Source organism: Cebidichthys violaceus, unplaced genomic scaffold (genome assembly GCF_023349555.1).
Source record: "Cebidichthys violaceus isolate CVI_PGR_0920_01 unplaced genomic scaffold, fCebVio1.0.p SCAF_17, whole genome shotgun sequence".
Taxonomy (NCBI): Eukaryota; Metazoa; Chordata; class Actinopteri; order Perciformes; family Stichaeidae; genus Cebidichthys; species Cebidichthys violaceus.
In genome coordinates this window covers 13,302,712-13,446,890 of record NW_027176340.1, presented here as the reverse complement: position 1 = coordinate 13,446,890, position 144,179 = coordinate 13,302,712, and the positions used below count along the sequence as shown (strand labels likewise).

The 144,179-nt window shown below is 40.9% G+C and overlaps 7 protein-coding genes and 1 long non-coding RNA gene across 11 annotated transcripts; all 8 read right to left on the bottom strand.

Moving 5' to 3' along the window:
• Positions 1-15,822: 15,822 nt before the first annotated feature.
• On the bottom strand, positions 15,823-17,614 carry LOC137874039 (P2Y purinoceptor 1-like). The gene has a single exon (XM_068712661.1). The coding sequence runs from the start codon at positions 17,597-17,599 to the stop codon at positions 16,514-16,516; it is 1,086 nt and encodes a 361-aa protein (XP_068568762.1). The 5' UTR covers positions 17,600-17,614; the 3' UTR covers positions 15,823-16,513.
• Positions 17,615-19,956: 2,342 nt separating this feature from the next.
• Positions 19,957-27,478, bottom strand: LOC137874102 (CCN family member 5-like). The gene is made up of 6 exons (XM_068712734.1): positions 27,414-27,478; positions 26,794-26,947; positions 24,657-24,873; positions 22,195-22,443; positions 21,291-21,523; positions 19,957-20,239 (listed from the first exon to the last, which is right to left on the bottom strand). Exons 1-6 carry the CDS (start codon positions 27,476-27,478, stop codon positions 19,958-19,960), a joined length of 1,200 nt encoding a protein of 399 aa, XP_068568835.1. The 3' UTR covers position 19,957.
• A 2,961-nt stretch (positions 27,479-30,439) lies between these two features.
• Positions 30,440-43,488, bottom strand: LOC137874038 (serine/threonine-protein kinase 35-like). Its single transcript, XM_068712660.1, has 3 exons — positions 42,852-43,488; positions 40,847-41,579; positions 30,440-33,143 (listed from the first exon to the last, which is right to left on the bottom strand). The coding sequence occupies exons 1-2, from the start codon at positions 43,342-43,344 to the stop codon at positions 40,870-40,872; spliced, it is 1,203 nt and encodes a 400-aa protein (XP_068568761.1). The 5' UTR covers positions 43,345-43,488; the 3' UTR covers positions 30,440-33,143; positions 40,847-40,869.
• A 2,608-nt stretch (positions 43,489-46,096) lies between these two features.
• On the bottom strand, positions 46,097-71,184 carry LOC137874036 (3'-5' exoribonuclease HELZ2-like). Of its 2 annotated transcripts, none has more exons than XM_068712659.1 (20): positions 70,328-71,184; positions 65,395-66,973; positions 59,833-60,016; positions 59,017-59,124; positions 57,513-58,027; positions 56,781-57,419; positions 55,357-56,152; positions 55,150-55,225; positions 51,514-54,895; positions 51,282-51,367; positions 51,002-51,124; positions 50,764-50,919; positions 50,537-50,681; positions 50,315-50,446; positions 49,138-49,330; positions 48,256-48,402; positions 47,840-48,049; positions 47,108-47,264; positions 46,714-46,881; positions 46,097-46,635 (listed from the first exon to the last, which is right to left on the bottom strand). In XM_068712659.1, exons 2-20 carry the CDS (start codon positions 66,747-66,749, stop codon positions 46,523-46,525), a joined length of 8,685 nt encoding a protein of 2,894 aa, XP_068568760.1. In that variant the 5' UTR covers positions 66,750-66,973; positions 70,328-71,184; the 3' UTR covers positions 46,097-46,522. The 2 variants fall into 2 exon arrangements, with proteins under 2 accessions (XP_068568760.1, XP_068568759.1); XM_068712658.1 differs by having other exon boundaries at positions 51,002-51,127; positions 70,328-71,183.
• A 1,355-nt stretch (positions 71,185-72,539) lies between these two features.
• stmn3 (stathmin-like 3) lies at positions 72,540-91,014 on the bottom strand. Its single transcript, XM_068712656.1, has 5 exons — positions 90,829-91,014; positions 80,198-80,293; positions 79,150-79,328; positions 75,553-75,744; positions 72,540-72,850 (listed from the first exon to the last, which is right to left on the bottom strand). The coding sequence occupies exons 1-5, from the start codon at positions 90,845-90,847 to the stop codon at positions 72,791-72,793; spliced, it is 546 nt and encodes a 181-aa protein (XP_068568757.1). The 5' UTR covers positions 90,848-91,014; the 3' UTR covers positions 72,540-72,790.
• Positions 91,015-99,270: 8,256 nt separating this feature from the next.
• On the bottom strand, positions 99,271-110,621 carry LOC137874034 (ADP-ribosylation factor-related protein 1). Its single transcript, XM_068712655.1, has 7 exons — positions 110,281-110,621; positions 107,567-107,654; positions 106,499-106,581; positions 104,272-104,353; positions 104,019-104,089; positions 103,559-103,659; positions 99,271-102,705 (listed from the first exon to the last, which is right to left on the bottom strand). Exons 1-7 carry the CDS (start codon positions 110,371-110,373, stop codon positions 102,618-102,620), a joined length of 606 nt encoding a protein of 201 aa, XP_068568756.1. The 5' UTR covers positions 110,374-110,621; the 3' UTR covers positions 99,271-102,617.
• A 476-nt stretch (positions 110,622-111,097) lies between these two features.
• Positions 111,098-125,435, bottom strand: LOC137874101 (chitinase-3-like protein 1). Its single transcript, XM_068712733.1, has 10 exons — positions 125,431-125,435; positions 124,891-125,040; positions 124,754-124,807; positions 123,264-123,429; positions 122,228-122,352; positions 121,994-122,097; positions 120,756-120,949; positions 113,443-113,559; positions 113,234-113,366; positions 111,098-111,733 (listed from the first exon to the last, which is right to left on the bottom strand). Exons 1-10 carry the CDS (start codon positions 125,433-125,435, stop codon positions 111,327-111,329), a joined length of 1,455 nt encoding a protein of 484 aa, XP_068568834.1. The 3' UTR covers positions 111,098-111,326.
• Positions 115,769-118,056, bottom strand: LOC137873559 (uncharacterized). Of its 3 annotated transcripts, none has more exons than XR_011103246.1 (4): positions 117,934-118,056; positions 116,962-117,081; positions 116,663-116,753; positions 115,769-116,075 (listed from the first exon to the last, which is right to left on the bottom strand). It is a non-coding gene; the product is annotated as an uncharacterized lncRNA (long non-coding RNA). The 3 variants fall into 3 exon arrangements; XR_011103245.1 differs by having other exon boundaries at positions 116,962-117,631; positions 117,938-118,056; XR_011103244.1 differs by having other exon boundaries at positions 117,938-118,056.
• Positions 125,436-144,179: the final 18,744 nt, after the last annotated feature.

The following is a 144,179-nucleotide window of genomic DNA, read 5'->3' as shown; positions in this document are numbered from 1 at the left end:
GTAACTGCACATAAGAAAAGCAAATTTAAGTTGTGCAATAACTTTATGAGAGGCTCTATGGCCTCAGTATTTGTCCCCAAATACATGTGTCAAAGCTCTTGTCGAAACTCTTAAAGTATTAAAAGTAGAAGTACATACAAAAAAGTCAAACTCTTCATACGTCTTCTGTGCAAATATTTCCCTCATCAAATATGGGGCGTCGCCTGTTTGGGTTTCTTCTGGGTAATCCGGTTTCTCCCACAATAATAATAATAATAATAATAATAATAATAATAATAATAAATAAAAAATAACCAACAGAATTTGAGTTTCATGTTAATGTTGTTAGAAACGTTATGACTTCATAACTAATATGACCTTGTTGTTTAGTATTCCTGAAATCACAGTGAGGAGCCGAGGAGCTGGAAACTCTTCTTAAACTGTTTCTAAGCAGCTGTGCCAAAGAAGACACCGACCAATAGCAAAATACCAGTTAAATCGTTAAAACCCGTCATTCCTTGCTCTCTGTTTACACAAAATGTAAACTAATACTACAGAAAAAATAACAAAGACTGTTGTATAAAAGGTTGCTTATACAGACACTGCAGATGTATGCTTCTTGTTTTGTAGTCAACACATTGTTAAGATTATACCGAGTAGCAACAATTGATTGCAATCTTTAGGCCTTTAAGTTTAACGTAGCAGCGCTTCCCCAACGTCGGGACGTCCTAATCAGCGGGACCTGCCATATTGTACTTGTACTTGGTAAATGGACTGTAGTGTCCGACCTCTCAAAGCGCTTTTACACTACATGTCATCATTCACCCATTTACACCCATTCATACAGTGATGGCAGGGACTACCATGCAAGGTGCCCCCTATCTAACCATTCATACCCATTCACCCATACATATGTCTACTATAATTACTAACATTACAATATCTTACGTTTTTTTAAATTCCTGTTTAAACTTTTGATTTGAAGAATAAATAGACCAAACACAGTGCAAGTGGGCCCATACAAATGTCATATAAAGCTTTTATACTTTATATGCTCCACGGGAAAGTCAAATGACAATCGTATTCTTATTCTGGCTTTTTGGCAGGCTGGGCGCTACTCCGGTGCACTCCAGCACTTATTGGTTTATGTCTTGGATGTAGAAAGATAACTGGATACAACATTGAGCCCCCTTCATTCACATGGAAGTTGCTCAGTGGCACAGAAAAAAAGTAGTGGAACTATGCAACTCTGGAGAAATGTATCCAGGTTAAAAAGCAGTGTTTAATTGTCTTTATGTCCTTTCCCAGGATCACCGATGTCCAAATCTTGAATGCTTCATGGAGGACGAATGATATTATGTTTTTAGCACAAAAAATGTGTTAAAACAAAGTGAGGGGTATGAAAGAATGTCTTGTCACAAGTCTGTATGATCCATAAAAAAACCATAACAACATGCTGTGGCAATATGGGAGCCTGCTGAGATTTCACATTTCTGCAGAGTTGTAAATAGTGGCTCAAGCCAGCATGAAAACAATCTGCCTGGTTCAGCAGGTTTGCCGAGTGTGTGATGAACCCAACATGAGAAATATCTCATCGGTAGTGACCTGTGGTGAGACAGAGGCAGCTCATGGACACCGTCTCGCCCATTGACCTGTTGTTATTTTACCAGCAGATGCTTTAGTGTATTTTAGGCTGAATAAGTAACCCCCGTTTACATAACTCATAACTCACTGCATCAACTATTTCCAGGTCCAGGTGAAAACACTGGTGGTCTGTCTTTGGTGGACAGATGTGGAGAATCCTGTTAGGTCCACTTTGAGGAAAAATTCACTCATGTTGTTAAACTGAAATATGACAGTCTCTAGTGGGCGGAGAGTTGTGATGCTTTCTCTACGCAGTCAGAACACACAGTAAGATGCAACACTGGACCGGAAGCATGAATTCAATCATCTAGTCATGTACAAACCTGTCAGGCTTGATTGGTGCGGTTATGTCTTGTACTGTAAGCTGAGTTCCAGACCAAAGGTTTAATCACCCAGTACATGTTCCAGCGTTATTTTTTGGGTGTTTTTACCTGTATCGCTGGCATTAGTGGAGACGTGATAGGAAATGAGGCAGAGAGAGATGGGGAATGACATGCAACAATTGGATCCTCTATCCACAGGAGTTTAAGTATGAACCTAACCTGAAATTCAGCTTTTAACTTCAAGTTCATGCTTGTAAGACATATATTCCCATTTCCTCTGAAGTACCCGCCGATGCTTTGAAACTGAAAAAGCTAAATATTCATTATCCGAGTACACCACCAGAGCACACGGTGCCCGGATGGATTGCTTTGAGCTAAATGCTAATGTCAGAATGCTAACAAGCACACACACCAAGGTATAATGTTTACCATGTGCACTGAACACAAAGTACAACTGAAGCTGAGGGGATGCAATTCATTTTGCAGGTATTTTTGGTCATAAACCAAAATATAGGAAAAAGTGGGAAAAGAGAATCAACAAAAATGATTATGCTTCATCTTCTGGGGAACATGAATGTCTTCAGCATACAATGGTTGTTGAGATATTTCAGTCTCAAAGTTGTGGATCGACATTACCATGACTTGATCCAAATATCTCAGATGTTTACCACCTTTCCTACGGTGTGCGTCTATGGAATTTATTTAATTATAATTCTAGGATTTTTCTGGGACAAAATGGACCAAGGGTTTGCTTTCAAGACTACAGTCAAGTCCTCAGCAGTGACTTCTCAACTAATTCAAGCATTGCAGAAGATGACTTATGTATCCTGTACTCTGCATTTGACCGTGGCTTTTGACGGGCCCTTGATTATTGTTTGCTGTTAAATACATACATAGTTGTAAATGTTTGACTCATGCTGAATTATTGCTAGTTAAATTCTAATCAAGAATGAAAGCAGTTTTGTGGTTTCTCGCCAGTCTGATTCAATTCAACCACTAGGTGGAGACAAATCACGATTAGAGTTTGTCTTTGTAGCTGGGGTGTGCTGGAAACAACAATGCATGTTGTGGAAACTTTAAAATTATGGGTTGGTGATGGTTTTATGTTTTGTGTTGTGCCATTGTTTCATATCAACACTGATCTGTAATAATTCAAGGTGAGCACTCAAATAGAATTCAGAAGCCAATTGAATGGAGTTTACCATCCACACGGCACCATCAAACATTATGTAAAGAGACGGGGGATCATAGGTGCGCATCACCCATCAGCAGTGACATTTATTCTTTTATGATTCAATACAATAGCTATAGAGCAGCTGTGGCCAAGACAGTAGTGGACACAGCGACCAGGGAAGGAACTTTTTTCTCTCTGTACAGACTACTGGTCACTTTTATTCTTCTATCAACCAACTCCAGCAGCCCAGTACACTTTACAGCTGCGGCAAAACAGAATACACTGCTTGACAACAATCACAAAATACTCCATAGCTGCCGTGTTGCTCAATTTGAAAGCCCAAAACAAGGCCCACAGGGTGAGTCAGCATCCCCTCCAACACTTCCAGGTAAATCACTCGTCAATCCATTACAGTTGTGAATGTCATTTGTAAAGTGAAACATGTCTTGCCAGTCTCAGGAAGTGAGTCAACATCCTCAGCGCGCGCGCGCGCGCGCGCGCACACGCACACACACACACACACACACACACACACACACACACACACACACACACACACACACACACACACACACACACACACACACACACACACACACACACACACACACACACACTTTATACCTGGGCCTTCAGTGATGTCTTACTACAGTTGAACCACCTCCTAATAACCTCATTATGACGCCACAGCTATGGTTATTTGTTTCTAGGGGTTTAACAATACATGTATTCGTATTGAACTGATCGGTACGAGGCTTACGTTTGAATAATACTAGTGCATTTGGAAAATGCAGAAGCTTAAATTGTGGGAAATGTAATGTTTTCGGTGGATCCACTGCGCTCAAACTGGCAACCCACATGACGTAACAGACAGCTGTCTGACACTCCGACCCCGGAAGAAAAACATTCTACACGCGACGTGACTCTAAACTAGTTTAGCTGGAAAACAACAGCAGCACACAAGCTACGATCTCTCCCCGCAGCGTTTAACTGTTCTCTGTAATGTAATGGTACTACTTTATCGACATGCAGAGCAGAGTTATCAGGTGTGTGTGATGTCAGACGAGGGCGTATACAGTCCGCAGTCCGCACTTGGAGTTGTATGAATCCAGTCAGTCAACAGTCTCAGTGTTATGCTAATTTTCAGCTAATAAAGTTAGCCAACGATACAACGGTATCCTGAATTTATTTTACACATAACACCACATTCTCTACTGATTCAAATGGGGCTAAAACAATCACCACACAATTCCCATTTCTCCAGACCATAATTCTTGCTTTGTAAAAGAAAACAAAACCCCAAACAGAGAATCAAATGTCCGACCCTAACCCTGCGATGACGAGATGCTTTGTCATTAACCGACAATGCATATAGTCAAAATCAACGTAATTAACATAATGACAAGAACAAACTCACAAGAACCAGTCACATATATTTTTATATGACAACAAAGCATGACGAATCAATCCAACAACACTGCGGTGCTAAAACACGTATTCATCCACACACTGAAGAGCACCATTCAAATATGATTCACATCAGAGGGAACAATATTAACCATATCATAAAAGTGACACCATAAACAAATGAACACAGTAGTAATGCTACTGCAGATGTAAAAACAAAAAAGCACTTCACTTAACAAAGCTGCTGTTCACTTAAAGACAAAGTCCATCCTCCTTTCTTTGTTAACAAAGAGTTCAATGACAAGGTTGTACAGAACATCGGTGCGGTTCAGTTCCACCCAGAGGTCTTCCTGCGAACATGTTCGTTGAGTTGTAGATCCACTTGGGTCTCAGCAAAAGTTACAAACACCAAGACGCTCAGTCGCAAATAAAACTCATTCCCAGCCATAAAATGTGCAATGCTTCTCCGACGCTGTTAGTTGGAAATACCGTTCATACAAATCGTTTTCCTGGCTGGGTCAGGGCTGCTAGCTGTGGGGTTGACCGACCCTTTGATACAATGTCCATTTTTCTGGAAATGTCCTTCTTGAGAAATCCGTTTCTCCTCCTTCAGCAATTTAGTGTTAAAAAAACAAAGCTAGTTAAAAAAAAAAAAATAATCTACACCAAGCAAAACGCAAAAAATGTCATAACTTCTTACATATCTTTTTAACTTTTCAACTTACTAAATACTAACTTCTGATAGCTGCTTCAGCTTCACAACAGTGATCCTCGCCCACTGACCAATCACGGTGCACGTTATTGCTGATGTACTTGTAGGCTACCTACAATACTCTGACATGTCCAATCAGATCTTTGACAATCAACAATATCGTCTCCATATACTTTAATCTGCAAAGGCTATCCAGCAGGCCTTGAGCCTCTCTTCTTACCTAGAGGTGAAATCTGATTGGATAAGAGCTCTAATTAAAACAAGCTGCACTGGAAGCAGCACTGCAGTCAGGAAGCAGAGCAGCTGAGGAAGACAGTAGCTGTGCAATGAGAAAATAAGATAATGGGAAAAAAAAAATGTAATACATGTAGTATATTTGTGAAAAATGATTAAATTATAAAATAGCTATAATGTGATTCTGTTTCGGCCAGCAGAGAAAGCTTTGCTAGCCCTGACGGCCCACCACTGCCTAAACCCGATCTGACCTGATGTCTTAGAATCCAAACGGATTCAATCCCACTGACCAGAGCCCTGTTGGGCCCCATTGGACTCAGATCATTTGCAGATCTCTAATATGACTGATGGAGATGGTCTGATAGGCCTTTCATTTCCTACATCTGTTATAGATGTCCATCAGCAGACATGCTCTGTTTTCTATTGTGGAGAAAAGGTCATACCAATCCTGACTTTTGTACTGTACGTATTGTTTGCGATTAGTGGAATTCCCATCAGATTTCCAATAAAAGGCTCACAGGCAAACAGGCTCACAGCCAAAGGTAGGAATTATCTATCACTACTTCTACCCAAACTCACCTTTTGGCTGCTCTTGATAGCATTGTTAGCTGTTGAATACTTCTTTGGAGTGACTGTTATAAAGACCTTAAGGTGGTGTTATCTAAAGGTTTTCTTTCGTTCAGAAATATTCACTTGGGTGCCGCTGTGGCACAGGAGGTAGAGTGATATCCACTAATCAGGAGTCAGAGGGTTGATCCCTGTCTTGTTTACATATGGGGAAGTGTCGGTGGTCGAGACACTGAACCCAGAATGTCCTGATGAGCAGGTGGCACCAGTGTATGAATGTGTGTGAGAATGTGTGAATGCTGGCTTGTGCACAAAAAGCACAAGAATAAAAAAGCCCTGTATAAATCAGTCCATTCACTTGTAGCACTATGACTGCCAGGCAATAGGCTGTGGTAAAAAATTCAAGCTATGAGGCTTCTGCTAAACCAGCTAGCGAACTGCAGCTCAGACACGTTTCACTTCCAAAAACCAAGATGTGGTCTTAAAGAAGTTCCTTTTCTAATATGACTCACAGGTATATTTACAAAAAAATAAAAAAATGGAAGTTATGTCAATGTATTTGTATGGCAGCATGGATTGCTAGTAGCCTACTGCTAAAACTTGACTCCAGGCTGCTGCTGTCATTCCATAATCTTGGAAGATAAACTGTAACCATGCCGATTAACAATTTAACTAAAAACACAAGTTGCCATTGAACTATATAACATAGCAAATAGTTTATTGTTTGGTAGATGATTTTATAGCTATTATCTGGCATTAGCTTGTTAGCTAGCTGCACCAGGCTAACCCTGCTAACTTAAGGAAATGTAGGCGTTGACATTGTGGACTTATAACATAGGTTGATGTGAATAAGGTTAATTGAATATTTTAAGAATGTTTATTCTACTGATGTCATTTGCACTGCCCTAATGAGGGACTGCCAATTACTAGTGTGAGGTCACACTAGCTAGCTTGTTGGTTCAAGTAAGCTAGCATGGTTGAGTTAGATTGACCGGAGCTTTTCTTTGCAAAGTTGTTAAAAATAAAAAAAATGTATTCACCTTTGTGACAAAGTGGGTGAGAACACACTATTTGCCCCATATTACACTAATCTTTATTGATCCAGTTGCATTTCATGAGTTGCTTTGTTACTTACCATACCCACCATGTGTTCTAGAGGTCAAAGGAGGAGGCACCCAATCATTTCCTCTATTTATACTCTGGATGATCTTAGCAGTGATGTCAGAGGGTCAGACCAAGTACAGGGGGGACTAGAGTTTGTATAGATATGTTTGTAGGTTGGTTATGATGTGTTTTACATTGGTGTGAGTGTTTAGCAAATTGTAAACAATATACAACTGTTGGCTACCTAAGGTGCTGTAAGGTAAAGCTTGTGTTTATTCATTATTGGAGTCAGTAAGTGTTGTCACCTCTACTCATGGTAGGAGCTAGAGCCTACTGATGGAAGGCTTTATATAAGGAGATGACTTTGACTGTATTTTGTTATCTGGACAAAGCCTCTCGTGTCTGCCGCCTACCATTTCAGAAGCCACTCTGGACAGGCTTCATCACAATCTTATTTCTATGTTTGTGACTTTCTGGCACATTGACATTATAAGGTATTCTAATCATTAGAGTAAAAGGGGCATATCACGGTCATTTTTATGTTCATACTTGTATTGTGTGGAATTTGAATTCCCTTTGCTGGTCAGCATTCAAGATATGCAATAAAAGAAGATTAATCATTAACGTATGATATAGAAATATAACAGCATAGTTAATTTTTCTCAATTTCAGTTTCACTGTGTGAATCGTGATGTATCAAACACGGCCTCAGACGCTACTGAGACACTTTGGATGGCTGGGATCTGAAAAAACAACAAATATTTGGGTTGATTGCGGCTCTCATAAACATCCCACAGCAGTCAGTTTTTCAAATCATTTGTAAAGAAGGAACAAATATGAGCAAAAAAGGGTCTGTAAACTGCAGTGCCACATTTAAATGTTTCCACAGTTCCACACTTCATGATAGCATTGATGTAGTTTACACCGAAACACTACTTTTTATGCAATCTGAGCCGCCGTCTGCCACGAATCTTTGCATGTAAACTGTCAATTAAAAAGCATCACAAAACATAATATTGTATATAATATATAATATACTCAAGCGTATATCAATATTTTTGTACACCCTTGCCAAGCAGTGGCCTCATTGAAATAAATGAGCGGTCTGCATTTTTTCATGCAGTGCTTGAAAAAATGGTTTAACACAGTCATGAAGCCTCTGCAAGAGGTCCTCGAGCTCCACACAAGTTCAAAGACATCCTATCTCCAGCCGACCTCGACCTAGCTAGAGGTCTAATTAACCCGAGTTATTGAAAACACCTGTATGGGTTTGCAGGGTCTTCACAGGCAACTCCCCCAGAAGACGGCTCAGGGCATCACTGGACATCAAGTTGCCGGTGATGATCAACAGATTAAAGTTGCGCGTGACATCCAACACCGTGCATCTGCATTGGGAAGTCGCAGGCGAGCAGTCTCAGGACCTGAACCAAGACTTTGAGATCCACGTCAAAAGCCTTCACCCAACCACTGCTGAGTATGGCGTTACTAAATCTACATGCCAGTCGTACAACCTACAAGTCAACAACCTGATACCTGACAGGTGCTATGAGTTCTCTGTCAAGAGATGCCGAGAACTTGGTGTATGGGCTGTGGACCAACGCCATCGTCCTGGCAAACTTGGATGTTTCCAAATAAGAGCAAGATGTCCCCGTTTTAACATGAAGAGAATTCACAACCTGTATATATTTACTGGCTTTATTGCAAATTAAATAATTTGTCTTGAATTAAAAAAAACTGTGCATTTTAAACTGCTTGGTCCAAATACCTTGACTCTTGGTGGACAATGAAGTTGAAAAATACACACATGGCCCAGCGGCTCGTTAAACTTCTGACCCACATGAGATAATTAGATGGGGGCTAGTGTGATCAGAACCTAGGTAATCACATGAACTGTTATCCACTTTGGGCTTGGATGATTATGTTCTTCTGTCTCAATTTTTGTGTTTTGTGAGTTGTGAGACGTTTTACTTCCGTGCTCATATCTTATTGAGTTCAGACAGAGGCCTCTGATAAGAGAAATTGTCTAATTTCTTGTAAATATGTCATTATGATGGATGCATTCCAAGTCAAGTTAAACATGGCATACAAAGGCTATCAGCGAACTCTGTGGTTTATTAACATTGAAAAGGGAAAGTAATCTCAAACTATATTATTATATTATTGCTCAGCTCATTACTTGATGTTCACAGTAAAATATCCTGAACCTTCCTCCTACCAACATATTTAATATGACTGCAGAGTGAGGTCCCCAAGAATAATCCATTGTAAGAGAAAAAGAATTCTAGCAAGATGTTCATTTATTTATTCTCAAAACATTTTTAGGTATGTAATTAATGTATTTTCAAAGCTTTTAACGAGAAAGTAGCATACTGTGTTTAAGACATTGACAATGGCCGTGATTCAGTGTAATCGATTCATTTTGAAGATTGGTGGTTCAAGATTCGTTCATACATGTACAATACACCTCTGAACTATTTTCTTAGAGGTAAACATTTGTGGTTTAGTTGTTGTCATTTACATATTTTTCTGTTTCTGTTGTCAGACAACTGATTGGTGATATTGTCGTGGCTCAGAACATTTTAATCGGCTCAATAGTAACTCCTGTGAATGATCAGACAGTGATGGGGTTAGAATGATACAATATTAATCTCTATATCTCTGCCATTTCCACGGTCAACAATGAATCCAACAAGGAGGAGAAATCCTTAAAACGTTTTTTTTTGTTTTTTTATGATCAAAAGCTCCACAAAAGCTAATAAATGGACATTTAGGTGATATTGTTCTTTCAGTGTTATTCTAATAATTCATTATAATTATTTAAAAAAAGTCTAATATAATGGTGGTTTGACATTTTTCAGATTCATATCTTTTCTGTGGGCGTAGATGGGAGCTTAACAAGAATCACAATCTCGTGACAGTTGTCGGGTTGTTTGATTATGTTGCCAGGGAGACAGCGATCTTAATTCAATTCTGTAACAACCATGCGCCACACAGTCCTGATGGAGCACATTAGCTCAGTAAACTATGATTGATTTACAGATGAGGATGGTTTCCTCTCATCATTGATGATTTAGACAGACTTCAGGTTTTTTGTTATATTTTATCACTTTCAAGATGTGTTAGCTCAGTATGTATGCTGCTGTGTGAGGGCCGACACCTCAACAGACCCTTTAAAGAACTTCTTTCATTCAGGAACACACACTTTAAATAAATTGTGACATTGTAGAATCAGCAGCAGCTGCAGACTGAAACCTCCACTAAACAGAAAATACGGATCGTACGTTTGAGAGAGCCATGCAGAGATTCTACTTAGTTAAATGACTTAGGGCTTAGTAAGCTCACCTTGAGAATGGTATGTGAGAATCTGGTGGAAAGCTTTCCTGCCATGGTAATCAGGTGTGGAAAATAACAAAAAACAGCTAATAAAATATGCAACCAATAGAGAAATATGATTTGAAAATCAACAATAAAGCTTTTAAACATTTCCAGTAGTCCTTCCTCCCTCTTTGTTGTTTACAATTAGAGAGAAATAGAGACAAATGGCTCTATTTATCGGATCCAGCTCCGATCAGCAGTGATAGAAACAGGACACCCGAGTGTAAATGCTAATTTTTGCCCCTTTTCTGGCACAATGTCACGTGACGCACGCTGAAGTGAATTTATGATAAATACAATCAACAGGGATCTGGACAATAATTATCTTCAATTAACGTACAATACATGCAATTAATATGCACTCCTCACAGACACAAGACTCCATCGACAGAACCAATCATTGTACCTCTGATTGTAATACACACTTTATTCAAACTGGACAGAAACAAAATAAAACCTTTCCACTGTTCCAACAATCACCAGCTCTGGTCTGAGAGTTTGAAAGAGAGACTGAATAAGTAACAGATATAAAGGAGAAGTACCCACTGTAACATTTACACCGTTTACCAACCCTGTTTTCCAGCACGTTAAAACAATCAGAAAACAATACTCATCAGAATCAGATCAGAATCAGAACAGTTCAATGGCACATACAAGGAATTTGACTAGTGGATAGTGCATAACATTAAACAATCAACACGGAAATAGAAACATATTAAAATGTACAATAAAATATAAAATAAAGTGCACAGAACAGTACTTTAAACAAGTATAATGTAAGTGTAATGTAAAAGTGTCAAGTGTTTTTAAATATACTGTAGAAACAGAGAAGAGATGTGCAGGGGAGTGTCCGGTAAGAAATTGTCCTGGGGATGACAGACTCAGTGGGGGTCCCGGGCTTTATTGATGAGCCCGACTGCTGATGGGAAGAAACTGTTCATGTGGCGTGAGGTCTTGGTCCTGATGGACCGCAGCCTCCTGCCAGATGGAAGGGGCTCGAACAGTTTGTGTCCAGGGTGAGAGGGGTCAGCTACAATCTTTCTTGCTCGCTTCAGGGTCCTTGCAGCGAACAAGTCCTGGAGGGACGGCAGATCGTAGCCAATCACCCTCTCAGCAGAACGAATGATGAGAGCGGCTGCAGTGTACCAGACCGTGATGGAGGAGCAGAGGATGGACTCAACGATGGCTGTGTAGAAGCGCACCATCATTGTCTTTGGTAGGTTGGATTGGGATGGGTGGTACAGAGGCATTGGACCCTGTTGAGCTGGGGGAAGGGGGCCTGGTGGTCTGGGGCCTGGTTGATGGAGCCATGGGGGTGGGGTCAGGACTGGGGTCAGGACTGTCCCATTGTCCCCACTCCTAAATGCCTGTTCCTTGTGTCATCTGGCAATGGGAGAGGAGTTTATCGTCTCTAGCAGGTTTCCGTGTGTTTACATTTTGGCATAATTTTGGTGGAAAAAGGGTTTTAAAGTTGCTAGTAGTCAGACCAGTATCCGTGGAATCACGTCCATATTGTAATTCTTAAAAAAGTCCTTCAAATTAATTGAAAAAAAAAAAGTTTTTCAAAGCCCATGTTTCATTCTGATTTCAACAATTAACACTTGGTTATGTTTTAGGCACATAAACAACTTGGTTAGGTTTAGAAAACAATAATGGTTTTGGTTGAAATGAAGTTAGGGGACCTTTGTTGTCATGTTGTAACGTTTAAGGTTCAGATACAACTGTGTAGAGATTGATGCAGCTGTACAAGTTGTTGTAAGTCCACGGACAGAAACCACAACTCGAACACTTCTTTGCGCTACGTGAACAACTTCAACTGTTTCTATCAATCAGTACACCAGCTTACAATACACTGAAAATGACTTTCAGGGACGGATACTTCACCTGCTAATGTCAGGCTCAATGATTACAGTGAAATGAAACTGAATTTAGCCTGAAGAGGTGTTGCAACAGTCTGAAGAATGAGTGCAATGTCTCTGATTTTCCAACCCTGTGTAATACTACAGGGTCTCTGGGTGTAGCCGATCCTTGTGTTTCCTCTAAGTGCTCGTGCACATTCATCATGCAGCTCTGTGTTTTTGTTACCCGACTGAGTTTACAGAATCAGAGAATGAGTGGGAGAGAAAATGAGCGAGATGGTAATATTTATCTGAGAAGACAACACAGGTTTGTGTCGGGGATCCTGCTCAGAAACCACAAAGCACACAGTTTGAGCGAGCTCTCATCTGCCAGCCTTTGAGACCGCTGAACAAGACAGGAATATATATTCAGTGTTTCTGGTTCAGAATGAGGACGTTTGGGGTAAACCGTCTCTTTGAGTGAATGTCTTACCTCTGCAGTATGAGACCACAGGAGAAGGAAAAATGACGCTCTATGCTGTGTTGAGATTTTGCAAAAGTTCCTGTATTTCTACAATCATTTCATCACACACTGTTTGCACAATATTGCTTTGTGCATATCTTATTTGTGCAGAATTGAGAAGTAGCTTGTGAATTATTATCTCTCTGCCTTCGGTCCAACCAGAAACCACCTGTTGCTTTTGTGTACACTTCAATGGGCCAGAAGGAATGTTGGACTGGGAGAGTATAACCTCATATGTTCTATGTTCCTGTTTATAGCACTAGCCTGGTCTGATTCGCAAGCCAGAGTCATTAATCTCTCTACCAAGCCAGGAACTCGTGTATCGGCTGCGAGGCCAGGCCAGGTCAAGGATCTAATAAGTCATTTGGTGAAAGCCTGCCAGCTCCACGCCCTCGGCCTGGACTTCCTGCTCCATTAGAACTGAGGAGGACCGGATGGTCTGCTTCACGAATGATGCAATTCCAAAGAACCCTCAACAATAGATCCAGTAATGATAAACGGTTCTCAGGTATTCATCTAAACTTTCACTTTGCCGCTGCCAGAACACAGTCACAGAGAAGTGAGGCGCCTGAACTCAGCGGCTACACCCTTTCCCGTAACGTTGCGTATGACAAATAGCTGAACATGTTGCAGCATTTCTCCATATCCTCAGGAAATCTAAAATACTATTAAAAATTGACAGTGTGATTTTTGCTGTATGAATCCGATACCAATAAAAATACTTAATGGTTCCTACTGGTATTGTATTACTAATATTACTGGTAACACGGTATTACTGACTGTTCTCCACTTTTTATCATTCAATTACACAGTAAGAACGAATTATGCAATACTTGTCGTGTCATTTATTTATGTTCTTCTGAACTGTTTCTTTGTTCTTCCTTGTTCTTCATAGTCTTGTTGTCTTCAACTACAAGTAGGAACTGGTAACCACTTATTTTATTGGTGCATGATTCATAAAATGAAATGATTCTTTAAATCACAGGCTGTGTTCACAAGCTGGATTTTTTTTTTTTAAATGGCAGAAGAAAGAAAAAAACTACCAAGAAGAAAGAGTTTTTGAACGTGGACTCTGTGCCGTATTTGGTGACGAGTTGTAACCGGATCATTGCAGAGAGCTGGTTTACAGCAGAACTCAGACAGCTAAGGCTGCACAAGGATCAGGCATTTAGGAGTGGGAACAAGGACATGTATAAAGAGGCAAAATACAGGTTTAGTAATGCGGTGAGAGACGCTAAACAGTACTCTGAGAAACTGCAACACCAGCTCTCAGCAAGTGACTCTGCTTCTGTCTGGATCGGCCTCAGACAGATAACAAACTACAAGCCTAAAGACCCCAGTCCACGACTGACCTACGCCTGGCAGATGAGCTGAACAAGTTCTACTGTCGTTTTGATAGACAACAGGACAGTCCTGACCCCACCCCCATGGCTCCATCAACCAGCCCCAGACCACCAAGTCCCCCCCAACCCCCCTCCCCAGTGACGTCTCTCTCTACTCTGGAGAGAGACGTCAACAGGCTGTAATAGATGTTTCTATCTTTTGCTGTGTTGATTGTTTAATGTCATGCACTATCCACCATGTCAAATTCCTTGTATGTGCCACATAAATAAACGGTTCTGATTTTGATTCTGAGCTACAGAGATTGTTCATGAAGATGGGCGCAGACAGCGGCTTCAGCTTCCTGAGATTCTCTCAGCAGTTTGTGAAGTTAGCACAGGGCAGATAAATACCTGCTGCATGGCTGAGCAGGCAGAGAGTCCTCCTCTGCAGAACGACGTCAGTGGCTGCAGTCAAGATGTACTCATTAAAAAACAACAACAATATCTGATCACTTTTTGATAGCACACCTGCAAAACAATCAGATAAGTCAGGCTGTTGCTTTTTTTGCTTGTCACCTAATCTGTTCGAGAGAGAATTCCCCTGATGTTCAGTTGCATCACGTACGTTTCAAAATGAGTCCTCATATGTTTTATTATCATTATTATTATTATTATCAGCATTCAGATTATTGCAGTGGATGAGTTATTATTAGTCATCCCTAATCTGTTTAAGATCACAGGGGAAGCCATACCATATTGAATAAATACAGAGTTGTGTTGCTATAGTTGACTGGATTCATATTCAGAGTCTCCAAACCAGCGGTGGAAAGTACGTTAAACACATTTACTCCAGCACTGTACTTCAGCAGACTTTTGAGATACTTGCACCATTTTGTGATACTTTACTCCACTACACTCCGGAGGGAATTATTATGCTTTTTTACGCATTTATTTGACACAGTTTTGCACATCAAGACCGTACCTAAAAACACATCTATCGTCTTATGAACACTTCAACAATGAGCCCCCTGTTGTGCGAGGCTTCGTCTCTCTGTCCCTGCACGGATCAACAGCTCTGGTCCCTGAGAGCCGGATGAGCTACCACACTTATGTGTTGCAAGCGACACCAGCATCATCGTCTCATTCCCTTTGAAGGGCGAAGAATGAAGAAATTAACAGTTTGGTAATAACATCCGTACGGTCACTTGTTTGAAACAGCTATATTTTGAAACAGTCAAAACAATTCAGTAATTAGGGAAGCTGTCAGTTTCATTACTTTATATTCATGTAATGAATATATAAATGTCAATTAGATCTGATCTGCATGAGGATTAAAGAAAAAAGTGTTCTTAATAACCATGATCAATATCATTAGTCTATAACCCAAAACAGTATTGTACTGTTTACAAATATATATGTTTGTATATATTTGTTTAAGGTAATATATAGCACAACCTATATATTTATATATGTAACAAATAAAATAAAAAATAAAAAATAAATACAGTTGAATCAGCAGCTCTCTGAAACAGTTTCAACTATAACCGAATATATGAACCTGTGTAGCAGGACGACTGCATTGGTTTCAGTTCACATAATAATGACCCAGTGCTAGGATAATAAATTCTGCATAATGAGTACTTTAATTTGTGGTGTTTGAGTACATTTTGTTGATAATACTTTCATTGAAGTAAACAACTTAATGCAGACTTTTACTTTTTGTTACAGCGTGGTATTTGTACTTTCACTGCGGCTGTGCATATTTCTTACATCATCGTTGCAGTTCCTTATTAAATCCAAGTGTATTGTCTTATAATAAAAGTGCTGAGGTAACAGTCACGCGTGGCTCTTCTCAAAAGTCTCAGTTCCACAAACCACGGGAAATGTCAAAAGCTTCACCTGTAACAGTGCAACGGTATAGTATAGTGCAATATGTCTGGAGTTACAAACAAGTGCTGAAGCACGGCACGTGACCGGGACTTCCTCTGCACAAAGCAATCACGGGATACAGCAACACATAAAGAAAGTGCAAAATATGAACAGCAACTCGGTACAATACTGACAAGACATGATATGTAAACATGAACTCCAGCTGCAAATAACATCTGTCTTTATAACGGGCAGCTGACGCAGAGTAAGTCCTGCTTTAGTGCGTCTCTCCCGTGCTGACACCTTGTGACCCGATGACTTACGGCAGATAGTAGGCTTTATGTCCTGCTAATCATCGGCCATCATTTTACTTTGTTCCCGGCAATGTAGGAGTTCTGGCGGTGCACGATAAGAGTACCTCGGGTGAACCCGATTGTGCGTCTCATCCTTTCATCAGCTCGGAGTTGTTAGTCCCCGACTGCGAATCCGGGTCCGCTTCCATCGGTTTGCGGTAGAGGACGGCTCCTGTCAGGCCGGCCAGAGACCGCCGGGCCCGCCCGCTGAGGTGATGGAGCTTCATGAGGAACTCGTCGTTCCCGACGATGTAAATGAGCGGGTTTAAGACGCTGTTCAGACATGCCAGGCATCTGCCCACCTGATGCGCGATGTAGATGCCGCCGAAGCTCGCGTGGCAGTTCCCTGTTTCTTTCATAATCCGGGTCGTCAGGTTGACGTTTCGAAACACGTGGTAGGGGATGAAGCAGACGGAGAAGAGGATAACCAGGATCACGACCAGCTTCAAGCACCGCTGCTTCAGCAGCGGGTTGACGTTCGCGTTCGTGGCGAGAACCGCGACGACGTGCCCGTAACAGACCAGGATGATGACCAACGGCAGAACGAACCCCGTGACGGCCCAGCCGATGCTGTACGGCAGGTAGCCTCTGATCTGCTCTTTCGAAGTGGTGTCGTAACACGAGTTCGGTGACCTCTCATTGTTCTTGTCGAAGAACATGTCGGGCAGGATCTGGATGATGACGAGCAGCCAGACCAGGGCGCTGACGGCCAGCGAGTGGCGGCTGGTGATTTTCCCCATCACCCACATGGGGTGCACGATGCCCAGGTACCTGTAGACGCTGATGCACGTCAGGAAGCCGATGCTGCCGTACAGGTTGAGGTTGAAGCAGAAGCGCGTCACCTTGCAGAAAATCTGTCCGAACTGCCAGTCGCTGTTGTGCGCGTAGTAGTGCACGAGGAAGGGCAGGGTGGCCAGGTACAGCAGGTCCGCCACCCCCAGGTTCAACATGAAGACGTTGATGCTCCCGATTTTGTGCCAGCTGCGGCACACGCTCCGGAGCCCCCAGATGTTGAACAGCGTCCCGACGACGAACACGGTGACGAAGACGGGCGGCAGTAAGGCATGCGTTAACTCCAGGTTGATGCTTCCACAGGTGACGTTTGCAGACATGTCTGTTTTTTCTAAATCTCTCGTTCGTTTAACTTGAACTTCTCCACAATCCAGACGACACATGTCCTCTGGGTACTATGTGTGTGTCGCGCAAAGTTATACTGGAAGGGAATGCGAACGCAACATACGCCCGCCCACTTCCTAGTCTGCTGAGGCGGCTGTGATACACACCGAGAGCCACGCGGCACGCATGGAAATTGAAAAAAACTAAAACAAATCACACCTCAGCTATTTACCGAGAACCCACCACACATCCTGTGAAATCATTTTCCTCATCTCTGCCTGTCATGACTAGTCTGCACGCGCAACTAACTGTTGTTTAGTCAAATAACTTTTTTAATTTAAAGTTCCCAGTGTATTCAAATGTGTCATGGCCTTAAAGATATCAAAGTAAGCTCCTTGAGATGTGGCCCTGCCTGTTGAATCAGTCACACACTCCCTCCCTCTTATGTAATAACTTTTCACAACAAGGTGGATCTGTGCCACGGTTTCAATCAGATAACCAGATGCCATTGTACTATTCATACTAGTCATAAAACCATCAAGTCAGTTTTATTGAACATTTCTTCATCAGCATTTAGCAATGTGTTCTTGATTAAACAGACAACATGTATATTAATGACTGCAGCTTTTTTTTAGAAGTCAAATCAGATCATTTAGAAAGAAATTAAGAATCCATCCTCACATTTGCAAACAAACACTGCACAGAACAAACCCAGGTTTGAGAGAGTGCACTCAGATATGTGAATCTGTATAATTTAAAGGGCCTGTGTAGGATTTAATGGCATCTAGTGGTGAGGTTACAGATTTTCACCAACTGAACCACCCCTCTGCTCACCCCTCCCTTTCCAAGCTTGATGGAGAACTACGGTGGCCTTCAGGTAATGTAAAAACACATAAGTCCCTCTCTAGAGCCAGTGTTTGGTTTGTCCGTTCTGGGCTACTGTAGAAACGTCGCGGTGCAACATGGATGACTCTGTGAAGAAGATCAGCTCCCTCTGCAGATATGAAGGGCTCATTGTAAGCTAATGAAACACAACAATTCTTTTTTCAGATGATTATGTTGAAAACATAGTTATCACCCCGAAATCCTATAAGGGCCCTTTAAAATATGTATGTGTGTCATGGGTCCAGTTTGATATAACTATTATTACCACCCCTGCTCTAAAGTCAGTGTGTTATCTGTAAATTTTGCCCAACCGTTGGCTCACTCAAATTAGCAGATGTAGGCTCTGAGACAACCCTGACTGATGGCAGTGGACGTGTGTGTTCATGCTTGTAGACAACCAATGAGAACATTTTCATGGCGGCTGCTTTATGCAAATTCAGCGTCAATCTGTCTACGTTCAAAGAAATAACAGCATTTAATGCACAATCTGAAGGATGCCGTCATGACATCCAAACTGACAATCCATACATTTTTCCTGTGTAATTATGAATTATGATTTACGAAGCAAACCTGTGTGCCATTAAACATGCAATTTAATTACAGCTTAACTTTAAAGGTACACTGTGTGAGATGTAACCACATGTTCCAAACAAACGGGGGAGCAATTCATCTCTATTACTTGGTTCATACGATCTAATTTTACAGTCATCAGGTTTAAAAAGAAAAAAAGAAAAGCCAAATACTGACTAACAGCAGGGCAAGAAAACACAAACTCTGAGAGCGTATCAGAATAACACTGCTATCTTATAATCTTCTACAGTTCGGCCTACAGTTTACATTAGCCATCTGTGTGTTTACTGTGACACTATCTTTCAGTCATTCGATTGGTATTAAAAAAAAAACAGTGGTTATTTGATTTAGATTTTAAAATACAAGAATTAATGAAATAAAAAGTGCTTTTCTTTTTCATGGTCAAAAAGTGATGGGACAAACCGGGCCGGGGCTAGCTGGTTCAACATCAACACTGTAACCTCTTCACACTCGTTTCAGGATGTTCTAAACTAGAATTCTGGCTATTTCTTAGATATTGCACCTTTAAAGCAGTATTATATTTTTCTGGCCACTTGAGGGCAGCAGAACAAGATGTAAAAACAAACTAACATATTTTCCCCATATAAAGTGAACTAATATGTGAACAAAAAATTATCAAATTACACATCCAGCAGACACGAGCATTCACTTGAAGTCGTATATAACAAAATGGGGAGGACCTCTTTCTTGTTTTTAAATCTAGGTCCAGAGAACTGCATAAATCTTACTTACATACATTACAGTACAGCCCATTTACAAAACTCTGTACTTTAATTTATCCTGATACTCTACTATTACTACAACAGCTATTGTCGAATGCCAAGTTTCCCCATCCTGAATGTAATATTTCCATAAATTCCAGCTATCATGTGTGTACATTTGGTCACTTTCCTCACAGACGGGTCCCGCCCATCTCTCTTGTAGCTGGATGCACGTGCGGCTCACAGCCAGGGCAGGACACTCCGGGCAAATGTGGACTGGCGGCAGTTGGAGACGCTGCAGGAGCAGGACTCGATCATCATCACCTGCTGCTGGGTGTGCCTGTTTTGAGGGCAACGGAAAACCAACCGCATTGTCCTGGTGTGGGAGGGGCTGCAGCAGCGTCCCTCCGGACAGGTCAAGGCGCAGAACCTGGGACGGTAGGCCCTGGTGCTCCAGCAGCCCTGCTGTTCTAGCTGAATGGACAGAGGTGACTTGTAGCTGCTCTCGCACACCCCCGAACCCTGAAATGCACAGCGACAGGAAACATTGTAATAATTATGTGGTTACTCTTGTTACATATGCAGCGATGTGTATAATTCTAGATTTCTACGTCTTTTTATATCTGACTTGAGACCTTTCTTACCTTGCATTACAGCACAATATTTGCAACATGAAATGTAACGTATCGGTAAGGAGACAGTAATCCATAATGTCACTTTTCATTAGTGTTGTTGTGACCAAGCCTCACTACAAGCAACACAGCAACAGACAGTTGCCACCAGCTTTGAGATATAGTTATAAGCCAAACCTCTGGTAAAAATGATAAGTTTTAACATGGAGTTGTTCTACAGGAAACAAAAGGCTAACTGCTAGCTTGTCAGAAAAGATGCCGTTTTGCTTCCTGTGTATTGTCAGGAGAGGGTGGTACCTGATCAACAACAAGGTTTCAGGATTTTAAACATATTTCTGAGAGGATTGCCAAACACCAAAACAAGAGGACTAAGCGGTAAATTTGGGCTTGCTCTGCAGAGCAAACTTAGCTACCCAAAGCGCACACAGGATTATCACCTGTGTTAAACAGTGTGGGAAATGTGAGCTAGCACATTATGTGAAAATGTACCTAAAACCACAGTCAAAATATCCACTGTGGAAAAGATCTGCTGAGAACAACTCTGTGTCATTACAGGTGACATAAAATGATGGCGTCTCTGGAGGAAATGCCACTATGGTATGAAAAGAAATTGGAAAACAGAAAGGACATATATAAAAAATGAACTCCTAAAACACTGATAAGGAAATAAAGTTTTATAATAGTGAGGTAAATCATTCTAGTGGCCTATATAGTTTTTGATTCTTTTACATAGTTTTTTTTACCGTATTTTCAGATGATTTTGTTTGTAATATCTTTATTTATATGATATTGAGTTCCATATAGTTCAAGATCATGTGGATCAAAATGGAAAAGCAGAACATCACTCACAGCATTTGTAAATGGTATTCACGTTCTTGTGTTTGATCCCTGGACCTGTAACTGGACTGTAACATATTAATGTGTGTCAATTATGCACTGACCGGCTGTAGCATTCGGAACCCCGGCATCAGAGTCTGGCAGGGCCTGACCTGGCACAGTCTGGTCTCGGTCTGCAGGCGGCAAGCCCAGTTCCTGTTTGTGTTGCGGGTGGATACACCTGGGCCACAGCTGTGGGAGCAGGGGCTCCAGTCTGAGGTCCACTCGATACAGTTGGAGTTGGAGCCAAACGACGGGCCAGACAGCCCGCGCCCGAAGTCCTGACGCGTCTGCTCAGCTGGAAAGAAACCCAGTAAAGGAAAATATTCACTCTCTGCAGCAAGCTGCAAGTTGTTTAAAGTGGACCGCTTTGATGAGAGCTCAAAAGCCAGAAAATGCAGCACATATGCAAGTCCGGAATGTTGTAAACTGCTGCAAGGGCGGGGTCGGTTTGCTAAGAATAGCGCTCACAGATGTTTCACACAGATGTTTGATCGTCCTGACACCTCTTTGGTATTGAGATCTGTTTATTTCGCCACAACCCAAAAGTGACGTTAAACATTCTGGTATTGACTGTGTCTAAAGGCCTGCTCACCTGAATTTAAAAGATGCCCCACAGGAACCAGCTGAAAATCACCCAATTGACCCTGAAGTGGTAACGCTAGGTAATGATGTGCTAACGTAGTTGTCAGACTCTGGTTGGAGCCGGCCGATGCTACGTTATGATTAGCTAGTCTGCGCTAGAGGGTCGGGACTTAGCGAGTGGTTGATTCCTTCAGTCTTTTACTGGGAGAGATGAGATGCAAACGCCTCTGAAGTCTTCAAATAGCTATATTTGAATCATTTTACTCTTTCATATGACTCTTAATAGTTGGACTGTATAACAGCAAATACTATTGTGATCATCTAACCTCTGTTGATATGTTTCCAGACATATTTGTTTGGTGTTGTTGATCATCACCCCATTACCTGCTAATGGATTTGAGGAGATGCTGTTGTCCAGGCCCTCACACAACCATTCTTTGCAGCAGCGCCCCGGTAGTCGCACAAGCTGAGGGTTGTGGCACTTATCAGCGGGCCTCTGCAGATCATCGCTGCACAGGGGCACGCACGTCACCCCTCCCCCGAGGCAGTGGCAGAGTTGGGCACAGGTAGGTTGAAATGCCTGTCCCTCCTCCAGCTTCCTGCCATTCATCTCACAGCCCAGCTCGTTCCGACCTGATCACGGCACAGGGAGGGGAAAGGGAATGTGTTGAGGTGAGTTATGGGAAACGTTTTGCTATCCAGTCATTACTGTAAGAACATCAGAATGAAACTCTTTGGAATATGCAGCAGTTTAGTCGGGAATGGAGTCACTGGTATTAACTTGAAAGGATGCAGGGGAATCAATTATGTAAAGTACAGAGGATATGTTTCTTTTTCTTATGATGAATGACGGTATCAAGATTAGGAAATAGTGATAGCAGTAGTAGTATAGTATAGTAGTAGCTGTAGGCAACATCAGTACTATCAGTAGTAGTTGCAGCAGCAGTAGAAGTATAGGTAACATAATACTGTATGTAAGTATGCTACCAATACTTCTGTCCAGCCCAGTTGCCAGATTATTTTTTTTGACATTGAACTTTTTCTGAAAATCACGGATATGTTGAATGTCGACGTGTTAGCATTCGGTCAGAGCAAGTGGCGTAGCACAACGAACAAAGTGCAGAGAAAGTGACGTTGTGTAGCGAGCGACTGTTATTGAAAGTTATGTGTGTAATAATGAGTAGAACAAGCGAGAAAATCCACTAAATGTGTTGGAGGGAAGTGATAGATGACTCAAACAAACACAGGACTTTCACCCAGGAGATCCCCATTCATGTCCCGTGAGGGTGATTGTTATTTATTCACGGTAATTACGTTTGTTACTTTACAATGTTGTATTATGTTGTTAAGATTGTTATGTTATTACGTTATTATTTCAACACAAACCATGGTCTTTATTCCAACCATCACCAAGTAGTCTTATTTCCTAAAACTAACCAATCGTTTGACAACGTTAACCAAGCGTGATACAGGGCGGACATGAAACATACTTTTTTATATCAAGAAACGTACAATGCTAACATCTTTTCTGGCGACTGGGTTGTTCTTTCATAGCAGTACTGGTATCGTTAACTGCTTGCTCAGATTGTGCTTCAGAGATATTCAATTTGCTTTCATGGAAGACTTAAAAAAGCTGCAAACTCTCACATTTGAGAACCTTGAACTATCGAATGTTTGGAATTTATACTTGAAAAATTACTTAAAACTAGGTTTGGTAATCTTGAGAATCTAGCAAGAGTACGCTAGAGTTGAAAAATTACCCGGCCCAGCGTTGCCAACTTTTTTCCACTGAAAGTAGCTAACAGCACTAGTTCCAAGAGTCGCTAAATCTAGCAAGAAAGTCGCCAAGTCGGCAACACTGACTGCCTGTCACATAAACAACGAACATGGCTGCTGTTTGTGGTGGAAATTAAAGTATCTCCTTGTGAGAGATCTAAAAAGTATCTCAAGCTTTCTGTCTTTTAAGGATTTATTACAGGATAAGATATAGAAAAATTATAAAAGAATAGTGAACAGATTAATTAACAGATTAATCAAACAGATTAATAAGACAGAGTCATAGATTACGATACAGCTGTATAGCAGAGAGCGTTCCTTCACCCATGGCAGAACAAAGGAAGACTCTGCCTTCTCCGTAAAGAAGGCCCTTCTTAAATGCTTGTCTGAGCGGAGTATCACCCTCCTCAGCAGAAACTACGTATCAATCAAAGTCCAGCTGTCCAGTTCCATGTGGCCTAGGGATGTTTACATAAAATCAGGTAACCATCTCTTCTCTATAAGGCCCTATCAAATGGAAGTTGCCCCCCTTTGTTCCCATGAGCCTGTTTATCCAAAGGCCAAAGTTCAAACTAGATAGAAAACACATGATCAACGAATCTAAGTAAGAAATAATCATTAGAAGTTACATGAAACCAATTTTCCCCCGACACTGTTAATACTCACAGCCGTCAAGCTAGCAGGTTGTGGAAGACTCATGGTGGCATGCCATGAGTGCACAGAGAGAATACACGTAGACAGGCAGGTAGAGAGACAGACAGGTAGAGAGACAATCCTTTAATTCGGGAAGAATTACAGTCCTGTGACAGCTACAGATACCTTTTTTTTGTCAGAGCATTTGTTTAATTGATTACTGTAATGAGAATCTCAACAGAAATATCAGAAATACTTTTGAAGAAGATTCCCACCCCTGCCTTTAAACGATTGATGATAAGACATACGCGGTAGTAACAGTGCTTTGGTGGTAATTAGCATAGTAGAGGCATAGCAGTTGCAGTTTTGTCAGTGTTAGCACTGGCAGCTCTGATCAAAACTAATCTGTGTCAGTATGAGTGTGTTCTGTTCCGCACCGACACACTGTCCCGGCCCTCCAGGAAAGCTGGCGCTGTAGTCGCACTGCAGCCCTCGGCGGATGTCACAGGGCAACCGGTCGGTGCAGGCCCCGCCCTCCTGCCCAGTGCACACCTGGCAGCACCCGCAGCTGTCTAACACCAGAGGAACGCCAACAGGGCAGCGTGGCGTGGTGGGCGGGCACTGACATGGCCCAGTGCACAGCCGGCACCACACCTGAAGGGAGAGCAACAAAACACAGCTGCTGTTCACACTTTCACTCAGTGGCTTGCTGTGCTCTCTGTTTAAGTGGCAACTATGTGGCACAACTGGTATTAAAATAATTGATAAGTGCTGGAGCGCAGAGTGGATTTGGCACCAAGACAGGTACTGACACACACACGTCACTGAACCGACTTTCTACTGAAGAAATAGCTCCTGTAATCACGACATTGTCTCTGAAAAGACATGGTCCTGTTGACTTTTTCAAGCAGGACACACAATGTTTTCATATTTTGAGGACTTGAGTGAACTGAGCCTTAAATTGAAATATCCTAACTGGTCTCTACATGCTATACTGATGTTCTACTGCAGGACTCAATAATCTGTATTCCTATGCAGTGCTACAGAGGTTCATACAAGTGACTAGCGTAAAGGGCATTAGCAGATCATGAGACATTGGGGCCCTGGGCACAGACATGCAGAAGGCCCCACCACTTCTCTTACATAGGAGCAAGACACACCCGTTTTATAGTTACTTAGCCTCTTTTTGTTGCTCTTATGTGTTATGGTAATTTTTCCCCTTTTTGTAGTTCTTTTGCAATTCTTTGTAGTCGTGTTTCCTTCTGGTCATTTGCAGCTTTTTGTTTTCATCTCTTTGAAGTTGTTTTGGTGTCTTTGTAAGTCTGTTTGTGTCTCTGTGTAGTCGTTTTTATGTTTCTTTGTGGTAATTTTGAGTCTCTTCCTGGTGGGTACGTGTCTCTTTGTGGGCCCCTGACCCTTTAGGCCCCTGGGCCTGTGCCCGGTTGACCCGCTCAGTTATCCGTCCATGTTAAAGGGTCATGCGATTCTAAAAGAAATTCATATTCACTCATATTAGGCCAGGGGACAGAATGTTTTCCAGGGACAGCCCCATGTGAAACCATTGGGTGAGACTTTCAGTTTGTATCATCATATCAGATAATAGCATTGTGTTAGTTTCCTTTGCTAAAACCAAAGCTTCGGAACTAAGTGATGTGAAACCACTGACGGGCAAACAGTCTGACTGCACGATGCCTTCTTTGAGATGATTAGATGAGCTTCTTTTAACCTTTTACTATTAGTTGAGCAATAATTTGTACCTCCATGTCAAACATTTGGCCTCATGGGATTACAAGACACCGTGCTTCTGCAAATGTAGCTCCTAAACTTTGGACCAACACCTTCCCCATTCTATCAGATCTGTTGAATGTGTGGTTTGTTATAAGCGGCTGCCGAAAACTCATTTCTATAGGTTAGCCTTTTTTAATAAACTCTCTGTTTGCCTTTAGTTTAGTTTTATTTTGGCTGTGTGCTTTAACTCTTGTCTATGTATAACGCATATGTATGCGGATGTGTGCTTGTGCGTGTGTGTGTGTATGTATGCATTTATGTATGTATGTAGGTAGCTAGGTGTACATGTATATTTGTATTTGAGTATTTATTCTATATGTGTCGCACTTTTTAACTGTTTTAAAAAGCAATATATAAGTATTATTATTATTATTATTATTATATCAAGCATGACAAATGTAATAAAATGGACACACGTTTACAAAACAAAACATCAATTAAACATTATGTGCAAAAAAGAAAATGAAAAATAATTTTAAAAAAGTTGCGGAAACTATAAAAGTCTCCTGTCACACCTCTAACCACTGCTGAGATTCCCCTCAGGGTATGATGACTGATGGCAGCCCTTTGCTTTCAATTGCTGCCTCCAATATTCATAATCCAGTTCATTATGGAAACATCGGGGACATCCCCTTGCCAAAAGTCATCACGATAAGAGTGAGAGCAAGCATTCACACACCACACACACCACAACGGAAATTCTCCGATAATATCTTCCAATAATTTCATTACAACAGGACGGAAGGTCTTCTCATTTTACAGAGAGGATATTCATATGTGTCTCACCTGAGTGACGATACACAAGAGCAAAGAGCAGACCAGCCGGGTGTCTCTTCTGTCCATCTTCCTCACCTCTGCCTCTTGAGCTCCTTCTTTTTGTCCAGTCTCCCTCCCTTCTTCTTCTCCTCCTCCTCCTCCTCCTCCTCCTCCTCCTCCTCCTCTGGACAACAGTGTAGATGTGTTTATTAAAGGTGCCTGCCTTTGTTCATTTATACAGTCCAGGTTGTGATGTCACAGGCCGTGGACTGCAAAGTAAATAGTCACTGGAGAAGAATCCAAACTCCCAGGCCTATCTTAAAGCTATAAGACGGGCCTTATTAAAGCTGCCACAATCGATTTCTGAACACCAGATTATGATTGTTTTGTAGTTGACTCGATGCCATTGTAAATTTGTAAATGAGGGTCAACCTTTAGTGATCTCATATCAATAAAGGTTGAATGAATGAACAGTCTCCTTGATGGTAAATAGGCAGCTGTCTGTTGACATTTAACTAGACAAGGGGGTTATACGCACTGTATTTACCCACCACTGATTATTTGAATGTCGGATTTCCATGATCTATATAGTACCCACAAAAATGAGGAAGTAGCAGAAAAGCTAACAATCCCACAATGCAATGAGTCACATTCCATTGAAGGGAAAACTCTCGCTGTGGTACTTCACTGATGACGCAAGATAACTCACAAGCATGGTCTCTGAAATCACAGTTTACTGCTCAACAGACTACTGAGAGTCTGTTCTATGGTAATAATGAATGAATAATGAATCAGCTGTGTCTGTGTTTACAGCTTTCTGCTGCCGCCCGGTGGTGAGAATGTGAATAAAATCCCCTTTAAGACAAAAAACACCCTCAATACATTTGAGTAACCCATTTCACATTATTGTATTCAGTGTTAATCAACACCATTTATGTCTTTGTATGTGTGTGTAGGCCAACTACACGTCCTAATGTGAATGACTGCTGATGACTACCAATGCTGGGTATGTGTCTCCATCTAGTGGCTGAATTTGATCAATGAATACACTGTTGAGCAAGTTTCCCTCACTTATTGTAATACTTTATTTTCTTACCTTTCTACTCCAAAAACTCTTTGTTCAAATCATTTTTTGGCATTTAAGTATTTACACATTTTTGTGTATCGTAGAAACTTTATTTCTATTCATACCTTCCACACTTTCAGATATATTGAACATTTTCTGGAATATTTTCCTCATTCAAATGAATATACAAATTAATACGTTGCGCTAGAAACTCCATTCAAAGTTTGAAAGGTTCCACATCTTTCATACAATATATCAGATTTTTACATTATTGGATGTAATGTTCAGAGCTAGAGTGGAGAGGAATGGTAAATGGACAGTACTTATAGTTCTTTTCTATAGTGGTCTTCAGACCACTCAAAGCGCTTTCACACTACATGTCATCATTCACCCATTCACACACTGATGGCAGGGACCATGCCACCTGCCTATCAGACTATCTAATATTCATACACCATAGGCACAGTTACAGGAGCAATTTGGGGCTAAGTGTCTTGCCCAAGGACACATTGACATGCGCCTAGCGGAGCCGGGGATCGAACCACTGATCCTTTTTTGATTAAAGGACGACCCTGCTCTCCACTGAGTCGTAGGAATTCCCATTCCTACAATATTCTCTCTTCCTACCCCTTTTTTGGGGGTCAAAATGTAGGAAAATGTGTGCTCATACAATGTTACTGTGGAAACCTCCCCGTGTGTGTGTGTGTGTGTGTGTGTGTGTGTGTGTGTGTGTGTGTGTGTGTGCTGTTTGAAAGCCTTTTCCAGAGGATAAATAATGAATCTATATACGTATATACAGTATACATATATATATATACACACACAAATAAATTATATATATATAGTAATTTATTTGTGTGTAACTGTCAAATATAGACTGTGACCAGAGGCATGTGCAGGTATGTGTAATAATAATAATTGTAATAATTATAATTATAAGTATTAAGAGAGCGTAATAATGTTGATGAAAAAGTTTTAAAACACACACAACTAAATAATAACAATAAATAGAAGAGAGCTGTTGAAGGGATTTTCTAGTGACGAGGACGCCCCGTCTCACATAAATGTCAGGCTTGATCAAGAGGAGAAGAAGTTGATCTAGATTCAATATTATTATGCTATGCATTTTCCACTCGTGTTTTTGTTATGCATGGCATTCACTAATGCTGACATCACAATCATACAATGACTCAGCTTTTCTCATCAGTGATGATTGATCGGCTACTTTGGAATCAGTGGCTGACTGATCTTTTGGGCTCTTCAGAAGAGTTTAGTGTGATCTCGTTTTAGCCATTTGAACACCTATTTGGTGGAATCAAGATAATCCACTCCAGCTAAAACGCTACACTATTTGTTGATTAACTTAAACGGATAGTTCTGGTGTATTGAAGAGGGAACGTATATGAGGTACTACTCCATAGTCAGTGTATACTACAGTACCAGCACAGGAGCAAAACACTGTACTGCTGTTGTTGTATTTTAGACACTCCATATTGGTGTAAGCTAACAAACAAACTAAACAATCGACCAGCAGCTCCCTTGTTCTGCGAGGTAAAATTACTGTCTTTTTCAAAGTGGATTTGGCGTGAGCATATACAACGGTTTCAGTTCCCCGCTTTAAACTAGCAAAAGACTCTAAATATAGCGTACACTTAAACTGATTTTTAGGAGTCTAAAATACGTCCACAGCAGTACATTGATTTGCTCTTGTGCTGGTACTTCTGTCTGTTTCTACAAACTCCATCTCCTGTAGTAATACACTGACTATGAAGAAGTACCTCATACAACCCCACTTCAAAACACCTGAACTATCCCTTTAAGAATGATGTTTGACTGGGTAGAGGGAGGGTTTAGCCCAGTTAGCTACACTATGTTCTGGATACTAAGGTGTTAAGTGGAGGGGTTAGTAGTTGTTGTGTGTTGTTGTATTGTATGAACATACCAGTCACAGCACAATAGTTTGTAGCATATTGCCAGAGTAAACGCTTATATTCTTGTGCTAACGTACTCTGCTAATGTTAGCTCCATTTTAAAAACGTATATCTTTTACAACCTCTCCGGGTAACAAGTATCACTATTACACGTTTCCCCATGACGAGCTCCAAATCCACTAAAGCAGCCTGAACATGAAGAACATCTGCAACCACTGATGAGAGTCTGTGGAGCAGAGACAGATAATTGTCAGAGCTGGCTAAAGCTACGTTATGATTGGCTAAACTGTGGTTGAGCGACAGGACTTAGCGAAGGGTTAAATTAGGACTTGCTTGCTTATTACAAGTTGGAATGTCATAATTCCCGATAGGACACGAACGAGTGCCACAGACGGCGTAAGGAGCTCAAAGGATTGAGATGGACTCTGATGGTCTTTTCGTGGGATTTGTTGTGAATGACAAACATAAATTAATGACAATGTTATGCTTAACATCTTTGTACAGTAGATTTATATATTTAATCTACATGTGAGGGCCTACAGACACCTTGATGTTACATACGCCATCTACTTGTCTCTGCCAAGGCAGCAGTAAATCAAGTTGTCAGTAAACATGCCAGTTATTCCCATCTGCCCAGATCATGAGGGCACAGGTAAGGTATGTTAAGAACTCACACAGATTCAAGGTGTTTCCAACCTTTATTGAACAAAGTCAGCAATAAAAAAAAAAAAAAAAGTGTTTTCGTTCAAGCAAATGGCTCCAGTTTCATGTATAACCAAGGACTGGATATTCTGTTGAAAGAAAAAGTCAAGTTGTCTGAACACAACATGGACCAGTTGTACGGTACACGTCACAGTCTCGCCATCAGCCTAGCCTGAACTGTTCCTCAGTGGATCCACGGAGGCTGACTTGCATAGAAGAGTGTTGCATGAAACACAGGTGACCTAGGGGTACATCAATCAACACCACAGGAAACCAGAGGAAGACTTTGAGGGGTTTCTAAAAATCGTTTGATAGTTATAATACATTCCTCTAAATTGAAGTAAAACAAAAGCAATTCCTCAGAAATCAGAATACAAAAAAAACCTCTGCGTGAGCGCTACCATTAGCTCACCTGCACTCCAAGATTATCACTTCTATCCCATACAATCAAACACTCACACATTATGAAACAAAAGTGGGCAACTGAGGTACGCTTTTCACAAAAGCTTTAACAAAATTAAAGTACATCATGGCCTGTGTTAAGGTGCGTAAACATCCAGATGAATGTAAACCCATTTCCCACAATGCATCGGCGAAGACAGAAGTCAAAAGCTGTGGCACGTATTCCCAACCGATGCGATCGCAATCTAAAGACAACCTGCGATGACATTAAATACAAAGCCGTCCCCTTTGAACCCGCCAGGTCGACTCTAACCGAGGAATGTCTTCGTTGAGAAAACGATGGCTCCGTAAACACAATATGCAGAAACATGAGGTAGAGCAATCAAAAAGAACTCCATTCAGGGTCCCAGTTAAGTTTGACATATGACAGAACTGCAGACTTTTAGTTTCAGGGCAAAACTATCAACCAAGTCACAACATTCAGCCGAGGTTCACTGTAGGCTGACTAAGGCTTAGTGGATTGTTTCTCGACAAGAAACAAACCCTCTTCATTGCAGTTAAGAACCCGTGAGGAGCTCTGATCCTTTACGAATGGCACCTGTTCAAACATTTCCTCTTCAGTTGCCTTTAAAACGGGATTTCAACAAATAAATGGTCCACAGGAAAACAGTACCATTCTAAAATACTGTATACAAACAATGTATTTTTTCCCAAATGATCACATGGGAATATTGGAAGTGCCAAATCAAAGGAAAATACAGCAGCAGATCTTAAAACAAATTTTACCTGATGAGCAAATTCAAGGCACCAAAGGTCTGAACGGCGAGACCACAGCGGAACCCAAACGGAGCAAAGTATCATGAAGTTAAAGGCAAAGAGGCGGTGATGTTTGGGCGTGTCTCCAGATATACTAACTGACCAAAAGAAGCAGAAAACCAATTTAAAAAAAAAATAAATTCTTTAACTACAATTTTGCTTTAATTTGACCGGGGATTTACATTCATAGCTTTTGTGTTCATGCCAACAAATAATCTGTCCAACATGTCCACGAGACACTCGAACAGCTGAAAGTAGTATTTGAATTCTACATATTGTGTTATAAATGATCTGGAGGCAGCTTTCGTCACCAACCAACCAAAATGTTCTTAAACTATTGCATGAAATAATATGGTGGAATTAGCAAGCGAGCTAGCCAGACGCTAAATGAGGAAAATGTAACAATGCGATGCTTCATCCACATACTTGTTACAGTGTGGGAAAGCACATCGCTATCGCCAGATAATAAACAATTAGCACTGATTCCACGTCTGTAGAAATTTGCTAAATCCAAGTAGACAGAAGGTGCTGAGAATGTAATGCTGAGTCTAAATAAACCGACGACACAGGTTTTTGATTTTCATGCTCTAGAAGCACTTCTGCCAAACGTCAGGGGCTTAGTTCCTCTTTAATTCACTAGATTAGCAAAAACTCAATGAAATTTATTGAAAAATTACTTAATTTATGATTCATCTCGATATTGCAACAAAAATAAAGTCACATATACCATGATGGAAGATTTTACACACATCAACCACTTTGTCCTAAAAACTAGCTGAGACTCCCGTGTAGTGTACTTCAATGTAAACCATCAGATGTGAGGACAAAATAAAACCCACAACAGCAAGAAGGGTGGTGACAGTGTCTTCTCACTGGGGCAACGTCGTTTACAAGATGTGACAGGAAATGTGCCACCCGACAGGTCAGCATGGGCAATACAATCTTAACTGTCAACAAAGGACAACTTCTCACATAAAAAGGTCCACACTTCACTGAAGTTCTGGACAAAATAAGAGAAACTCCACCACATGAGGCGAGAGGTTTCCAGTAGCAGTGTGTATCTAACGTCACAGTGTTTTATTAAATATTATGAGAACGCCTGTCACACGGAGATGACCGCCCCCTGTGAACACACAATGAACCAATGCTGCACATTAAATGTAGGTTTGTTCAGCAGCGTCACCATCACCTCTATTCTTTGACGGAGAACACCTCGGTAAAATCAAGCTCCCCGCTAAGCAGCAAGACAAAATGTTTCTCGCATTATTGTAATATTCAGGGCGAGACAAACGCTCTGTCGGAAATTGGCAGATGAACTCATTGTAAACGTTTTCGAAAGAAAACAAAAAAATTCCATTTCGGCGTCCAAACTTCAGGAGCGATGCGTTTCCTTTGCTCCTCCTTTCCTTCCTCACAGTCTTAGGATCCTCACTCGTGTAGCAGCTCCCGGTAGAAACACCAGTCTGCAGGGAAACAGAGGCAAAAGAATCGTCTATGATGGGAGAGCAGAGAGAAGCATGCCTGTGGCTGGAATACTGTCAATTTAGGTCTCTGGAATGGCTGAGAAAAAAAAATAAAATCAGGAAGCAGCAATTCTGTTGCTGATAGAATTAGAGAGAGATAAATCGGATTACCGACCAGCTGCACGCATTACATGTAATGATTTCTCTGAGTAACAGATGCAACCCTCGCAGATTTTTAAGAGCTGGGTGGACAAAAACTCATTTCTTTATTCTTCTGCGGTACAAAGTAACAGACATCAGTAACTGTTTTTATATGCATGATGAAGATAACTTGGAACATTATGCTTTTCTCTTAAACTCAAATGATGTGCTGCTCCCCTGATGGATACATATGTGCCTGTCAGCAGCCTGGAGACACTGAAGCCCCACGGAGGATCTCCCCCAACAGCGAGCTGCTCTACAGCAGCCTGGAACACGCCTATGCTACAGAGAGACCTCACTGACTGACCTGTGCAGCAGTGAAGGCTGCAGCAGCCTATAAAGCACAGATGTGCTGAGTCACTGCAGCAATGCCCACTGCAGAGTGCCACACACACACACACACACACACACACACACACACACACACACACACACACACACACACACACACACACACACACACACACACACACACACACACACACACACTGTACTTCTATCTTCATTAGGACACGCACTGCCATAACACGCTCCCAGGACTCTTACCCTAACCATCACAACAGAATGTTTAAGCCCAACCCATACCCAACTCTAACCTGGACCTTAAAACCAAAGTCAGAACCCTCAAACTGGCCTTAGAAGAGGTGCGGACCAGCCAAAATGTCCTCACCTCCCAAAAATGTCCTAATTGAGAGTGTCTAAAACTCAAATTGGTCCACGCAAAGTGTTCAGAAGTCTGAATTCTGACTGACTAACGGATCATCAAACTCACGGTTCAGATCGGATCATGGATCGGATCAGCACAAAAGATAAAGGGAGTAAATAGAACTTTTAGATCTCTGATCATGTTTTCTTGCCGCCGATACTAATTGCAGATCATTGATGATCCATATTAACAGATACAGATACTTTTTTGCCACTGTCCCAAAAATAACTTTTACTTAGACTCTGAAGTCTGTAAACCATCAAAAATACTAAATGTTATCTTTTTATTTTGTTAAAGTAAGTTATAGTGTCTTTTTCCCCTCATAAAAACACAATTCAAATGAAAAGAAAGATTGTATTTTCTTTGATTAAAACAAATCTTGTCTTTAGTTTTAATGCTGTATTATAATCTGCTTAGAGTTAGTGTAAACAGCTCATAATTCATCTCTAATATCTATTTATGTTGCTGTCAAAACATCTTCAAACATCTGGATTTATTAAAGTTTCTCACCAACACTACATTTTACGAGATTACATGTGAACACATCATGATAATGTTATAATTTACTTCCGCCCAATACTCATTTTCACTGAACAGAGCTTGAACGCATCATAATGCAACTGAAGTGAACCTTTGTTCTGTTGATTTAAACACAGACTGGTTGTTTACAATGTAACATTATCACAGATCAGAGACTAGAAAAGCAGGAATGATGTCCTGATCACATATTTTACTGAATATTGGTGGATAACGATCGTCAGTAAATCTTTATTTCACACTGTGATGGTTAACGTTAAACTGTAGTTAATCTGTGGTTCAACAGCGAGTTCAGCAGACATGATAACAGCTTTACTCAGCATGTGAGGTTGACAGGACAGCTGACTCCAGGGGTACCGGTGAGGCACTCCGCCCCACATCACCACAGCTAATGTGTGACAGCGTGTCAGTCTGTGAACCCCCGTGTGTAGAGGATGACCGTCACAAGCAGCCCCTTGTTGAATGTGACCACGGGGCTCTTCAGCGCTCCGCTGTGCTTTCAGATTACAGAACAGATTTAGAGAGGTTCAGGCAGGAATTGAGAGCTTTATCCAGCGGCCCCGTAGAGACAACCTGCTTCAACGGCCAGTGCTGACTCGTCAATTTTATGTAGCATGGGAAGTTGGCTTTGGTTTTAAATGGCCCATCAAAATACAATCTTTGATTTCCCCCAGAGGACGATATTTTACTAAAGAAATAAATTATTATCATCATTATATTAATACCGTCGCTGTCACTGGTTGAAATGACAAATGTCTCCGATGGTCGGTCACTTCTTAGGTCCATTTTCGTTTGTAACTTGATGGCTGGTCTGTGTGTTCTCTGCAGGACGGTGTCTGTTCTCAGTCAAAGATTGCTTATGAGGTACGAGAAGCTTCACTCTGTCATAGCAGCGGACAGACGAGCATCTTTAGTAGTCCCAACAACTCCTACAGTGATACGGCTTCTATCTAGCCTGATGCCAACCTCAACCTCATCTAGTTAACTTTAATTTATATCACATCAATCGTCTAGAGATGAGTGGTTTTATGCAGTATCTGCAATATACAAAAACTAAATATCTAAATAGTGACCTTTTCCTAAAATACATAAAGGTGCCTGCAGTGTACCATGGGAGCATCAAGTGGCATGCTCCATTTATCACATTCAGTGCGTGAGGGCATTTAGCCACATGAATGTAACAGAACTGTGTGATGCTGGTAACAGGATACTGAACACTCTGGACGTCTTTGACACTGTATACTGATAAATGACCCAGAATGTCAAAGACAACACCTCATATTTAAAGAGTTAGTTCACCTAAATCACCAACACATGTTAATAAGGTACAATACTAAATTGGTCATGAATCCGACTGTAATTTTCACATTGTAATGTGCACTTGTACTGTACTCCAAGTGGGAACATTTCTATACACATAGTAGGGAATGAGGCCCACAGGGAGTCAGATATGATGGGACCATAATAATGCTTTCTGTGTGCATTCACAGATAAGATGTCCAGATACACAAGTTTAGATTAGAGACCCTTTGGAATCCTTGATCAAATCTAAAGTCAGTACATTTATACCTATCGATTTATTGATTCAGTGTGGCTTTGTAGCACAAAGTGCCAAAGCACACTGTATATAATCCATCGGGCTTAATAATAATCTTTACGGCAGAAAGTTTGGCACGCTTCTCCTCACACAGCATTGCCAACACCTGCGCAAAAAATACACCAAAACGTGCGGCCTGATCGGGAATGGTGTGCAATGACTTTTGTCAGAGATTCGCCCAGCGGTTTTCCCGGAAATCCCCAAAAACTGAGCAAAATTTCCCTATAGACTTGAATGGGGCTTCGTAAAATAACACTTAACTTTGGACCCATATTGACCAGCCATACTTTAACGTAGAAAAATTATTCAAAGTTTAAAACATAGACAAAACGATGGACGTTATTGAGCCAAATGGACAATTTGATAGCTAGCACAGTTTTCATGAAGTCACAGATTAAGTTTCAGATTTTATAATGGGTGTGTATTGCACGGAATGTTCAGCTCTAGAGTGAGGGCATAACTGTCAGAGTGGAGCAGAGCAGGAAAATATTCTGTGATTTTTCCAAACAAATTGCTCCCATTCCCACAATTTTTACTCTTTATACACCATTTTGGACAAAAAGCTTGGAAATGTTGTGCTGGTCGCAGCCAAGTGTCTATGGAATCCAACGGACTTACACATTTGGCTCAAAGAGCCACAGAGCGACATGAACTCCAACCAACTGCTCCATTAGACTCCATGTTAAACTCCATGTTAAATCAGACCACTCATTTCTCAAAGAAAGCAGACAGTACCAGTTTTGTAACTTGCGCGGGAGCTGACATTTTTAACACCACAAACATAAAAAACACATCTAGGCGTTCGACAGAGTCTTATCTTTCTCATGATACCATTTTGGCACTCAGACTCCTGCTTTTTGTTGTTAAAAAGGAGGCAGGAGTCTGTCTAATGTCTGTCTGCGTCTGTCTAATGTCTGTCTGCGTCTGTCTGCCTGCGTGCGTCTGCCTGCCTGTGTCTGTCTGCCTGTCTATCTGTGTCTGCCTGTCTGTCTGCCTGTATCTGTCTGTCTGTCTGTCTGTCTGCCTGCCTGCGTGCGTCTGCTTGTCTGCCTGCCTGTCTGCGTCTGTCTGCCCGCCTGCCTGCATCTGTCTGCCTGCGTCTGTCCACGTCTCTCTCTCCCCTCAGGCTCCTGCTTTTTGTTGTTAACAGGAGGCAGTTCAAAATCACTGTTCGTCTGTCTGCGTCTGTCTAATGTCTGTGTCTGTCTGCCTGTCTAATGTCTGCCTGCGTCTGTCTAATGTCTGTCTGCGGCTGTCTAATGTCTGCCTGCGTCTGTCTAATGTCTGTCTGCATCTGCCTGCCTGCGTCTGCCTGTGTCTGCCTGTCTGTCTGCGTCTGCCTACGTCTGTCTGTTTATGTCTGCCTGCATCTGCCTGCCTGTCTGCGTCTGTCTGCCCGCGTCTGTCTGCCCATCTGCCCGCGTCTGTCTGCCTGCGTCTGTCTGCCTGCCTGCTACTGCCTGCCTGCGTCTGTCCGTGTCTCTCTCTCCCTCCTCCCCTCCCCTCAGGCTCCTGCTTTTTGTTGTTAACAGGAGGCAGTTAAAAATCACTGTTCACTGTAAAGGTGCGTCATCACCATGGCAACCAGTTACACACAGGCACGCTCACTCCACACATGACTTGGAGTCTGTCTGTCTGTCTGTCAACATCGGCGTGTGTGTATATATTGCGACGTCTTCGGGCAGTAGCAGCCACACTGTCAAAATTTCCTGCGGAATTTTCTAGTTATATTTTGTGATGCAAAGTTAGGAAAGCAATGTTTAAGTCAAACCTAATGTTGCCTTTGACATAAAAGACCCCAGTCACTTCCCCACAGTGAGGCATACAGCTGATTCAACACGGGTGTGTGATCAGTACCGGTGCCCAGGTATCAGTGCCCAGGTACCAGTACCGGTGCCCAGGTATCAGTACCGGTGCCCAGGTATCAGTACTGAGCCCAGGTATCTGTACCGATGCCCAGGTAATAAAAATACAATCTTTTAAATACACATTTTTTGAATTGTGTGTTTTTAAGCAAATAACCACCATACATGACAATAACAGAGTAAAAGGAAAACAGTATGAACTGCGACTGATTAACTGCCAGAAAGGTTTGTCATTTCAACTGGTGACAGTGGCGCTCAGCAGACTGACAGGTCTGCTTCCATAATATGCACTCTCAACCCCCCCCCCCCCTCAGCAGCATGACGCAAGATGAACGAACACACAAAGGGATAAGGGTATGATTCCGTGTCTTTCACTCATACGCTTGGCAGCTCAGTTCAGGGACGAGCAGCATCACACATACTGACGTCTGTGAACAACAGGAGGAGCCTGTGCACGCTCACTAACCCTCACAGGAAAACACAGGCATCTGTGTGCCGATGTGTGTGTGTGTCGCTTTGGTTCAATAAGACAGAATGAGAGCACAAACACTAAGGCAGTCACTGAAGTTACCAAACATGACACTAAACACAGCCCCGCCCTCCATCTTTACCTCTTACACACAGAAATAAACTCCATGGAACACGCCTCTGTAACCGACAGTCATCCAAGTACAGGCCTGACAGATACATTAGCCATTATTAACCCCATATTAACTCTGTCAGAATGTAGAAGATGCTTCTTCGTGAAATCTGAACAGTGGGAACGTTAGAAGGAGCCGTACGGAAACGGATCAACTACAGTCTGCGTCGCATGTTTGAGATGGCGACATTTGAGTCACATGGACCCTGAAACCATGCTTAAATGTCAGTGACATAAAATGAAACAGAGACGCCTGTTCAGGGCAGGAAATGACCAGTGTTGAGTCAGCGGATCACACCACTATCAGTCAAATCATCAACAGAGGGAGATGACAGACCAAAACATGCCGGTGAATCCTCTGCTGCTGAGATTAATGCACTCGGGAGGGCAGGTCCACCATCTTACACTAAATTGATTTTTTTGGCCTTTCCACATTGCTGGCACATTGATCTCAGAAGAACGATTCAACTCTTACAGAACTTCAAACACGATAAATAAACACAACTGTGTTCTCTCTCTGCACCGACAGGACGTTTCACAAAACCCTGTTATCCGATGAACCTCAGCTCCGATTGGCGGGAGAAACTCACTTTCACTTTTCTCTTTCAAAATATTAAAGTTGCTCCCAGTTTCCAGATATTTTATGGTCAGCTTGATGTTCAGTTCCAGATGCAGGATAGGGTTATTTATTTAAAAAAAATTAGGGGCACTTTTTGAAACTTGTGAAAAATAATAAATATACTTATTTAGGCTTACAGTATATGAGCAATGAGGCAGTAGTCTACAGAGTCAAAGTGTTTTCTTAGATTTTTTTAACAAAAAACAAACAAACAATAAATCAGACAATCATATTAAATTATATTCGTATTTCTTTGTGGTTATTTATGGTAATTATTACATTTTTTAAACAACTATTAACAATTATAACTTTTCTTTCGTTTTTATAATTATAACTTATATTTATAGATTTTTTTGTTACCTTTAATCATGTTGTACCTACCAAGTACAGGAAATACAGATAGGACAGACAAAACAAAGAACAAAAACAAATAACGGCGGGTGCTCCGGGAAAAGCATTTCTCAAACCCTACCAGCATCATTCCCCCACCCCAATGCTCGCTTCACCCACATGTTGGCCCCCTCAGGGGGCAGGCGTACCCACACTTCCAGCGCATGCGGTCGGGCGGCGCTCCCCCCGCTTCCGGTGTCGTTTGGCTACCTGGTTGATCCTCCCAGTAGCATATGCTTGTCTCAAAGATTAAGCCATGCAAGTCTAAGTACACACGGCCAGTACAGTGAAACTGCGAAAGGCTCATTATTTTTATATTTATTTATTTTATTATACTATATTTATCCTGTTAAGGGGGAAATTTGTCTCTGCATTTGACCCATCCCTGTATCAGGGAGCAGTGGGCTGCCCATGACAAGCGCCCGAGGAAAAATCATTAAATCAGTTATGGTTCCTTTGATCGCTCTAACGTTACTTGGTTAACTGTGGCAATTCTAGAGCTAATACATGCCAACGAGCGCTGACCTTCGGGGATGCGTGCATTTATCAGACCCAAAACCCATCTCGGGGTGTCCCGGCCGCTTCGGTGACTCTAGATAACCTCGAGCCGATCGCTGGCCCTCGTGGCGGCGACGTCTCATTTGAATGTCTGCCCTATCAACTTTCGATGGTACTTTCTGTGCCTATCATGGTGACCACGGGTAACGGGGAATCAGGGTTTGATTCCGGAGAGGGAGCCTGAGAAACGGCTACCACATCAAAGGAAGGCAGCAGGCGTGCAAATTACCCACTCCCGACTCGGGGAGGTAGTGACGAAAAATAACAATACAGGACTCTTTCGAGGCCCTGTAATTGGAATGAGTACACTTTAAATCCTTAAACGAGGATCAATTGGAGGGCAAGTCTGGTGCCAGCAGCCGCGGAAATTCCAGCTCCAATAGCGTATTGTAGTTGGATCTCGGGATCGAGCTGACAGTCCTAGGTGCAGTTTTGCCCTTTGCCCTCGTGTATTTCCGACGCTGTCCAGATGTATGTATTTATTTAGTCTTATTACTCAGAGTTTGATGGCCAATTAATCAGCTCTCTGCGTTTTTTTTCTGCTCCAAACTATAATTATTATATCAGCCCTTTAAAATCAGCACACGTACCTGTGAAGCCCTCTGTCAGAGCGTCATGCAGCACACATGACCTGATCCATTCTGGCCTGCAGCTCAAAGGCGTCGGGGCGGTCCTGAGGGTTGACGGCGAGCATGTCCTGCAGCAGCTTCTTCACTCCCTCCGACATGCATGACCTGCGCTTCTGTGGGATGTTCAGCACCATCTTTGGATTCTCTAGCAGTGCCTCGCCCACCGGCACAATGTCCACCCCTTGTCTCACGTAAGAACCCAACAGCTCCCGCTTAGACTCGGCATCAATGAAAGTGATTCTCTCCAACATGGCCCAGATGATGATGCCCAGGGCAAATATGTCGGCCTTGGCCGTGTAGTGGCCCTCCCACACCTCGGGAGCCATGTAGAAGTCTGAGCCGCATGCCGACGACAACCAAAACTTGTTCACGTTAACGTTCTTGCTCTTGTCTTCGCCCCCTTTGGGGGTTCCTAACCCAGCGCAGACTTTACTCAGGCCGAAGTCGGCCACCTTGATAACCGGCGTGCCTGACTTCTCCGAGATGAGGATGTTGTCGGGTTTCAGGTCTCTGTGGACAACGTTGTTTTTGTGCAGGAAAGCAACGGCGCTGGTCAGCTGGAGCATGAAGCTGTTGTTGGTTCGCTGGTCGGGCCGCCGAGACAGGATGAACTGGTTGAGGTCGCCGCCTTCGCAGAACTCCATGATAAACCAGAGGTAACAGGGCTCCTCTGGAGGACCAAGCACTCGCTCACCTGCAACGGAAGTCATTCACACAGTGATTCAAGGAGTGACGTCGAGATGGAAAAGTGTCCGATGGTGCGTGTACCACTCCAGGGAATCGGTAATTACAGTGGCACACCATCAGCCACTTTTCATTCTCTGCACTACTGGATGCAAGGATACAAAAATGGCAACCAATTCTTGGCCTTCGGGTTGCCATCAGCGGCAACCACTTTTTGACATAAATAAAATAATGACGGCAAAGTTGCAAAGCTCAACAACACAATGTGGTGGAGGCTGCAAGAGCTGGCACATACATCGACTGTGACTAACAATGGCAACCATATTTTTTGTTTCTCCGACCAAAAACTGCTGCTTGCTTGCCAGCCTGGCAACCACATTTAAAAGTGTTGAGCCCTGGATTGCAATTTCCCTACAGCCAGTGAATGTGCACTCTAACTATCAGACCACAGGCGTTTCCACTCAAATGTCTACTCCCTTTGGATGTGTCCTGCCTGTCTTTATCAGGGGGCGTGTCTGAAAAGGTTAGGCGTGGGTAGCATGTATGTAATCTCAACTTGACAGTCACATTGTGGTCATTTCATAGCATCTCTACCACAGGTTTTAGATCAGCAGATCTGTTAAGAGTTAATTTCATCCTCAGTGACCCACTGTAAGCCAAAAAAAACGGAGGTTACTCCATTATTCATAGACTGTCTACTTATGATGCTAAAACCACTCTCAGTGATTGAGATCCATACTTCAAATACATGTGAACGGATCCAGTGCCACTGATTTGAAGGTGGTACCACAGTACACAGCTGGACATTCAGGGGTTTGGAGAGACAGTTGAGATAAATCAGTCTTTCACGAGGTAACCATAATGTGATATAGAAAGCTTTATAAGGTGTATTTATTTGAAGCACAAGACCTGCACTAGACAAGCACAAGGGAACCAACACAAGACAGGCTTTGAAAATTAAAAGTCACATGGTTAAAACACCTCTGTGAATACAGCCAATTCAGCGGACTCCATTTTAGTGAGTCTCAGACTCGGGAGCTACCTTCACTAAACCTTCCCATCCCCCAGCGAGTCTGTGTCATGGCGACAAAAACAATAACGTTCCGTGATTGAGATAAGCCGTCCAAACCACACTCAAATATCTTTTAATGTAACATTACTTTGGGTTTATCTGATAACCACTCAACCCGCTGCTACAACATTACACTCGTTTCTGAAGTATTCTGTGTTGCCATTTAATTTGGCATTAATACAAACCAGCTCAGCAGCTAACGAGCCTCACCTTTCAGTGAAGTCTCCACCAGACGCAGGTACTGTTTGGACCGCTTGTTCCCATGACTCATTTTCTGAGCCATGCCGTTCCTCTGCAGCACGCACTCCTCCAGCTGCACCACATTTTGATGCCGTTTCTCCAGACTCGCCAGCGCCCAGAACTCCTGCAAGGCGAGCTCCACGTTTTCCGGCGCGTCGCATCGCAGTTTCTTCACGGCAACTTTCGCCCCGGACCTCCGGGCCACCGCTTCGTACACCACGCCGTAGGTGCCCCTTCCCACCTCCCGCAGCAGGCTGTAGCGGGGCGCCATGACCCAGCGCTCCAAGTTGTCTTGCTTGAAGAGGCCAGTGTCCTCCTCCATGTCATGGCCGTCTTCCGTGTTGCCAACGCTCAGACTCCGGAGCACATTGGACTCGTCAGCCTTTGCCCCGGTTGGTTGTTTGAGGTAGGCTCGCGCGCTCCTCGTGCGTCTCCGCCAGTTGTCACCGCCAACCGTCTCCATACGTCCTCACGATTCAAACGTATACAAAAACCGTCCACATGTTGTCAACAACGACAATGTCCACTCCTGTCTTTGAACTGAGACAGCAGAACAGAGAACTTGTTAAGCACGGGAAGAGAGGGGTGTCAGCCGAGGGAACGAGGCGTCAGGATCGCAACAACATAACAGTTTCCGGTCAAGACGTTCAAAATAAAACTTCGTTGCTTTCAAAGTGTGTTAAGATGAGCAGTTATTGTGTGATTTTATTGATCTCGTGCGTTTGTTTTACGGGACCCATACAAGTCATATAAGGTGATTTTTTGCGCACAGTTTACATCTTAGAATTATTTATAGATATCCCACCTTGAAGCCTCCTGTACTCAAGCACTTCCGCGTGACTGTTGCTGTTTCCGTGTACATACGAATCTTATCTTAAATGGAACTTTCTACAGTTGTGTAACTGTTGCCTGTAAATTAAGATGTGACGTAATGATTAAGCGGCCTTTTAATTATTTTTCATTTAATGCGGTAAATAATCAATATAGTGACAGCAGAGATGTATTCGTCGTTTGGGATTCATTTACGATACTTTATTTAAAATGAACCTCCCCGCCAGTTTTCCATCGATGGTTTCTTCCCTTCAACTCTAGTCCAGCATGCTACTTCACGTGCGCGAGTCCTTGACCCGAGAAATGCACGTGATGGAACACGTTCTCCGCAGAGACGTTTGACATTTTACTGCACGTCACAAACGTGCCAAGTTGATAGCAAAAAAAACAACCATATATCTGATTTAAAAGATAATTGTATTAATTGATAAAACATATTTGTGATTAGTCGTTCATTCTTTATTGTCGTACTTGCACTAATTAGGCAATATACCACCTGAACAAAGTGTTCATTTGAAAAAAACCTAGGTTTCCTATAGTTAGGACAAATTGTAAGAATTTAAGTTTATTTTAGTTGCGATTAGTGAACATTTAAAATGAGCATGGTTATTTAATGCAAGTTTACAACAAACAATCAGTTCATAAGTGTGTTTCATTAATCTGAAACAGAGTAAATTGAGATTTAGAAGTCAGGTTCAGTTCCGTAAAAGAAACCTCACATTCATTGGTTCATCGTTTTATTTCAACAACATGCTGCTGAATCAGAAGCCCACTGCTTAGACAAAAACGCTGGGTTGTGGAGCATTTAGACATTCCCAGACATGTGCAAGGCCTCCTATAGAATAGTCACATCATTGGTAATCATCTGTATCACCTGCCACCTGCGGCTTTACATGATATTATGGCACCATCTTGTGGTTAAATTATAATACACCAATCCAGCCAAGAGAACAAACCAAAATTCCAATTCCAACAAATTGTGTAAAAACTAAATAGGCTCACATAAATTGAATCTAACATATACTTTAAGGAATCCTCTCAAGTATAGTTCTTTTATTATTGAACAAATTTAATGTAATGGATCGAATAACTATTGCTCAGTTTACTTAGTGTTAGTGCACATAAAACCTCCAAGTTTCATATATGATATGATGTTGTGTTCATTAGATCTTAAAGGAACTAAACTTTATAAGCTTGTCTTAAAGCCTCGGATTCATTAAAGACATGCAAACATTGTGGTGATCCAAACTGGACTGTCCAGTGCATCAACAGGGACGGGTCAAAGCTGTGATGTGTTTAGCATAAGTGTGGAGATAGATTTACATGGAAGATCTACATTATTCCCATCATACACACGACCTCCACACTCATGAAACAACCGGTATTTTAATGAATTCCTGACTTTGCTGTTCATTCTGTCACAGGGACTAGTGCTCGTTAGCAGGACTACACATGCAGGAATCACAGCACACTATTTAGCACAGAAAGAAGTGACTGGAGAGACCATAAAATACACAAAACAAAAAATGCTATACTCAAATTCATATTAAAGTGGTAATCCAGCGATTTATTATTGCACTTTCATGTCGTTGGGGAAACTGTGAGAGGCAGATTAAAAAAAAGAGATCCAAATTGGTGCTGCACAGGCCGAGATATCTTCACCTTTATTCCCAGTATAATGGGTCAAGCTACAAAACACTGGATCCTACACCTCCCATAATGCAACTTGACAGTGTCCCTAAAGCATTGATATAGTCTAAAATGCATGTAGAAAGCAGGGTAAGAAAGCAGCTGCATTTGTGTCTGTGGTAATGTTTTCTATGAGGCCCATTTCTATAATGCATAATAAACATACTTGTAATGAGTTATAATCTGCTTTTAGCACTGCATAATTATAGTTATTATATAATATATAAGCATTACTATTCGTAATGGCTTAAACCAAACAAATGATAAAGCATAACGACTTATAAGGTCAAGGTATTTATAATGCCTTATAGACATGGCTGTTACCATGTGTAACAGCCATGTGTTACCATGTATGCAAATGTACACTTGTGGGCCTTGTACAGTCCACTCAGTCAAACATTTTGGGAGCCTCACAGATGACCTGATATCTGGAGGAAGATTCTGAAATAATGACATAAATTTATCTGAAAATGTTTACTCTGAATAGTGGACATGCATCTCATTTTGTAAATGTGTGACATTGTGCCTCTCTGTCCCTCCCTCGTCGGATTCTTGTTTTTGTAAAGGTTTGTACCTTAATCTGCTCAATAAATCCCTAAAACGTCCCCTGTGTGCTTTAGGCTCACAGGGGACTGCACTCACCAACGTTCTGGCCAAAAACCAGCCTTCATCCAAACAATCACACATCGTACATGTTATATTCAATGACAATGTTTTATTAAGATTTCTGTAGCCAAAACTAATCCCCGAACATAGGAGATTTTATGGTATCAAATGTAGGTCAAACGTTTCTTAAACAACTTTTCTTAAATGCAAACATAAAAAAATAGACTATTCAGTCTTTGAACCTGGACATTTAGACTTTAAATGAGCACAGTACAGTTGATCTAGAAGTTGTACGATTTCCTATTTATATTAAATAGCAAGGAAAATCAGAGCACATCAAATACAATATCAAAAACCTCAAATATACTGTAAAACTGTAAAAAGAGTACATAAAAAGTTACAACTTTATAGACTTAACCTAAAATACAAACATGTTGAATGAAGTCGTGCTGTTCTGTTCTTCTGGTCTGCTATTTACAGAAATCCAGTCTCTTATAAAGGATGGATGAGTTCAGCTATGTGGCATAACACACTGAAATCTTGTCTGCAGCTGTCACTGCATTGTGAAGCCTGTAGTGGTTCAAGAGCTTCCCCCAAGTTCTACTGCAGCTCAGCAACTCTTGGTTCCCTTTGAGAGGACAGAGACATCTGAGTTACGAGGCTACGTAGGAGCTTTGAGCTTTAAGCATAGAAATAAGTATCTTACCGATGATGCACAGTCCCTCCTTGGCTCTGGTGATGCCCACGTTGATCTGGTTAGGATCGCCCACAAAGCCCAGATGTTTGGACAGCCAACCACCGTCTGGTTCTTTCTCAATGTCTTCGCTTGGCAGAGAGCACACTGTGGATAAGATGACGTAGCGCCATTCGCTTCCTAGAAGACGAAATGTTGCATGTCACATGATGAGCCATCGTTAAAGCAGTGTGTCATAAAATATGACACACTGCTGTAAACAGCACATCAGGACAGGACGTAGTGGTACCACTGGGACAACCTCAAACATACTGGTTACAAGCAATTCTTCAGAATGAGCAGTTTTACTCTGTAATATGTTTTCATTGTAGTGTAGCTACTCTACTCTCAGTAAAGCATCTGTCACCTTGGCTTTTAGTGATTGTGGTCACGGTGATTTGATCCATTTCCTTCTCCTTGAGCTCATGTTTGATTTCTGACACTTGGGCATTATAGGGTGTCAGAATCACAATGCTTTGTTGGTCGATGTTGGCATTCTTCACCAGCTGTTTAGCAATGTCTACCTGCAAAAGAACCAAAGCAAAAACCAGTGATTGAAAGCATTAATAAATCGTGTCACTAGCCGGTTTTCCAAAAACAAATCTGCTTATCTGTGGATGTATCAGGACTGTAATAGGGCCGTCCAATCACTTCATTAAGCCTGAATGTAATGATTGGACGGCCTACCTGCCTGTCTACCTTCTTGCACTCTGTTTGTACACTCATTGCATGTCACCGGAGTCTTTCACAAGCTGCTAGCTTGTTAGCTGTGAGTAATAACAATAGCCATGTAAGTTGTTTAAGTTCATAATGACAATTTTGGGGAAGGGGCTTTGGAAGGAAGCCCAATGGGATCAGTGTTGCTGACTTTTTTTTGCCAGCAAAGTTTGGATTTAATGCTGCTAGCTAAATTTATTTGAAAAGAGTTGGTAACACTGGGCCGGCTCTTTAGTTTGGATAATTTTTCAAATGTAGCGTACTTTTGCTGGTTTCTCAACATTACCAGCCCTACCTTTAATGACTTTAGTAACTGTTACCCTTATATTTGAATATCACTGTTTAAAATCAACAGGGAAACCAAGGGTGCCCAATATCGTACCACTTTGACTCTCTCTTCCTTGTTTGCTTTAGAGTTCTCGTTGCCCTTGGCTGTGCTGACGACAAGACTGACGGTCTCGCCAATGATGTCCCCAAAAACGAATGGCATTGTCTTGTTATCAACACGCAGGACGCTGCTCGGCTGCTCCACCCCAGTTTTCAGTTTTCCTTCATAATATTCTTCTGACGGGAACTTGCATATCCTCTCATGCTATGAAGGCAGATCATTGATAGTTATTGATTACAATTTAGAATATTTAACTATATAATATAATATAATATAAGAGTTATAACTATAACTATATTCAACTCAGACATATGGTAATACAATATTGCTGCAGTAATTACATATATTCATACTGTTATAATGCACACTGTATACTGTATGTATATATAGTGGATGTTTAATGTTCTCACCATTCTGTACTGGGTGTCGAGCATCACTGCCCTGCTCCTGTGCATTGTATAGTAGCGTTCAAACAGAGACTTGGCCATCCCTAGTCTTCTCACACGCTCATGCTTCACAATGGGTCGTAACTGTTTGTGGTCACCGATCAAAACAACCTTGAAAGTGATATTTTAAAACATTAGAGTCAGTAACTAGTGTGATGATGCAGCAAGGGCCCCACACCCCTTTAATTCGAAGACAGTCCCATGTACAAATAGCCTGGAGCCAGACATGATTACATTAATTACATCAAAAGTCATTCAAACAAAGCATAATTTCAATGAACAGTTACGTTTGAATATCACCACGCCAATCACGACACATCATCAGGTAGAGACATATAGGTGTTTTGCTGCTGTTAGCTAGCTAACGCTCCCTTGGATGTAGTGACACAAAATGGATCGCTTTTGGAAATGAAAAAGTGATGGGAGTGGGAGACAACCCTGCACCAGTCAAAGAGTGTTTGTGAGGAAATATGACCCTGAATACATTCAATTCAGATTCATAATGGCAGGCGGTGATGGTGAGGGTAAGCAGAATATTACTACTTATTATGCTACTTAATAAATATGCTACTTAATTTAGCAATAGTAAGCAGATATTCTGCCAGAATATTTTTTTAACAATCAAGAGGTGGGCCTTAAGTTACATAAGGTTGAGAACCGCTAGTCTACCCTGCATCAGATGGCGACCAGGATCAAAGCACTAGGTATGTTCAGTTTTTGTTTCCGGGCAGTATTTCATAAATCAATACACAAAGAAAGCAACATTCATCGTAAGCATACAGAGGCATTGTTAGAGTGTTAATGGAAAGCACGGGCAAGATACTGATTGTGAAATGGAAAGCACACCTTTTCTGGTTTGTTGCAGACTAATGGAATCAGGGCCTGGGGTTCGGTGGCCATTCCACATTCATCAATGAGGATCTGGCGTGGACTGACTGTGTTAGTCAATATCGGGGTGGACGACTGTGTACATGTGCACAGTATGACGTCATGCCGTTCAAGCTCATGCTTCCTAGCGTCTATGAGAAGATGTTTGTATCTAGGAAGAAAAACAATCCATAGTTAGTCCTGAACATTAAGTTTTAAAATTGCTCGATTACTTGTTTCTTCTCTTTTTTATAGAAGAAAGTCATACACAGAAAGTGAAAATGACAAACAAACACAAGACATAAGGATTGTCTTCATGCAGACGCCAGGCAAAAGTGGAGCAAATCTGTTAATTTTTGCACATATGTGAAACAGATGGAATCTGATGTTTTCCATTCTGATTTGGGCCACTTTCACATGTGGTTGTCCTTTTTGAAATGCAACCTCTGATTGAACAGTCATATCGGAATTCTTGCGACTTTTACATCCTTCTAGATTGACATCCGTCACAGTTCTGTGCTGGTGGGGGGGATCACTCGGTGAATACAAACATGGGAGACAGTTGCGATGGAGTAGTCAGTGAAGGGATAGCATTTCTATTGTATTGTTAGTATTTGGGTGACTCTTCTGTACAATTTTGGATGAAATCTGGTTCAATCCTGGCTTCTACTCTGAATCCTTACACCGCCGTACAGAAGAAGCAGCCATTGTTCCACAAAAAGCCCTTATAAAAAATAAATAAAAACTGGCTTCGTTGGCCTCCATGCTTACTTCCTACGACAGCGTGCTATGTGTGACGTCTTAGTTATTCTGCGTTCGCACATGACGTTACCAGTTCACCCTGGGATCTGATTTTGGCCAGAAAATTGGCTGAAATAATGTGCAATGAAACAGCCAAACAACAATGTCAGATCTGAGCAATGGAAGTGGGGAAGCTAACCAAATGTTTATTAGCCAAACCAACTAGTTAGTAGTTATTCTTAAAGTCTTCTGTTTTTATAAAACTTGAAAACACGGTTTATTCCAACACAAAGGTAAGATTTTGTAAAAACTAGTAAAAGTAAGTATATATAAGAATTCCCTACTTTACTCACTAATAGGTGACATTTTCATGCAGCTTTAAAGTTTGTTAAACCAGCAGTGCATCTGAACTTACTCTTTCACTTCTTGAGCAGTCAGCTCTTCTCCTTTTTTCTCAAGGGCAAGTTTAATGCGTTGATCAAAATCTTTTATTTTATCCGAACAAGGGTTTTGATCCTGCCGCATGCGGTGATGCAGTGTGATGCTCCTTAAACCATGTAAAATATGACAGCGTTGGTTAATAATTAAAGACATTACTTCAAAAACTGAATGTCATCAACTGGTGTGATTATTATACTTGAGCTCCGGTTTGCCACGTTCTTGGCGGAGTGACCTTCGGGAAAACTGAAGAGCGCTGTCTGGATAAGGGTAATCAAGCATCTCCACGTGTTGGCTGTAGACCCTGAGGGGCCGTAGTCTATCCCCAAACTTCAACAAGTACTCTGTGTTATAACAGTAAATCATGGGTTATAGCAACAGAAATAAATTATGCTGAAATTTAAGCAGAGAAACAAAGTAACTTGCCTGCAACAACATCAACAGACTTGTTGGACGGGCCGCAGTAGAGAATGACTTGCTTCTTGTTCTTATCCTTTGGGTCATCCAATTTCCTCGGGTTAATAGAGTTCAGCTCAAAGAAACAGATGACTATGTAAGCACCTACCACCGTCTTTCCAGTTCCTAAGAGACAAATGGGAACAAATGGAGTTAGCCTTTGCAGAAAATATGAAGCATCAGGGTGAATGTAAGTTCCAGCTCTTACCAGGTGGTCCCTGAATGAGTGTGAAGGTATGATTTAGAGCTTTCTCCACAGCATTACGCTGACTGATGTTAAACTCTGACAGTCCATCTGGTAACTCTCTCCTCATACTGTGCCATCTTGGTTCTACTGCAAAGACAAAATTTCCGTTGCATGTAAAACAAAAAGCAATTGAATTAAACTTAAAACACACTACACAGTAGGAATCTACAACGTGTGTTATGTGTATTTGATCTTATGCAGTAGACAGCTGTAGACAGTGCAACTGGACTAATGGACATACCCTCTCTGGGAATGTGTTTTCCAAGAGCTATAGTCTTGACCAGATGACATGCAGTTGGAATGCTTCTCACAGCATCTTCTTTCCGGCTACAAAAAGAAAAGAAGTGCATGTCAACAGTTTGATCTGAAGCTGAAAAAGAAACGTCTAACAATGTATAACCTCAATGTCAATGCAAAAATTAGAGAGAAAAAGAATGAAAAGTCAAACTTGAGTGAACTACACTTGTACCTACATGTCAGGCAGGAGCTTTGGGATTATTTCCACTGTGAAACAAGTGTCTCTCTGAAAGACACAATCAGGAATGTTCTCCATCGGCAGGTGATTGACATAGAACTGCACTGTACTTCCTTCATTTGGAGGCTTCTTCCGTTCTACTCTTCTTGTGACGCCGTGGGCCACCCATGTAAACTTTCTGGGGTCCACCAGAGCAGAATTATCCAGGGTTGAAGTCAAACCTCTTTTCCGTATGCACAGTAAGCACTTCGACAGGTTACATTCAATGGCCCATTCAGTGATCCATGCCACTGGTAAGAAGAAGCTTCCTGTTAGTGTGCCTTCCTGCTCTTGAATGAAGTTTACCACCAGGTTCTCGATGACTATGCTGTCACTTTCATCCACTGCAGTGGAAGCAGATTCCATCTCACACATCGGATACCAGATCCGTACGTACTCGTCGGGGTCGCTGTAAAAAATCCTTGATGGATCGTCTGCAGATCTGGAGAAGCATGTGATAGGGCTGTGGACATGGTGCACACAAAGCTCAAACTTTGGTTTGATGCGCACCAACTGAACAGCAGGCATGTAATAACCTCTTTTTTTCTCTGTTGTCATTTGGATCTGAAGGGTGTCACCTCTCTGCAATTGGAGCTCGATGACAACCTCATGCTCCTTCTGTTCCTCTTGCTTCTCGATGGTACATGAGTTAGTCTTGGAATGAGGCACCACAGCTGATTGTGGCAGAATATTTAGTTTTTCCAGGCGCTTTGTATTAGCCTCTATTGTGAGAGACTTTGCATGATTCCAGTTTTTTGTGTCAACCGCTTCAACAATGGTCTTCCATACTGTCAGTGGAAGCTCAATGCAGGGACCACAGCCTGGCATTTTCATCTCTTGGTGGATTTGCATGTTGTCAACTGCGTAGATCCGCCTTTTCCATGTGAGAGTGACGCAGTCGTTTGTGTCATCAAAAACTGGTTGGTCGCACAGTTGTAAATCTTTGTACATAATTGTTACACTCTCTGCAAAAACATTCTTGTTGAAAGGAAATGCTACTGCTAAACAGTCTCTCTGGGGACTAACAAAAAAGGCTAGCTTTGAAGCACTTTCTTTTTGCATGCTCACTGCATAATGGATTTGCTCAGCTTTTTGTTCATACGCCTTGACAACTTTAAGATTTTCCTCAAATTGACTGCACAAAATCTCAATCTCCAAGGTAGTGTATTGGACAGCCCTGTTGCATATGATGGAGTGCAAAAGTCTCTGCAAGATGATGTCCATGTACCGCCGTATTGGTGAGGATGCTTGGGTGTAGGATGTTACGTTCAGAGAATAATGCCCGACCTGTGCTTTGCTAGAGTTGGAACAGAGGACTTCAGCTTTACTAAGGCACCTCCTAAACTGATCAATGACTGGCTGGAGCAGAGGGTGGATGTCATCTGCAGCAATCAGGTCCACCATACTGTCTATATCATCTGATCTGGCAGCTGCCTGGATATCTTCCCATACTTCTGTGAGTATGCAGAAGTTTTCACAGTTTGGGGCTTGTTTGTCGTGGTCAACTTTGTGCTGCACATGAAAAGACAGTGATATCAATCCTCCGCATTTCTTCTTGAATTCTTCGATCCTTTCAGGATCTGGTTCTGCTTGACAACGAAGGGGTGTGCAGTTCATGGTTTTGTTTAAACGAATCAAATCCTCGGACGTATGTGTATTGAACAACACACTCAGCTCTTCAATCATCAGATTGGCTTTGCGCTTTCCGGGCAATCTATCATCATCAGTTTGAGAGTATGCCCAATCCCTAAGCCTAATCTTCCTTTGGGCTTTTGCGAAACAATAAGCCACTGTGACACAGTCTTCTACAGAGTCAAATCTAGGTCTGTCTCTATATCGTTCGGTGATCATGCTCTCTGCCTTTTCATAAGACAACTTCTGATTAGACTTGATCCGTGACAGCTGAAATTCAGGCTTTCCGATGATCTCATTTGTTGTCTTTTTTACTTTGAACATTAATGAAATCACCCGGCGAACTTTATCTGGCAGAAGACTGAAGTGTTCAGTGCAGTCTTTGGGGAACATATGCACAGGACTTTCCCCACTGCAGTAATACGTAGCGCCACGTTGTTTTGCAACCTCATCCAATTCACCACTTGGACTCACAAAGCTTGCCACATCTGCAATATGGACTCCCAACTCATACTCATGGTCTCCAATTTCCCTGACACTGATGGCGTCATCCAAGTCTCTTGCAATTTCTGGATCAACAGTGAAAGTAAACCCGTCACTTATGTCCCGTCTGTGTGTCCTGTCTTCATCTCTGGAGGAGAGTACCTCGTCTGATTTACATGTATTGGGTGCAACTTTGAATTCCTCATTCAGGATTTGTAGTCCAGCAGGAAAAGAACTTCCGATTGGAAGAATATCTATGACGTTCCCCAATGGAATATGGCAATGTTCTTTCCAGCCAATCACTTGCACCACAAATACATTGTTTTGTATGAGGTTCTCGTCAAGACGTTCATATGATGTGGGTGTCCACTGTCCATTTATCTGCTCCCATATTGGAAGAAAGTTCCGTCTTTTCTTGCTGATCAGTATGCGTACTTTGGGTGCAGATTTTGTAAGGGGCATCATTGTCCTTTTGACAAACTTGTCGTCCGAATTCTGTTTCGATTTGCTGTGATCCTCATCCTCAAGCAGGCACACAAGTACACGGGCCGATTCAGCTTCCTTAGTGATGCTGACCACTCTTTCTGTTTGTACAAACACTTCGTCCCCACTGAAGACCTTGCCCAGGTTTTCCCTTCCCTTGATGCCGATACGTTTGGTGGGCTTTTGAAATGGTACAACATAACCTCTGGTTGATGTCTCCCTGACCAACCTTCCATGCATAAACACCTGTTTTTCACACAACTCCAAAAGGTGTGTATCAACATCACTGACATTGTATGATGATCTTGACTTGTGGTTGTCCAAGTCTTTCAATTTCAATTTGTCTTCTTCTGAACTATTATCTGTCTTCAGCTGTTCGTATTCATCTTTCAACTCTTGAAGAATTGCATCATTGAGAGTGTTGCTCTCATCCACGCATTCAGACTTTTGAAATCTTGCAGTTTCCATGACATCTTTTTCAAAGAAATCTTGAGTGAAATGCTGCGGTGCAACACTGTTGTTGCTGACGCAGTGGTCTATGTAGCTTTTCCAGACCCCTGAGCATTTCCCAAAGCAACAAAGGGCAGCAGCATCTCCCACCACCACTATGTGGGACTGAGCCCTAGTCATTGCAGTGTTTAACACACGGGCATCATTGAACAGCTCCAGACCAGGCAGGTGAGATGTTTTTAGGCTGTCACGTGTTTGCACAGCTGTCATGATGACTGCCCTGAACTGTTTGCCTGTCAACACATGAAGACAATTTGCATTAGGTAATTAAATTATGTAAAAGATCATATGAATATATATTTTTATTTATTTATCTATTTATTTTTATTTAACCATTATTTAACCAGGCAAGTCCTTAAGAACAAATTCTTATTTAAAATACAAAAAGCCTCTTGAAATAGTCAGACAGGTGTGCTGTTTAGCCATCCTTCATGAGCAGCATAATAGGATAATCATCCAGGAGTTCTTTATGTTAAATTAAAACTACCTTGGACATTTGCAAGATTTTCAACATGGACTTCAGCAAGGCCTCTTCTTGAAAGTGTTGTCCTAATTTGCCGAACCTAATAATAGGAAGACATAATTGAGATAATTGAACCATTACAACTCTGACCACATATAACGTGACAATTCAAATTCATGCAGAAATCTTCACTGTATCATTGATCTAATTTTGATCAAAGTTGTGATTTACCTGAAATCCCTCTGATAGGATGCAGATTGAGCTGTGGTCCTTGGTCCCCCAGGTCTGTGGCCAGTGTTTGAGAATCTCATTTACTTCTTCAACCACTTTGCCAACCTCGTCTTTGTTGTACCAAGACATGGACCCAGTGTCCAAGAGACACTCTCCCCGGACATGGTGAAACTTTAGGGCACGGCCATTTTCAGGAGCCGGAACATCTCCAGTGGCTTTGATAAAATCATTCTTACCAACGTAGAAATGGGTGGACACAAACTCCACAATTTCCTTGGTTGAGCGGTAGTTTTCACTGAAAATTATTCGACTGTTCTGGGCTGCGTCAAAGTTTTGGCCTTGATAGTAGTGGAACAAGCGATTGAGGAGTGTGTGATTTGAACGGTGATGATCATCAACTGAGAAAAGCTTGGGTCCCATTTGCATGTGATCCCCAGCCAAAACAACTCTGGTGTTTGGTCCAGCAAGGCCAAGGGCCATCAAGGCTTCACATTCCAGCATCTGAGAGGCTTCATCAATCAGTATGTGGGTGAAATATCCCTCTGGGAGCTTTAGGTCATGAAAATGTCTCGCCATTGTCGTGGTGGTTATGGCTATTTTGTGTCGATCTAGGGCAGCTTTTGTAGGTGGTAGAAAAAACTGTCCATCTTCCGAAAGCCAACAGTATTTCTGAGTAATCTTATCTGTGGCAGACAAAGCACTTTTACTGTTTGCTTTTATTCGAATTAGCCTCATCTCATCATTTTTCTGGTCGATGAATGGGTGTAAGTGATCTCTGACGTACAGATCTGCAGAACTGAAAGGAAACAAAAAATGTTTAACATTACAGTAGTTTATTGGTGGGCCCACGTTTGACAAAAAGTATTTCTGTATCCGCTGCTTTTACATTTTATTTAAATAAATTCAATACTTTAAAACTCAAATATAGTGCATGGTCTAGCTGCCCACTTAAAATATTATGTTATGTGTAAATCTGTCAATAAGTAAAGTTAAAAGAGGCAGAAATTGTCAATGAAATATGTAAATCTGTAAGTCTAATATTAAGACATAATAAACAGAACAGGCAGAAAAATAATATATATAAAAATAATATAAATTTTGGTTTCTGCACCAAGAGGTTAAAAGATAATTTTGCTCAATTTAGGCAATATCTAGCATTTAAATTATGATGTGCAGTGTACATACAGTGTAATTCATATGAAATAGGATCAAGCTATGTTCTAGTTTTTTTTTAACTTAAAAACGGGCAGAGGGCCGCAGTTGGCCCATGGTCCTTAGTTTGGCCACCCCAGGCTTAGATCAAAGAGCATAGCCTAGATTAATACTTTGAAAGTAGCAAAGTTTAAAAACTACTTGGGGAGCACATGTCCATATGAATCGATCATCAATATTTCATTAATCACATTTTCAATAATGTATATTACCTGTTGGTGTGGGTGCAAATGAGCACTTTGTTGTGAGGCTGCTTACAAAGCTCTCTGGCTGCTGTAGCGAGGGTGAATGTTTTCCCAGTTCCAAACGGTCCATAGATGAGGAGCGGTGCCACACATTTTTGGCCATTGGAATGACCTGTGATGAAGTCAATTGCTGACTGCTGCTTTGCATTCAGCTTCTCATAGTAGATGTTATTCACAGGAACTGTACTGTTTTTAAGATCTGGTAGCACTCTTTTTGTATCAGGAAGGAGGTCTACGGTTTTGTGCATGGCACAGAAGCTGTGGCGATTGAGCTGAAACTGCACCTCCATTTGATAAGATTCATTGCTTTTGAGTGCGAGATCCGAGCAACAGTTTTTAGACAGCTGCAAATACATTTTGTTCTCGCTTGTTTTGTCTTGCCGAATGATGGCTTCGTAGACCTTGGAGTTTGAACCACTTGAAGATAAGGGGGCTATCAGGCCAGACTGGATGCTTCGTTTTAGTGCCAGTCCCTCAGGGGTGTCTGGTGTGAGATTACAAGGAATTGAGACGGCACAGAACAGTTCTCCCAGAGGAGCCCTCGCCATGTCAAACTTTGTACTGTTCAGCGTGTCCATTGTTGTAATTTCTCCACGAACATTTAGTCTAAAGTAAAAAAGAAAAGAAAGCCTTAGAGTCTGTACATATGTGCAAATTCTAAACATCATTAAAGGAAACCGCTAAAGATAAGCATATTACCGTGAAACAATCTGGTCCTCTGCCCGCTCCTCATTGTACAGGAAGTGGTGCATTCTGTCTTTGTAGTTCTCATTATTCAGAGGTGTTTGGCTGTTGTGGCAGGATTTATACTGGAAGCTAATCTGTGGAGGCTTGTACTCCTTTAACAGCTCGTCCTGTTCTTCTGTCCTCGACGTACACGGGATGATAACCCTGTTCCCTCGATGCCAACGCTCGGCACTTTGATGGGTGGCTCTGCGTTCCAAAGTTGGTTGCTCAACATCATCCAGTGACAGCTGGCCAACTCTTACTCTGAGTTTCTTCAACAGCACTGGCCTCATGTCAAAATCTAGCACCAGCCACTGGTCATACAGGCCAGGGTTGATGGATGTGAAGGACACGGTGATGTCGTAGGTCATGTCTTCACTGAGAAAGGGTTCACCTGAGGAGTAGATGCAGGGCACAGAACCGAGGTCACCAAGGGTGAATGAAGCTCCCGGTTCCTGCTTCAGCAGCGCCACATGCACAAGTTGTCTCTGTACACACAGAAAAGTGGCAAATAAGCATACCATAGCATTTCCAGGACATGAATGAAAAAAAGACATTTAACGATGAAGATTGTGTGATCGCTACACTGACACCAAGAAGAGTAAGAGTGGCTAGGCTAATACACAGCAATTCACTTCTTATTTTTGTAAACACATCAGTACTACACATCAATACTCAGTCCAAAAAGTTCTGCCTGCCTGTATTCTCTGTTACCTAGCTGACCCATGTTACGGTCAATCCCCAATGAAAGCGTTTTTGACATCCTTCACTTCGCACGTCTCTGGAACAGATGCGCTCTCATTTTATTAATGTATCAGTCCACACTAAGACAGTGAGAAGTGGTTTTTTTTTTTAATGCTTTAAGTCTATTTTTGTGGCGTTTAGTAATGCGTAATCGGCATAGACGGCTGTTTAAATCACACCCCTCAGCGAGTCCCACAATTCAATTACGTTGTACTTTAGGCGCAGCGCGACCCTGATTGGTCAATACTACACGAACTACGAACGGAAACGCTTCCATTGCCAAAAATCCTGTCGCACTGCCTACAGATTCTGCCTGTGAATGCAGGAGGACCTTTTCCTGCTCATCCTCTTTTTTTCCCCTCTTTCCTAAACCGATCACAACCACAGTGATTGCTCAATAAAACTGAATATTAGAAGGAAACAACACGCAGTTCAATCAGTGTTTCCAGATTGGACACTTTCCCACCTCAGCTCGAAACACAAAGACAAGTGGGGACCAATAAAACCTAAATGTCATTTCAGTTTATTACTCAGATTTTTCCTATTTCAATTATTACTCAGTCATAGCTCTGTGATAAAAAAGAGAGACTATTATTTAAGGTTTGGACTGATTATATATGTTTATATATATTAACAAGAAAAATGCAGTTTTTTATGACTTCTGGCATGCACTTTGGCTTTTGTCACAGAAAATCTAACCAAGCCTTGTCTTCTTACCTCTGAAAAATCTTACCTCTGTTTCAACTTGGAAGTTCCACTGCAGCGTTGTATTGATCTGTTCACACTCCACAGTCAATTCTTTATCACAAGAGATGCTGACATCGTCAACTTGTTCTGATATCTGTTGAAATAGTGAATTAACATACTGGGATTTACGGCGGTGAAGAACTGAAGAGTAAACTGTCAGTTAGTAATGTAAAAAGAGGTCACAAACTTGCTTAATTAATTGTTACGCCTGAATGATATCTAGCTTTTGATATCTGTGGGCCTGAGACAATTTGGGCTTGAGATGTTATTCTTTTTTTTGTGATGATTAGAGATTGAAAGGGAGAATTCTACAGTGTTGCAAGTCTGGAAATCCCTTTATCTATATCTATATTAATCTGTATCTTTATACTGAAGTTTTTCACATAAACCGCATCAATAACTAAACTAAACTATATCAAAGTATCATACGGGGCTCATATATTATGACCTCTGTACTATACCTAGAGATTAGGGTCTCTAGTAGGCTAATATTTACCCACAATGCTTTAGATCCTAATTCAGTCAGGCATCTGTATCTCTACTGTAGTTTATGAAATGACGAAAAATCCCAAAAGCATCAGCGACAGACTGCGTACTGTCTGACCTGTGTACTTTGTTCTCCTGCTCTTGCTATATCCCCATTTTATTTCCGTTTTTATTTGTGATGTGCAAATGTTTTACAGCATTGTCTTGTTTGTGCGTGTCTTTTTTCTCAAGGGGAGCGATAAAGTCTGCTACAACCTTGGGATAAACTTTGCCAAAGATAACCGGAAAAACCCCCAGAGTAGAGCCTCATACTCACGATGTGTACTTCGTTACTGCTGTTTTTGTATTCCTCTAAAAGCCTTTCATTGTAGCACATGAGACCCTGAGCTCCCATGTTGTGTCTGATCTCCTTCTCCTCTGCAGCACGCATCACCCACTCCTGCAGCTCTTCCACAGAATGAGCTCTTGGGCACTTGTTGCCGTATTCGCACGTTTGTGGTCTACGATGAAAGGGCAAAACAATACAATAAGGATCTGTCAATCAAACTACCACTTTGGAATGGTAAAAAAACAGAAAATAAAAAGACATCTTAATGTTTCTCAGAATATTTATACCCATTTAGCTCCCTTCTGTGTAAAAAAAACTTTCAAACAAATCAAACAAAGAAAATGAAAAAAACTATTGTTACATGGATTTCCTTGTCCTTTTCATAACTAAATAAAAAAAAACAGATGTTTAAAAGGTCAATTATTGGTCATTTTGGCTTTAATAACTGAATGAAGCACAAATGTAACAAGCCATATTAAAATAAATTTACAAACAGAGGAAACTGTGAAGATATGTCAGTATTGTCCAGCAGAAGGCAGCACAGACCTGCTGATACTAAATTCAAAGTTCAGTCACCATGAGCAGGTGAGAGAGAGCTCATTCTTTCTGGGATGGACACACATCAATCATTTATTAAAGACAAAAAGCTAAATCATCATCCTTTCCACGTGTTTCTCATTTACTTGTCAAACACATTTAACAATGAGTGTTGTATTTAAATGTTGACATTTGATCTGTGTTCATTTATGCATTTTAAATCTCCCGTACCTCACCACATTACTCTATGAGTTTGGATTTGTTTAGAATTAGCGACTTAAGTGCAGCTGAGACACAACTTTGCTCTTTAAAGAATACGTCTATCGCTGTTTTATGTTTTTCTTATTGTAAACAAATCCCAGGAAAAGACACAAACCAGCAATGAATGTACACAAACAAGTGTTATGAGTGTATCAAAGCCTGATATATCTTCTACCTCTTCAACCGTGTTGTCTGTATGAGTTGATTTTTCCCTGTTGGCGATTGAGGAAGTTTTTCTTCTTATCTAATCCATAGAGCTCCATCAGTGAGCCACGCTGGGTGACATGTTCTTTCATTACCATGAACACACATACTGTAGTGTATTTAGACTAAATCCCACAAATACTCACTAGAGCAGTGTATCCCAAACTTTTATTTTGTTGGGACCCAACAGGTACATTTTGAATGTATAACAATTTAGTTTAATGCATGTGTTAAACATATACACATGTTAAATACTTTATAAATTAGACCAAATTAATACAATTAATTAGAGTTAACAGACTATCTAATTATTTTAATTTCCTCTCATCAGCTAAACAAACAGAATGTGCTCTAGCCTTTCGTATTAGATTCAACATGTGGGAGAAAAATGTAGTTGTGTCTTGAAATATATTTGTGTAAAATCACATCCACAATTTGAAATGTATTCACAGACACAGGCACACGCCTGTGAGCAGAGTCGGATGTCCTCTATCACAGCCTTCACTCAACACCTTACAGGTACTCTATCCCTAACACCTGTTTACGTTAAATATCTAATTTCATGACGGAGCATACACGTCTAAGAGAATTTGGAAAGATTATGAATCCAAAAAATGCTCCAAATTGCCACTCACACCGAGAAATAGCAACTCAACTCCAGTGAGTAATTACGAATCAAACCATCAATTTATTATTTAGAAACAGAATCAACAAACTTACAAATTTACAGTCGACAAATTATGAAATCAACCTACAAGTCAAGAAAGATTGACAAAATCACAGGTCAAAAGTTGACAAAGAATAAACAAACCGTCACTTATAAATCACAAGACTCTGGGACACAGTGTAAAACGAGCCCCAGCAATGGAGAAAAAGCAGACTCACATATACACAAGTATACATAAGTAAATGTAAGTCTGAAGGGACAGCGCCCAAGAAAAAACACCACACTGCACGAAAGCAGAAGAAGCAGAAAAACAGTTTAGCAGTAACTATACGTGTATGTAAACAAAATCTACGCCTCAACGCGTCAGGATCCTGAACTATAAAAGAGATTATAGTATAGTAAGTATGGCATATCAATACAATACACTAAGCACAACAAACCGCTCAATGGCCAAGAGACTTAACAATACCTGAAACTGTTGGCGGACAGAACTATCACTATTACCACTAACTACTGCTGCAGCATAACCGTTTTTTTGTTATTATATTTAACTTTACAATTGTTTTCTTATAAAAAGTACACCGCTTAGTGATCCCGAGTCTTAGTGCTCATTCGCTTATCAGCCGTAAGTGTTAAAGGCGTCTACTAGGCGATCCTAAGGCTTATTACCTCTATTCTGTTTTTATTTTTAACTTTATTGAATTTTCTTATAAAAAACACGCTCACCGACCCCAAGTCTTACCATTGCTTGTAGACCGTGAGACTTATTACATCAACGATTTAGCGCTTCTAGAAGAACAGGCAACCTACAAGAATGCCAAAACACTCACCTATAGGAATTCTTTACGGTACTCTAACCTTAAGGGATTTTTTTAACAGCACTTTCACCAAGTAGGACTTGTAGGACTTTCTCACACACCAGCTATCCAGGCGAGCTGGACAGGGCAGACACACACACACACACACACACTCACACTCAGCACATACACATAGCTCGTGCACGATGTTGCGCTTCACGACAGAAAATCAATCTCTATACGGTTCAAACTTTAAAGAAAGCCCTAAATTGAAGCTTTGAACAATGTGACAGTCCAATCCGAATAAGTACAGACGGAATTAGGAATGAGAACTCATAATAATTAAAATAAGGAGTAAGTAGTAGGGTTCTGAAAACACAGTTACTGAAGAAGGTTCCTATCTTACGGTTCTTTTAGGACATCCAGGGGAACTGACGGCCCTTCCTCCTCACAGACCGAAACCACCAATGCAGAACATTTAGAAACGGTTCTTCTGCTTACCTTTAAGATGAGCTCGAGGCGCGTTCAGTCTGTGAGAGAAGAAAGGTCCCCCCACTCGGGCACGGCCCCCGTGGAGTCTGACGCTGATGGCTTGCCAAATGTTGTGTTTTTTTTCTATGTCTACTATTTATGTCTTTAACTTTATGTTAAACTTAATAATAAAAGGCTGGCTTAATAACTGTTTGCTATCTGATTTGTGGTGAGATACCAAAAGATTCTCACAAAGAGGAAGTTTCTTCAGTTCACGCAGATTTATTTGCATCCCACAGAATACAAGTAAACCGAGTTGTCCGGAATCAACTGACAAACAAATGACATGCTCCTTATTTTATACCCTTGTATCACCTTTTTTATGATCAACCCCCCTCTTCTCACCCACCCACTCCCAATGTCCTTCTGGACAGTCATCTCGTTCATGGTGTCATACGGTCCCCCCTCAGCCCTGGCACATTGGGGGCTTTTTAGACACACATGAGACCATTGCTCTGCTAATACAGCCTTATTCGGATGTAACCCTGGCGTCTGGGCCTAACTTCCTCTACTCTCCTTCTCTAGAAACTTCGTTATGAAGTCATATTGTACATATCTTTATGTTCAGTCAATTCCTTAGAATCTTGTTAGGGTGACATTACTGTCTTTATCTTTACCTTTAACAAACTCTTAGAACCCTGTTAGGGTGAAATCAGTTTTTTTTTTATCTTCTAACGTGTACATCTGTACTCTTATCAATTTGCTGTTACCATATTTACCTTATCATTTCACCTTATCAACTCTTAGTGCATGGGTATGCTTTAAATTAAGTTACCTCAACCTCCCATCCATCCCTGGCTTCGTGCCAGTCGACCCTCTAAGTTTTTATGACTTACTGTGTCAGAGTTTGTAAGGTCAGGCTGACCCAACCGGGTATGCACAAAGGCCAATTTGTTCTCTTTGGACACAGCGATGGCGGCACTGCAGAAGGCATTGACCGGCCATGTTATTAGGAGACTACTTGTCCTCTCCTGGCTATGAATGTGCGACTGTCCATAGGACACATGAACTATTACTAACCCCAAAAGACTATGTTTGCAGGATTACAGATACATGAACGAGGAATATTTGTTTGCAAGATTATAATGATATACAAGCAAAGAATATGAACTTAACTCTTTAAGCATTGACTATAATGTATGATGCAGGGTATTTGTGCTCTTTTGGCCGCCTCAACTTTGTAACTGTATTTTGACACGCAGGTTGAAAAGTTAATTCTGTAAGGCAGCGACTTCACAAGGGTGTACAGGATAACAGGATACTCTGTTAGAGGGCGAAGGACCGGCCAAGGGATCAGGATTAGGGAGTCTAGGTTTCTTTGTACAAAAATATGCGCAACTCAGCTAAATGTAAATATGCACGAACCAAACTCATCAACGGGAGGATTTGCTTGTCAACCGTCTCTTGGGTTCAGACGTATCAAGTGGGAGGGGGGTAAGCATAGTGGCCTTGGAGCCCGGTGAAGATAGAGGGAGGGTGAGGTAAACATACAAGTAAATACAGGTTTTCACAGGGGAAAGACGAGCGCTGGTCATTTTGACCTGTGGCCAGATGCGACATCAGAGGAAGACAATTGGGGAAAAAGACTGTGACTACTCAAATATCCAGATCCAGTATCCTCTGTTTTGACATGTCCGAGGTACACAGTGTACCTTGTCTGGGTAAAAGTTTAGAGTGGAACAGGAAACATGGAAAGGGGGGAGACCAAGACTGGGGGCAGAATGAGGGTATAAAGTGATGTACATTTCTATTGTGAGGTTAGTTGACTCCAGACAGCTCGGTTTACTTGAATACTTTGTGATGCTAATAAACCTGCGTGAACTGAAGAAAATCTAAACTCTCTTGTGTTCTGTGGATGTTCGCTACTGAGTTCCTAATAGTGAGATCCTGTGGTGTCTCACCACGAGTCAGATAGAGAACAGTTACTGAGCCAGCCGTAAGGTCTAAAGTTTTAACATCAGTCATAAAGTCAAAGAAGCTGATCATCATCATCATCGACAACGAAAATCAACCACTACAAACATTATAAGTAGACTACAGTTATCAGAACTTTATGAAAATTCAAGGTGTACTGCAGATATAAATGTTAGATAAAAGACCAGGGAAGATATTCTGCTACTTGGCAATCCTAATTAAATCTCCCGTGACCCACCTGTGGGTCCCGACCCAGTCTTTGAAAATGACTGCACTAGAGCACCAAATGTAGATTAATCCGTCACTGAAAATAGTCCCCAAAAAATGCACCACTCTCTGAGATCTGTTTGTGAAAAAAAAAATCTGTACAGATTTAGAATTATGTTTTCAGTCGGAATGAATGTTAGAGCACAGACAGACAGACTGGGGAAGCTGTGAGAGAATAAAGCAATGTTGGTGTTGGCCTTTTCATGGGATTTGTATCACTAACCTCGTCCTTCAAGCAGGATAAAACAGATATCAGTATGGCATTTTTGGTAAAAACAAATGGGTTAAGTTCTGAGAGATTAAACATTTCCCCCCCATAGAGAGACAAGAATCGACAATGTGGTTGTCAAACATGTAAAACAAGTTGTCTACCTCTCACACAGCCAAAGGTCAGATCGGTGGTTGTGTGGGGGCTGTCGTCCTCTCCACTTGGTGGTGGTGTCCTCAGAGAGTAACTGGGCATGCTCCAAAGAACTGCAATGCTTGTAGAAGCTCTCCGGAGAGGAAAGGACCAGGAGGCAAACTTTGCAGTACATGGTGACCTTCTTCCTGTGCTCCGTCTTCTCCTGCTGGCTCATTTGGAGGAGGCGAGGCCGCACGGAGAGCCCACTGTGCTCCGCATTCCACACGGCCATCTCCACCTCGCTCTGGGCAGACCGGCAGTGGCCAGCCTCGTGCCAGCAGGGCTTGCCTTGCCTGACGTGGCTGCAGTACGTAAACTGACAGTTCTGGTGAAGAGGGCGCACCTGGCTGTAGATGTGCTTTCTGCTGTTCTCTGACAGGTGATGAACTAAGACTGGGTCCCATTTGTGCGCTGCATCTGCTGAGCAAGTGGAATTCCACCTTTTGGTCGTCAGTTTTTGTGGCCGATCATGAAAGCAGTCCTTGCAGAATTCCACGAATTCGCCTGAAAACTGCTGGCATATGCTTTCAGCTGCACTTTCTGGTGTCATCTTAATAATTTCAAACTCAATTATAAGTCTGATTAACTCGTCTTGATCGATGTCTCTGACTCTAACGTAGTTCCATACCACGGCCTCTTCATAGCTCCTGGCATAAGTGCATCTCTGACCGTGTTTAGTACATCCAGAGCCCTCTACGTAGAATTTACACACTTCGTAAAGAACATTCCGACCAAACTGTCCACATGTAGGCCGCTCAGAGACAGGCCTCCACTGACTAGAGGCTTTGTCTTTGGCTAAAAGCAGATTTCTACTGCACTTGTGACTGACTGACTGAACTGAGTATGTTATTTCCTTCACCTTCACAGAACACTGTTTACACACAGCCTTCAAATCCAGAATTGGCAAGATGTTACCCAGTGGTTCCGCGTTATCAGGCAGATCAGCTCCTCCCGCAGACTGAGCCATGACATTACAGAGGAGCATGCGGTCTAACCTGTGGTGCTTTTCAAACGTCCAAACGGCGGCTTCCTCGTCACTTCTGGCGAAGGTGCACCGGTTCTTGTGGGACGTGCATCCAGAGCCCTCCACGAAGTAGTGGCATTTCTCATAATGATTCGGATTCGGAAACGTGGGCCGCCTAGAGACTGGCCTCCATTTGCTGCCACCTTTGGCTCTGCAGAACAAGAGATCACGTGCACACTGGTGGAGGACCGATTTCAACGTATACGTAACTTCTTTCTCCTTGACAGAGCACTGAGTGCATGCAAGTTTGAGGTCATGTGTCGATGAAAGAGTAGCCAGTTTGGATTCACTAGCTGACATTGTGATACTTCAGAATGCTGAAGTCAGCACCTGCATTCAAAACTGCAGATTGTAGTATTTTGGTTGCAGCTAGTCACAATAGACCCAGATTCAGTTACAAGTCTGATTAACCAAGGCACTAATAACGAAGGGACCTCAGAAGGACAGAATGAAGCTGGATCAACTTGTCTGTGCCTTATCTGAAGGCCAGAGTCTGATAAATGTCCAACGTTGCTTCCATGAGTCTGAAAAAGAAAACAGTAGAGAAGAAAGCATGATGACAAATGTGCTCAATATATTTAATTCAGAAACCAAGTGAGCACCAACCAGGAGTACAATGTTGATTTCTTGTTAAAAACTGGGTGATATTCTGTCTCAACGTCTAAGACCTGTTTTCACCGTCTTTTCAACCGGCTAAAATGCAGTTACATCAACGTGTCACAAAACACCAATATGTTACAAAATGTTGATGATTTGTTCAGTTGAAAGTTGAAAGAGAGATGATATTGGTTACTGTGAATGTATTTCTTCAAAGTCATATTACACTGGTCGGTGAAATGTGGTCTACACGAAGGCGTGATTTGAACGCATTTAATGTTTTATATAAAATGTCATAAATATGGAACTATAGACTGTGTGCTGCCCAAAAGAAGCTCCCAGGACGTCATAATGAGAGCAGAGCACATTCTGTCTGTACATTCATGTAAAAATTCACGGAAGAACTTTGGCTCTCGGAGACTCGGTACCGGACTTGCGGAGCAAAGTGAACGAGCTGACCAAATAAAAGTGAGGCTTCATGCTAACCACATATTTTTTAAGTTCTTGAACTGCTGGATTCCAATAATGAAAACCAAAGTAAACAACATTAGCATAATTTTATGCTGCTCACGATACAGCCTATAGGCTGCTAGCTTGTAGCGTTAGCATGTTAGCTTGTAGAGCCACATGAGTGTAGTGTTTTTTTAGGCCATTTCACCTCTTAAATACACGACAGAAAGCGACTGTGGCTGTATACAGTTGGGATGTGGAGGAAGTGAGTAAAACAGTGATGTACAAACAAGAAGAGGGTCAAAACATACAAACAGTGTACAGTATAATACTATATCCCAGTGAGCATTTTCCCGTTGAAAAGACAATTAAAAAACGACTATGGTCACCAGGGAAAAGCGTTCAAATTTGGTTCGAAAGTGGATATTTCTTTTTAAAACGTGTTATTTTTTTTTTTACAGATGTCCACCTTAAATATGGCAGACCATCTGAAACCGGCTTCTGGGTGGTTTTTGACATTTAAGAATGAAAGGGAGATTGTGTTATTGTTTGCACTGTCAACAATCATGCATTTTCTATTTCTTTGCAGTTGTATTTAAAGAACCTTGTTCATGTTATATTTTAATTGTTTCTTAATAAATACAAATGAATTGTTGCCTGTGTCACATGGTCTTCTCTGTCCTTTAAGTGGAAACTGTTGACTATGACTTTAAATTGCTACATATTTTGCTGTGAGCATTTTTAAGTTCACAAGAATTTAAAATAAATACGGTGAAGGTTAAAAGACGTTCAAAAGTGCTCTCAGGGAAGTGTTTTTTTCTATGTCTATGATCAACTTGTTGGACTTTAACTTTATATTACACTTAATACTAAAAGGCTGGCTCGATAACTGTTTGCTATCTGACTCGTGGTGAGATACCACCAGATTCTCACGAAGAGGAACTCAGTAACGAACACCCACAAAACATACGACAGAGATTGAAGTTTCTTCAGTTCACGCAGATTTATTTGCATCACACAGAATACAAGTAAACCGAGTTGTCCGAAATCAACTGACAAAAAAAAGACATGCTCCTTATTTTATAACCCCCTCTTTTCACCCACCCACTCCCAATGTTCTTCTGGACAGTCATCTCGCTCATGGTGTCATACATCTAGGATTAACGGTCCCCCCTCAGCCCTGGTACATGAGATCACTTGAGATATTTCATTTCTCTGCTAATACAGCCTTATTTGGCTGTACCCCTGGTGTCTGGGCCTATACGGTCCTCTTTTCTTCTTAACCAGAAACGTGGCTATGAAGTCATATCGTACTTTGTGCCATTCAACCCTCTAAGTCTCTAAGAGTCTCTAAGGTCTGGCTGACCCAACAGGGAATGCACAAAGGACAATTTGTTCTCTTTGGACCCCACTGCAGAAGTCCGCCATTGAACTGTCATGAGCTCTATGAATGTACGACTGTCCGTAGTATACATGATTTATTACTAACCCCAAAATACTGTGTTTGCAGGATTACAGATACATGAACTAGGAATATTTGTTTGCAAGATTATAATGATAAAGAAGCAAAGAATATGAACTTGACTCTGTAAGCATTGACTATAATGGCACATGTAGAAGTCATTCATATTATTGACAAATCATTTTACACCACTTTGTGTTTGTTTATCTGTTTCGGTTTGCGGAGTCTGGCATAAAAACCTCAATACTCTCAAGGACATTAATGTATTGTCACATATTGTCAAATTAAAATAAAGGATTAAACCGGCAACTGCAGCAGCACCTCTCCCAAAACAGTGGCGACTGTCTGCCGCAGAAAGTCGTGGCAGCTGAGCTCGCAACGGGAAGTGCCTCAGCTAGCTGCCACAGTGTGAGCCAGCTCCCACTGTCAACATGTCAGCGTGGCTTGATCACGGACATCCGAGCGTCTGACTTGACCGCAGTCCTAAACTGAGACGGAGACCTCAGGACAACTTAGAGATATAACGTTAGAGGTTGGTTGCGAGCCAGGTTCTTTGTGTTTTCCCACCCTGGATACACTCTACAATAACAATTAACTCCAACCCGCGACAAGCTGCCGACAGTATAGTTGTGCGAGTGTTGTTTTAGTAATAAAATGGCTTGGTGCTCACCTCCAAACCCGCATCTGTCACTCCGCTTCCTGTCCTCTTTCACCTCCGCTCAGGTGTCCGTTAGTGCGCGCACTTACACACACGTAGCTTCCTCTTTTGTTTCTTGTGCTACGCCACAACGCTTAGTACAACTGTCTCTGGTACAAGTAATGCTTCATATCATCCAACCGACCGAGTGTTATTAAAGCAAAGTATTTTTTTTATTTTTTTATTTCCCACTGTCCGCTAAGGCAATTACGCGAAGCTTGCATTTTGTGTCCACCAGATGGCGCAGTTGCCCATTTTCCTATTGAACCGTAGGTAAAGGAAGCAACACCGGCTCACAGAATGAAGTCAGCGATTCGAACGGCTCGAATTACCAGGGAGTGAGTGAGTTCAAAGTGGGTTTCGAACTGCACTTTTTATTTTTTATTTTTTTATAGTAAAATACATATTTTAAAATTCAACAATCAAGACGTTCATAATTCAACTATTCATCGTTGGCTGATGCAAAATGTAATTCTAAACCCATGTCCGTAACTGTCAGTCAAGTTTACTATTTTGACAATATTGCTACTGGTAGTCGTACTACTCCTACTACTACCACTACTACTACTACTAATAATAGTAATAATAATAACAAATATAGTAATCATACTAGCGTACTGATAATGGTTTGATAACAACAACAACAAAAATAATATTAGTGTTAATAATTACCGTCAATTAGGCTGATCTTCATGAAGATTTTAATATCGCACATGTCCTCCATGTTAATGGAAGCTGTGAGAGCTGATGAAGAGCAGCGGCAGCATCGTCTGGATCACCGATAAGAGGTTCCGAAGTGCAGTCGGCCCCTCCCTGAACCGGAGCACGGGAGCCGCTCCTCTCTCTTCTTTCTCGACAACAACATTTAAGTTTCGTTTCCCATACAATTGTGCAACTATGAGGTAAAATGTGATACGCATGCGCTCTCTGCACACCATTTCCTCTTCCTCATTTTGTGAAGCTACATGCAGTGTGACTTACGAGGCATCCCTTCATGTAAAACCTTCATGATGTTTCTGTACAAGAGTCATCTATTAGGCTGTTGACTATTTTTTTGTTATCTATGTTATCTTATTAAATAAATGATTCTTTAGAGAAAATATAACAATTTATCACAGGGTCAAGATTGCACCTGTTTTCAATACAAATCCACTTGTTTCAGTTTGTTTCATTTTCTTGATATTAGCACAGTCATTTGCGTAACTCTAGCATAATTCTTCAATTCAATTATACTGGAATACTTCAATTAAACTTCAAACTTGGTTTGTATAGAGTACTCTGTAAGCATTGTCTTCATGCCGACTATTTATTTATTCTCTCTCTTCCTCTCCCTGCTTCCAACTCAGTCAGCTGACTGGTGTTGACCCTTTCAGTTAAACCAATCAAATTTCTCCGCAAAACTGTTCTCTCATCATGCTTCCAGTTCAGTGTCAGACTGATGACTGACTTCGGCTTTGCCCTTCACCCCTTCCCCATCACCACCACTGTCTAGACTCCATCAGGAGATATTCCTGTACAGCTCATGGCCTCACTACCTCCTTAAAACAATATTCTTTCCTTTTGTAAACTATGTCAAATAAATAAATTGAATTACTCTTTACGCCTCTGTTTAATTCAGTCTATCCTGTGCTTTTCCTATTAAGACAAGTCAAAATGTCAGCTGTGAAAAGGGCCTAATCATTTTGACTTGTTTCAGTAAATTCTGCTTGTGTAGTTTTGTTTGCTTTTTTCTGCAAAACAGACCATCACTGTTGTGTTCGTTGACTTTTCGACATGTGACAGCATTTTCTAGACATTTGGTTCTATGTCACTGTTTGCTGCTTTTACTGAGAACGGTATGGTTAACCGGGCCAAGACGGTCCCCTTGATACCAATGTCTATGTTCTTTTTAAATATACATTTGATGTTTAAGAAGACAGTTAAATTAGATGGAAACAATAAATAAATAGTGAATGTATTCAGTAAATTAAATACTGTACATGCCCCGAAATTGGGTTCAGATTGGGTTCAATTGGGTTCAGACGTTCATGTTGCCAGATAGTGAGTCTTGATGATAATGATAAATTTAATGCTACATGTCTGCGTGTTATCGTGCTAACTGAATGCTAAATATTGCATTCCATTATTCAGCATGCTAACAGAGATGTTAGCATGCTGACTGTTAAATGCTGAACATCAGCATGTTAGCATCCAGTAGTTGTATGCATGGTACTACATTAGCATAACATTAGCATGTTGTTAACCACAGGGTGGAGTAGATAAATTCATCAGGGTTAGAACGCCCCTTTAAGACAAGTGAAAAAAAAATGTAGTTGTAATAATATAAATTCTGTCAGAGCTAGGGTTCATGAAACTAGCAAGAGTACGCTAGATTTTTAAAACGATCCAACAGAAAAACCCAACTCTTTTTCAATGAAAGTAGCTAGCAGCGCTAGCTCCGAAAATCTCTAAATGTGGTGAGAAAGTGGCTGAGTTGGCAAAACACTGACAGCCAGTCTCTTCAAGCCTCCCTCCGAAGCCACTCGCCCAAAATTATCATAAAGAACGTAAACAACAAACATGGCTGCTGTTAATACAGCCGTCAAGCGGCTTGCAGAAGACTCCGGTGACGCACAATGAGTGGGCCTCGGCTTCCCAGTTTTTTGTTACTGTGACAACATAAAATGTTGATTTAGAGTTTTAAGCTGCTCCATGGCTGCAGGTCTTCATTGGGCTAATTGTCAATGTCAGTTCAGGTGTTGAGGGGGATCCTGAAACAAAATCACACCAAGGGCCCTAAAAAGGCTCAGGAGTCATGACATACTCACAGTAAACTAATCAAATTTATTGGACTAGTCATCATTAGTCGGCCATATTTGTATAGATAAACCCGACACAGGTCTCATTCAGCTCAGGAGTGGACTTTATTTCAGCTGTACTTGGCTATATCAGAATATGTACCTGACTTCCAAATATGTGCGGTTTACCAAAAAATTAAACAGATGAGTAACATTATTTGGTGCTGATTAACAAGCAGTTTGAGTCCTGAAAGGTGCACTGTGGGATGATATTGGTGAATACTGAACAACTAGGAACACTTTGACACACAGAAGAGTTTCAAAAGTAACATCCACTGCCAGAGTGCAGAGAGCGTCTTCAGCCCGAGAGGTCAGCCTGAAGCTTCTTGTTCCTACGCACCTCAGCGGCGTGGACTTCCTGTAAAATAAAGTGATAATCTGTCACATTCACATGTCGCAAAATGAAACTTAAGGACTAAGCTGGGGCTTCTGTGGAATGTGAAACTTAAGAGGCACAGCATTTTTTTCAGTTAGAAAAGTGGAGAATGTTGAAGTTTCCCAGAAATGCAATCCAACCTACTTTTCAGCCATTGCAATCCATAAAGCAGATCCCTTTTGCATTCAGAGATGTGTTTTCAGAGTGTATAAAGATAATTCTGTGTTTCTGCTTCTGGGTCCTCTCAACAGTGCTTTCAATGGATGTTAGATATATGTAATGTTGAGCCTTCCTGAGGTGATATTGCTTGAGTAAAATGTCAAGTTTAAGGTCTGCACTATATATCTCAAACAATATACAGCAGCTGCTCTCATCCACCACCTTTGTTTCTGTTGTCATATTAACTGTAGTTCATAACTAGGAATACTTACATCATATGCTGTATTCTATGGCTACTTTGAAGCTACACAAGTCGAAACCTATAACTCCATTTCCCAATGGACAAATAAAACCACTAATATCGACTAACATCTGGCTTTTTCCTCTATCCGCTCCAGCACTAATCAACAGTGTTGCACGTTCATGACGAGCGTGTCACATCAGAAAAAAAAGACTAGCAACGTGTACACCCATGAATGGCAATGGAGAGGAGATTTTCATTGTTTAAAAAACCTGCATATACATGCAACTTTTGGTAGAAAACTCAGTTACATCAACGGTTCTCATTAAAGAAGTAGTTTTATGTTGACATCCTATAGTGCGATGTACAATAAAATGTCCACCAAGAATGTCCGCCAAAACACCCAAAACCTGTCTCTCTATTTTTGTATAAAATAATTGATACTCCAATTGATTAATTGACTTATTGAAATTGTGGTTTACTTGCAACAAGGTGAAACTGTGTTTTTTCTGTTTACTGCAGAGGAACTCTGATACTATCTAACACCTCTAAACTATACTGTACAAAGGAAACTGTCTTATGCACTTTCAGGTCGCCTCGACCTCGTAACTTTTTACACTCAGATAAAAATGTCTAGTTCAGTTGGGAGGTCAACAGATCCACAATGATGTACAGGGATAACAGGACAGGAAATAGGGAGTCGAGGATGTATTGTGCGAAAGAAAGCACAGACTCAGCTAGCGCAAATTAAGCACGAACCAAACCATCAAAGGGGGGGGATTGGCTGTCATTGGTCTCCCTGTTTTTTAGAGCGCCAAATTGGGGGGGGGGTAGGCCCAGTGGCCTTGGGGCTCGTAGTACTTTTAGGTTTACACTGGAGGAAGACGAACTAGGGCCTTAGGGCCAGCAGCCAGCTGTGACATCAGAGGAAGTTCTGAGTTGGAAGATAACCAAATCTTCTCAAGTGTATAAATCCAATGTCCTCTGTTTGGACTTGTCTACGGTACGCAGTGAAGCTTGTCTCGCTAAAAGTTCAGAGCAGAATCTTGGGAGAAGAGGGGACCAAGACTGGGGGCAGCAAGAGGGTATAAATTAATGTACATTTCTATTGTGCGGTTAGTTGATTGCGGACAGCTCGGTTTACTTGTACTCTGTGTGGTGCAAATAAGCCTGAGTGAACTGAAGAAAATCAGGCATGTTGTGTTCTCACACCTAGCTGACATATAACATGGCTCCTGTGACCTATAGCCAAACAGGAAGTCCTAACTTAAGGCGTTTCTGACCTTTTTATGCATACATAGTAAATGGACTGTACTTGTATAGCGCTTTCACACTACTTGTCATCAATCGCCCATTCACACCCATTCATGCGCTGATGGTAGGGGCTACAACATCAGGACTAACTAACATTCCCACACAGTATGGCACAACGGGAGCAATTTTGGGGTTAAGTGTCTTGCCCAAGGACACATCGACATACGACCAGCGGAGCCAGGGATCGAACCGCTGATTGAAGGACGACCCTGCTCTCCACTAAGCCACATGTCGTTACATGTATCCTCATTTCATTTTCCATTCTCTTGGATGAATTACGATCTATTTGATATTATCGAGCTAAGAGTGTTTTATTTTCAGATATCAATATACTCGTTACATGTAATCTCATATTGTTTAGGGACAGTTCAATGATGATTAGCTTTGATTAGTGTTTTTCTATCATTTATTAAGATTGAAATCATATGTGCTTCTATTGTTAACTGAATGTTAAAGCGAACTAAATAAGTGAACTTTGGGTTAAACTCACTCTGACCTGAAGATTGACAGGGTCAGCAGTGGAAAAAGGTTGTAAATTCAGAAACTCTAACTATAGTGATTGTTAGGGAGACATCCGGTTACACAGAGACAGGAAAGTGTTAACCTAAAGAATAAGTCTGTCAGAAAAGATAAGACTACGAAAACTGTTTTGTCCAATGATTTAAGAATGATCTGTTGTCTACCTTATATGGACCCGGAGGTCTCTTTTGAGGGTTCTTTGAGGGTTTTTGACATTTTGTCCTTTCTTTTACTTGTTTTTGATACTCTGCTTGTGTATCATGATGTCTGATTATAAAGCTTAGACATTATCTGTTGTGTTTTAGTGAAGCAATAAGGGTCAGATTGGCATCTAAATTGGGGGTGTCCTTGATAACCGAGTGAAGTTCCCAACCACAAGGGGTTCCTCCTCCAGCGGTGGCATATGTTTCACGCCCACAGTCACACATGATCACAAAATGGGAAGACTTGCTTTTTCACGCAGCCGTTGTTTGAGAGCATTGAAGTGGGCCTCCCGGTTCTCCTGGTTGACCTCCATCTTTTGGGTGAGCTTCTCCTCCGTCTTCTTGCTAAAGATGTTGTTTTCCTCGCGTGCCTTGTGGAGCACCTCCTGCTCGTGCTCCCTCTTCTCTGCAAGCTGCTTCAGCAACAGGGCCTCCTGGGACTACAGCATCGTGGGACATACAGATAATTGAGGGGGGGGGGACACTTTTATAATGCAGGTGATTATGGTAATCGAAGTTGGGCTTGGCAGGGATTCATGAACAATAAAAACCAAGTTCATCAAACAGCTGAATTTCCTGACAGCTTTGAAGCAAGCTTTAAAGTTATCAATCAGGCAATACAATCAATAAGACATTTACTGCCCTGCCACTTGATGACACATAACGTTTCTAAAATATCGCTCATGGTCAGCTCATGCAGTTTTGAAACAAAAAGCCACCCACTGAAGTTTCAACACTCTCAGTGAATCCCTCATATCTGCTCCATGAGTCACTTTATTATCTCCACCAGGAGATTATGTAATCGGTCGTGCAGGGTTGTGTGTGCATTACTGTGTCTGTCTGTTTGTCCATGGCTAATCTTGTACACTACTGGAACTATCAGCCAGACACATCCTCGCAGGGATCTGTGCATCTGTGATGCACAGGGGCCAAGAAGCTGTCAGGTGCCCAAATTCCCCTGTCCTACAACTACATTGTTCTTCATATTTTGCTTTATTTAGTTCTCGTATGTACAACACCAATGCATGTTCTGGGCAAATGTTCACACATGCTGTCAACTAACATTTATCTACATAGCCTATAACGAAGCTCTAGCGTAAGTTCAGTCAGGAAGACTGTACTTTTACAGGTTAAAAGTACCTCTGAGTAGTTTATTTCTCATACATCTACCATTCGCTCCTCTCACGCATGCTCACTGATAATTTCCTTGCTGTCATTGTTCGGGGCTGTCAATCATGATATCTGATATCAGTCTCTTCTAGCCAATAGCACAGCGACACAATTAAATCGTTAGCCTATCATCTCGCTGCTGTCTCTTTTTAAATATGATTGTCTCTCTGCCTCTTGAACGTTCATGTTGCTGTCTCTGCACAAGAAACTCTGTAGCTGAGCAGGTGTCGGAACAGAGCAGAGCTCGCATGACAAAACAGGATGTACAGGCATAGACAAGCCTATAAGGTGTGACCCGGCTTTTATCAGGAGTCAACATGACATAAACAGGATAACTGTTGGAATAAAATGTATTCTTTTCTTTTAGGAAATCTTTTATTTGCTCCAGACTGGTCCAGTCATAGAGTATACAACTATGCTCCATTTATTTAAAATGAAGTTCCGTCTTCGCAGGAAACTACTCAGTTTGGTTCAGACAAAGATACCAAATTGCTATCATTGTATTTTTCTGTATGTGTGTGCGCAAAACTTGTGCTTGTGTTTTGGACGACGGCCCAAGAAAAGAAATTCCATCGGGGTCAATCACAATTGTGTTACGCTGCTGCAGGTTTTATTTTTACCACTTGTTTACAGCACAATTTGTTAAGTGTCACTTAGGGATGAAGCTTTAATTAGGAAGGTGCCATAGGTCTATTTTGTCTTTGGTTTCTTTGTTGCATAACTGTTTTGTCTTGCACACCCTATTAATTGTCTAACTACCCTGTTATTTCGACACTCACTTGTGCCAGGTCGTGTTCGAACCCTCTTTCCATTGTTTTTTGTTTACTCCAAACTTATTTTATGTTGACATCCAAGAATCAGCCTGAAGGGATCTCGCAGTAAAAAACTGGGAAAACTTGGAGCTGAAAGATAGCAGGTGATAGAAAGACAAGCTGGATGGTAGAACACACTAGTGTTCGTCCCTTTAGAGCAGGATTAGAGTTGTTGTGGTTGACCTTTGCTTTGAGGTGGAGAGGCGGCGGCCTAGCTTGTTTGCCCTCATATAAAAGTATGAGGGCATACTAGGTCTAATAGGTCTATTTTGTCTTTGGTTTCTTTGTTGCATAACTGTTTTGTCTTGCACACCCTATTAATTGTCTAACTACCCTGTTATTTCGACACTCCCTTGTGCCAGGTCGTGTTCGAACCCTCTTTCCATTGTTTTTTGTTTACTCCAAACTTATTTTATGTTGACATCCAAGAATCAGCCTGAAGGGATCTCGCAGTAAAAAACTGGGAAAACTTGGAGCTGAAAGATAGCAGGTGATAGAAAGACAAGCTGGATGGTAGAACACACTAGTGTTCGTCCCTTTAGAGCAGGATTAGAGTTGTTGTGGTTGACCTTTGCTTTGAGGTGGAGAGGCGGCGGCCTAGCTTGTTTGCCCTCATATAAAAGTATGAGGGCATACTAGGTCTAATAGGTCTATTTTGTCTTTGGTTTCTTTGTTGCATAACTGTTTTGTCTTGCACACCCTATTAATTGTCTAATTACCCTGTTATTTCGACACTCCCTTGTGCCAGGTCGTGTTCGAACCCTCATTCCATTGTTTTTGTTTACTCCAAACTTATTTTATGTTGACATCCAAGAATCAGCCTGAAGGGATCTCGCAGTAAAAAACTGGGAAAACTTGGAGCTGAAAGATAGCAGGTGATAGAAAGACAAGCTGGATGGTAGAACACACTAGTGTTCGTCCCTTTAGAGCAGGATTAGAGTTGTTGTGGTTGACCTTTGCTTTGAGGTGGAGAGGCGGCGGCCTAGCTTGTTTGCCCTCATATAAAAGTATTTACAGCGTGTGGAACTACTGTACATACTGTACCACTTTAGCAAATCTGTTCAGCATAATAGTCTACTAGAACTGCCGTTCAAAGTGTTACTTTCCAACCGGCTTACTCATGAATTGAGAAAGACAGGTGATGACTGAAGCCGTTTCTTAACACATTACTTGGGAGGGCCCAACATTCATCCTCTGTAATCTGAGCATGCAGTCAAAAGGTAATGCAACCTTTCAACAACGACCAAAAGAATCAAATCCTTTAAACACTTGGAGACCAAGTTGTGGTGCTTTGGTATTCACATTGAAAATGTTGTGTCTGTGACACACAGTGCCAAGGTAACACGACTGCACAATAGGCTCTGAAGGCTACTGCAAGCATTTACTTGACATGCCTAAGAGTGTGAACTCTGTTAAAGATGTTTTGAGCAACACAAATATATTCACCCACTAAAACTATTTATTTTTTTTAAATGAAAAACATTTTTTAACCCTTATTGTCTGAGAATGAAAAGTTACAGGCGCTCAATACAAAATTCTGAGCGAATCTATTGCCTCATGGCGTCTCAAGGTGATGGCTGAACCCTTTAGTGAACCTCTCATTTTACTTCAGCAGGGTCAGTCCTGGTTCTGGTTCTGGTTCTCCCGTGCCTCCCTTCCCATTCAGCCTATGTGGGTTTCACATGAATTATGGCCGAACCAGATTTGATTTCAACAGATTGAAAACAGTTTAGAAGATATGATAACTTTCTTTTCTATTCATTTAACTATATCTATTTTTATTATATTATTATATCTTTAATTACAAAGGATCAGCGGTGACACTCCATCACGGGGCCATGCTGCGATCACATGTCTGTTTACCTTCCTTCTCTCTTCAGCAGCCTCCAGCCTCCTCTGGAGCTCCTCCAGGGATGCCTCCCTCCTCGGTGGGGAGGGCAGCGGCTGAGGCTGGCTTTTGTCCCCGGACTGGTCGGGATCCTTCAGGATAACCTCAAACGACTGGCCTGACGCTCGCTTGTTCAGGCCCTTCACCTCCAGGTCTGACACAGCAACGGTAAAACAGTAAGCTGTTCATCAGGTGCAAGCTCTTCCTTTCTTCAGTTCTTTTTGATTGCTTGCATGCTCTCTCATAGGACTATGTCTCAGCATTGTTTATCAAAAAGACTGTACTAGCTGAACCTCATTCCCCCCCTTCATCATGTCCTGTCCTCCCTAGACTTTGAATAAAGGCATTCAAATGTGGCAAAAGGAGAGAGCTGTGATCTGAAAGGAGCTGTGAACATGATTGGTGGTAAACAGGGGTAAAGAGAGTCTCTTTTTATATACATATCATATTATTGTATTGTCTTTTGGTCTTTCACTGCACTTTATAGGTATGGCCTAATTCACAGGTCTTATTTCACTGTTAGCATTAGCTTGTTCCAACAAACACAAGCTCTTTCAGAAGGCCGTCCTATTTGTCACTGACCTTGGCAGAGACACTTTTCGTGGTGGGTGGCTTATCTGCTGTTGCCTTGGTAAACATTTGGCCTTTTTAAATGCCCCTCTCTGCTGAACTTCATGTAGCACTTGAAATGTAGTTTTTGAGAACAGCTTAAAAATAAAGGCATTGGTAACCTAAGCATAGTTTAGGTGGTAAACTAAGCAGATGCAGACTACAGACAGACAGACAAGCAGACAGACAGACAGACAGACAGATAGAAAAGCAGACAAACAGACAGACAGACAGATTGACACAAGCAGACAAACAGACAGACAGACAGATAGACTGACTGACTGACTGACTGAGAGACAGACAGACAGACAGACAGACAGACAGACAGACAGATAGACAAGCAGACAAACAGACAGACAGACAAACAGACAGACAGACAGACAGACAGACAGACTGACAGACAGACAGACTGACCTCCATACTGATAGAGGCTGTTGGGATGTGGTTGTGTGTAGAAGCAGGAGCAGATCAGAGACAGCATGGACATCTCCTTGATCTTTTCTGTGTAGGCTGTCACAGAGAGATAAAAGACCAAAATGTTACACATAAAAAACACTCTAAAATTCTGTCTTAACTTAGTGGGACGGAATCTAACTTGAGTTACTTCAGTGAGGAATTTGGTTGGCAGTGCTAGAAATATAATACAACACAGAAAAACAACAAGAAAGGATTGACATTGCTGCCTTTAAACAACACAAAACAGTTCTTGTGTATGGAGAAAACAAGTCCTTGGTCTAGTTTGCACAGATTTCACTTGTAGGTTTCTCCACAATACTCTAGTACTTTGGTACTAACTGGCACCTCTTTTATCCCGGCAGCACCTTTAATTCAAGCAATAATACACAATGAAGTGTCATACTAAACATAAATAACAATTGAAAGTCAACCCACACAGGTGATATTATTTATTTTGGCTTATTACACCTCAGGACTGGTTGGGTGAGATCGATTTGATTGACATTTTCATTAATCTCTGTTAATTTTGTTGCACCTGCTAGAGTGGGACAAAGTCAATATTTATCATATGTAGTTCATCAGGTCTAGTGAGTTCACATGGAAGACTTAAACCAGGGGATAGATATTCAAAAGGAAGGACATGTGACCAGTCTCAGATACAAATACTGTGTACACCTCACTCACACCATCAGGTCTACAGAAAGATGTCTACTGGCCATGTCTGAGCATACAGACACTTTACACTTTAAATGAGAAAGCTCAATGTGTCTATACACTATGTATTCTGTACAAATGTACACACGTGACTGAATGATTTGCTTGTCAGATTTGCCTACAGGTTCTTCCACACAGCCCGTTTACAAGCCGTATCTCTTTCCAGATAGCATGCTGTATTGTTTCCTTGATACTGCCTTAACAATGGGGAATCTGTTGAACGGGAAACCCCGGAAACTCGTGACAGCTGCATGCATGTGTTTGCACCAGACATTCCCCTTAATAGATGTGCCATTTTTGGATACAAATCACCAAGAAGGTTAAGGATATTTTTTTGACAATGACCAATCCTGCCTCTCACAGAATTACATTCCCAATACAACTTAACTATTTTGTAAATACGGGAGTGCAAAGAGCTAAAGCAGATAAGAGGTGACTGAAGATCCAACACAGTCTCACAGCAGTTTGTGAAATAGTCAACTAATGCAATCTGTTGGTTCCACATACAGGGACACGAATCGTCTGTATTTTCTGTGGCACTGGGAACAACATAAGCTTCGGGACGACATTACGGTAAAAACAAAATACAAGTTCAGCCCACAAAAACACTTTGTTAGGTTTTGGAAAATCCTCATTTTTGGGGTTAAAATAACTATATACAGGATTAGGCAACAAAACGAATGTTTTAGGCAACAAAACCACGATCATAAAACCCCAGTGCGGTGTGGAGCACAAGTCTTGCGGTTAAAGGTCCTGTGTTTGTTGGACCCGTCCACCTCCCATCCAGCCCTTAATAAGCAGACTTGCTCCGACTTTGCCATTGATTGGCTGAAAGGTGAGAGGAACGCATTATTGGGGGAAAAAGACAATGACTTAAACACAAAACAGGCTTTTGGAAAAAAAAACATTTAAAAAAAATCTAAATATCTATAATTAAATAAAAATGATATCTGATACAATTCTGTTGTGAAATGATGATGTATCATTTTATAATAATGCGTTGAGTTTCAATTCCTTCCAAAATTGTTGGTTAATTTATATATTAATCACAATTTAGGGGTTTCACACAGGCCAACTCCTGTTTGAGGTTTTCGTTCTACCAACTAGACTTCCTGAATGGTGAGTCACGAGCATGGCTTCAGACAATGTAGTGGAACCAGAGTGTCAGCTCTGTATCTTCAACTTTATCTGTTGCCGACTGTTTCATCATATTTCAGCTTCCTTGTTCATGGTCGACAAAGTGTCCTCAAATCCTTCAGGCAAGTAAAGGAGACAGTGAGAAAGTACTCCTGCCGTTAGTGATGTATTCAAAATATTACAGACAGATACATCCCATGATACTGCTGCTGCCCCTTATTAAGAGTTTTATTCATAAAATGAAGCTGAGGGGAAGTGTTCTTCAAGCCTTTGTCTCTGTCAAACAGTAAATAAAAAACTACATCACGATGGGGTCTTATCGCCAAAGACACCACTATTCTAAATGTATTGCTTTACCATTCAGCAAACTGAACAACTGGGGATGAACCAAACTCAGGGTCAGTTTTGGGTCAGGTAGTTACGAGATTAGTTGGCGCCCCAGTCATAAACTAATTTAGTGCATCAGGTCTTAACCTTCCATGGAACACAGAGAAGCAGGAGTGCACAACTCCCCTTCTGTGAGCTGAGTGACTCCAAGGCTATGGATTGATAGTAGAGCCCCGTCTCCCTCCTTGTGTTTCTGAATCAAGGACACATTGCACAAGGCGAACAAGAGTTCAGCACCTAAATCATCACATACACACAAAACATAGAGCGGGGCCCAAGGCCTCAGACATGTCCAGAGGCTCCTGACTCACTGATAGACAATCCGGCCTATGACCTGGAGTATGTGCATACCTGATTCTCTGATCAGGTATGCTTATTGTTTATGACTTAGTTTTACACGTGTGGCTAAGTGGAGAAATTCCCTCATTTGGCCCTTCCTATTTCTACACATCCAGACTGGTTAAATTATCCTCGAAATGCGGTTGTATTGCATTTCTGTGTACCTCTTGTATTGCTGTTACTCATTTCTGCTTGAACTCATTATACTCATCTGTGTGTTTAGTGATCCGTGTTTTGCTGCATTCAAAGTGGGAAGTCAGGCTGGTACTTAGTCATACATGACTTCTTCAGGTATTTAGATTTAGCAACTTCCCCCTGTTACTTTGCCACTCACAAGGTAACAGAAGCAAGTACAAAGTGGAACCATCAGTTTTGATGTCTGTGGGCTTTTTTATTGCGTGACTGAAATGCATTTCATGAAAAGTTGTTATTTTTATTATTAACACGTACTTCAAAATCACTTTCTGGTGCCACAATCTTCTGGGATAATTCAGTTTTTTCCAGATGGCCCCCAAGTCACTGAGCATCGATATGGGATCATTGAAGAGTTAAAGGGCAACATATCTGAGAAAAGGTTAGATGAAATTCTACAGTTATAGACAGTGAGCTAACGCAACAACGTAAAGCATTGTCAGTATCTTGTCAGTGTCCGTCATAGAAACCTGCATTACTTGTACATCTGCTTCTCCCCCCCCCCCCCCCCCCCCCTCTCTCTCTTCACCCAGGCTCCTAGGCCTCTATACTTACCCACCTACTCTCAAGGAAACAATGAAGTGTCTGGGACAAAGTGTCAGTCGCCAGAATCAGAATCCTCCTGAGATGAGTTTGTTTGAGTTGTGCATGTCTACGTGCGGCAAAACCTAGGCTCCCTGGCCCTTCTTAATCCCTTGGCCGTCATATATTACAGCCCTCTGCGTGCTTATTTCCAGATTTCCCCTATCAGTGGACGCTCCACTAATTGTAGTCTAACAGCCCCCTTTCTATCTACCCCCTTACTGGGCATCCTGTTTCCCATACCCACAATTGTGAAGTAGTTTCTTCAAAGATTGAACTTTGCTTTACCTGCGTGTCAAAAGGTTACAAGGTTGAGGCAGCCAAAAGAGCACAAACACCCTGCCTCAGTGATGTGAATAACATATGACAATGATACAGGCCAATATCACAGTATGAATATGAACATACATGAATACATTTCAAAGTATGGATATGATTTTACGCATACATTTTTCTCCCACAGGAGCCCACACTGTCACTAACGGCACTCGCTGATGAAATATTATTTGTAATTATTTGGGCGACTGTGGCTCAGTGGTAGAGTAGGGTCGTCCTTCAATCAGACGATCGGTGGTTTGATCCCCGGCTCCACTGGTCCATGTGGATTTGTCCTTGGGCAAGACGCTTCCCGCCTTCCTGCGGTGTATGAATGTGTATGAATGTTAATTAGAGTCCTGATGGGCAGAGTCACACATACTGTCCCCTTGGCCTTCAGGCAAGTGTTTTTCCTCTTATGGGAACAGGCACATGACGCGTTCAAAGGTCTGGACAACTCCAATTTCTCTCTGTTCCACATAAGAATACATTTCTTTTCACGAGTGTTTTTTGCACAAGGCCCAGGTTTTTTGTAAAGTGCTGATAGCTCAGTTTCAAGTCCACAAAAAGGAGAGAACAGGCTTGTGCTGTGCTGTTCTTGTAGTCACAGAACAGTGCAGCGGTTACTGAAAAAGTAAAATGGATAGACGCTGTGGGTAGAGGAGAGGAAGGGGGCGTTGACATTCTTTTATTTCATGACGTACTGTAGATTTGTCCCAAACGGTCCACTCTGTCTCCAAAATGGCTGATTTAAAACAGTAGATAGCATTTGAACCATTTTCAATTTGGTACGGTCATAATAATTAGTTTAAAGTAGCATTAAAGTGTCAATTTAGAAATGAATCGGGTATTTCTAATCTGTTTTTACGGATGCTTGTCCTCAAGTGACCCAGCATAAGATGTGTCCTTGTACCTATTTGCACCTGCACCATGGCTGCAAAACAAACCAGTCCCACATGAATGCGTCTTCCTGCGTGTGTGTGTGTGTGTGTGTGTGTGTGTGTGTGTGTGGGGGGGGGAGATGCAGCATGTGTGTGCTGATAAGCCTTAAATAAAAGCCAGTCACAGCCCCAGTGGGAGTTGCCAAGGGGACCTAAAGGCAGAGTGCAGTGAAAACAAGCAAACCACCTGTATTCAAATAAAACAGGTCAGTGTTTCTCAATATGATGGTCAGGGTCCAACCCTGCTGCCCATGAAAAGGACTCCAGAAGGCCCCCATTAAATAATGAATTTATATTTATATTTATATATTAACAAAATGAAAATGACGGTTATTATCGTCATCACGCACAACTCATTTTGGCCACTTATATCAATGACGGTAGGCTAGTTAACACAAACACCTCACTAAACTGACATTACACATATGAACATTGATCCAGGCCTGACATTTACTCGCGGCACATTTGATGTTGAAACATGCCCTCTGCTGTTCAGAGAGGCAGGTGCCAATCGGTTTGAACAGTTCATTTACCTGCCGAGTATTGTCTACAGCACACTGTCTGTGTGGTAGAAGCATCCACGATATTCAAAGTGCAGAGTAATCCTCAATCTAGTCCTGAGGGCTACATACGGCGGATGTTTTCCCACTGAGAAGTGTTTTTGTTTAAGGAACCTTGAGTTGTCCAGTTGCAGGCCACATTTAGAGAACCTTCTCTAAAGAGATGAGTCATGATGTGATATGTGAAGGCCTTCCCTCCTAGAAACAGGACAGTAGTTTGATGTGTCAGATTTCACTGACATGAGAGGAAGATCCGTTCATTCACGACGAGGTCATCTATTGTTGAGATGGACCCAACCACGTGGTTCCCTATCCCTGTGTCTGCAGCCACACAGCATCATGATCCATATAAAATAATGTCTCCAAATCTGCTGCAGCCAGCATTTGTTTCTGCATAGAGTCTGGGTGAAGCTAAAGGTGCTAACAACTGTCACAGGGCTGAGGAACAAACGGTGTTACCCTGAGAGGGAACTAGAGGGATCTACACTTACGCGGAAACACCGTGGATCATGACGGCATTATCAGATGTAACCCCTGATGGCGCAGTATAGAGCTGTTGCAGTGAGCTAGCCAGTGGGACACACAAAGAGGGACTCGCATGCCCTAACACGCACACACAGTTGGCCCAGCTCCATAAACAAAGCATAGTGAAGCTCGGATTACAACCAGACAGCAACCTCTGAGTTTGGAAAATGAAGCCAATGTGGCAGTGCCTTAAAATTGCATTCTTTCTAATGTCCATCAGGGGGCGACTCCTCTGGTTGTATAGAAGTCTATGAGAAAATGACTCTACTTCTCTCTTGATTTATTACCTCAGTAAACATTGTGAACATGAGTTTATGGTCTCAATCTCTAGTTTCAAGTCTTCTTCAATACAGCATGATGTTCATTTAGTAAATTATGGTCCATTTAGAGTCAAATAGATCATAAAGCAGGGTATGTTTTAGGGCGGGGCTACCTTGTGACTCCAGTGTTGGAGTCCGTGTTTTGTTCTGTTGTATTTAGCTCCACCTTCTCCTGTCACTTCTGGTTCCAAAAAAACAAGATGGCGACGGCCGAAATGCAGAATTCAAGGCTTCAAAACCTTAGTCCATAAATCAATGGATGATGTCATGTTGACTATACATCCACTTCTTACATACAGTCTTACAACCCACACACAGAGGGAGAGAGACTGCATTCTCTGCTCAGACAGACATTACTACAATATGTCTTGATAGTTGTTTGCTGCTTTATTGGTGCTCAGAATGTTGTATTGAGAATCGTTCAGCTCTCTGTCACTTTTCATGTGAACGACCACGTGCAACGTCTATGTCTTCCTAGAGAAACTGTCTGAAAACATGCACTGTTATCTCCGTATTAAATGGATAATCGAGTCACCCTCCTCTTTTTAACTGCTTTACCCCGCCTTCGAGTGGCTGTTCAGAACTATATACTGGCTATAAACACTGCTGCCTCCTAACGTGGTTACAATAATGCACTAATACAGCACTAGTAAAGGAACAATAGTGTTGGTAATATTATAAAAATAATAATTCATATTCATTAATTTGGCCCAGACAGGCACTTAAGCCTGAGGGCAAATGGGCAGCACTTCTAGCCACTGTAGGCTTTTGTGTACAGACCCTGCAGCCCTGCAAGCACCAAAGAATCAAACATGATGCATCCATTTATTCATCTGCTTCTTACTCTTCTTATTGAGGGAATAAATTAAAGACAGCTACAGAGTATATTGCTAAAGGTAAGTGTTCACACTCCCCCAGTGTGCTGTGCACAGTGAGTCAGAGTAGTTAGATCTATAAAGCAGTATACATCATTTCATCAGTGTAAAGTAGGGCACAGTCAGCTCTGTTATTCCACTGAATCCTCAAAATGGCTGGCTTGTACATCACAACGTAGTATTATGGTATGGTATTAATCTAATGTGTTCAATAGTCATGTTCTCCAGTCTCTTCCTCTTTTATTCTTCGAAAGCAACTAGCTTTCCTGCTTTTCTGTGGACTGCAGCAGGTAATGAGCTGTGTGTGTGTGTGTGTTTGTTTGTGCATCAGAGAGGCTCACAAGGTGTGCACACAAAGGAAGACATCGTTGAGACAAGGAGCAGGACGTTGACAAGCTCACGAGCCAGAGAGCATGCAGCGCTTCATTTATTATTCAGGAGTTTGGTGCAAAAGGAAAAGACTCCAAATTCAAAGAAAACAATGTTTTGCCTGGTGCGCCGGAAACATCTTTCAAACTACTTTCAACACCGCACTCAATATGACGAGGATCTCGGCTCATTCAGGGTTAAAAAATAAAAAAGACGAGTCTGGTTGTGCATTCAAGAAGATGCGCGAGTGTGGAGATCAACTGATGATGAAGGATGGTGCATGGAGATTGTGATGGAAATTACTATTCAGCTGGCGTGACCTCCCATCAACCTCTCATATCAAATACAAAAAAGCACGTGGAGCACAATGATCACTGTTATGATATGAAGCAGGACACCCAAAACTGAATAACCTTACCATGTGAACCTGAGTTTAAAGGCTGACATTGGTAATATCACTCAGCTTCATGATTGATCCTGTTGTAGATGTGGAACTATGTCAAATTTAGCAAAATAACAAATTAATAAAGATGTTGGCCTGTGACAATGACCCGTTTAAAGTTAAAAACAAGTTTTCTAGCAATCCTAAGCGTCTTGTACAACATCTGCCCGCCAATGAGAAGTTAAAAAAACATTTTTAAAAGCCTCCAGATAATAGTCAACCTAATGATCAGTAACTTGAAACACAGAACATTGAACGATCTGTAACTGCATGTATCAATGGACACTATTGGAGAGATAACAGTAGAATGGACATTACCATTCAAATCAACGTAGCAGGATGGATGTACTGTTGCTATTGCGACCGTCAAACATCTAACATCTCTATGAACTAAATCGACTCACAGCAAGTCACAGACTTATTGAGGTGAGGTTTTTCAGTAATGACTAAAACGAGCAGTGGAGTAGTAATGTCACAGAGCACAGAAAGTAAGAGCTAATGAGTAAAAATGTAACTACTTCATGCTTCATCCACACACTCTTGCCACAGTGTAGGAAAGCTATCGCCAAATGATTGACAACTTTGTTCGGCTCATTTTCTGTAAACAGTGTAGCATTGAAGCATGGTAAAATTGGCAAGCTAGCTAGCTAACTAGCCTACAGTTGGCTAATTAGCTAGCTTGTTAATTCCGCCATTCTTTACCATAACAACAAACACCATTATCTTTTGTAGTAGTTAACTGACCACAGAAAACAGTTCAATATCTGTTCTACTCCCATTCTGTTTCTATTTAGATAGTAAGATAAATGGATGTATACTGTCCTCTACAAATGCATGTTAGTCGGTCAACACACCACTGACTGAAATATCTCATATGCTATTTAATGCATTCATATACATTTAATCAATTAAGCAAATAACTCAAAACGGTGGACGAAAACACATATGGCCCTCTCTAGAGCCAGTGTTCGGTTTGTCCGTTCTAGGCTACTGTAGAAACCTGGCGAACTCTGTGAAGAGGACTTCCAGGTTAGCATCTGGCTAGTTAGCATCTATGTAGGTATGAAGGGCTCAGTCTAAGTTCTTTTTAGTGACATTATGTCACGTGATGTTATGTCTGCAGTTTACGTTACAAACATACTTAGCCAAACCATGTTTTTTTTGTAACAGCCACAGTTTCACAATGTTTCACAACGTTAACCATGTGCGAACCTTCCGCATCAAGATACTATGACAAAATCTAACGTCAATGGCTTCTGCACAAGCAACAAAATATGACAACGAGTAGGGAGGAGATCATGTTGTCGGTTTTCATGACAATGTTTTTGTATTATTGTTTTGGTAGATATTTCCTTCGGGATTTGTTAGAGACCAAAAACAGAGTGAATATTGGACTTACATGCATCAGGTGGAAATAAACACAACTCCAAATGAGTCACAACATTGCTCTGTAAATGCTGGGTGAGCGAATAAGCGACTGTTCTCTATCAACTTATGGTGATTTGTTAATGTTCACAACTTGTGGCTGATATTTTTTAATGAGTTATTGCAGGTTTCATTTTTTTTATTGTCCAGTAAAGGTTCTCACAATTTACTGAATGGATTGGCACAAAATATGGTACAAATATTCAGGGTTCCTAGACAATGTATCCTAAAATCTTCAGTAATGCTCTGACTTTTCTAATGCCACCGGCAAAAACTTTAATTTGTCCAATAGCCTACATTGTTTTTTGACCAAACACATGCAAAACCAGTGACACTCATCAGCTTCATCTTTGCATTTAGTGCTAATAAACAAATGTGAGAATGCTAACATGCTAAACTAAGATGATGAACATGGTAAACATTATACCTTAACACCATCATGTTAGCATTGTCATTGTGAACCTGTTTCTGTGTTAATGTTAGCATTTAGCTTTAAGCACCACTGTGCAGCCTCACGAGTCTTGTTTTATTGTTAACACATATGGTATTTTTAAAGGAAAGCGATTATTACACATTTGTTGTGAATTCATTCTCATACTCACAAGAGGTAAATTTGCTGCGCTTTTGTTGATTATAGAAGGCTTTTGAATTGGTTGACGCTACTTTCTTGTAGTCTATGGTTATTGTCTTGAATATATATGAAAATGTACTCAATCATGTTTTTAATAAGGTACGCATGTGAATGCAAATGTATAGAATGTAGTTATAAGTTTTGAAATACTACAGTGCACCAGAGACTAAATGTATATTTACTTTGTTTACCATATAGGCTATACATAAATGTAAGTGCTACGTGACAGGGCTTAATGTGTTTTACTTACTTAAGATTATATGCATTACTATCTATCTATCTATCTATCTATCTATCTATCTATCTATCTATCTATCTATCTATCTATCTATCTATCTATCTATCTATCTAATGGTTTGAACATAAGATACATTTTTTTATCATCACGAGTACTAAATACAGCACACATCAATATTGATATAATACTGGGATGATTATCCCAGTATTCCTTTGTTCCATTTTGTCCTCCTTTACTTGCAGCATAAAGTCACCGGAATGGTATAGGTAAAAATGTCTCAGTGTGAATCTTGTGTTCTTGTGTTCTTGATCTGCACCATCGGCTGTGGTGACATATTACTGCAAATGACTGATCAATAACCTTTCTGGAAGAATCTGGCTGCGCCTATGTGTCCGTATGGGACATGGGGAGGGTCTCCCATCTACAATGAGAGAAGAAAACCCCAGTTACCATGACAATCACACAGATACACATAGACCCTCTTCACCCTCTGCATCATCGAATAGACTTAAAACAATGCCGCCCGCCCCTCCCCCTGCCACACACAAAATTTCAACTATAAACAACATGGTTCTGCCGTGGATTGTGTCGTCTTACCTGATACTGTGCTGGTCATTGTTGCTGACGGTGGAGGAAGAGGACGCGGAGAGAGACGAAGGATGCTGCTGGGTGGACGCAAGGAGAGAATATGAAGGAGGAGGAGAGAGGATGAAGGAGGAGGAGGGAGGGAGAGAGGGAGAGAGAGAGCGAGAGAGAGAGAAAATGGGCTGGGCGTGTGTGTGTGTGTACCCTGTATGGTGCAGTGCACAAGTCTATGTAAACAATGGGCAGTCAGTGGGACGTGTGTGTGTGTGTGTGTGTGTGTGTGTGTGTGTGTGTGTGTGCACGCTTTGTGGGTGTGTGATGGGTGGGGTGAAGCAGTAGTGGGAGAACAGTCCCACCATGATGTATGTAACCAAACATCATTTATCTGACATGATGCAGATCTGCACAGACTAACAAATATGAAATGTGTTATGAATTACATGAATTACCGTCTTAAAATGATTTGAGTTCGGTGAGATGGCGATGGTGAGAAACTGTATAGTTTATCAGTGTGATTTCTGAAGGCACAAATTAACTACAGACTCAAACGGCAATTAAAGTCAAGACCACTCATTTCAAGGATTAAAACATAAAAGAAAGCCCAAAGCTGAAGTTAAGGGAATGAACCTTTATTTTTTTTAAAGCATCTTCTAAACAGTATCTATAACATTATAACATTAAACGTAATTTAAAGCTACACTTACTCATATTGTTGTATCAACAATGGGTCGAATAACAAACGTGTTATGTGAAAAGTGTTGTTGAAGAAAAACATTATATAACCATGTTGAAAACAACACAGTTGGTTTTATAACAGATATTTCCTTGTAATAAGAAAGTCAGTAGCTCCTAGAACGACGGCGTCAGGAAACTTGGGCGGGTAAGACAAACACTTTCTGTATGCACACCAAATGTTCTGTCAAATGGGCTGATATCTGATTCAGACATGGACAGAAAGAACATACCTTATTTGGAGAGCAAGATGTGCTTTGGTTGTGGTTCAACTGACTGGTTTCATTGGTGGGAAATGACATAAGGGGGTTGATGTTAAACTATAAGAGTAAGAATGTAAGAACTACATTTTTGGATCTGTTGTATGCTGCCTTGTGCTCATCAAAACACTTCCCGCTGGGTTGCAACTCCAATTCAACATCTTTTCTCAGTGTCACTGGTAGTGATGAACTCACACAGAGAATTATCGACACCTCTGTAATTTACCTGGTTTTTTTTCTATCTTTAAGTCCTAAAACTTTGCTGGTTTGGTTCACCCCCCAGTGAATCCATCTTTGTTTCCAACAGCAGCAGGCAGTTGAGTGGGACAATAGACTGATGGATCAGAAGAAACAGTAGCATTGGTAAAACTAGAGACCATCTTTCAATCAGATCACTCAACTACATACCTGTAAAGTTTCCAAACTGCATCTTACACGGCTGCGTCTAGGGCTGCTCCCTCCTAGTTTTGTTCTCAGTCAACTGGATTTCTTTGGTCGATTAGTTGTAAGCTTTTTTTCATGCTGATTGACTTATTTCCAAGATATGTATGAGCACATCTGTGATAAACTCAAGATTTAAAGTGGTGCTTTTGTGTGAGTCTTTGAGGATAAACTCACTTTTACTCATCTGTCGATTAAATCAACTAATCGATTAGTTGATTTCAAATTCAAAATCGTATGCGTGTTAGGTTAAGAATTTCTTTGGTTGAGAACATCGTGGTGTTCTACCAACCCCCAAAGGAAATATCTACCAAAACAATGACACAAAAACATTGTCATGAAAATAGACGACATGATCTCCTCCCTACTCGTTGTCATATTTTGCTGCTTGAGCAGAAGCCATTGGCGTTAGATAAATAACCTAGGATTGTGTTTGTTGTCACTAGCTAGGCCTGCACAGTAGGCAACTCTCACCTCTTTGTCGTTTCTGTTGGAGCATGGACAGCAATTCTTTCAGATGAAGGAGAAAGACCCTGAGGTTTGATCTCTTCCATCTACGCTAAACTCCTGTAGATTTCCTTTTCAGCAGAAGAATGTTGTCATTGATCCACGGAGGCAAGAGTTAGCTGAAGAAAACGACTTGTTGACATAGGGACCTGTAGTATCACTGATCCACATTGATCATTGAACCAGGTTACAATACCATTAACATTGGTTTAAGTCTGCACATGGGGTTTTAGTTGGAGTATCACCACACTTATCAATATTATAGAATCAGATCTTTTGGCCTACAAAGCTGCAGATCATACTGATCAACCAGAGGAGAAAATCAAGGGATGGTGATGCTTCTCGTGGTTTGAGACGGAGCAGGATGGAGCTGGCGGAGGAGGAGCGTGTGGGAAACCTCTCAGAGTGATGATGGCGGTAAAGAGGGTTTGCAGGGAGGGGCTCAAGGGTCAAAGGTCACGAGGAGTATGACTCCGGAATAGGTCACTTCCTGTCAGTGGATCAATGTTATAGACCGGAATGATGTACAGTCACACTGAAGACTGAGATTATCTTTTGTGGTTTAAATATTCAGTGCACTTCAGTAATGTTGGCAGGGTTAGTCTCCCACAGTAAGAATGGACATTTTATTACACCCTTTAAAAATTCTATCCAGTGTTTATTTCTTTCTTGTTGATCGCTTCATAACGGATGAATTATTGCAGCTCTAATAATATGATTAATCATATATCACAGCACCAGATTAAACATTACTCAGAGGAGACTAGGACAGGTGCATGAGTGTGTGACAGAGAAGCATTAGCATTTTTTAGATTTGTAGATATTTATATATGGGGTTTAGCACACCATGGTAACGATGAAAGTAATACATATATTGCATTGTATATTTCAGTAAGAGGCTGTTATGAAACGAAGCATGAATAATATATTTATTTATATATATTTTTTAATATGAGTGTCATAATTTAAATTCCATAAGTGTTCTAATTAATAACAAGCCACATGGTTGTCTTTCCAAATGCAATGACCAAAATGACAGAACCGTCATTTAAATCTCAACCTCAATTCTTAATTCAGCTTATTATTATTGTTATGAAATGCAATGCCTTTCTTTTATGCATTTTTGTAATTTAATTAATTATCGTCACACCTTTTTGTGTGTGTGTGTGTGTGTGTGTGTGTGTGTGTGTGTGTGTGTGTGTGTGTGTGTGTGTGTTTAATCTAAATCCCGAAGTGTCAAGTTTCAATAAATTCAATTTTTATAAATATCATAGGGGACATATCAAGAAAAACTTTAGGGTGCCTCCAACACCAAAAACTGTTAAATAAAACAACCCAGTCAGTTTTTAGTGGGCTGATGGATCATAAAACATGTGATTCAACAAGCCAACCAGGCTCCCATTTCTCTGTCACATGCGCGACACAATACATTAGAATACACTATGCAAACGTATATTTATGATAATTATAAGACAAAGACATAGAGGCTCTGTAGTCTGGAGCAAGATGGCAAACTTTATTATTTCTTTGAACTTATAAAGGCAGCACAGACCAAATCCACTTCTTCCTTTCTTTTCACAATAAAAGTCCTCGGCATATATTATTCACAGGTGAGTATTTGGCATTGTGGTGTCATTTATTCGCCACGCTGGTGTGTAGAGGCCTTCGGGCACACAGTTTACATTGAGACATTATCTAGACCTGCCATTCAGAGAGCCATCTAGTGGGCCCCAGAGGTACTGCCAAATGGTTAGAAATAAAAAGAAAAAAATTGTTAATTTCTCAGATAGACAGACATGTTTTGCCACCGTTAGCTAGCTAACGTTCTCTTGGATACAGTGACACAAAATGGGTCCGTTTTAGATAACAGAAAGGGATGGGGGAGTCAATTCTGCGGCAGTAAACGCTCCTACGAGTGTGGTAAGAAAACATGACCCTGAATGTATTAAATATGGACTCATAATGGCAGGCAGTGATGGTGAGTAACACATTCTTTCTCAGATTATAATTGTGACGGTGGTCCTCAGATATTTATTTTTTAAACAATCAGAAGAAGGCCTTAAGAAACCAAAGGTTGAGCAGTGTGCTGCAGCAGATCCCAGTCCAGATGTTTATCATGATCACACACACATTTCCTTATGACTCCTTCCTCATGACATTACAGAGACATGGTTGATCTGTCCGCTAATCTAGAAAAACATTTTGTTGGAACAAATACAGGTGAATGGTACTGAAGTCAATAGCAATTCCGCTCTTTGTCTTTTGTAGCTTTGACTTAATTAATGGAGATTATTCTTTATAAATAAATCAACAATAAGCATCAGCAGTTCAGTTGTGCATGACACTAGATCAGACTTGTGATTTTACAACTTAACTCAAGCTGCAGTTAAGTTCAGCAGTAAAAGAAGTTACTTGTGATACTTGTGTTAATCATTTCTCGTGTGTGTGTGTGTGTGTGTGTGTGTGTGTGTGTGCGTGCGTGCGTGCGTGTGAGGCTGATCACACAAAGACCTGTAGAGCTTGTTGCAAATCAAATGGAGCAGAAAGGAAGTCATGACCTGCTGCCACATCAACCTTCTTGTAAGCAGCACAGAAGCTCAGCGGATGTGGTTTCTTTGTCCTCAGAGAGCTCTAAAAACACACAGCTTACTGTGAGACACCCCTCCCTGACTCTTGTAGTTACAATATACTTGTGTTTCTTTGAACCCTTCAGTGCTTATTTCAACATGTGTTGAGTGTGTTTGCAGACCGTGTCAAATTGAAACATGACAATTTGAATCTTTGAAATTAGAAGTTTATTATTTTTTCATCTACCATATATGTGACCGACAGAGGACACAGTCATTTTTATAACAACTTCCTACATCCCAAGTTACCCTGCTGGTATAAAGTGATGCAGCAGAGGGCAGCAGGATTTCTCTGTGACAGACATCCTGCCCTGTTACCCAGCTGTAGTGTCCAATTACGACATTAATATTCCCAAAGTCAACCCCCCCCCCAAAAAAAAACTAAACTATGAATGTTTTACAGAGAAGATACAGAAAACATAAAGAAACAAATGTGACAGATTGTAGATTTTTTCAGAGAGTGATTCTTCATGAAAAAACCTTCAATGCATTGATCTGGTGATGGAGTGAGAAAATGAGGGAAACTACAACTTCAGGGTCCCGGGAAAAGCTGGTTTTACAGCAAGCTGACCAGTGGTATTCATGTCATATCACAGCTGTTTTCACTGTAATTCTCCCCACAGATGTTTTTAAATAACGCATCACTATTAGCTCCATGGGTGTCGGCTTTTTCCTGCTCCAGATTATTGATATTATTTCGGGCTTTAGGAACCCACTATCGGTCAACCTTTTGTGTGGAGCTCCGATGAGCTGCATTGTCCTAGGAGTAAAATTATGCTAACCCAAAAAAAGAGACTAAAAAAACCACACTGTTAATAGAGTGTCTACTCCTTTTCACGGACAACAATTTTAGCTCACATTATTTGGATTTTAACTCATCACTTACACAGCTGCCACAGGAAACCCTGTCAAAGTAAAGTCATGGAAAAATGTCACAAAGCCTGACCACTCGAGTTCTTCTTCTCATTTATCCATCATGACATTATCGTATGATAGTTGTGTGAATACCTCAAGTTTAGGGTTAGTGGCGAAGTGTTTGTTTGAACAAAATGAAGAAATTTGTTTTATTCCAGTTACAGCGCCCCCTACATTGGCTTTCAACAGGGAGCATGAATTTTTCCGTCTGTCACTAATTTGATCTGTGTTGTATCACTTTAATGTCGACTACCACACAGACAGTTAACCCTGTTTTTCTGTTCACAAACTCAACAGGACCATGGATCCTCCCGAACACTGAATGTTGTACAGGGACAGACGAACCATACAGAGCTGCAGGGATGATGTATTTTTGTAGTCCAACAGGAAGTTAGCATCGCACTGGTTCCCTCCACAAATAGCCAAAGGGAATTTTCCATTGGATTTTGGATTATTGCAGATAAACTCTGCGGCAAACAAACATTTATGATACAAGTTTTGTTCAGCAAGATAATCTTCAGTAATAAACTTTTGGGATTTTTGAAGCGTGAATGCAATGGGCAGAAGTAAACGTTACATTACACACAACAAGGCTGTAATGCAGTCAGTAGAGCGCGTCTCCTAGCCACACCCCCTTTCTGTTGTCACCATAGAAATAAAAAAAGGAGTAGATCGGACTTCCCAATTCAGATTACCGTAGCTGGATGGCCAGAGCGGTGGCCATGTTTATGTACACCGTTGCCATTGCGAACCTATTCTATTCCTGTTGTTGTCGAGGAATCGGCCCAACCAGAGGCCTGAAGTGTAGAAAAAGGTTCTGTCCTCAATGTGCACAGTAGTGTCCTTGTTGGTATATATTTCTTTACACATTAAATGTGGAGGATGCAAATTTTACTTTGACTTAAAAAATGTGAGTTAAAACTACATACCTGTAAAGTTTCCAAACTGCATCTTACACGGCTGCGTCTAGGGCTGCTCCCTCCTAGTTTTGTTCTCAGTCAACTGGATTTCTTTGGTCGATTAGTTGTAAGCTTTTTTTCATGCTGATTGACTTATTTCCAAGATATGTATGAGCACATCTGTGATAAACTCAAGATTTAAAGTGGTGCTTTTGTGTGAGTCTTTGAGGATAAACTCACTTTTACTCATCTGTCGATTAAATCAACTAATCAATTAGTTGATTTCAAATTCAAAATCGTATGCGTGTTAGGTTAAGAATTTCTTTGGTTGAGAACATCGTGGTGTTCTACCAACCCCCAAAGGAAATATCTACCAAAACAATGACACAAAAACATTGTCATGAAAATAGACGACATGATCTCCTCCCTACTCGTTGTCATATTTTGCTGCTTGAGCAGAAGCCATTGGCGTTAGATAAATAACCTAGGATTGTGTTTGTTGTCACTAGCTAGGCCTGCACAGTAGGCAACTCTCACCTCTTTGTCGTTTCTGTTGGAGCATGGACAGCAATTCTTTCAGATGAAGGAGAAAGACCCTGAGGTTTGATCTCTTCCATCTACGCTAAACTCCTGTAGATTTCCTTTTCAGCAGAAGAATGTTGTCATTGATCCACGGAGGCAAGAGTTAGCTGAAGAAAACGACTTGTTGACATAGGGACCTGTAGTATCACTGATCCACATTGATCATTGAACCAGGTTACAATACCATTAACATTGGTTTAAGTCTGCACATGGGGTTTTAGTTGGAGTATCACCACACTTATCAATATTATAGAATCAGATCTTTTGGCCTACAAAGCTGCAGATCATACTGATCAACCAGAGGAGAAAATCAAGGGATGGTGATGCTTCTCGTGGTTTGAGACGGAGCAGGATGGAGCTGGCGGAGGAGGAGCGTGTGGGAAACCTCTCAGAGTGATGATGGCGGTAAAGAGGGTTTGCAGGGAGGGGCTCAAGGGTCAAAGGTCACGAGGAGTATGACTCCGGAATAGGTCACTTCCTGTCAGTGGATCAATGTTATAGACCGGAATGATGTACAGTCACACTGAAGACTGAGATTATCTTTTGTGGTTTAAATATTCAGTGCACTTCAGTAATGTTGGCAGGGTTAGTCTCCCACAGTAAGAATGGACATTTTATTACACCCTTTAAAAATTCTATCCAGTGTTTATTTCTTTCTTGTTGATCGCTTCATAACGGATGAATTATTGCAGCTCTAATAATATGATTAATCATATATCACAGCACCAGATTAAACATTACTCAGAGGAGACTAGGACAGGTGCATGAGTGTGTGACAGAGAAGCATTAGCATTTTTTAGATTTGTAGATATTTATATATGGGGTTTAGCACACCATGGTAACGATGAAAGTAATACATATATTGCATTGTATATTTCAGTAAGAGGCTGTTATGAAACGAAGCATGAATAATATATTTATTTATATATATTTTTTAATATGAGTGTCATAATTTAAATTCCATAAGTGTTCTAATTAATAACAAGCCACATGGTTGTCTTTCCAAATGCAATGACCAAAATGACAGAACCGTCATTTAAATCTCAACCTCAATTCTTAATTCAGCTTATTATTATTGTTATGAAATGCAATGCCTTTCTTTTATGCATTTTTGTAATTTAATTAATTATCGTCACACCTTTTTGTGTGTGTGTGTGTGTGTGTGTGTGTGTGTGTGTGTGTGTGTGTGTGTGTGTGTGTGTGTGTGTGTGTTTAATCTAAATCCCGAAGTGTCAAGTTTCAATAAATTCAATTTTTATAAATATCATAGGGGACATATCAAGAAAAACTTTAGGGTGCCTCCAACACCAAAAACTGTTAAATAAAACAACCCAGTCAGTTTTTAGTGGGCTGATGGATCATAAAACATGTGATTCAACAAGCCAACCAGGCTCCCATTTCTCTGTCACATGCGCGACACAATACATTAGAATACACTATGCAAACGTATATTTATGATAATTATAAGACAAAGACATAGAGGCTCTGTAGTCTGGAGCAAGATGGCAAACTTTATTATTTCTTTGAACTTATAAAGGCAGCACAGACCAAATCCACTTCTTCCTTTCTTTTCACAATAAAAGTCCTCGGCATATATTATTCACAGGTGAGTATTTGGCATTGTGGTGTCATTTATTCGCCACGCTGGTGTGTAGAGGCCTTCGGGCACACAGTTTACATTGAGACATTATCTAGACCTGCCATTCAGAGAGCCATCTAGTGGGCCCCAGAGGTACTGCCAAATGGTTAGAAATAAAAAGAAAAAAATTGTTAATTTCTCAGATAGACAGACATGTTTTGCCACCGTTAGCTAGCTAACGTTCTCTTGGATACAGTGACACAAAATGGGTCCGTTTTAGATAACAGAAAGGGATGGGGGAGTCAATTCTGCGGCAGTAAACGCTCCTACGAGTGTGGTAAGAAAACATGACCCTGAATGTATTAAATATGGACTCATAATGGCAGGCAGTGATGGTGAGTAACACATTCTTTCTCAGATTATAATTGTGACGGTGGTCCTCAGATATTTATTTTTTAAACAATCAGAAGAAGGCCTTAAGAAACCAAAGGTTGAGCAGTGTGCTGCAGCAGATCCCAGTCCAGATGTTTATCATGATCACACACACATTTCCTTATGACTCCTTCCTCATGACATTACAGAGACATGGTTGATCTGTCCGCTAATCTAGAAAAACATTTTGTTGGAACAAATACAGGTGAATGGTACTGAAGTCAATAGCAATTCCGCTCTTTGTCTTTTGTAGCTTTGACTTAATTAATGGAGATTATTCTTTATAAATAAATCAACAATAAGCATCAGCAGTTCAGTTGTGCATGACACTAGATCAGACTTGTGATTTTACAACTTAACTCAAGCTGCAGTTAAGTTCAGCAGTAAAAGAAGTTGCTTGTGATACTTGTGTTAATCATTTCTCGTGTGTGTGTGTGTGTGTGTGTGTGTGTGTGTGTGTGTGTGTGTGTGTGCGTGCGTGCGTGCGTGTGAGGCTGATCACACAAAGACCTGTAGAGCTTGTTGCAAATCAAATGGAGCAGAAAGGAAGTCATGACCTGCTGCCACATCAACCTTCTTGTAAGCAGCACAGAAGCTCAGCGGATGTGGTTTCTTTGTCCTCAGAGAGCTCTAAAAACACACAGCTTACTGTGAGACACCCCTCCCTGACTCTTGTAGTTACAATATACTTGTGTTTCTTTGAACCCTTCAGTGCTTATTTCAACATGTGTTGAGTGTGTTTACAGACCGTGTCAAATTGAAACATGACAATTTGAATCTTTGAAATTAGAAGTTTATTATTTTTTCATCTACCGTATATGTGACCGACAGAGGACACAGTCATTTTTATAACAACTTCCTACATCCCAAGTTACCCTGCTAGTATAAAGTGATGCAGCAGAGGGCAGCAGGATTTCTCTGTGACAGACATCCTGCCCTGTTACCCAGCTGTAGTGTCCAATTACGACATTAATATTCCCAAAGTCAACCCCCCCCCCCAAAAAAAAACTAAACTATGAATGTTTTACAGAGAAGATACAGAAAACATAAAGAAACAAATGTGACAGATTGTAGATTTTTTCAGAGAGTGATTCTTCATGAAAAAACCTTCAATGCATTGATCTGGTGATGGAGTGAGAAAATGAGGGAAACTACAACTTCAGGGTCCCGGGAAAAGCTGGTTTTACAGCAAGCTGACCAGTGGTATTCATGTCATATCACAGCTGTTTTCACTGTAATTCTCCCCACAGATGTTTTTAAATAACGCATCACTATTAGCTCCATGGGTGTCGGCTTTTTCCTGCTCCAGATTATTGATATTATTTCGGGCTTTAGGAACCCACTATCGGTCAACCTTTTGTGTGGAGCTCCGATGAGCTGCATTGTCCTAGGAGTAAAATTATGCTAACCCAAAAAAAGAGACTAAAAAAACCACACTGTTAATAGAGTGTCTACTCCTTTTCACGGACAACAATTTTAGCTCACATTATTTGGATTTTAACTCATCACTTACACAGCTGCCACAGGAAACCCTGTCAAAGTAAAAGTCATGGAAAAATGTCACAAAGCCTGACCACTCGAGTTCTTCTTCTCATTTATCCATCATGACATTATCGTATGATAGTTGTGTGAATACCTCAAGTTTAGGGTTAGTGGCGAAGTGTTTGTTTGAACAAAATGAAGAAATTTGTTTTATTCCAGTTACAGCGCCCCCTACATTGGCTTTCAACAGGGAGCATGAATTTTTCCGTCTGTCACTAATTTGATCTGTGTTGTATCACTTTAATGTCGACTACCACACAGACAGTTAACCCTGTTTTTCTGTTCACAAACTCAACAGGACCATGGATCCTCCCGAACACTGAATGTTGTACAGGGACAGACGAACCATACAGAGCTGCAGGGATGATGTATTTTTGTAGTCCAACAGGAAGTTAGCATCGCACTGGTTCCCTCCACAAATAGCCAAAGGGAATTTTCCATTGGATTTTGGATTATTGCAGATAAACTCTGCGGCAAACAAACATTTATGATACAAGTTTTGTTCAGCAAGATAATCTTCAGTAATAAACTTTTGGGATTTTTGAAGCGTGAATGCAATGGGCAGAAGTAAACGTTACATTACACACAACAAGGCTGTAATGCAGTCAGTAGAGCGCGTCTCCTAGCCACACCCCCTTTCTGTTGTCACCATAGAAATAAAAAAAGGAGTAGATCGGACTTCCCAATTCAGATTACCGTAGCTGGATGGCCAGAGCGGTGGCCATGTTTATGTACACCGTTGCCATTGCGAACCTATTCTATTCCTGTTGTTGTCGAGGAATCGGCCCAACCAGAGGCCTGAAGTGTAGAAAAAGGTTCTGTCCTCAATGTGCACAGTAGTGTCCTTGTTGGTATATATTTCTTTACACATTAAATGTGGAGGATGCAAATTTTACTTTGACTTAAAAAATGTGAGTTAAATATTGTTGATTTGATCTGATAGCGTTAAACAAAGAACCCTCCCTGTTGCAGTTTTGTATATTTCACGTGAGAGCTGATGCTTCTTTGCTTCAGGGGTGGCGAGTGTCAGTCAGACACAGTCCCCCCCACGACTTGTGAAGTCGTGACACTGCTTCAAAAAGTCAAAGTCCATTCAAAGCACATCTGAAATGATGCTTTGTGATAAAAAAAAAAAAAATTAACCGCTAAAATGCCAAAATTTAAACTGTTCACATCCACAGCAAAACACGAGGAGAGAGGAGAGAGTATCAACTCCAGGGTTTACATGGAATGACCTCGAGGAGAAACTCAGTCCAAAGTCAGTGGAAACAGCGCTCGTGACTTCTTACGTGATGTCCTTCTGTCTGGGCGGCCGGTGAATGTTCCGGACCACACACTTCACCATCCACTCGATGCCTTCGTTCACTCCATCCCTGTGTCAAAACAAAGAAGTCGCTCAGTACTTATTTCTTCAGACCAAGTAGACAAAAAGGAAAAAGAGCTTTGATTGAGCTGGCAGAGCTCTTTTAACGGTAAGGCCTCGGTAGTGCGATACAGTGGAGCGTGCACAGCTGATGAGGAATAATGAGCTGCGTGGGCTGTTCTTCTACCAACTGCCTCATCAAAGTCCAACAGAAGCTTACTGGGGGGCGAACCCATAAGTATTGCGATTCCATGTTACAATTTCTTTCACTTTTTTTTTTAACCACTAAAACCTCTAAAAACTATAGACTTTTACTTTGTAAAATCTCTATATTGATGCAGTAAAAATGTTTGATTTTCAGCACGTTTGTAGTCAGAATGTATTGGTTACATATAGCATTTAAAGTATTCAGAAGTGTAGCTATTTCAATGTACAAATATTGGACTTTTACTTTGGAATATCATATAATAATATTGATACAGTAGCAATGTTTCATTTTGTGTCTGTATGCAGTCAGAAAAGCCAACTGTCCTTTTCCAAATCCCTTTAATGTTAGCTGGCGCTTTGCTAACATTAGCTAACTTAAGGAGGTATACAATGTAAAGCTCAGCTGTTACTGGAACACAGAGCAAAAAGGGGCGGGACTTAGGAAGGGTCCATTTAGCCTTGAGTATTTTATATCATGCCTACATGTATTTCAGAATCAGCACAACAAATACTAACTTTGACCAGCTTCTACTTCAGAAACATGAACATCAGGAGCTTCACAAAGGAAGTGTTCCTTACAGGCTACTGTACTGGATTATACTTGACAGGTCGCTGTCATTGCACACACTCAGTATACCATTAAGTAGCAGTCTTACCCCGTCAGGGCAGTGCAAGGCTGGACTAAACAATCTCGCTTGCCGATCTTCGGGGCCGAGTCACTGAAGGCTGTTTTAATGTCCGGCACTGACAAACAGTCCTGAGAACAGAGCAGAAACAAGACACGACTGAAGGCTGCAACAGAAACGACAAAACTGTGAAGAAACACAATCATTATCTCTAATAAAGTTTCATAGCTTATAACAGGGCGACTCAGGCCGAGCCCTGAAGCCTTCCAATTGTTTGTACAGTCCAACAAACAAGATTTTAAATTTACAATGAAATAAAAGAGCAAGAAGCAGTAAGTGCATACATCTGAAATGCTGGAACCAGAGAATGTTTGACATTTTTGCTTGATACATGACTCAAACCAGGTTCTTAATAAAACGGTGGTTTAGGTTTAAAATAAGTCTGCATTAACCTGAACAGGGTCTCAGTGAGTTAAAAAGATCACAGTACCGGGACATCCTGCTTGTTGGCCAGCACGAGGAGCGGGACACCTTCTAACATCTCGCTGCTGATCATTTTCTCTGCAGGAGACCACAGTCGCATGATTGATCCGACAATTAGCAAACACAACACACAATAAAGTATCTTATGTTGTGACGTCAAGTGTTGATTTGAATTCAAGTAACCTGCTCTTCAACACTGGAGCCACGATGTCATGATGTTAGTGGAATAAATCAGAAAATAACAGACAAACGTCACTCACCGAAGGCCTCCTTGGATTCTGACAGGCGTTCCTCATCAGTTGAATCGATCACGTAGATGACTCCATGGGACTCAGCATAGTACTGAACATACACAGGAAGAAAACAAAGTGATATCAGAGCAGCCTCCTGGGCCAAAAAGACCAACCCATATGGGCCTGTATCATTGTCATATATTCACATATAGGCAGGGTGGTTGTAATCGACTTCACAAGGGTGTACAGGGAAACAGGATGCTCTGTTAGAGGGCGAAGGACCGGCCAAGGGATCAGGATTAAGGAGTCTAGGTTTCTTTGCACAAAAATATGCACAACTCAGCTAAATGTAAATATGCACGAACCAAACTCATCAACGGGAGGATTTGCTTGTCAACCGTCTCTCTGTTTTAGACGCATCAAGTTGGGGAGTAAACCCAGCGGCCTTGGAGCCCGTAGTCATTTTAGGTTTTCACAGGGGAAAGACGAGCACTGGTCATTTTGACCTGCAGCCGGCTGCGACATCAGAGGAAGACGGGTGGGGAAGAAGACTGTGACTACTCAAATATCCAGATCCAGTATCCTCTGTTTTGACATGTCCGAGGTACACAGTGTACCTTGTCTGGGTAAAAGTTTAGAGCGGAACAGGAAATGTGGAAATGGGGGAGACCAAGACGAGTCAGATAGCGAACAGTTACTGAGCCAGCCGTAAGGTCTAAAGTTTTAACATCAGTCATAAAGTCAAAGAAGCTGATCATGATCATGATCATCATCATCATCATCATCATCATCATCATCATCGACATCGAAAATCAACCATTACAGGTGATCATAGCTGTGTCCCAATCCGGCGGCTGCATCCTTCGGAGGCTGCATTTGTAGACTGGTTGCGTCACAGCGGCTGCGACTCGGCTGTCCCGAGTTACGTTACGTGACGTTCGTAGCTGACAAACTAGCTAACGTTACCGGCAGCTGCTGAGTTTATAACATCACATGTTTGTTTAAATGGTTGGTTAAAGTTACGTAAGCGGACAAGCTAGCTAACGTTACCGGCAGCTCGTCTGCCAGCATCCGACCGTAATTATCCTTGGAAAGTTCACTTTCAAACTTCAGAGGTTGACTAATATCTTACTGAGATTGTGACGATTTATAATTCATATTATGTCCATAAACAGACCAACAGGAGCTCAGGTAGACAGGCTGTCAACCTGAAATATCACTTTAAGTCCGGTAACACTACAAACGTTGAGATTAACACGGATAAACTGAACTTGGTTATTTTGCTCCTTTTGTTTTGTGGTGTGAAATCAAACTAACTCTACATTTTATTTTAGGGAGCCAGGTGCAAACGGCTCAGTTCATCAAGCTGAGGGGAGAACAATGGCCAAACATTCAGCAACCATAGCTTGGAATTAAGACATTAGTCCATCTCCATTTTACCATCCTGTACTTAGCTCTCTCTGTACTTAGCGTTAAATTAGCTCTCATCCTATACAAAGCCTTGATATAATACTAATAGGACAACCAGTAGAGGACAATACACTTCTGATGTGTTATTGTTGCTGTCACAGAGATGACAGATGTGACTGTCACCTTTTTCTTGTATTTATTTAAACCCACAATAAGGCATCCATGTGAATGATTTCTATGTGTATATTCTGCTGTGTAGCATTTGTCAATCTTCTAAGTTGCATCCTTGTGTTAACATTATTGATAACGATTTCTCCTTTCATCATGTTCTCAATGTGATTTGGACAATTTTGGAGAAAATAATCCTGCAGGGGAGGGTGACGACTAATAGAAAGAATATAAAGTATGTGCATATGCAAGTAACCAGGCTCCTTTCTCTACTAGAAAGAGTCATTGGTAAATAAATAAATATGAATATAAATAAATATGAATATAAATAAATAATAATATATATATATATATATATATATATATATATATATATATATATATATACACACACACATGTTTTCTTAAATGTGGCCTTACATTAGCCTTAATATACTAATTCATTGTAGTTACATATTTATAATTATTATTATTGTTCAACTGATCACTGGACATAATGCCTTCGGTTTGATCTGGGTTTGGGCAGTTACATAGTAACAAAGGTAGAACCCGTTTTTTGAAAATACGTACACATTATGTTATGAGGTAATTCTATCTTAGTGGATATTCCTCCACTCTGGAGAAGACAGGTGCCTGTGTGTCAGTATGAGGCTGATGTGTTTCATCCTTAACTCACTTTGTCCCACAGAGACTGGAGCTCATCCTGACCTCCCAGATCCCAGAACATCAGACGAGCTTTGCCCACATCGATTGTGCCAACTGTAAGGGAAAGTGAGACATTAATCAGAAATGTTATACTGTAGAGCAGCAGGATGAATCAAACACATACTGTAAATTATAAGACAAGAAGTATCAGATGACCACAGAGTGAAGAAGTGAAGAAGAATGAAAAAGATCTAGATTGAGTTTGTTCAGAAAGTATCGATTAGCGTAGCAAATTATAATGAATCACTACAGTCAGCCATTGAAAATAACCCCCCTTAAGAATCACAATTCAATGGACCGTGGCAAGAAGTAGTCATTAGCCAGGTTCCCCTCCTCCCATTTCATTGCAAATTCTAACACAATTAAAAAAGAAAACCGGCAAAGAAATATACCAATGAATGCTCATTTCTCTCCACTAACACCATGTGATTATTAGCAGCTGGTTCTTTAAGATAAGCGGTAGGTGGAGCCTAAGTCTTCAGTCGGGAAAAAACACCACTGAAGAAGAGGAGGGTGCAGCGAGATGCGTAGGGCTGGGCGATAATTCAATGTTAATTTATCGTCTTTCATTGGAATCATATCGTGATGGAATCATATATCAAGATGTCGTGATACACAATTATGTTGTCTAAATTGCTAACAAGCACATATTGACTAACTTATCAGAAAAACTGATAATTTTGCACTTAAGCTGACAATTCAATCATAAAATACTCATATTTTTCATTAGCCAAGTATGTAATTCACACAGGAATATACAAAAATAGGGTTTGCCCGACATATGAAATGAACGGTATCGGGATAGAAGATTTATGCAATAAATACTTTAAGATTTTAATTTTGTTATTTTCAGCTTTACCACTCAGGTTTGTTATGCATAAATTGAAACTGCGCATAAAAACAGGTGGAGGGGAACGCAACTATTGTGCACTCAGCTGACAAAGTGATCCATCCAGGGTAGTCAGTGTTTGGACTAACAAGGCATTACTCTACATGACGAGCACAACTGAAGACATGCAGTACTGGGACATTCACTTACTGTTCAGGCCAACTGTGGTTGTGATCTTTGAGAGATTCATTCCCTTATAGTTCTTACTGAACTTGGTTTTGGTTTGTTCCAGAAAGGTCTGCAAAGAGAGACAGCAGTGAAATTAACAGACTAGACATGTTTGTATTCAATAACTCACATGATAAGGCATGAGCTAACAGGCATGCAGTAGGTGATCAGGGCTCCAGCTGTTTTCAACACCACCACAAAGTGTCACAAAGTACATGCTAGTCATCCCAATTAAAAGATGAATTACATTTCCATAATTAAATGTAATGCATGACATAAATACAATATTATTATTGCAACAAAAAGTTATAAATTAGCTCATTGTATGATTTTTTTTTACATATACATATTCATTGATTTATTCATATCACATGCATTGATTTCATAACTCAAAATTAATTGAGACAGATTTGTCTATTCACGCAATTACGGTACCGGTGCTGGGAATGGCCAAAAAGGACGTATAGCGACTCACTGAAACAGCAATGAATTCTCACGTTTTACATACCTTGTGAAATTAAATATGGTTATGATAAAATGAAAGGCATTTACAAAGGCTTCCTAGAATTTACAATGGGCTCGTAGTTAGATATGTATTACTTTTTAATATGTTTTATAAAATATGAAGCTATTGTAGTAAAGAGTGCTTTTTTTTTAAGAAAGCTAAATAAATCCACTTCCACTGTAAATATGAATCAAATATCCCCTACATTTTTAACTATGACAAAACAGTTTCCATATTATGTTCACCAAGTATTACCCATGGGATATGAAAAATAAAAATTTGAATTTTTTCTAATGTGCAATTTTGGAGAAAGTCTTATTGAAACACCACTAAATTTGTCAAAATTGTCTATAAAGATATAACATTATTAGTTATTCCACTATACAATTTAAGAAAACTAAAGGGAAAGTAATCACAAAATCATAACACGTAGCATATCTCTTCATAGTTGACCTCTCCAAATGTCCTCCTTCTTGATTTGCTGAAATTGTCAAAGGAATCCAGTACTCCAGAGACCACTATGACCCTTGAGGAGGTAATTTACGTTTCTTCTCGATTCCATATCCCTCCAAAATGAGGAGCACTTGGTGGATTGAAGCAGAACACCCATGGCACCAAAGGCTTCTCATAGCTAGCCGTCTGCTTGATGAAGCTGGTGCAACACAGCAACTGAAACAGCTCGGCTTACGTTTTGTTTCACTGGGAGTCTCTGCTGGACTTTTCAACCACTTTACATGTCTATAGAGTGCTGCAGGAATGAGTCCTAATACCTGGAGATGAGTTATGCCTGTGTTATACTCCTGCTGCAATGCGCCTGTGCATCATGTGCGGGATGGTGCGGGCAGCTCTCATGCACAAGTGTAGCGCGTAATAATTTCAGATTTGGACCTGCGGTTTCTAAAACGTTTGTCAAGTGTTTTGTTTTTTTTATTTGATAGACGTGATTCAATAATTCCATAAAAGGTTGTCCAAACAAAAAAATATGGAAGAGTTGGATGATGAGGTGGAGTTCCGGTGCTATGGATTTATATGGTGGTTGTTGTTGTAACAGGATGTGAGGTACTTCTCTGGAAAACACGACATCTATCACACTCCATCCTGATAGAGGGATTCCTCCTCTGTTGCTCTCTCTGAGGTTTCTTCCTCTTTTCTGCCTGTTAAAGGGTTTTGGGGGAGCTTTTCCTGTTCCGATGTGAGGGTCCCAGGACGGATGTTTGGATGTTTACAGATTGTAAAGCCCACAGAAGTAAATTTGTGATTTGGGGCTACACTAAATAAATTGAAATTAAATGAAAACCCATCTCTGATGTCCAATCAAACTTCTGACGGTCCACAGTGCCTGGCGCTTAGTCACATATTTCAGGAGGTGCAAACCATCTCTGTGGCTCTGCAGAAGTTTACCCACTTCAGTATAAATGAGGAATTAGTATATTTGCACTTTCAGTTCCGTTGTTTTGATGAAATGGGTTTTCTGGATGAGTTACTGGTTAGATGCCCGAAATAAGATTTGTGGTTAGTACAAACTTAAAGGGATTTTAAGGATATGTTCTACGAGATGAAATAAATCAGTCAATACCAAACTCTTAAAATGTTGAGTCTTTTCCGTGTCTTGGAAAAAGCGGTTGCTGACAAGTGGCAAAATGAGACTAAATGTCATCACACTATTCCGTTTTTAGCTTAGTGGTGATGTCAAGCGACCGTCGTGTAATGTTTTTCTTACATTAGCTTTTTACTTCAATTACTATTTTTTCCGTCAAATGCATTCACACTTCAAAAATCATAAAAGTGCTTTTCATTGGTTAAAAGTATTGTTTATTTTCTGCAATACTCCAAAAGAAACATCCCATTGGCTTTTTGTGGAGGGAACCAGTGCGATGATAACTTCCGGGTTAGCCTACAAAAATATACGTCATCTCTGCAGCACTCTATTTGGCCTCTTCAAGCACCGGTACCGTAAACATACCAATAGACGCGCAACACGACCCAACCGGCTTGATCGCATTCGGGTTTTTGCAAACGAGGGATCACTTGGCCGCAGTCCTCTCACTCAAAGAAAACGAGAGCTGACAAAGCCACATAGGGATGAAAGCAGCATCACACAGATAATAACACAATCGACAATGATGTTAGTGTGGACGAAGGAGTTAACGTTAACCCAGTTGTTATAAATTCAACTCGTAATGTCATTTACCGTTTTCCCAGCGTTGTCCAGTCCCAGGATCAAAACACAGTATTCGTCCTTTTGGAACATGTACTTATATAATCCAGATAATAACGTATACATCTTGAAACAAAATATGTAAACAACACAATTATTTGCTAACTAGTCATGCCAATATTAGCTTGATACCATAGATTAGCCTACATATGAGGCCAAACACAGCGATACGCGGCGCTGCGGCTTCATTATCATCGAAGTTAATAAACACGAGTGACCAACAATCGTAAATGCATAAAATAAGTCCGTAAAAGTCGTCGTTTGTCGCTAGTTTGCTACTCTGAAGCTCTCTTTGAGAAGTGACGCTACGTGTTATCTAACCAGGAAGTGCGGCTCCAGGAATTGTGGGAAATGAAGTACACGTTTGTCTCGTTAGCCCTTTCTGTGAAAAGGCGGTACGTTCACATAGAACTTAATTTCCCAAGAAGCATTTCGGTGTTGCCATTGGCGTCAACACGTTAAAGGAAAAATCCACACTAAAATGAAATTGTCTTTCTTTATCAGCTAGTAGCTGCTCTGAGTTGGATTTCTTACTGATGGAGCTGCTAAAGTTGGTCCGGGGAGAATAATATGATGTCAGACAAATGATTAACACCAACAATAACTAAGTTAAGAAATCAGCAATTTACGCTTGAAACAATGGAGTTGAAGCTGCATAACTTAATTTATTGTTTTATTTATTGTCCTCTAAGTGACCTTTGTCTATGAGCCATTTGGTCATTAGTGCAGTTCTTTCCACTGTGTTTTTACTGTTTGCTGAGGTACTGTTTGATGAGAGCAGTGAACCATACAGACAGAGTACTGTAAGATCAAAACAATGAGCTAAAAGAGGCTAAAAGTCAATGACAATTGATGACTGCTACTGTATACATGGCCATGGGTCTGAACTCTATATGAAAATACTTATTTGACTTATCTTAACTGTATGATATTTGCCTCATTGGGCCTGACTGGCAGCTTTAAAAGGTTCATAATCTCATACCTTTTTATTTTCTTTCATGGTTAACCAGAAGCTTTACTTAATGTCCGTACAAAACCAAATCATCTAAACTCAACACACTTAACAAAAGAAATAGAGCAGCTGTTACAAAGCCAACTATAACTGAATCCTTTGATGGTCTGATTGTCACTCCATTGCTGTGTTCTGTTCCCAGAGTGTGGCACTTTGTGACGTATGTCTTCCTTTGCACACATCTGTAGAATATCTTTGGATTTTCCGATCTTCCATACAGTCCGTCGGCTCTGCGTGTGCAGAAACCGCTGAAGGGATACACAACAGTAATGTTCTGGAAGCAACTGCTGTCTAGTATTGCTGTGGTGCGGCTGGCTGTTGTGAAGGGCTTCCTTGTGGGTTGGGGGCCGTCCGAAGGAGAGGAGGAGGTTGTGGGGAGAGGTACCGCATGAGTTGTTTCCTGTGTTGTCAAGCCTAGGAAAAAGATATTGAACAGCATTGTAAGAAATCTCACAATTATGTTCAACACAGAAGAACATAGAACCAATTATATACATGACATTCTGTTTACGCACCATGAGCTGTACTGCTCAGCCTGTGAAAACTCCGGTTATGAAGACTTGTCTTGGTATTTGGACTTTGAAAGTCTGGGGTAATTTTTTCACAAGAAGGGAGGGTCTAATGGAAATATAGTATTTGTTGCATACTTGCATTATGGTAAATGTAGGATCCAGAGTTTTTGGCACTTGGCCCATTCTATGGACTACGAGTCTGGATCTCTGCTGCTTTGATTTGTAACATTTTTGTCACCTGTCCCTTGTGAGACCCCCAACCTTATGGAAGTGCAATACTAAACCACTAAACTGCCCATTTCAGTAAGCAATGATGCTAGATGAGGTGTCTTGGTATAAGAACATAAATTAGAGGCAAAGAATGCTTTGCTTTGCATCTTTTCCAATTTTCAGATTTTACTTTCTATTATTCAGTTTTTGTTATGTCCATTCTTTAAAGGTTCTCTGTACGACATTTAGAGCTTTAATATACTATACACTGGTCAGATCACGGCAGCCACTCTGCTCTACTGTCATACAGCGTTTACGGGTAATAATAGCTCCCTGACCCAAGTCATCATAGTACCCAACCCTCCGGTTATCCCCCAGGTTAACGCTGCTGGCTCTGTCAGCGCTGTTGCGATTGTTTGCACTGTTAGCGCTGTAAGCAACTTAGCTGCTAGCCGCTGCCGCAGACGTCGCAGCCTTTACCGTGTTGAGAGCCACATGGAATAGATATGCTATGAATATCATATTGATCACCTCTCATTTAATGACATTAAATAGAAAGAAACTTCTAAAAGCTGCATTAAGGACTATTTCACCACGCACTGTACATGTCATGTTACTGAACACTGATATTCATTTATTCATTACATTACATTACATTACAGTCATTTAGCAGACGCTTTTATCCAAAGCGACTTACAATAAGTGCATTCAACATTGGTAATCAAAAGGACTACTAGTCACCAGAAGTCATAAGTACATTTCCTTTTCCAAACAAGCATCTAAGAGCATGAAGCAGAGCATAACTCAGAGCCAAAGTACAATGTAGAAACAAAGAAAAACAGTTAGTGCAATAAGTAATATGAATACAATAAGTGCAACAAGCTAGTATGAATACAATAAGTGCTAAGTGGAAGGCTAGGTGGAAGGCTCGGGGTAGCATTTCCTGATTCATAGCAAAATGCTATTCATAGCAAAATGCTAAAGAAACATAATATATATATTTTTTTTTACCAGAATGTTTTTGCAGTAGCTATGCTACAGGATCCCAGCCTTGGGGTCAGGAGAGTGATTAACAGGATAGGAGAGAATTTCAAAACATGGACCTTTAAGCCACTGGCTCTCAAAATGCCTGCATGTCTGGGACTGGAATTATGCCCTGGAGTAAAGAAAGTGTAAGATGGTGCAGCCTCACCTTCACTGAGTTTACGTTTTAGATGTGATATCAGTAGATATGTGCCCTGTTCACAGAACTGTCCATTAAAGTCATCCATATCCAAAGTCCACACAGCAGCTCCTCCCAGCTGCCTGCTCTTCAGATAGTCCACCTTTAAAACAATCAGAGGTAACTCAATAAAGCTCTTGTGAAGAGACTGTTGAAACATTTGCTCTTTTCGACTGTACCTTGGCATCATAGCTCCTCTGGTTGTCAAAGCCGACCCACTGGTTGCCTTTGACAGCGTAGGGAACTTTCTGACCATCGATCCACTGGAACAAAGTGCCTTTCAAGAAGGAGCAGGTCTGGTCAAGAAACATTGTATATGTTAACGTTAATCATGTTTGTCACAGCTATAACAAGTGTTCATGCTGATGAAGACTAGTAGCACTAAGTGGTAGCAGTAGTGGTAGTATGGCCGTAGTTCGTGTGGTAGCAGAATGAGCAATGGCATCACTAGAATACCAGAATAGCTGCTGTCCTGCAGCATTACCAAGTAATAGTTACAATGCACCAGGGACATGATTTGGTGGACTGTGTGGGCTCAGTTAGAACCTGGTGTCATGACACCTGTAGGCCCATAAAGACGTAGGCATAATAAACAAAAAAACTGCTAAAAGTTATTTCTTTGAATGATCACACTTTGAAACAATTGGTCCTAAATACTGTATATTTACAAGCCTCCAAGAGTTGAATCATGCTTTTATTTCAGGCTCTTCTCCCACACTGTATCCACTACCTATGAAAAACAATTGAGGGAGGAAAAATGTATGCGTTTATAACTGTATTACTTGCTTTAAGTTTATCTCATATGTGTGGTCATTTATATGTAAAATGTATGCATTTACAACTATATTCCTTGGTTTTGACTTTACCTTATATGTTTGCTCAGTTATCTTTATAATCTTACAGTCTGTACTCTTTTGGGTCAAACTCAGTTCATGCATAGTTGTATATTCACAGACTTATGACCAGTCACTTATTTCATGTATTGCACGATTCCTAAAATATGAGGTAGGGTCGAGTAGAGACCAGCAGCACTGTCGCCCACCCCATCTCTGAGCAAAACAGGATGCCCTTTGTATAGGTGGCTGGGTCAGTCTGACTGTCCGGCGTATATCGGGCCACTGGGACATTCATATGACTGTGTTGGAGAGGACAGAAGTTTGGCAGGATCAACCTGTTAAGCCCGACGGACCCAAATTCGGGTCCACTGTAGCATTTACCGTCGAAAAAAGTCCATTTATGCATGTATTTATGAATATGAATTTATTTATTTTTTCCCCAAAACAAATTAAAAATCTGGGTAAAACAATCTAAGACATTTTTACAAACTCCAAACACCATTCTACACAACTATTGTATGCAAATAAAAGATTTATCACAAAATCACATATTTCTAGCCATAACTCGCTCTTCTCCGAGTTAGCATAACAAAGCTAATGGTTAGCATAGGCAACCGAGATAGCAAAAAGCACAAGCATTCGACACAGATTCCAGAACTACCATCAGATCGTCTCTCCGGTAAACCCTCACAAGGCTGTGAGCAAACAAACACCAGAAACACAATGCGTAATATCCTTCAAAATCATCCAAAGCTCCTTACCTTTTCGTTGTTCTGCTGTAAATCTCTGCTTAATTCCATCAACAATATTTCTACGTATTTCCGGTGCGTCGCTGAAATGTCCCTGTGTAGAAACAAGGGTCTGTATGGCAAGGCACGGGGGGGGATGGGTTCCATTTTAGGCGATCTTTGCGCACGTTTCAGGTGACGCGCCACGGTTTTACTCCCTACTGGCTAACGCTTCTGTCTATCAAAATCACGACGAGTCTGTTAAATAGCCAGGACTCGGACGCTTCTAAGGAGGGTCCATTGACTGAAATCGACCAACCATAGGCTGAGCTAGGAGACCTGGACTGGAAGCCAGATGAGAAAATCCCATGGATGACAGACATAAACAGGCTCAGAGAGGATCCAGGCTCTCTAAATGATGCCAAACTGCTGCATATGATACACTGAAAAAAATTTCCACACAGAAATTTTGAGTAATTTTTACTCAGGAATTCTCAAGTTAAGTTTACTTACTAGTAAGAATTGTTTTTTATCCAAAATATTCAAGTAACTTTTACTTGCACAATTCTTCCTTAGACATAAAATGTACTTAGCCTTTGATAGTAATCTTTACTCAGACGACCTTTGCATCTAATTACAAAACCCATGTAAAATCAAGTAGGTGTTTCATGTATATTTAACTAGCTTTTCTTTACTTTTTATATTGAGAAATATTAAGTAATATTTACACAATATATCTTATCTACTACTACTCTACACAACTATTCAAATATGAATGTTGCATTTTTTAAACTGGGCTACTTTTATTTAATAAAACTGTCTTAACATAAGTCTTCTACAAATCATGAAACAACAGCTTCTTTTAAACTACAGCACCGTTACTTGTTAACTGGTGACAGACACATCAATACCAACATATATAATCTGGTTGGCATTGCCACACAAAACATTTCTAAATCAGTGCTGCCAATAAGAAATTTAAGAACACAAACGCTTAGTCATTTAACAAACACTTTTAATTTGAAACAACAGGTACTGCTTGACAACACTTGGATACGCATAGATAAAGCCCATGAGCAGAAGGCAAGCCTTTGCCACACTTTGACAGTCATCAAGAACCTCTTTTCCCTCGATGACGATCAACACATCGTCAGCGGTGAAGCCTTCCTGTGTTGCACTTCCATGGATGACGAGGATCTTCATGACAAGTTGAACAGAGTCCTCTTCAAAGACATCTTTGGTGACATTCTGTCAAAAAAATGTTAATCAGAGGTCAACAGACTACACATATTTTCTATAAAGTTCCTTATTATGCAAGAGTAGCTCACTAGGTTGAAGTTGCCAATTAATAGTCTACAGATACAATAATACAAAAGAATAAGATGCTCATAGAAAGACATTGGATCAGGTGGTTAGGGTAGTCTTGGGGACTATGAAAATAATGTCAGAACAGTAAGTGTCTTTAAAGTTTTCAAACAATCTGTTGATTATGTTTTACAAAAAAGAATGACACACAATTGCGTTCAGTGTTGAGGAACACATGAGATAAACTTTGAGTTTTTGATTCAACATAAACTTTTTTTAAACTGAATAAAAACTGAAGTAACTTAAATAAATAGAATCAGGTAAAATGTTTGGTTTTCAAACAGATACAGTACCAGCTTAAAGTCCCTGTTATTTGTTAAATTAAAAAGGTTTTCCCCACACACAGTGGCATTAATGACTTACCTACATATCAATGTACCAAGATTAGAGTTAGATATTTAGGTTGGAGAAAAGACAAGGTTATAGGAGTCAGAAAAATCATCAGAAAACCCCAAATTTTCAGAATTTACCTGGTAGTCTTTGATGAGTTCCTCTCCAGACTGATCCAAGGAACTCCATCAAGCAGCAGATGACGACATCTCTTCTGCCCTCAACATGTTGCTGTTAAACAGAAGTGAATTTATTAAAGAGAATGTAATTGCATATACAAATAGAAGTAAAATGTTAGCTATTGTCCATGTGCCACGGTCGCCCCCCTGTATAATATACTATTGAGCAGCACAAACTACGGCCTTCAAAATGGATCAGGGTGTTTTTCTAAGACTTCAAATGTCAAGTTAAACCTATAACAGTACTAAGTTGATTTTACCTTGTGTCAACTGTTGAGGTCAACTTGCTGAGAGTTGACCTCAACTGTTGAGGTCAACTTGCTGAGAGTTGACCTCAACTGTTGAGGTCAACTTGCTGAGAGTTGACTTCCTTTAATATTCTGTGAAATATATAGAGAAATTATGTTAAAACATGAACACAACATTAAATCTGAATTTGGCTTAAATCTTCATATGGTTAGCATGTTTTATCCCCACACAAAAAAACAGCACATAAACAAGTCAACATAAGGTTAATACTGAGATACACAGCAGGCCTGGTCATGTTGATCTCTGACACAAACTCAACACAGTACTGGCACCTTGTGTCATGCCCATAGCCTTCATCATCAAGGACACCGCATTGGATAGATAGAGACATAAGAGACCAGATTAAAACTGATGAAAGAAATATAAATTACTGTAAAAATATGTCAGAATATGATAGTGACAAAATGACTAAATAATAAGTGCATTTGACTCGCTCTAAAGTCACTAATTCCACCACATAAGGGATATTTGTTAGCTCATAACCAGAGTGTACTTGTTGCTGCTCAGCTATGACTCCCTGTCTTGTCACATTTTCCTCATTGGACCTCGGCTGCACTTGAGGATGTCCGAGGGAAAGCACGCTGTGTGCTTGACTCAGCTCAGCACAGCACAGCACAGCACCTGTGTGGCAGAAGTGGGCTTATTTATATAAGTGGAGTAATTTGCCCCCCCACGTCGACGGAGCGCAGCCGGTCGAGCACCGCGTCCTCAGGCTAACAACTTTTCCAGGGAGAACCCTGTAACAAAACATAGCGGTGAGCCATGTATGTAATGCTGTCCCAGGTTAGCTAGCATGATAGCCTAACTAGCTAGCACGCTAAACTGACCAGTTCACGTCACTCTTCAGTATTCACAACTCAAACACAGACTTGACCGAAGGCTCAACAGCAACGTAGAACATTAACGTTAATTAAACATATTACCTACCCTAATGGCTCCCGTCCATGAAGTTTCTCTCCTCAGGTGAAACTCAGCCGTCCTTGTCCAGGTTCTGCTGTTCCGTTGTCTCGCTGAAGAAAAGAGCGCTAAATCTCCTCTGACGTCACCCCCTGAGTACGCGCTATAGGTTGCCAGGTTTCACTCGTATTACCCAAGTACATTTTACTTTGTTGTGTCATGTTGTACATTCAATACAGTTGTTTAGTAGATATTACTTGGTGTGAATGATAACATTTACTTATAAAAATGAGGATACATAATTACAAACGAACACCAAGTAACATATTAAGTAAAAGGTGATATTTTAAAGTAAAAGCACTGAAATGGTAATTTCTTGTAAATTTGATAAAAATAATTGAGGTAGTAATTACAGGGCCAAAAAGTCTTTTTTTTCAGTGTAGATTGAACACTATTAGTCATAAAAGAAGTGAAATATATAATTCTATACTATATAAAATTACAATGGAACAGCTGGAACCAAATGACATTTTGGTTGGCCTTGGCTGAAATTTCTGCACTCAAACCTCTCTAGCTCTTGAATGCTTCACTTTATCAAAGAAAACATTGTACAGAGAGACCCTCAACCCATTGGGCTATGATCTGGGAGAGGTTTGAGCTTACAACTACAACATAAAAAAAAAAATATCTTATCAAAATTGGATTAATTTTAAATCGGAGATAAAGAATTTCAATTTGTGCTGTGTTCCATCTTAATGTACTCTTAACCAGTAACATATATACTGATATTTACAAATCTGAACAAATCTCACGAGTGTCAGCTTTCTAAAATATAAAAACTATTAAAATACATCTTATATTTAGACTAAAATCACTCTCTTTACTATGGGTATGCAAAAATCGAGAAGGGGGGGGGACTGAGAGAAAGCCAGGGACAGATCTACGCTAAATCCCAAGCAGCAGATGGGCCCATACATAGTAGACGCATAGACACTGGACATTTAACTGCATTCCTATGGGGTGTTAATTTACCACGATGACCTGGGACCAGTAGGATCCTCTGACAGGTGTGGCTCTTGCTATTGATTAATTGGTAAACCAACAGTACATCTCAAGTGCCCCGATGTCCCACACGCTCCCTTGGGAACAGGATCTGAGGACCGTTATGTATCCCTACTGTATGCATGATGAACGAAAGGAAAGTTGAGAGCTGATGAGTAATAACAAGGGGGGTTATCTTGAATGGGGGGGACGAGGTTATAAAGTAAGGTACATTTCTTTGTTTTAGTCAGTTGAGTCCGGACAGCTCGGTTTACTTGTTTTGTGTGTGATGCAAATAAATCTGTGTGAACTGAAGAAAACTGCAATCTCTGTCTTGTGTTCTGTGGGTGATCGTTACTGAGTTCCTTTTCGTTAGAATCCTGTGGTATCTCACCACGAGTCAGATAGCAAACAGTTATTGAGCCAGCCTTTTAGTATTAAGTTTAATATAAAGTTAAAGTCCAACAAGTTGATCATAGACATAGAAAAAAACACAACACAATGCACATTCATTTATAATCCATGTAATCAGTCATCCAGTAGGCCACTGTTCGTGTCCCCTGTGGAACCAGAGATCCACATTGAATTACTTCAGCCACGTAACTTCTGTTCTTCAGTAACGTCATCTGCGTAATTATAATAACCCAAACTTGCTTATCACGTAACTTCTGTACTTAAGCACTGATCGCTAATGACATCTTTCAAAAAGTAATCTTGTGATTTTTCGTGAGTTTTTTTTTTACGAAAGTACAGCAACTTGAGGGATCAGTGTGCCTGCATAGAACCCTGGAGGGTTTAGGCAACAAAACCACTTGGTTTAGTAAAAGATAAAAAGGTGTTTTGGGTTAAAATAACTACAGAAGTGGTGTCACTAAGTACAGAAGTCACGTGACAAATCAGTCGATGTTGACTTTTGATTTTACATGAGACACAGACAGCGGTCTCCTGGGTGAAAGTGTAATGTTTTTAGACCCACCCGTCCACCCTGAATCTCCTCCCTACATCGCTCGTTATACTACCGCACCGGTCTTGGCACACCATTATGTCGAATCTATAAACATTTATTATGTGAGTTGTATATGCATTATAGTGCATTGCTTTTTGTAGGTGTAGCAAGAACAGTGTATGCGGACAGCCTCCTTTATACATTCTGTATGAATCCAATTGAATGTATTGTTACTTTAAGCTTTTAGTATGACTGTGTCCATGAATACATGCTGTAAGATCTTCTCTGGAGTCAGATTTGTGTCGTAATAAACACATATTTAAGTGAGGACAGCTGAGGCTCATGTAGTTTATTCTATTATTAATATTATTCTATTCATACTAGTGAAGATTGACTAGAAGTTCTCCCCATCACATACTCTTCAAACATACCTCTCTTCATCTCTATGAAACTATACGTTCAAATTAAAATTATGTAAGACCATCACACTTGTGAAAACTATGTAGCAATTTTAATTTCAAGCATTATTAAATCTAATTTCACCACAGTTTTGTTAGTTACAGAGTGACTAAATCAATTTGTATGACTCAGACAGGTCAGTTAGCATGTAAAACTCACTGCAAAGTTCTGAGAACACTCAATACTATGGCAAACCCGGTTACCAGATGCTGCAATCACACAGCTCAGTGTCGTGGCAGTAGTATCAGCATCAGTAGCAGTGGAAGATATGGAATGTGTCAGTGGTCGTCCAGTAGGGTTAGAGACAGCAGAGTATCTGGTCTGTGATCAGTGTTGCCATTTGGTACTAATGTGATTAAGTAGACTTCCCTGCTAAATGTAAATGTAGCATTTAATTGTTACCTCATAGTAAGACCAGAGACCAATCTGCTGGGTGTAGGGCCCCGGGGTGGCAGGGCCGCTGACTGGGGCTCCCAGGCCGGTTGCTGTGGTATAGAGTGTGAAGGAACGAGCGTGCGTGGGAAAACCCAGCAACAGCTTCTCTGCTGGGGCTCCTCGCCTCATTAAGCGCATGACAAAGTCCTGAGAGAAAAGAAACAAAGTATGGGATTTCCATCAAACCATTTAGCTTCCTTAGGATGTAGTTGTTAAATACCTAGATCAAAAAACAAAAACACCAAGAGCATCCAATGGCTTTTTACTTTTCCTGATGATTTGCTTTATTACATGTGGCTACGGAGCAACTGCCCTGCAAAATTTATCAGCAGTGCACCTTTAATTCAACGTCAACTTGCAATTTTTGGCCACATGGAGGTAGCGGAAAAAAGACATGACATATCATCACCTTTGAAGTTGATACTTGTTAGCAAATAGTTGCTTTTTATACATCCAGCATTTACAGAGCAACGTGACCGTTTATTTGGATCGGTGTTTGTGTTCACCTGATCAATATAAGCCCGACATTCACTCTCTTTCATCTTTTAATTCATGACTCTTTATCTGCTAAATGCTTAAGTGACACCTTTCACATTCCCCAATGGTTTCATGCCGTCATTTGATACATCATTATAATAATATTTTTTTCCTGATTTTAAATAGCCATGCCATTCATTACTGAGCTAAAGATGGTTTGCTACATTTCAAGTAGCTTTGAATGAGTGAAAGAGGACAGTTGTAGAAACAAACCCACAGTGAATAATCATGCGACACGGCAGTTTCAGAGAACAAAAGGTATTCAATTACAGTGTAGATGAAGAAGACTTGAATATACTTAAAGGGGAACACCACCTAAATTAGGATTTCTTTATTGTCTTGTAGTGTTCTCAGTAGTGAAACAGAAAATGTACCTGTACACTCACAACATTCCCCTGATGCTCTCAGTATCATTTATAACATCTTTCCCTATTCACTGCCTATGGAGCAGTTCCACACTTAAGTTTTAGCTCTCTAGTTTTTGAATTCGGGAGCAAGAAGTGAACGTTTACTAATATTTTTGACCATAAGAATAATATGTATTAATTTTGATTTGGAAATTAAGTATTGATCGATAAATACACTACAAACAAGTCAAAACATTTCCGATATCAAGTTTACTCAAACCTTTGACTGGCACACATGAAAAGAATCAAACTGGGTAATTACTATGTTAGCATTGTTTTCAGAGTAGAGTGAACTGTGGTGGGCTGTCACTCCATATTGACCACCATGGAGGTTGAAGGTCTTAACACTGATAAAGTCCAGGTACCTAAACACACACAGACACACACACACACCGTCACGCCCATAGAACATAGACAGTGGTGGTGCATAAGCACATTGTGATTGTGTAACATCAAATGTATTCGAACTGAACCCAACGTAAATCTCAGTTTTACTTTGACATCTCGGAGAGATCATATCTCGTATCATTAACAGCTGTTTGTGCTGCCATGGCTACAGAGAGCATCAGTTGTGTGTTACTGACTCCTTTACTGTCAGCTTCATAGGCCTCCGAAATCTCCTAGAAATCAATAGAAATGAATTTACACTTTAGTCAGTGGGCCGAAATGTACCTCAGAACAGCAAATCACACCGCCACTATAAACTACTGCTGCCAGAAAAATCAGTATGGTATGCAATGAAGAAAAAATGTCAGTATAAAATATTTGTCAAATACAAAAACACTGGTAAGTACTAAACTATACTGTTAAAATTACATTTTCAGTTCAGTGCAATTTAAATGTTAGGTTCAAACAAATAAACAGAATTGAATTTCTGCGTCTTTGCCATCCATTACTCATTTGAGTAATTATAAAAGTGAATAAGAAAAGGATGAAAGAAAGATGCCTGACATAATGTTATGTTAGGAATGATGGTGTCAATTTAATATATATATATATATATATATATATATATATATACAGTATATAGAGAAAGTCTCTGTATATGAGGGTGTATATGAGGGTTGGCAAGAGTTTCAGTTAAGGTGGTTTTACTTGTGTAATAGCGCCCTCATGTGAGTGAAACTGTAATGATAGACAATTTTAATAATGTTTTGATTCATCAATAATAGACTCTCAGGGAGTGAGAACATCTTTAATCACTTTCTCAACTTGTGCCTTGTTTCCTTGACCCAAATACTGACGTCTGCTTGTCCAGCTGCCATCTTTGTTTTTATCTGGGATTCTTGAAACCCTGATAAACAAACAAAAAATTCCATCTATTTCATCGTACACTGAGGTACTGTTTGATGTATGGGTCAAGATACGATAGGCTTGAGACTATAAAGAGCACATAAAAACTGCAAACACATGGTTTGTTAAAATGAGAAAAAAAGAAGAAAAAAAAATAGACTCTGAAAACCTTAAAGCTAAAGAGGAACTGAACAAGTGGATTCTAGAGAAAAAGGTGAACAGTCTCCAGTCAATGTACCTCACAGAGCAGAGTGAACATCTGCTTGTCCTCTAGAGGACTTCCACCAGCTCTAAGATACTCCCAGTCCAGATCCAGACCATCAAATCCATGAGTCCTCAGGAATCTGATAGAAGACTGGATGAAAGTGTGATGGTTGGCTGGAGAAGACACCATAATAAAGAACCTGCAGTAGATGATAAGAAAGGCATTTGCTCTCTAAAGTAACAGTATGATACAACAATGAACATTTTGATTTAAGCTGACAACTACTAATATTTTAAAATGTAAGAATATAATCATATTTTCGTTCAACCATTGTAGTTCTGCAGCCAATGATCGATTATTCTGTAAATTTCAAATAATTAATTTATGTGTTAGTCTATGCAGTGCCAAAACAATGACAAATGCCCATCAAAAGTTTAAAGAGCCAAAAGCAAATTGATTACATTGCTTGATCACAGTCAGAAAATACAAAGATATAACATTTAGAGTGATGAGAAACAGAGATTAATAAATCCTCACACAAAGAAGGAAAGCTATAGTTTTCTGTTTTTTTTGTGTATTTCTGACATTTTACTTAAATACTCATTGATTTAAAAAAAAAAAATGTGGTTATTATTTTGTTGACTTAATTAAACCTACAAAGAGATACAAAAAGACAACAAAGAGACAAAAACAACTACAAAGAGATGCAAAACAGCTGCAGAGAGACACAAAATGACCACAAAGAGACAAAAAATACAGAGAGTTTGGTAATGGCTACAAAGAAACGCAAAACAACAGAAAGAGGCTAAACAACTATAACATCTGTGTGTCTCGCCTATCGTCTCATAATCCCCCAACGCAAAAACCTGTTGTTACCCACTTTTTTTATTATGTTTAAAATTTGGTGTGTTACTCATTTGGACCAGACATGTAGGCTTTTCAACTGTTGGTAGTTGGTTTGTGTACAGCTAGTGTACAGCGCACAGATATCAGTGGCACGCAAAGAGGCGTCACAAACTGTAGTAACCCCCCCCCCCCCCCCCCCCCCCCCGTTGAGATATAAAAACTGAATGCGCTGTATACATGCCCAAAGAATGCTCCTAAAACTGGAATGATATCAGCATATACCACATGTATTACTCTGAATATCCAAACAGAATATGCTCTTTACATGATCCATATCACATTGTTATGACATTATCATTTTAAACATAATTTTTTATAAAACTATTGATAGCCAATGCTCCTCCAGATCTTCATGGGACACACAAAAACTCAGAGCTGGGCAGCTACTACCAGTATACCACCACTACTACTTTTCCTGTTATTCTGCTACTAATAAAGGTAATAATTGCAACAACAACAACAATTCTTAAGAAGGCAATAGTCAAAATACTGTATGGGCAAATGTTTCACAGCCAAACAATCAACTTGAGAACACAGCCAATTAAAGCTGTTCCTCTGCAGCCATTTTTGCTTTCTGTCAGCAGATGACGGAGTGTCACAACAGGAAATCAACTCACTGAGATCCATCGGTCTCCTCTCTGACCGACAGTAAAGTCTTCAGCCTGGAGTTTCTGTTCAAGTACACACAAACAAAATGCAATCTAAAATCCCAATGTACATCACAGGAAAACATGTTGTCATTATTAATCATTACCTGTTCTTGAGCTCGGTGAATGATTTATAGAGGCTGTTTTCATCCCACTCATACTCAGTGATCTCATTAGCATGGTTGATGATGGCGAAGGCATAAACCAGGTGGGTGCAAAGGAAGGGGTCCATGTTCTCCGGCAGGAATTTCCCCCTCCTGTTCTTAAAATGTTTTGCTTACCAATCTGAATGAAGAGCTGCAGACCCACTGCAAGAGGCACAACTCGCATGTTATTACAGTTGAGTGACCTGTCATTTTGCAAAAAAAAATATTACAGTACAATTATAGAAATACAGCGAAAAACATTTTGAATTTTTCACCAATTATACTCGCTATTACTGCATTCATCTCAGCTGTTTGTGCTCTCTTCCCAGCAGGAGTCTCCCATCCTGTGGCCCCTCACACTGTGGGACAGAGACAGAGAAGTAGAAAATGTGCACAGCGTAATGTCACTCTATTCCCACATCTCGTATTACTATGAGTCACATGATATGTTATTCAAGCGCTCAATACCTCTACCGAACACAAAGTAGACCTACTACTTACATCATGATGGGTATGATATCTGATGAATTGCTCTTAAAACTTTAACATATTGCAGGTAAAAGTGGCATGAAAAAAAGAAAATTATTACTTTTATTTAGTTTGCTTTGGGTATGAAACTTAAAACCTGTTAAGCCCGACAGACCCAAATTCGGGTCCGCTGTAGCATTTACCGTCGAAAAAAGTCCATTTATGCATGTATTTATGAATATAAAAAAAGAAAAATGAAAAATCTGGGTAAAACAAACAATCTAAGACATTCTTACAAACTCCAAACACCATTCTACACAACTATTGTACGCAAATAAAAGATTTATCACAAAATCACGTATTTCTAGCCATAACTCGCTCTTCTCCGAGTTAGCATAACAAAGCTAATGGTTAGCATAGGCAACCGAGATAGCAAAAAGCACAAGCATTCGACACAGATTCCAGAACTACCATCAGATCGTCTCTCCGGTAAACCCTCACAAGGCTGTGAGCAAACAAACACCAGAAACACAATGCGTAATATCTTTCAAAATCATCCAAAGCTCCTTACCTTTTCGTTGTTCTGCTGTAAATCTCCGCTTAATTCTGTCAACAATATTTCTACGTATTTCCGGTGCGTCGCTGAAATGTCCCCGTGTAGAAACAAGGGTCTGACTAGCAAGGCGCGGGGGGGGGGTGTTCCATTTTCGGCGATGTTTTGCGCACGTTTCAGGTGACGCGCCACGGTTTTACTCCTTACTGGTGAACGCTTCTGTCAATCAAAATCATGACGAGTCTGTTAAATAGCCCGGACTCAGACGCTTCTAAGGAGGGTCCATTGACTGAAATCGACCAACCACAGGCTGAGCTAGGAGACCTGGACTGGAAGCCAGATGAGAAAATCCCATGGATGACAGACATAAACAGGCTCAGAGAGGATCCAGGCTCTCTAAATGATGCCAAACTGCTGCATATGATAGATTAAACACTATTAGTCATAAAAGAAGTGAAATATATAATTCTATACTATATAAAATTACAATGGAACAGCTGGAACCAAATGACATTTTGGTTGACCTCGGCTGAAATCTCTGCACTCAAACCTCTCTAGCTCTTGAATGCTTCACTTTATCAAAGAAAACATTGTGCAGAGAGACCCTCAACCTATTGGGCTATGATCTGGGCGAGGTTTGAGCTTTCAACTACAACATAAAAAAAAATATATCTTATCAAAATTGGATTAATTTTAAAGAGATAAAGAATTTCAATTTGTGCTGTGTTCCATCTTAATGTACTCTTAACCAGTAACATATATACTGATATTTACAAATCTGAACAAATTTCACAAGTGTCAGCTTTCTAAAATATAAAAACTATTAAAATACACGAAAATCACTCTCTTTACTATGGGTATGCAAAAATCGAGGAGAGGCCTACAAATAGGCTTAGGGCTTAACAGCTGTCTCTTAGTCCCTTACAGGTGCTAAAGTTTGGGAGCATTTTGGTTGCCTCCACACAGCTCTCAACATGGCAACGACTGATCCAGCAGCTGGCAGCTAATGGTGCTAACAGTGTTAACAGTGCAAACTACAGCATCAGTGATGACAGAACAGCGTTAACCTGAGGGGGAACCATGAGGGTGGGTACTCACTTCCAGTGGGGCACGCTCACGTGCACTAACATGCACTAAAAGCCTGCACTTGGAGTAGTCTCAAGATGAGAAAGGCGCTATATAAATCCAAATCTGATTCTTGTACACAACTCATGCAGTGTAGCCTAATCCAAGTCTCGTTCATCCAGTCGTATGCTCACTACTTCCCAAACACTTGTCTAAAACCTTACTATTTAAAACACTTGTCAACACAAGCCGTCAGGTTTAAGTGAAGATGCATATGTTTGGGAGGTAGTGAGCATATGACTACATGGGACTTGGATTATACTGCACCAGTTGTGCAAGAGTTTATAAACAGATGTTTTGATATAGTTTTTTTCTTCAAGAATTCAATGTAACACAAGGTGAGTAATTGATATACAAATGTTTATTTTGTGGGTGATGTATCCCTTTAATGTGAAGGTCTGGACCAGGACACCGATACTATTTCTGCAGTTTAGAGTGACCCACTTCCTAAAGCATTTTTAACATGAAACCCAACGCCCAGTCATCCCTGCATCTTCTAATAATCACCAATATAACGATGATATGTTGTTGGTAACAGGGCGTGAAAGACACAGGCAGGCAGGACAAAGGACATGATGAAGTGTCAAGCTTTCACCTCAAGGCTTGCTGTGTGAGCAGAGAGAAGGATGCACAGTAAGAGTTGCAGTTCCATCATTTTCTTTGTCGATTTACTGTGTCCTTTGTTTTAAATATTGCACTCTTGTTTGAATTTTTAATAAAACGTATGCTTTATTAAACTTCTCTGTCTGGAAGAGTTTGAGTGACACCCGAGATACATCTTAAAATGTATATTTTGTGGAGATGAGCTCTGGAAAATACCCCTCATGTTGCTCCACATTTTGTATTGTAGAAAGAAACTAGAAAATTTCGCAAGAAATTTTGACAGTGTGGCTTCTACTGCCCGAAGACGTCGCAATATATACATAAACGCTGATGTTACCGGCAGTATCGTTGAGGTTTGATTGAGATAATGCTTCTCTCTTTTCTGCATTTTAGATTCATACTCTTGAAAAAGTTAAACCAAGTTAAAGCTGACGCTTTTATTTTGAAAACTTACCGGATGCTCTATCCCTTATCGGTGTCTGACTTCCTGCCTGGGTCGATCTGCTCTGTGTTAATTGACGCGATAAACCCGAGCCTTGGGCTCTCGCGCACCCTTCATTGAGGCAGAGTAGTGTTTGCCTCCCCTTAATGTCAGATCAGCAACACTAAATATGTTCGACACAGACGTGAAATACAGTACCTATTATATGGAAAGAAAGGACATATAATAAAAGTGTCTACAAATATTACAGTGTGTGCAGGAATGAGACAGCAAAAGGCACGCGCTCAACCCAGTTAGTGAGGGATTCACAGTCTGAGGTGAGGAACAGCTGGTCACTGCCTCACCTCACTGTCTCCTCTCTGTTTGAACAGGACATGCGCTAATTCAGAGATTTTGATTATAAAAATGTTTGGAATAATACAGAAATTACATTTATAGCGCAGATCAGTAGAGAAATATTAATATTTATTTTATTTTAGCATTATTTGTTTTTTACATTTCATCATCACACCCTGACCGCACGTCCTTGCGTAGAGCTCTGGCTGAACACAGACGGCTACAGTTTGTACTTCCTGATTCAACAACAACAGGACGTCAGTGATGACAGGAGGAACATCGCGCCAACCGCATCGCTTCAAACGCGTCGGCCCAAACGCGTCGCTCCAAACGCCCCCAAACGCGTCGCCCCAAACGCGTCGCCCCAAACGCGTCGCCCCAAACGCGTCGCCCCAAACGCGTCGCTCCAAATGCGTCGCTTCAAACGCTCCCAACGCCCCAAACGCTTCGCTCAAAACGCGTCGCCTCAAACGCGCCGTCCCAAACGCGCCGCCCCAAACGCGGCGCGCAAAATTCGCGTCACTGCAGTCTCATCGTGTCTGTGTAAAGACTTTGTATGTAATCTCATCACGCGAATAATTCGCCCTGCGTTCGGTGTGAACACAGCTGGCAGCCTCGTGGGGAGGGGAGGGGGGAGCTGCGCTCATGTGATTGGTTGAAAATAAGCCTGACATCTGATTGGCTACAGATAGGTCCATGTTAAAAAAAATGTATTTGTGAATCCGGCCAGGCAGGGGAGTCTCAAAAAACCCACCAACAAATGTGAAGAGATCCACAAACAAATACACACAAATCCACAAACAAATAGAAAACATCCACACACAAATACATACAAATGCAGAAATATATTTGTTCTGCGTGCATTTGTGAGTCACATTTATTTGTAAATCCTTCTGTGTAGAGACAGACAGACAGACAGAGAGAGAGAGAGAGCGCGTGCGTGCGTGCGTGTCACTGGTTGCCATGGTGACGACGCAGGACCTGGAGAGTCTGTGAGTCTGTTTGTTTATAAACATCAGTAATTAGCTGAATTAAGAACACCTGTGAGCTTGGCAGACTTTTCATGAGAAAACACTGGAAAACACCTGTCAAACAAATGCACTTTATACCAAAACCATGAGTCCAATCAATAAAATAAGTGCACCGTGAGAGAGATAAGACTCTGCCGAACGCCCTGGTATGTTTTTTATGTTCGTAGTGTTATAAATGTGAGCGCCAGCGCAAGTTACAAAACTGGTACTGTCTGCTTTCTTTGACAAATTTCTTTTCTGATTTAACATGGGGTCTAATGGAGTAGTTGGTTGGAATTCATGTCGCTCCACGGCTGTTTGAGCCAAATGTGTAAGTCCGTTGGATTCCATAGACACTTTGTTGCGACCAGCACAAGATTTCCAAGCTTTTTGGCCAAAAATGGTGTATAAAGAGTAAAAATTGTGGGAATGGGAGCAATTTGTTTGGAAAAATCACAGAACATTTTCCTGCTCTGCTTCACTCTGACCGTGATGTCATCACTCTAGCACTTAACGAGCTGCGCAATACACACCCATTATAAAATCTGAAACAGACCCAAAGTTTTGCTGAAACTAAATCGGTGACTTCATGAAAACTATGCTAGCTAGCAAAATGTCCATTTGGCTCAATAACGTCCATCAATTTGTCTACGTTTTAAACTTTGAATCATGTTTCTACGTTAAAGTATGGCTGGTCAATATGGGTCCAAAGTTAAGTGTTTTTTTTGCTTTCTTCACGCCGAAATCCCATTCAAGTCAATGGGCCGATTTTTCATCGTAGATCGCGATTTTCGGGGAAACCGCTGGACGAATTTCTTATAAAAGTCATAGCTCACGATTCCTGATCAAGCCGCATGTGTTGAATTACTTTTTGAGCAGGTGTTGGCAACGCTGTGTGACTAGTTTCGCAACAAACTCTGATGTGGAAGATGAAGAATAAGAATAACTAGAAAATGCATTTCCTGCTGAAAATGCGTTGGAATGCTGAAAGCTGAAATGAATTGCAAAAACATTGCTGAAAATACAGAAATGAGAGACTACCTGTCTGAAAAATGTTGAAGCCCGAAAGCATTTAAACTGCACTGCTGAAAACCCTTCTAGTTGAAACGTCTAACTATGGTGTCTGTAGCTGAAAGTATGAGAAAGAAGAATGCTTTGAAAATTGAAGAAGTTTAACAGGATTTGAAGATTTTCTCCATAGATATCTTATTCAAAACAAATTGCAAAAAGCTTAATAATTCAAAAATGTAAAGATTATAAATATGAAAAGTCATATCACTCTCTCCTGAAAGAGCTGAACATTTTGATATTCGAATGGTTTCTGTGGCTTAAAAAATGTCAGCAGTAGTGATATTTGTAGAAGTTGTAGTAGAAGTATTGTTTGAAGTAGAAGTATTAGTAGCATTAGAGATATTTATAGTAGTAGTAGAAGTTGTAGTTGTAATAGAAGTATTATTAGTCGTAGAAGTATTAGTAATTCAAAGAAGTAGTAGAAGTAGTCGTAGTAATAGCTGTAGCAGTGGTTGTTGTATTTAATATAACAGTAGTAGTAGTAGTAGTAGTAGCAGTTGTAGTATAAGTAATAGTAGTACTGGTCGTATTAGCAGTAGTGGTAGTAATAATAGCAGTAGTAGTAATGGTAATAGTTGCAACAGCAAAAGTTGTAAAAAGTTGTAGTAGAAGTAGTATTAGTAGCAGTAGTAGTAATACTAGAAATATTTGCAGCAGTAGTAGTAGTTGTCGTAGTATTAGTAAGAACATTAATTATTTCAACAAAAAAGCCTCATTTTGAGCTTAATGTTTAAATACAGTTAATCCATGGGGCTTTTATTTTGAAAGGGTGGGGCTGGGTGGGTTAGACAGGAGGAGAGGAGACTGAATCATAATGTTAGATAAACACAAACAGGTTATTAAATGACAGGCTTCATCAAAAGCATTTCAGTTGGAATTCATTCGGTGGGGCTTGTACTTTAAAATGGTGTGTGTGTGTGTGTGAGTGTGTGGGGGGGTCCTCTAAAAGTCTTTAATACCTGAATGACTGTATAAGAGATACACATGCAGAGAGAGAGAGACACACAGAGAGATAGAGAGACACACAGAGAGAGAGATACACACGCAGAGAGAGAGAGAGACACAGAGAGATAGAGAGACACACAGAGAGAGAGAGATACACACGCAGAGAGAGAGAGACACAGAGAGATAAAGTGAGGCTTGTGTCTGTGAGTCTGTGTGTTTATAAACATCAGTAATTAGCTCAAGCACGAACACCTGTGAGCCTGCCGCCTTTTCATGAGAAAAAAACTGGAAAACACCTGTCAAACAAAACCCAAAAAACACCATAACCATAGCCCCTATTGCTCCAAAAGTAATACTCGAGAGGGAGGATGACTTGAAGAACAGATCATGCGAAAATTGTGTCTGTAGTGTAAAAAAAAGTGGCTTCAATGGCGATTTAGAAATGGGGTACAGTTGTCTGTGCAAGACTTTTTTGAAGTACGTTTTAACATTGGGGTCTATGGAGGAGAAAGTTGGTTTTCCTCTCAAGTAAAGGCTTTTGTGCCAAATGTGTAAATCTGTGAGATTCCATAGTCCTATGTCTACGACAAGGACAAGATTAGCTACGTTTCCATCCAAAAATTATGCATGTAGAGTGAAAATTGAGGAGTCAGTCGCAAAAGACAAATATTTTTTTCACAGAAATCTCAGGCTTCTCTTCACTCTAGCGATGACATCACGCACTCTAAGCTGCGCAATACACACCCATTATAAAAGCAGAAAAGGACTGAAAAACACATAAAAGCAAAATTGCTACAGCTCAAAAAGTATAAAAGATATCAAAATGATTATAACATACAATCATTGATCAGGGTTTTCTCAACATTTGAAAGTTTAAATGGTGTCTGTAGCTGAAAGTATGAGGAAGTAGAATGATCTGAAAGTTGAACAAGTTTAAGAGGATTTGAAAAGTTTCTCCATAGACATCCCATTCAAAAAAAAATTGCAAAATGCTTAATAATTAAAAAAGTTGAAAGATTAGAAACATAAAAAGACATAGCACCCCTCTCCTGAAAAAGCTGAACATTTTCATATTTGAACGGTTTCTGTAGCTTAAGAAATGTGGACGTTATTAAGTGCCAAAATACGTACGGAAGAAATAGTTGAAGAATAAAGATTCGAAGAACAATACTTGGAATGCTGAATCAGCATTCCAACAATAATAAGCCCGCAGGATTACAGTCAGTGTGCTTTGGCACAGGCAGTATTACTGCCTTGTGCCACAAAGCCACACTGAATAATAATAATAAGCCCGCAGGATTACAGTCAGTGTGCTTTGGCACAGGCAGTATTACTGCCTTGTGCCACAAAGCTACACTGAATAATAATAATAAGCCCGCAGGATTACAGTCAGTGTGCTTTGGCACAGGCAGTATTACTGCCTTGTGCCACAAAGCCACACTGAATAACTAGAAAATTTCGCAAGAAATTTTGACAGTGTGGCTTCTACTGCCCGAAGACGTCGCAATATATACACACACGCTGATGTTACCGGTAGTATCGTTGAGGTTCGATTGAGATAATGCTTCTCTCTTTTCTGCATTTTAGATTCATACTCTTGAAAAAGTTAAACCAAGTTAAAGCTGATACTTTTATTTTGAAAACTTACCGGATGCTCTATCCCTTATCGGTGTCTGACTTCCTGCCTGGGTCGATCTGCTCTGTGTTAATTGACGCGATAAACCCGAGCCTTGGGCTTTCGCACGCCCCCTTCATTGAGGCAGAGTAGTGTTTGCCTCCCCTTAATGTCAGATCAGCAACACTAAATATGTTCTACACAGACGTGAAATACAGTACCTATTATATGGAAAGAAAGGACATATAATTAAAGTGTTTACAAATATTACAGTGTGTGCAGGAATGAGACAGCAAAAGGCACGCGCTCAACCCAGTTTGTGAGGGATTCACAGTCTGAGGTGAGGAACAGCTGGTCACTGCCTCACCTCACTGTCTCCTCTCTGTTTGAACAGGACATGCGCTAATTCAGAGATTTTGATTATAAAAATGTTTGGAATAATACAGAAATTACATTTATAGCGCAGATCAGTAGAGAAATATTAATATGTATTTTATTTTAGCATTATTTGTTTTTTACATTTCATCATCACACCCTGACTGCACGTCCCTGCGTAGAGCTCTGGGTGAACACAGACGGCTACAGTTTGTACCTGATTCAACAACAACAGGACGTCAGTGATGACAGGAGGAACATCGCCCCAAACGCGTCGCCCCAAACGCCCCAAACGCGTCGCTCCAAACGCCTCAAACGCATCGCCTCAAACGCGCCGCCTCAAACGCATCGTCCCAAACGCGCCGCCCCAAACGCGCCGCGCAAAATTCGCGTCACTGCAGTCTCATCGTGTCTGTGCAAAGACTTTGTATGTAATCTCATCACGCGAATAATTTGCCCTGCGTTCGGTGTGAACACAGCTGGCAGCCTCGTGGGGAGGGGAGGGGGGAGCTGCGCTCATGTGATTGGTTGAAAATAAGCCTGACATCTGATTGGCTACAGATAGGTCCATGTTAAAAAAAACGTATTTGTGAATCCGGCCAGGCAGGGGACTCTCAAAAAACCCACCAACAAATGTGAAGAGATCCACAAACAAATACACACAAATCCACAAACAAATAGAAAACATCCACACACAAATACATACAAATGCAGAAATATATTTGTTCTGCATGCATTTGTGAGTCACATTTATTTGTAAATCCTTCTGTGTAGAGACAGGCAGACAAACAGAGAGAGAGAGAGAGCGCGTGCGTGCGTTTCACTGGTTGCCATGGTGACGACGCAGGGCCTGGAGAGTCTGTGAGTCTGTTTGTTTATAAACATCAGTAATTAGCTGAATTAAGAACACCTGTGAGCCTGGCAGACTTTTCATGAGAAAACACTGGAAAACACCTGTCAAACAAATGCACTTTATATCAAAACCATGGGTCCAATCAATAAAATAAGTACACCGTGAGAGAGATAAGACTCTGCCGAACGCCCTGGTATGTTTTTTTATGTTTATAGTGTTATAAATGTGAGCGCCAGCGCAAGTTACAAAACTGGTACCGTCTGCTTTCTCTGACAAATTTCTTTTCTGATTTAACATGGGGTCTAATGGAGCAGTCGGTTGGAGTTCATTTCGCTCCACGGCTGTTTGAGCCAAATGTGTAAGTCCGTTGGATTCCATAGACACTTTGTTGCGACCAGCACAAGATTTCCAAGCTTTTTGGCCAAAAATGGTGTATAAAGAGTAAAAATTGTGGGAATGGGAGCAATTTGTTTGGAAAAATCACAGAACATTTTCCTGCTCTGCTTCACTCTGACCGTGATGTCATCACTCTAGCACTTAACGAGCTGCGCAATACACACCCATTATAAAATCTGAAACAGACCCAAAGTTTTGCTGAAACTAAATCGGTGACTTCATGAAAACTATGCTAGCTAGCAAAATGTCCATTTGGCTCAATAACGTCCATCAATTTGTCTACGTTTTAAACTTTGAATCATGTTTTTACGTTAAAGTATGTCTGGTCAATATGGGTCCAAAGTTAAGTGTTTTTTTTGCTTTCTTCACACCGAAATCCCATTCAAGTCAATGGGCGGATTTTTCATTGTAGATCGCGATTTTCGGGTAAACCGCTGGACGAATTTCTTATAAAAGTCATAGCTCACGATTACCGATCAAGCCGCACGTGTTGAATTACTTTTTGAGCAGGTGTTGGCAACGCTGTGGGACTAGTTTCGCGGCAAACTCTGACGTGGAAGATGGAGAATAAGAATAAGAACTAGAAAATTTCGCAAGAAATTTTGACAGTGTGGCTTTTACTGCCCGAAGACGTCGCAATATATACATAAACGCTGATGTTACCGGTAGTATCGTTGAGGTTCGATTGAGATAATGCTTCTCTCTTTTCTGCATTTTAGATTCACACTCTTGAAAAAGTTAAACCAAGTTAAAGCTGACGCTTTTATTTTGAAAACTTACCGGATGCTCTATCCCTTATCGGTGTCTGACTTCCTGCCTGGGTCGATCTGCTCTGTGTTAATTGACGCGATAAACCCGAGCCTTGGGCTCTCGCGCACCCTTCATTGAGGCAGAATAGTGTTTGCCTCCCCTTGATGTCAGATCAGCAACACTAAATATGTTCTACACAGACGTGAAATACAGTACCTATTATATGGAAAGAAAGGACATATAATAAAAGTGTCTACAAATATTACAGTGTGTGCTGGAATGAGACAGCAAAAGGCACGCGCTCAACCCAGTTAGTGAGGGATTCACAGTCTGAGGTGAGGAACAGCTGGTCACTGCCTCACCTCACTGTCTCCTCTCTGTTTGAACAGGACATACACTAATTCAGAGATTTTGATTATAAAAATGTTTGGAATAATACAGAAATTACATTTATAGCGTAGATCAGTAGAGAAATATTAATATTTATTTTATTTTAGCATTATTTGTTTTTTACATTTCATCATCACACCCTGACCGCACGTCCCTGCGTAGAGCTCTGGGTGAACACAGATGGCTACAGTTTGTACTTCCTGATTCAACAACAACAGGACGTCAGTGATGACAGGAGGAACATCGCTTCAAACGCGTCGTTTCAAACGCGTCGCTCCAAACGCCCCAAACGCGTCGCCCCAAACGCCCCAAACGCGCCGCTCCAAACGCGTCGCCCCAAACGCGTCGCCCCTAATGCGTCGCTCCAAACGCCCCAAACGCGTCGCTCCAAACGCGTCGCTCCAAACGCCCCAAACGCGTCGTCTCAAACGCGTCGCCCCATAAAATATATAAAAAAATATATATAAAAGTCATAGCTCACGATTCCCGATCAAGCCGCACGTGTTGAATTACTTTTTGAGCAGGTGTTGGCAACGCTGTGGGGCAAGTTTCGCGGCAAACTCTGATGTGGAAGATGGAGAATAAGAATAATAAGCCCGCAGGATTACAGTCAGTGTGCTTTGGCACAGGCAGTATTACTGCCTTGTGCCACAAAGCCACACTGAACAATAATAATAATAATAAGCCTGCAGGATTACAGTCAGTGTGCTTTGGCACAGGCAGTATTACTGCCTTGTGCCACAAAGCCACACTGAATAAGCCCAAAGAATTACAGTCAGTGTGCTTTGGCACAGGCAATACTGCCTTGTGCCACAAAGCCACACTGAATAATAAGCCCGCAGGATTACAGTCAGTGTGCTTTGGCACAGGCAGTATTACTGCCTTGTGCCACAAAGCCACACTGAATAAGCCCGCAGGATTACAGTCAGTGTGCTTTGGCACAGGCAGTATTACTGCCTTGTGCCACAAAGCCACACTGAATAACTAGAAAATGCATTTCCTGCTGAAAATGCATTGGAATGCTGAAAGCTGAAAGCTGAAATGAATTGCAAAAACATTGCTGAAACTACAGAAATGAGAGACTACCTGTCTGAAAAATGTTGAAGCTCGAAAGCATTTAAACTGCACTGCTGAAAACCCTTCTAGTTGAAACGTCTAACTATGGTGTCTGTAGCTGAAAGTATGAGAAAGAAGGCTTTGAAAGTTGAAGAAGTTTAACAGGATTTGAAGATTTTCTCCATAGATATCCCATTCAAAACAAATTGCAAAAAGCTTAATAATTCAAAAAGTTTAAAGATTACAAATATGAAAAATATCACCCCTCTCCTGAAAAGCTGAATATTTTGATATTCGAACAGCTTCTGTGGCTTAAAAAATGTCAGCAGTAGTGATATTTGTCGTAGTAAAAGTTGTAGTTGTAGTAGAAGTATTATTAGTAGTAGAAGTATTAGTAATTAGAAGAAGCAGTATAAGTAGTAGTATCAGTAGTCGTAGTAATATCTGTAGTAGTGGTCGTAGTATTTCATATAACAGTAGTAGTAGTAGAAGAAGTAGTAATAGTAATGGCAGTATTTGAAGTGATAGCAGTAGTATTAGTACTAGTAGCAATCGTACTAATAGCTGTAGTAGTATTGGTACTGGTAGTAGCATGAATAGCAGCAGTAGTGGTAGCAGAGAGAGAGCCAAAGGGAGAGGGAGAGACAGAAAGAAAGACAGAGAGAGAAACACAGAATGACAGGAAGACAGAGATAAAGAGACTGAATGAATGAGTGTGAGAGAGTGAGAAAGGCAGACAGACAGTTATTTGTACTGAGTGAGTGAGTGAGTGAGAAAGGCAGACAGACAGTTATATGTACTGAGTGAGTGAGGGAGACAGGAGGACAGACAGTCATCTGGATTTAGTGAGAAGAGCAGACAGACAGTTATATGTACTGAGTGAGTGGGAGAGAGAGACAGGCAGACAGACAGTTAGATGGACTGAGTGTGTGGGAGAGACAGACAGACAGTTAGATGGACTGAGTGTGTGGGAGAGAGAAAATGACAGACAGTTAGATGGACTGAGTGTGTGGGAGAGAGAGAGACAAGCAGACAGACAGTTATATGTACTGAGTGAGTGGGAGAGAGAGACAGACAGACAGACAGTCAGATGGACTGAGTGTGTGGGAGAGAGAGAGACAAGCAGACAGACAGTTATATGAACTAAGTGAGTGAGACAGGCAGACAGACAGTTATATGTACTGAGTGAGACAGGTGGACACAGTCATCTGGATTGAGTGAGAAGAGCAGACAGACAGTTATATGTACTGAGTGAGTGGAAGAGAGAGACAGGCAAACAGACAGTCAGATGGACTGAGTGTGTGGGAGAGAGAGACAGGCAGACAGTTAGATGGACTGTGTGTGTGGGAGAGAGAGACAGGCAGACAGACAGTTAGATGGACTGAGTGATTTAGAGAGAGAGACAGGCAGACAGACAGTTATATTAAATGAGTGAGTGAGTGAGACAGGCAAACATACAGTTATATGAACTGAGTGAGTGAGAGACAGGCACACAGACAGTTATATGTACTGAGTGAGTGAGTGAGTGAGTGAGTGAGTGAGTGAGACAGGTGGACAGACAGTCATCTGGATTGAGTGAGAAGAGCTGACAGACAGTTATGTACTGAGTGAGTGGGAGAGAGAGACAGGCAGACAGACAGTCAGATGGACTGAGTGTTTGGGAGAAAGAGACAGGCAGACAGACAGTTATATGAACTGAGTGAGTGAGTGAGTGAGACAGGTAAACAGACAGTTATATGAACTGAGTGAGTGAGTGAGACAGGCAGACAGACAGTTATATGTACTGAGTGATTGAGTGAGACAGGTGGACAGACAGTCAGATGGACTGACTGTGTGGGAGAGAGAGACAGGCAGACAGAAAGTTACGTTGACTGAGTTATTTGGAGAGAGAGACAGGCAGACAGACAGTTATATGGAGTGAGTGAGTGAGACAGGCAGACAGACAGTTATATGTACTGAGTGAGTGAGTGAGTGAGTGAGGCAGACAGACAGTTATATGTACTGAGTGTGTAGAGAGAGACAGACAGACAGAGAGAGAGAGAGAGAGTGTGTGTGTGTGTGTGTGTGTGTGTGTATGTGTGTATGTGTGTATGTGTGTGTGTGTGTGTGTGTGTGTGTGTGTGTGTGTGTGTGTGTCATTGGTTCCCATGGTGACGACGCAGCAGTTGGAGAGTCTGTGAGTCTGTGTGTTTATAAACATTAGTAATTAGCTCAAGCACGAACACCTGTGAGCCTGCCGCCTTTTCATGAGAAAAAAACTGGAAAACACCTGTCAAACAAAACCACAAAACTCCCATAACCATAGCCCCTATTGATCCGATATTAAGACTGAAGTGCAAGGATGACTTGAAGGACAGATCATGCGAATATTGGATCTGTAGTGTAAAAAAAAGTGGCTTCAATGGCGATTTAGAAATGGGGTACGGTTGTCTGTGCAAGACTTTTTTGAAGTACGTTTTAACATTGGGGTCTATGGAGGAGAAAGTTGGTTTTCCTCTCAAGTAAAGGCTTTTGAGCCAAATGTGTAAAGCTGTGGGATTCCAAAGTCATATGTCTACGACAAGGACAAGATTAGCTACGTTTCCATCCAAAAATTATGCATGTAGAGTGAAAATTGAGGAGTCAGTCGCAAAAGACAAATATTTTTTTCACAGGAATCTCAGGCATCTCTTCACTCTAGCGGTGACATCACGCAGTCCAAGCTGCGCAATACACACCCATTATAAAAGCAGAAAAGGACTGAAAAACACATGAAAGCAAAAATGCTACTATTCAAAAAGTGTAAAAGATATCAAAATGATTATAACATACAATCATTGGTCAGGGTTTTCTCAACATTTGAAAGTTCAAATGGTGTCTGTAGCTGAAAGTATGAGGAAGTAGAAGGATCTGAAAGTTGAACAAGTTTAAGAGGATTTAAAAATATTCTCCATAGACATCCCATTCAAAAAATAAGTTGCAAAATGCTTAATAATTCAAAAAGTTGAAAGATTAGAAAAATTATGAGAAATACCACCCCTCTCCTGAAAAAGCTGAACATTTATATAGTTGAATGGTTTCTGTAGCTTAAGAAATGTGGAAGTTATTAAGTGCCAAAATACGTACGGAAGAAATAGTTGAATAAAGATTCGAAGAACAATACTTGGAATGCTGAATCAGCATTCCAACAATAACTAGAAAATGCATTTCCTGCTGAAAATGCGTTGGAATGCTGAAAGCTGAAAGCTGAAATGAATTGCAAAAACATTGTTGAAAATACAGAAATGAGAGACTACCGATCTGAAAAATGTTGAAGCTCGAAAGCATTTAAGCTGCACTGCTGAAAACCCTTCTAGTTGAAATGTCTAACTATGGTGTCTGTAGCTGAAAGTATGAGAAAGAAGAAGGCTTTGAAAGTTGAAAAAGTTGAACAGGATTTGAAGATTTTCTCCATAGATATCCCATTCAAAACAAATTGCAAAAAGCTTAATAATTCAAAAAGTTTAAAGATTACAAATATGAAAAATATCACCCCTCTCCTGAAAAAGCTGAATATTTTGATATTCGAACAGCTTCTGTGGCTTAAAAAATGTCAGCAGTAGTGATATTTGTAGTAGTAGAAGTTGTAGTTGTAGTAGAAGTATTATTATTATTAGAAGTATTAGTAATTAGAAGAAGCAGTATAAGTAGTAGTATCAGTAGTCGTAGTAATATCTGTAGTAGTGGTCGTAGTATTTAATATAACAGTAGTAGTAGTAGAAGAAGTAGTAATAGTAATGGCAGTATTTGAAGTGATAGCAGTAGTATTAGTTCTAGTAGCAATCGTACTAATAGCTGTAGTAGTATTGGTACTGGTAGTAGCATGAATAACAGCAGTAGTGGTAGCAGAGAGAGAGCCAGAGGGAGAGAGGGAGAGACAGAAAGAAAGACAGAGAGAGAAACACAGAATGACAGGAAGACAGAGATAGAGAGACTGAATGAATGAGTGTGAGAGAGTGAGAAAGGCAGACAGACAGTTATTTGTACTGAGTGAGTGAGTGAGACTGGCAGACAGACAGTTATATGTACTGAGTGAGTGAGGGAGACAGGAGGACAGACAGTCATCTGGATTTAGTGAGAAGAGCAGACAGACAGTTATATGTACTGAGTGAGTGGGAGAGAGAGAGACAGGCAGACCGACAGTTAGATGGACTGAGTGTGTGGGAGAGAAAGACAGGCAGACAGACAGTTAGATGGACTGAGTGTGTGGGAGAGAGAGACAGGCAGACAGACAGTTATATGAACTGAGTGAGTGAGTGAGTGAGACAGGCAGACAGACAGTTATATGTACTGAGTGAGTGAGTGAGTGAGTGAGTGAGACAGGCGGACAGACAGTTATATGTACTGAGTGAGTGAGGGAGACAGGATGACAGACAGTCATCTGGATTGAGTGAGAAGAGCAGACAGACAGTTATATGTACTGAGTGAGTGGGAGAGAGAGACAGGCAGACCGACAGTTAGATTGACTGAGTGTGTGGGAGAGAAAGACAGGCAGACAGACAGTTAGATGGACTGAGTGTGTGGGAGAGAGAGACAGGCAGACAGACAGTTATATGAACTGAGTGAGTGAGTGAGTGAGACAGGCAGAAAGACAGTTATATGTACTGAGTGAGTGAGTGAGTGAGACAGGCGGACAGACAGTTATATGTACTGAGTGAGTGAGGGAGACAGGATGACAGACAGTCATCTGGATTGAATGAGAAGAGCAGACAGACAGTTATATGTACTGAGTGAGTGGGAGAGAGAGACAGGCAGACAGACAGTCAGATGGACTGACTGTGTGGGAGAGAGAGACAGGCAGACAGACAGTTACATTGACTGAGTGATTTGGAGAGAGAGACAGGCAGACAAACAGTTATTTGTACTGAGTGAGTGAGACAGGCAGACAGACAGTTATTTGTACTGAGTGAGTGAGTGAGACAGGCAAACAGACAGTTATATGTACTGAGTGAGTGAGACAGGTGGACAGACAGTCATCTGGATTGAGTGAGAAGAGCAGACAGACAGTTATATGTACTGAGTGTGTGGGAGAGAGAGACAGGCAGACAGACAGTTAAATGAATTGAGTGAGTGAGAGAGACAGGCAGACAGACAGTCAGATGGACTGAGTGTGTGGGAGAGAGACAGGCAGACAGACAGTTAAATGAAATGAGTGAGTGAGTGAGACAGGCAAACAGACAGTTATATGAACTGAGTGAGTGAGACAGGCAGACAGACAGTTATATGTACTGAGTGAGTGAGTGAGTGAGACAGGTGGACGGACAGTCATCTGGGTTGAGTGAGAAGAGCAGACAGACAGTTATATGTACTGAGTGAGTGGGAGAGAGAGACAGGAAGACAGACAGTCAGATGGACTGACTGAGTGGGAGAGAGAGACAGGCAGACAGTTACATTGACTGAGTGATTTGGAGAGAGAGACAGGCAGACAGACAGTTATATGGAGTGAGTGAGTGAGACAGGCAGACAGACAGTTATATGTACTGAGTGAGTGAGTGAGACAGGCAGACAGACAGTTATATGTACTGAGTGTGTAGAAAGAGACAGACAGACAGAGAAAGAGAGAGAGTGTGTGCGCGCGCGTGCGTGCGTGCGTGTCATTGGTTCCCATGGTGACAACGCAGCAGTTGGAGAGTCTGTGAGCCTGTGTGTTTATAAACATTGGTAATTAGCTCAAGCACAAACACCTGTGAGCCTGCCGCCTTTTCATGAGAAAAAACTGGAAAACACCTGTCAAACAAAACCACAAAACTCCCATAACCATAGCCCCTATTGCTCCGATATTAAGACTGAAGTGCAAGGATGACTTGAAGAACAGATCATGCGAATATTGGATCTGTAGTGTAAAAAAAAGTGGCTTCAATGGCGATTTAGAAATGGGGTACGGTTGTCTGTGCAAGACTTTTTTGAAGTAAAAGCAAAAATGCTACTATTCAAAAAGTGTAAAAGATATCAAAATGATTATAACATACAATCATTGGTCAGGGTTTTCTCAACATTTGAAAGTTTAAATGGTGTCTGTAGCTGAAAGTATGAGGAAGTAGAAGGATCTGAAAGTTGAACAAGTTTAAGAGGATTTAAAAATATTCTCCATAGACATCCCATTCAAAAAATAAGTTGCAAAAAGCTTAATAATTCAAAAAGTTGAAAGATTAGAAAAATTATGAGAAATACCACCCCTCTCCTGAAAAAGCTGAACATTTATATAGTTGAATGGTTTCTGTAGCTTAAGAAATGTGGAAGGTATTAAGTGCCAAAATACGTACGGAAGAAATAGTTGAATAAAGATTCGAAGAACAATACTGCTGAATCAGCATTCCAACAATAAGCCCGCAGGATTACAATCAGTGTGCTTTGGCACAGGCAGTATTACTGCCTTGTGCCACAAAGCCACACTGAATAAGCCCGCAGGATTACAGTCAGTGTGCTTTGGCACAGGCAGTATTACTGCCTTGTGCCACAAAGCCACACTGAATAATAAGCCTGCAGGATTACAGTCAGTGTGCTTTGGCACAGGCAGTATTACTGCCTTGTGCCACAAAGCCACACTGAATAATAAGCCCGCAGGATTACAGTCAGTGTGCTTTGGCACAGGCAGTATTACTGCCTTGTGCCACAAAGCCACACTGAATAAGCCCGCAGGATTACAGTCAGTGTGCTTTGGCACAGGCAGTATTACTGCCTTGTGCCACAAAGCCACACTGAATAATAATAAGCCCGCAGGATTACAGTCAGTGTGCTTTGGCACAGGCAGTATTACTGCCTTGTGCCACAAAGCCACACTGAATAAGGACCTTGTTGAACATTTAGAAATTAATGTTCTCTGCAATTATAAAAAAAAGCAGAACTGTTAAATTTGAACTTTGCCAAACTGCGTGTACACACATATATGTACGCAACGTCATGTTTTGAGCCTTGCTTTACATGGTTTGTCTCTCTCTCAAACTTGCAGGAACCAGTTTAAACAAAGTCCTCTGTGGATGCATGCAATGCATATTGAAGTTCTGGCACAAATAGCATTTGGCCAGTGATTTAATGACCCCTGTTACAACAATTAATTTTGATAATAAAATCCCACACTTATTAATAGCATCTTATCTGTAAGCTCCGCCAAGTTCACTGAACAAAGTCTGTAGGATTGCTTTCATACTGTGAATTAGTGTGCAAAGTCTCCCTGCACTACCTTCCTAACCACTTTATTCTGGACTGAACACAATAGAAGTGCAAAAAGGTTCAAATGACTGTAG

Excerpts from the sequence above, each read along its gene's own strand:
- LOC137874039 (XM_068712661.1), bottom strand. The coding sequence starts at position 17,599 with ATGTGTCGTCTGGATTGTGGAGAAGTTCAAGTTAAACGAACGAGAGAT.
- LOC137874102 (XM_068712734.1), bottom strand. The coding sequence starts at position 27,478 with ATGCTTGTGAGTTATCTTGCGTCATCAGTGAAGTACCACAGCGAGAGT. Across the intron at positions 26,948-27,413 it reads AGTTTTCCCTTCAATGGAAT|AGGAGGAGGAGGAGGAGGAG; the intron begins GTGACTCATTGC and ends ACTGTTGTCCAG. Across the intron at positions 20,240-21,290 it reads GGTTCCGAATGCTACAGCCG|GGTTCGGGGGTGTGCGAGAG; the intron begins GTCAGTGCATAA and ends TGTGCATTTCAG.
- LOC137874038 (XM_068712660.1), bottom strand. The coding sequence starts at position 43,344 with ATGGAGACGGTTGGCGGTGACAACTGGCGGAGACGCACGAGGAGCGCG. Across the intron at positions 41,580-42,851 it reads GGTGGAGACTTCACTGAAAG|GTGAGCGAGTGCTTGGTCCT; the intron begins GTGAGGCTCGTT and ends CTTCCGTTGCAG.
- LOC137874036 (XM_068712658.1), bottom strand. The coding sequence starts at position 66,749 with ATGTCAGCTAGTGAATCCAAACTGGCTACTCTTTCATCGACACATGAC. Across the intron at positions 50,682-50,763 it reads GTCTGTTGATGTTGTTGCAG|AGTACTTGTTGAAGTTTGGG; the intron begins GCAAGTTACTTT and ends GTTATAACACAG. Across the intron at positions 48,050-48,255 it reads TCGACACCCAGTACAGAATG|CATGAGAGGATATGCAAGTT; the intron begins GTGAGAACATTA and ends CTGCCTTCATAG.
- stmn3 (XM_068712656.1), bottom strand. Across the intron at positions 79,329-80,197 it reads CAGCCTCTATCAGTATGGAG|ACCTGGAGGTGAAGGGCCTG; the intron begins GTCAGTCTGTCT and ends TTGCTGTGTCAG. Across the intron at positions 75,745-79,149 it reads CTGCTGAAGAGAGAAGGAAG|TCCCAGGAGGCCCTGTTGCT; the intron begins GTAAACAGACAT and ends ACGATGCTGTAG.
- LOC137874034 (XM_068712655.1), bottom strand. The coding sequence starts at position 110,373 with ATGTATACGTTATTATCTGGATTATATAAGTACATGTTCCAAAAGGAC. Across the intron at positions 107,655-110,280 it reads TGGACAACGCTGGGAAAACG|ACCTTTCTGGAACAAACCAA; the intron begins GTAAATGACATT and ends CTCTCTTTGCAG. Across the intron at positions 104,354-106,498 it reads TCCAGTCTCTGTGGGACAAA|TACTATGCTGAGTCCCATGG; the intron begins GTGAGTTAAGGA and ends GTGTATGTTCAG.
- LOC137874101 (XM_068712733.1), bottom strand. Across the intron at positions 122,353-123,263 it reads TGTTCACTCTGCTCTGTGAG|GAGATTTCGGAGGCCTATGA; the intron begins GTACATTGACTG and ends ATTGATTTCTAG. Across the intron at positions 111,734-113,233 it reads AAAACGTAAACTCAGTGAAG|GCTTGACAACACAGGAAACA; the intron begins GTGAGGCTGCAC and ends TCTTTTTCCTAG.